Source organism: Diospyros lotus, chromosome 6, assembly GCF_014633365.1.
Source record: "Diospyros lotus cultivar Yz01 chromosome 6, ASM1463336v1, whole genome shotgun sequence".
Classification (NCBI taxonomy): domain Eukaryota; kingdom Viridiplantae; phylum Streptophyta; class Magnoliopsida; order Ericales; family Ebenaceae; genus Diospyros; species Diospyros lotus.
This window is the reverse complement of record NC_068343.1, coordinates 32,666,987-32,811,165: the sequence shown is the minus strand read 5'-3', so window position 1 is coordinate 32,811,165 and position 144,179 is coordinate 32,666,987. Positions and strand designations below refer to the sequence as shown.

General features: G+C 37.3%; 1 protein-coding gene across 5 annotated transcripts; it reads left to right on the top strand.

Moving 5' to 3' along the window:
* Positions 1–80,317: 80,317 nt before the first annotated feature.
* Positions 80,318–114,209, top strand: LOC127803723 (E3 ubiquitin-protein ligase RGLG3). Of its 5 annotated transcripts, none has more exons than XM_052340164.1 (12): positions 80,318–80,553; positions 83,542–83,810; positions 90,898–90,982; positions 91,062–91,202; positions 91,296–91,409; positions 110,391–110,488; positions 110,576–110,655; positions 110,744–110,849; positions 111,730–111,857; positions 111,946–112,072; positions 112,142–112,233; positions 113,896–114,209. In XM_052340164.1, the coding sequence occupies exons 2-11, from the start codon at positions 83,580–83,582 to the stop codon at positions 112,193–112,195; spliced, it is 1,164 nt and encodes a 387-aa protein (XP_052196124.1). In that variant the 5' UTR covers positions 80,318–80,553; positions 83,542–83,579; the 3' UTR covers positions 112,196–112,233; positions 113,896–114,209. The 5 variants fall into 5 exon arrangements, with proteins under 5 accessions (XP_052196124.1, XP_052196123.1, XP_052196121.1 ...); XM_052340163.1 differs by having other exon boundaries at positions 111,943–112,072; XM_052340161.1 differs by having other exon boundaries at positions 80,320–80,558; positions 111,943–112,072; positions 112,177–112,233.
* The last annotated feature ends 29,970 nt before the right edge of the window (positions 114,210–144,179 follow it).

The following is a 144,179-nucleotide window of genomic DNA, read 5'->3' as shown; positions in this document are numbered from 1 at the left end:
ATCTAAATGGTCATATCTTCATTCATCGCTTTCCATTTATATATGAATGAATCCCCAGATGTCCTGATAATCTTATTCATAAATTATTAAGAATATGTGACAAAGATCTATAACACATGATTTCTTAAAAGTATTCTTAGTCCTAATGTTTCTCTAAATGGGACTAAGATTAATTGATTATGGAGTCGCACATGGGCTACTGCCTTGATCAGTATGAGATACTAATGATAAAGGATGGTGAGTCACGTCACATGCCATATTGTATGAGACACAAATAATAGACATATGGGTAGTAATTAGTTGAATATCTAATGAATGTAACACTTGTAACAGATCACATACCTAAAATGATTAATGATATGTTACTAGCTTTTGATTCTTTATATAGTCTTTTAATCGGAGGCAATGGAGTTATCTTGTACACTGGTATTGAGGATTAATGATCCGATACTCATGTATGTTATGCAATGTACGAGGCCTGATATCACCTATACGGTAAGTGTTACTAGCATATATTAGTCTGACCCAAGTGAGAAGCACTGGGTGGCCGTGAAACATACACTACAACAAAAACATGCATTAACGACAAAAAATTAGCGACGACATTAATTTTGGTCATTAATGTAGTACTATTAACAACTAAATATAAATCCCGTCGTTATAAGATAACTTTTAATGACAGACAAAATAAGTCGTCGTTAATATATCATTTTTCCATTGTTAATGACTAAAATTTTTAATTCGAACCATAAAATAATAAAAAATTATTAAAATTTAACTAACACATATATAAGCAATTCTTAATATAATTATATTTTTCTATAAATGCACAAATATAATTATTAAACTATGATAATTGAGCATTAGTTATTTATTGATAATATAATATATTAAAAAAATATGAACATATTAAAAAGAATACATGAACATATTAAAAAGAACATATAACATATTATTTTTATAAATTATATTATTTTTTATTTAATTATTAAATATTAAAAAAAACAAATAAATTGAATAGGCAGGATTCTCCCCCGCCTCTTTCTTGTCCAAAATCCCCCCCTTCCCCCAAAAATCCCCAAGTGCCCAAACCTCCCCCAAATCCCTAAGTCCCCTCTCTCTGGCTCTCTAGCTCACCCTTGCTTTCTCACCCTTGCTGTTGCTCGCTACTCGCCCTTTTTGGCTCTCTCGCCCTCGCCTCTCACTCGTTGCCTCACCCTCACCCTCGTTGTCTAGCTTTCACTTGCTGCCTCACCCTCGCTCTCTCGCTCCCTTCCTTTTTCCCTTTTGATTTCTCTTCTTCTTGCGTATATCACCCGTCCTCTAAAATTAGGAACATGGAACCTATAATACCCCATATTTTCGTGAAGATGCCACGTATTTTAAGTGAGTTTAAAATATCGAAAAATATGTTTAAAATGGCAACAAGTGACCAAATCAATAGCAGGGAGTGCCCTAGAGCTTAGATACTTGAGGACAAAGGTATATTTTTGACGAGCGTCTCGAGGCGAGATTTATGACGCTGAAAGAAATTAAATCAGAGAAGGTTTTTCGGTTAAGCTAAGTTGTAGCCCAAAATAGACGAATGATGATAAGGGGCTTTGGGAAATCGTACATATCAAGTAATTTTGAGCTATTAATTTTGAGATTTTAAGTATCTCGATAAATTTGATGTTTGAGGGTGTAATTGTAATTAGAGAATTATCCAAATGAAAAAAGAATAAAATTAAGAGCTTATGTGGTAAAACATTAAAGTTAAGGACTTAAAATAAGGGCCAAAATATTATTTGGGAGAAGTTGGGGGAATTAGCTTGGATTTCAAAAGTTAAATTCATTCTAACTTTGGATTTCAAAAGCCATTCAATTATATCTTTGAGTCTTTGGAGTCCATGGTTAAGATTGTGACAAGTGGCATAATATGATTGTTTGAAGAAACCTATAAATAGGCACCATGGGTTGTTCTCAAATCATTCCAAGCAAGTTTGAGAGTTGAGGCACTCCAAGAGAAGGAGCTTGCTCTAGAGAGAGAGGAGGAAGTTCGGTAAGAAGGCGGGAAGAAATCGAAGGAGAAGCCGGAGAGAACGAGCCTCGTCGGAGTTACGAGCCTTCGTCAGAGTTTTCCAAAATAAGTCATAAAAAAGTGAGGTAAGTCCCATCTTGTTTATAATCCTGTAGAGGGGGAAGAGAGGGTCGCGTAGGTTCAAACGGGGGTCAAATTGGAATTAAAAACAGGGAGATATGGCCGAAATACAATAACGACACAATGTTGTCCGAATCTGGTAGGCAGCGCATGAGATACACGCGCCGGAAGTGGTTGTGCATGAAGGCGCATGAGCCACCTTCCTAGGGCGCATGAGGGCGCGTGAGAGGTCCTTTTTCCATAAAATTTTTCAGTTATGCCCCTACTTTAATTACCCTCAACCTTATGTAAAAATGTTTGAGGTTAGGTTTACCAAAACGTATGTTTTCTGTAGAAACCTAGGCCGTTGCTGAGAAATTATACCGTCCAAGAGATAAACCAATAAGGTGAGACTTTTATACTCCAAATCCTATTTTATTCTCTTATGAGAGACTTCTATTGCATGAGACGTATTTCGTGAAGTTCTTATACGTAAACTCTTGTTATTCTCTTACGTGAAATCATGTTGCATATATGAAATGTATTTTTCTGAAAATTACATGCTATTGGCTTTTTAATTGTTTCATTTATAAAATTTGTGTGGCCATACTATTGTACCTATTTGTTGTTGGCCGAGGGCAAAAGTTCGATATCCCCCAAGAGGCGCTATGCGGCGCCATCAAGAAAGCTCTCGTGGGGAAGACCGTGAGTCTAAGGAACAACGGATGTGGTGCTTACATGAGTTCTATGAGATCGGGCCGAAGTGACATGGTTAGGGACCTCCCGAGAGGCGCTATGCGTGCGCCATTGAGAAAGCTCTTGTTGGAGGAGGCTCACGTATTCACGAGGCACTTCGGAGTAGTTCTCTTTATCTTCTCATACATTTTATACCTGATCTGCATCGATATAAATTGTTTTTGGAGTTTCTCACTAGAAGATTCATCTTCTAATTGGACTATGTCCCTGGAATATTCAAATGTTCTAGGTTTGACAAGCGGCTCTAAGGTAAAAGAGGTAGCTGAAGAATAAGTTTAATTTGATGAATGTAGCATGTTTAGAATATCTTTATTTATGTGTGAACCTATGTAATTTTGTATATGTTTAAGATGTTCAGTTATCACTTGCTAGCGATGATGTCCTTGTAATACATTTTGCAGACGTCTTGAATAATTTTAAGATAAATAAAGCATTATGATGGTGAACCATATCAGGTTTGATCTAGCTTCCGCATTCAAGATTTTAACGCCTGTCTTAGCTATTCGATTATTGGGTTTGTTAAGCTGAGAAGGTGAAAATTAGGGTTTTTTGAGATATTGTGTGATGTATGACAGCTATTGTGATATGAAAAATTTTTATATTCCCGAAATCCTAAGTTATAACACGCTCGAGAAATTTGGGGTGTTACATAACAACTTTTACCAAACCAAAACTAACTGTAAGCAACTTCATTTTGCTTCCATTAATTTGATTTCTCCTAACTTCTCCAAACTTCATTTTGATTTCTTTGTTTTTTTACTTCTATTTTCTCGAAATAAAAAACATGGAGCAACCATCGCTAGTTTTTTTTTTCTTTTCATCTTTGATTAATTCTTAATCTCAACAGGTTTTTTGTTTTTTCCATTGTTGCTACTGTAACGATCCAATATTCACTACAACAAAACAACCATTTTGATACGATTTTTTTTCTACGCAACAAATTTCGTAGATGAAACTATTAAATTGTAAACAACTCAATGGAGCTAAAATTTTTCTAACCAAATATAATTTTTAGTTACAAAAATTTTATCTACGCTATAAATTTCTCAGTCAAAAGTTAATATTTTGCTACGTAATTATTAAATCATAGACAATTTAAATAAGTCAAATTTTTTGCCACCAACGCAGAAATGTTTAATAATGAAATTGGGTACATTATACATAAAAATTGCAGCTTTCAATATAAGGAGTGGAGATGTGTACCTTCGACAGTTAGGGCACCGCTTCATCACAAACTTCTTGTAAGTAAATTATCATTTTATTACTTTTACTTTGTATATTTATATGTTTTCTTATTCCTAATATTATATGACTTCTTTTCTTTTTTAGACTATTTTTGATATCAACATTGAGGATAGGAATGTCCAAAAGGTCATTGATAAACAAATGCAACGAGCTTGGAGAGGCCACAAATATAAACTACATGCTTACTTCAAAGAAATTAGAGGAGAGGAAGATCTAATTAAGGCTAAGAGTAAGCGCCATGAGGAACTGAGCCAAGAGGATTGGGATTACCTTTGTGATCTTTGGACAAATCCTATTTTTATGGTAATGCTTATAATTGTTTTTTAGGATTTCTCTTTCTTATTAATGAAAATATATATATTTATTAGTAAATTGTTAATTTTAAAAGGAATGAGCACAGAAGAATTTCGACTCTCGTGCAAAATGAAAGTGGGAATCTAGAAATGGTTCAAGGAGTACAGCGCATCATCACGTTATTCATGAAGCTAACTTAGATGCCCCGAAAGGACATATTAAGACTTGGCATATTCGACATTGGCATTCCGAATACAGTTGGTCATCTCTAGAGTTAGAGGCTAAATATGTAAGTATATTATTTTTTTCCTAAGTTAAAAGAGTTAGAATACATAGAATATTATCAAATTTAGCTAAATGAGAACTACACTCTTGGAATCATCTAGAGTAGATTGGAAATTGACATATATCTTACATTTGATATCTTCATTTATGCCAATGTTTTTAATTAGTAATTAAAAACATCTTCATGTGTCATAATTGAGACTATATTTTCAATTTAAAAATAGTTGATTAAGAATATGTTGCATTTTTTTACAAGAAAAAACGATGCAACTAAGGCGAGATAATCCTCCAGATAAAATGACTGATAAGGATATTTTAGAAAAAGTCCTTGGACGACAATATGTTCAATTGTTTGGTTGGGGGCAATCTCCTAGTACTTCCGGGACAACATGCACTAGTGAGGAGTCTAGTCGTCCAACCTACAATGAATTGGTAGAAGATTTGAATCAATACAAGTCTCTTTTTCGAGAGCTCCAGGGAGATGTAAACATGCTGCGACATGTTTTAATTGAGAAGAATATTATGCCTCCTCCATCCACTTCACATGTACCATCGGATCATAGTTCAGGACGATCCCGCCTCGGCCATTCCCGTCTCGACCCATCCAGCTCCAGCCACTCCCTCCATTCTACTGAACAGGAGTTTGGCGACGAGATTTAATAATTTGTTTTATGCTTTTTTTTTCATATATGTTTGAACTTTTTAGGTGACTTCATGATTTTATACTTATTTTGTGACTTTATGACTTTTTTGGTGCGTATATATTTGAACTATATTGTAATAGATGTTTCAACAATTGAAATTTTAAATAAACAATTTTAGTTTTGTCCACACATAATATGTTTTTTAGCCACACATATAAAAATTATCCTCTCATATAGAAATTATTTTTTATATTATTGCCCACACATAATATATTTATTACCCACATTATAATTTTTTTTACCCACACATATTCTAAATTTTTTTAAATTATTATCCACACATAATATTTTTTTTACCTACACATAATGTTTTTTACCCACACATATGAAAATTATTTTTTATATTATTACCCACACATAATCTTAACTTTACCTACACATAAACAAATACATGTGTCATGCCACATCATTATCCAATTAAAGCCACATCATCAGCCACGTCACAATTACAACTTCCCGACATAAAAATACCTACACATACAAAAATATTTACCTACACATATATGTGTGGGTAATATCTTAAGTTTTGCCCACACATAAATATGTGTGGGTAAAAGTTATTTTTTACCACCTTTTACCCACACATCTCGACATTTGCATTATGTGTAAGGAAAAATTATAGTTGACACATAAGGTAATTTTTACTCACATTTACGTGTGTGGGTAAAACCCTCAAATTCTTGTAGTGTCATGCACGCCCTCTGTCCTCTCGTGCAAACCTTCACCAGAAGATAATATCGTGCAAACCCACTCCATAAATTTTTCCTCTTATGAAAACGCTTCTTTTTTAATCCTCGTCAAATCCAAATCCTTGGAGCAAACCAAATCATCAATTTCTTCAAACGATTAATCACTTGTTCTGCCAAGCTAGGAAAGTAAAGGGAAACAATCCACGCCGCTATTCTGTACACAAACCCTCCCCTAATTCTTCGTTGTAACCCGCTCCAAGACTCCTCTGGCAGCTTCCTCAACACCTAATAGTTTGAACACCTTATCTGGTTTGTGCTTTTTCCCCCTTATAATCATCTCTATGTCCAAAATTAATTCTTTTGTTTTTTCCCTAAATTGGTTTTGCCTTTATTATTTGGATTCATTGTTTATGTTTTGCCCTTTCTGCGTGTACCATCTATTTGATAAAAATGCCTATGTTTAATTAGTTATAAAGCACACCACGTGTTCGTCAAAAGTCCTAAGAGAAGCCTCGTATCATGTCCATGCCTAGAACTAGCTTGGCTTCTTCCCCCTATTTTATTTTGGCTTCCGAAAGCATAATTAGATTCTTTGCAATTGCAATGAACAGAAAATATGATGATGATGGTTGTTAGCATGTGTGTCCCAATAACTGTCATAAAATTTCAGTTTCTATGATTTCAGGTGGAATGATCTCAATACAACTTTCCTAAGGGTTTTAGACTTGAATTCACTCATAAGTTTGACAAATTTTGGACAAATATTGGGACTTTATAGAAGATCTTACTTACAGTTGCAAACACAAATATGATTTTTTATGTATTCAAGTCATCTAGTTTCTTGAAGCCAAGTTTTCTGTTATAATGTGATTGTAGGTATGATCTTACTGAATGTTCGGTTACTCCTAAAATATAGGATTAAGATTTTATTTTGAAGTCTTTTAAGAGAGTAACACTTAAAAGTGCATAACTGATGGTGTAATTTGTTTGCAGATGCTTAATTGACAAGTAATCAAATCTGAAACAACCACTATTAAGGTATTATGTCTTATTTCTGTTGTGAATAAGACTTTTTTCAGCAGTTCTTGTTATTCTAAAGGCCTTGGTTCTAGCATGGCTTAAAATTATGGTTCTAGTCCTGGGTTTAAGTCTTATGAATTGTGTTTGTTTCTTCATTCATGTTGCTTGTATACTCATGTTTTATTTTTAGTGCATTTTTCTTTAGTCTATTGCAAGGTTATATTTTAGTGGGAGTGTGGATGGCTTGAAATAGCCATTTCCCAATATCTTAAGCTTTCAGAATAGTAGGAACATAACAAAAAGTAAAATAAGTAAATGCGAAATGAAGTGAGCACATGCAAATACTAGTTTTTTAATATAAGTAGATGCTTTCTTAGCATTGGCAATACATCTAATTCGTAAAGGTTACACAACTAGTGTTTTTTTTATTTTACAAGTTTCCAAACTATGAAAAATGATCATTTTTTTTTGTTTAACCTCCCTTTCTTCAATGCTCATAATTAATATTTTTTATCCCAATGATAATAAACCAAAGAATGTAGAGTCTCTTGAGGCATGGAGTGCATATTGTGATTTCTTTGAGGATCCAAAATTTAAGGTATATATAATTTTTTATATAGTCAATATTTTATATTAGTTTGTCTATATGTTCTTATACATCTTATATGTTCATGTAAACAGAAAAAAAAGTTTAACTAATACAACTAATCGAGCTTGCTTGATCTACAACCACACGGCAGGTTGTAGCACATATTTGCAAGTGAGAAAGAAAATTATATATTTATTCTTCTAATTTTACTCATATCAAATATTTTTATATATTGTGAAGGCCATATGTGTTTTAGAGTGATTGGATTCTTACTTGCCTTCTTGTTATTCATCAAAAATCTATTCTTTTATTTTTTTTTCCTTGATCACTATATCCAAGAATCACTCAATTCATTATGCCACAGTTGATTGAACTCAATAAAAGTATTGTATAAATATTAGAATTTCATTTAATATGCTTTCACATGTTATATTAAGTTTGTTTTATTTTTGTCTAGCTCTTTTCTTAGTTATATCAAATTTCTTTTATTTTTGATAATTGTACTTGGACAAACCCTCCTCCTAATATCAAGTTCATGAATCACCATTTACTCATGTATTCCCTCTATTTAATTCTCACATAAATTGTATAGTTTTACATTATACTAACTTATATTTAAAAAAAAAAATAGGTTGATCCAACCACGGGGCAATTACTTGATGATATTCCTCTTTTTAAAGCAACTCATTACAATGAAAAAAGTGGAAAGTGGACATCTCCAGAGGGCCATGCAAATTATGTAAGTTGTGATATAGACATATTTGATTCACTAAACTTCTCATTTTACATTTTTAATGCTATGTTAAAATGTTATGATGTTATACTAAATATCTTTCTCACTACATTAAGAGATAATGTTGGAGAAACAACAAGCTTCGGCCTTTGCATCACAAGAAGAAGAAAGTTCAACACTTACTCAAAAAGAAATTTGTGCTTCATCAACAAGGTTGAAATCATGTTACTTTACTACTAAACCATCTAAAAAGACTCGGACAGCTCCAAGGAATCATTCAGAAATAGAACAACTTAAACAAGTGGAAAACTTGTTACAGTATAATGAGTAAAGAGAAATTGAGTTTGAAGCACAAAAAGAGGAGATCCATCGGTTGAAGAGTATGTTGGCCATTGTTTTAGAAAAAGTTGGAGAAAAACCTCTAGATGAACTATCAAATGCAGAAGATGGCAACAACTCTTAGATGTGTGGGACTTTAAGGATCCAAAGAAGTTAAAAGTTTATTTTGACTTGATATATTTTTTGCTTGTTTGTCTTTATTTGATGAATTATGCTTGGAACATGTTTTTGAATATTAGATTTGATGAGTTCTGTCATTTGTGGGATATGTTTTGATTGACTAACAATTTGGATGATATAATTCATTGAAATTTGTGATAGTTGTGTTTGTTATTTTAAATAGGTTGAGAATTTATTAACAGGGATGTTTGTGGGACTATATGATGAGAATATCATGACAGGAAATTTTTAGTAACAAGTTGGGGTGAGTGATATATAATTTTTAGTGATGTTATTTCCTTGACAGACTCTCGTCACTAAAAGTTTTTAGTGATGATATTGTATTTTTACTTAAGTTTGAATCTAAACTCCTTGGCTATTTTTATCTTTATTTATATTATTAGATTATTTTACTGTGGAAGGCATTTTACATTTATAGTGCTCTGTCTCAACTATTTAGATTAGGGACAATTGCTTTCTCTCAGCTTGTTGAATTCTGTACATATACTTGCTTGAACTATTATCTGCATACATATCCCCATACATCATGTTCCTGCATATGAATGTTAATGAATTGTAAGCCTGTGATCTTAAAAATATATTTCTTATGGGCTTTAGGTTAACAACTTAGTATTGATCATACCAAGTTAGGTATGGATTAAGTAATCAAGTTAGTATTGATCATACCAAGTTTGTATAACAGTTGAGTCATGCCATGCATGTGCCAAAAGTTTTAACTTTTTTGAATTATTAATATATATGTAAAGAATACTAATATAGAGCTTTGTTTCTTTTAGGTTGGTAGATATATATATATATATATGTACATGGATACTGGTAGTGTTTTTATCCCATATTCTCGTGCTCTGTAATTTAATCTATCTTTAATACTATCAATTTTTGTTGTATCTAGTACGATGGATAGGAATTGGATGCGATTGGATGATAGACTTTCTGACCAGTATGTTAATGGAATTGATAATTATTTGTGATACCAACATTGTTCAAGGTATGTATCCTATGAGTGATAGGATTTAATCACTCCCTCCGGGTGGTGGGTGATCACCCCTTTTTTTAAATTTTGAATGCTTAGTACTATATGCATCCTGTGAGTGATAGGATTTAAATACTCCCTCCAGGTGGTGGGCGATTACCCATTATTTTTTTATTATTAATGCTTAGTATTATATGTATCCCGTGAGTGATAGGATTTAATCACTCTCTCCGGGTGGTGGGTGATCACCCATTTTTTAAAATTTTTAATGTTCAATACTATATGTATCATGTGAGTGATAAGATTTAATATGTAACGACTTATCTAGTGAGCCTTAGATGTTAATTACATTTTTATATAGTGTGTTGTATGTGGGCTTGTTAGATGCCAAAAGTAAGTTATGGGTGAATAAGAGGGTATGTCTTTAATAAACAACTCATGCTCCATTCTTTTCTAAAATTTTTCATAAGATTTCTTTAAAGATTTTGTTGTAGGTTTTTTTTCCATGCCTATAAACATCATATATAAACAATTATGTTTACCTCCTGACCTTTTTTTAGATTTTTGCAAGTATAGCTTCCATTGTTGACTTATCAGGCATGAAATTAAATTAGTTTTTAGAAATCTTTATTTTCTTTTTTAAACTAAGAGAAATTTAGAATTGCCATGAATTCAAAAAATGGGTGGTTGCAGATAATGGAAGGTCGTTTAAAATTACAGCACCAAATAGAGCTAGTTTTGTTGAATTTGTGATAGAGATACACAACAGTCACAGCTATTAGGAAAATGGAACAAATTCACCAAAACTTCTAGAATAAAATTTTACCAATTTCACAAAATCTCCCTAATTTGTAAGAATTTTCAAGAAAGTTAAATATGTAAATAACCATCAAAATTGATCAAAACTAGTGACACAAAAGACACAAAATTTTTACTCCCTAGGTAAGTCAAGATATGGGAATAAAGGCTCTTATACCTATCAGCACAAAGCTAGGAGATCTTAATAATGTTTTCTGAAGAATTGTGAATGTAATAGAGCAACCCTCACTTGTGCATTCCTGAAACTGAAGCTGGAAGAAGCCGCAAGCAATTCCATTAACACTTATTTATATAAGACAATAACTATATTGTGTATCTGATATTTATATACAATGTCAGCTTGTGCTTGTAGAAGGCATATTTAGCATGTCACATGGGCATACGTGTTGAATACATTTACAACATCTATTTTGGAATGTCCATGCTTAATGGTTATTGGATGCTTTCTTACAAAGGCTATTATATAGATGCTAGGAAAGCTAACATATGAGCAAATTTTAAGTCTTCGTAGAGGTAGAATTAATGTAGCAAACATGATTCATACATATATATATTTATATAAAACCTAAAGAGCCTTTAAAACTTTAATATAGGATCTGATTTAGTGATTTCTAATGCTGTAAAAAAAAAAGAGAGAGAATTTTGAAATATAGGATTTGAATCCTTTCAATATGGATTCATGGATTACTGGAAGGAGATTTTATGTTTGAAAGTTGTTGCACGAAGAGAAAGTGGCTTTTTGATTTGTGAGATTAGCCATGAATGCAAAAAATGATATACTTGCCATCTTTCAAATATTTTATGTTGGGTCATAGGACTAATGATCTTACAGAAGATATGATCATGGATAAAGATAATTCACAAATTAGAATTCATATAGGTGGCCCCATTCCACAGAACTAAGGCTTTGTGTTTTTGTTAATTTACATCTCAATCTACTCTATATTTAAGGGTTTCTATGTTTTGGTACATTTTAGTGATTGTATGTTATGTAGTTTGTGATGGAGAAGTTTTGGGCTTCGTTAATTATATTTCTAACATTTTATAAAGAAAACATGAACATTTCTTTGACTCTAATTTCATGTTTTATTTTTATTTTTTTATAGGTCAATGAGACAACAAGACTCTAAAGGAAGCAACTGCTGTCTTGGAGTACATGAACAGTTTTATAACTATATATAGTGTTTTGTTGTATATTAGTTTTGAATAGTATACACAATTGTCAAAGTGTTATTTTTAGTTGAACATATTGTTTGGTGTAATTTGTTAGCAATTAACACTTATATATATACTACTTTTGGTATGTAAATGTTAATGGATAATGATTACTTTGATGTTATTTGAATGACATGTTTAATTTTATGAATTTTATTCCAATTTGATATGGATAATGATATATAGGTTGGTGGTTTATATCAAAACATAATGTTTTTGTCATTGATGACTAGCAAATAGTTTTTATAATATTAAAAAAAAATAAAAAATATTTTTTTAACGATAGGAATCATACCGTCGCTAATTGTTCACATTATTAACGAAAGGAAATATTGTCGTTATTGGTTTGTGTTTTGATAACTAAAAAGTTATTTTTAACGACAAGAATCATACAGTCGTTAATTGTTTAGACTATTAATGACGGGAAATATTGTCGTTATTGGCTTATAATTTAGTAGTTAATAATTATTTTTAACGATAGGAATTATACGGTCGCTAATACAATTAACAACGGGTTTATCATTACCGTCGTTAAAGACTTTTATCCTCGGAGGCCATAACGACGACTGACGACAGGAAAATCCCCGTCATTACAACTTTTTAATGACCAGAAATCAACTTTCAACGACTGATTTTCCCGTCGTTAAAACCCATTTTTCTTGTATTGATATCTTCAAGTACTTGCGAAGGACTAAGGATATGTTATTGGTTTATGAAAGATGTGATCTCTATGTTAACGGGTTCATAGATTTAGACTTGTAGTCTGATATCGATGATAGAAAGTCTACATAGGGGTTTATATTTGTCATTAATTAATGAGGGAATAGTTAGCTAGAAGAGTTCCAAGCAGGATGTAACTGTGAATTTCACCATAAAAGCTAAATACGTTATAGCATGTGATGTTACCAAAGAAGTTATTTGGATGAGGAAGTTCATTTCTAAACTAGGTGTGGTTTCGTCCGTTGAGTTGTCTATACCTCTGTATTACGACAACAACGGGGTGATTGCATAGGCTAAGGAACCTAGGTCTCATCAGAAGTTCAAACACATTGAGCATTGCTTCCATCTCAATCGAGATATTGTGGCATGTGGGGACGTGCAACTACAAAAGGTAGTGTAATTAGAGAATGTCACTAACCCACTGACTAAGGCTTTGGCACAAGCACAACTGGATTGCCATCTTGAGAAGATGGATATTGGATACCATGTGTGACGATGTAGTGATAGCCTGTAAATTAGCATTAGTGCAAGTGGAAGTTTGTTAGTGTGAGTACCCAAATGCTAGATTTACATTACATGGGATGTATGTAAATAACACTAATTGATGTAATCTTGTTCATAAATATTTATGTATATAAGGTCATATCTTCAGTCATTCTCTTCGTTTTCTTAATGAATGAGTCCCTAGATTTCCTAGTAAATATCTTATTCTTAAGTATTAAGAATATGTGACAAAGATTTTTAGTTCAGGATTTCTTAAAGGAATTCTCAGTCCTCAGATTTATCAAAAAGGGAATATAGTTTATTGATAATGGACCAACACATGGGCTACTACCATTGTTTAGCATGAGAAGATAATGATATGGGGTGGTGAGTCACATACCACATTGCATGAGATGCATATAGTAGACATGTGGGTGGGTGTTAGATGAACATCTACTGAATGTGACGCCTACAACAGATCACATGGTTGTAAATATTAATGATCTGTTGTTGGTTCTCGATTGTGTATATGGTTATTTGATTGGAAGCGATAGAATTGTCTTGTGCATTGGTGTTAGGGAATTGTTATTGAGTGAAACAATCTAGCGTAAGAGGTGGGAACGCTCTCTATGTGGTCTCTAGGAAAGACATAGGTGTTTGCTAATGAGATCCATGTGTCGGCTGATGGGATCCATTATCCTCCAACAGTTGGGGGTGAATATCCTATGTGGTCAAGTTAGTTGTGATTGGAAATCCCCAGGCCAAGGTGAGCATGATTGGAAAGGAGTTTCCAATGTCGAAAGAGTTTTGAATGCTACCTCAATCACACCGTACTGGATCTGGCATAGTTATCTAGTCTTGTGAGTTTAATTACTTCATGATTCTCACTCGGTTAAGATGTTGGTTAGTGAAGGGACTATAATGCACAATAATCGAGGAACCTTAATAGGTTCATATGAAGTCAGACTTCATTATTGTTAGGATCATCCTGAGTCTTAGCTAGGGGATACTCAAGATCTTTCAGGATGCTTTAGGGATTTGGAGAGATCCTCCTAGTAGGTTGAAGTGTTCAACCGACGTCAAGGAGTTGACGTGTTTTGATTGCTACATGGCTATGAACCTAAAAAGTCACACGCACACTGAGTAATGTATCGGATTAGTAAACCATTGCTATTTGTGTGTTCCTTCTCATTAAGGAGTTAATGATGTAAGGTGCAGTTCAATGTTAGGGAAATTCTATCCACAGCCCATAAAACTGCTCTTCACAGCCCCCACCCCCACCAAATCTTTCAATACTTTTAAAATACCTATTTTACCCCCACAGCCCACTCTCTCCTCCGATCACCCCTGATCGCCAGTCGCCGCCTTGCATCTCTCTTTCTCTCCCGCACCATATACACACATACACACAAACACATACATACATATATATATATACACATTATTGCTGGCCGACCCACACACAAACAGATATATAGATATACACACACAAACACACCTATATATATATATATATACACACACTTACACACACCTATATATATATACACACGCACGAAAGGTTCCATGGTCGCGGTTGCCATGGAACTTTTCGTGTGTATGTGCGTATATATGTGTGTGTATGTGTGTGTGTGTATATATATAGGTGTGTTTGTGTGTGTGTGTGTGTGTCTCTCTCTCTCTCTCTGCTACGGCCGCAATTGTCGGCTTCCATTGCCGCTGCTGCCATGCCCGTGGCCATGGAATCGTGTGTGTGTCTATGGATTTATATGTGTGTGTGTGTGTGTGTGAGTGTGTGTGTATATATATATATAGGTGTGTTTGTGTGTGTGTGTATATGTCTGTGTGTGGGTCGACCACGGCAACCGACCCTCTCTCTCTCTCTCTCTCTCTCTCTCTCTCTCTACAATGGTCGTAAGGTGGGTCGGCAATGGCAGCCGACCCACCTCCATTGCCAAGGTGGGTCCGCAATGGCCGACCCACCAGGGGAGAATTGCCGAACAAGTAATACCGTAAGTGTACGGGCCAAACAAGTAATACAATAGTAAGTAAGAATATCGTTCCCACGAGAAAAGATTTCAAATACCAAATTTTTAAACTTTCTTTATTATTTAGACAATAAAAAATTTCAGGTTTAATAAAGAACAGAATAAAAAGAGTAAATTAATTAATTAGATTAACAAAATAAAATTGATTTGGAAGGCAACTTGAATCAAATAAATTAGTGGATTTTAATAATTAAGACACATGTATGAACCTAACTATGCAATGCAAATCATAGATTTTTATGCGAATGAATTGGTCAATTGAGTATGTGACGGCGAAATCTCCTAACGCATTCGTTACCTTATTTCTAGGTTATAACGAGTCTATTCTCATTTAATAACTTCCTATATTTCTATGAAAGTTTAACCAAATGAAAACGCATTACAATTTGTGAAATTCCTAGCATATCGCTAAAAGCCGCACAAAGAAATTGAGTTCTATTTCTAGTCGATTTTACTTTATGGTGTATGGTACCTACGATGCAATTCCCAAACTATCTCCTTTCAGTCTCAAGATTAGGCATCAAATCATGTAAATAGTGACCAATTATTTACAAGAATTAAATTCAATACCACACAACTCAACATAACCCAATTTATTCAACCACATAAAATTATAAAAAATGCATCATCATAGTTTCAGCCAATACATGGCCTTAGTTCAAAAAATTAGTTCATGGCAAAATTAATTAAAATCCAAAGTAAGAGTGAAAGCATAAGAAAATTAATTAAATTAAGGAGGAAGAAGAAAGAAGCTCAGTTGGTGGGTCTGCGTTGCCCACGTCCCCACTGCGTCAGCCTGTGCCTGCTGAGTCCGCCACTACCTCAATCTCAAATCTTCAATCTCCCTTCAAGCTTCTGCTGCTACCTTCCTTAAATTCCTTGCGTCTCCTCCCAAAAGTCTCTGTCCCCTGTCTCCATATGTTATTATATATATATATAGGGCATGGAGTTCCAATTGCATTGCAATTGGACTCCATTTATTATATTATTATACACACGCACACAAACCACACACTCACGCACGCCACTTCACACACATATATATATAATATATAATATATAACATATATAAATAATATAATATTTAATATACTATTAATTACATTAATTTTAGTTATATTAGAATATTAATTATTTATAATATTTATATTGTAATATTGATTTTAAAATTAACTTTATTTTTTTTTTTTTTTTTTTTTAACCCAAACACCAAGTAGTATTCCTACAAAATAATAAAAAATACTAAAAATTAAATATATGTAAAGGACACTCAAAACACTAGACAATTCTAAGTAAAACACATATAAAATACTAAAAACACTACTCAATTATGACCAATATATGTGTAAATAAATTCCCACATTAGTTACCTAAACTTTGACATCTGACCGTCACCTTGGCAGTTCACTAAGCAACTCAGACCTTGGGTCCCAGACCCATACCGCGAGCAAGCCAACAAGCTTCCTCGGTATGTTAGCCATAAGCTCATCACAAGTCTTCTGCGTTGGTCCCTAGCCTCAGATCCACTTACAGGTCATACACCTATGGTGTTATCGTTATTCTAGAGCCTCCTTGTCCCATCTTCGAGAGTTATAATTGACCAGACTCCCTTCACTTCTAATACTCTTCTCAATACCAGTCTAAATCTCCAACCTTATGGATCCTCGATCCTTTTTGGAGTTACACATACTTAGGTTACCAACCTTTGCTCGAACCAACCTCTACTCAAATCTTTTGACTCATCTCCCGAAATCTATCAGGACATCTTACCTTTCAAAACTTCTGAATCCCATGGTGCTTTATGACAATCAAATTTGATTTCACATTCACCGACATAAAGCCTCATGCTCTCATCATTTCTTTCTCGATCTGCTTACGACCTAGTAAGCCAATCTCATTCACAACATCTATCGTGATGTTTCCTAAGAGATTTCTCAATGTTCCTCATGTGTCTCTCTATCCGATAGGTATACCAATGTCATCAATAGACACAATTACCAACACGACTTCAATACAGATGGTACATTTGGTCAAATCATAAGGCATCATCAATCACGACTCAAATTGCCGATTTCTAAAATGCCTCATTCCCTTATCTTAACCTCGATCGCACATCAATCATAAATATCCCAGCCTCTTGCAGTTGTTCAATAACTCATTAAATTCAAGGTAAGAGATATCGATTCTTAATTATCACCTCTTCCAAAGCCTGATAATTTACATCCTCAATCAAGCCACCCATGGCTAATCATCCTATAACCTCAAGCTATCATTGGCAATCATCATTAAGAAATAATCCCGTTAAATCTTCTGAGAATATATCCTAGCATCTCCCAATTCTTCTTATGGCTTTTCACTGACCGCAAGCACCCATACCACATCTCAACAAGCTCATTATTTCCATAATTTGCTAACATCACTTTAGTGATTGCCCAGCTATACATCTCCCAATTTGCCCATCAAGCTACCTAGACTAACCGTCTAGCCATACAAGAGTTTCATTCTCTAAAATCAAAAATCTTGAATCCTCGATTGATTTGGGCCTGCAGCTTCTTCTATTGCGACCCGTCATCTTGGCATATCTGCTATCATCTATATTTCTCAATCGTGCTGAAGATTCATACAACTATCAAAGCAACAATCCACAGCCACATTACCAGCTAGAGCAGGTAGGTACTTATGTCACTTACGGTACTCCAATCCTTGCTGGATTTTTTCTTTTGAAATCTCTAAAGTTTCCATCACAAATCCTTAGATCCTCAATCAATTCTTTCAAGAAATTCCTCAAGAATCTCAAACCGACTTATCCTCGAAGATCCCAAATCAGATCATGATATATGGTTCCAATCATCTTTCAAGAACTCGATTTCTTTGCAACTATGACTCTCAATCCACCATTCATCATGGTGCTTTCAAGTTCTCCTCGTCGGGTTGACTACCGACAACTTTACCTGATTCCGCAGGTCTATTTGGCACACTGAATCGTAGTTCAAACCTCTGTTGATTAGGTCTCCTCATCATTCATTTAGGGTCGATATGACCTATCGTGTAACTCTTTCCTTTTCGATACCCGGACCCTACCTTAAGTCGAGACTACAATCTCAGAACTCATCATCAAGGTTTTGGGCTAGCCATGCTCCACTACCTGAAATCTCATACCGAGAATCCACTGACTCTTGCATTTCGTTCTTCAGATCCAATTGACTATAGACACAAGACCATTAAACTAGTTCTTCCTAGGCATTACACTTACCGTCAGCCGACACATAACTGTCATCATCACCCCCATCATATGGTAGGCTTACTCCTACATCATACGTCAACCCTCTCACGGGTACATCTCGGGTGAAAACTACATGGTCTAGTCGTAGTCCTCTAAGAACTATCATTCGTTGTCACTGCCACCTATCTAACTCCTTCTGTAAGAACCTTCATTCTAGGCCCTCATCACAGCTTGTGATTTCCATTACCTCATAGGTAGCGCTTAAACAACTTACGAGCATACATTTTTCCTTGTCCATTTCATACGTCAGGTAGCTTTCCTTTGTGCCACCCAACTCTTTCTTTAAGGCAATTGCAAACACGACCATCTCATGATCTCACTTAGCATTGCCTTACTAGACACCGAGGTATTTTATCCCTCAAGTCTCGCACTGTTTGACGAGTCATCCACTCTCAAGATGACCACAAACCTTGATGCAATTCCCTAAATAGGACACATAGTCCATATTCAATCCATCTCATTTAGATTCTCGAGGCTTCCGACCTCGATCAATCACAACTAATGGCACACCTCGCACCTAGACCATTGGGATTCAGACTCCCCTATAAGGTACAGACCCTACTAGTCTGTCCCAGATTTTCAACATCTGATCGTCTCCCAAGCAATCTGCTATGATGCTTCGGTCGACAGGCCTCTCGTACCTTACTGTTAGCTATCCATTAGCCCCTTTTCATGTGGGTCCCTAGATCAAGATCTGTCACTGCGAACAACGAACCAGTAGTGTTGTCACACTGTTAAAGTTCCTTATCCCGTCTCACATTGGTTGCACCATTGTCGTCTCATCATTTAACGCACTCTAATGCCATCACTTAGCCATCTTCTTCCTCTTATTTGACCCAATCCGTGGGATCCCATATCTTATTTCCGAGATACTAAATGATCCTCGAAAATCCTTATCTCTCAATCCTAACTTATCAGCTAGCCCATGATACATCAGACTAACCATCCATGATTCGATCATCCTCGATAACCATCAATTATCCTATCTTTCGTTGTAAGGATTTCGACTAATGACCTCAAATCAATAGTCTCCAAATCTCTCAGATCCATAATCATGGTTACCAAGTCAATCGTACACCTGAATCATTTCATCGGATCCTAACTTCAATAGCTAAATCATTCCACTTGCACTATTTATCGAGAATAGTAGCCGTATACTGGAATAGTGTTTGTTCGTGAATAGTACACTAGGTAAGTTCCCAGGAAAGAGAGGTGGGTCACAAAGGACACACTTAAACACCAAGTCTTTCCTTAGCAAGAACTTTCCTAGACATGCACTTCCACTACACCACACTTAAATCCAGTAACTTAATTCCCTAAAACTTACGGTGGCTTTGCTTATCTAGCCACATGCGAACTTGTCGTTAGGTTCACTCTAATATCAACTATATTAGAGTCACTTAAGGATTTTCCTATATCTCCAAATAAACATCCTCTCTGATACCAACTGTAACGCCCCGCTTTGCCTGAGGACGTGTCACTATGCTTGGGGCCATCATATACATACATATCTCTTTGTATTATACAATTCTTATACCTCAAATACCGTATTTCAAAGAGAAACCCCCCAGCATATCATTACAAATGCAGAAGCGATAATTAAAACCTGATGTGATACATAAATAATTCACTATATTCATAAATACAGAATCTGTACCATTACATCATATCTTCAAATATACATGGAGACACATTTCCCAAGATAACATCTAAACCCCTAGGCACAATCATATGATATCTCAAATACATAACCATTACTCAACTCATCTGAAACATATTCGGATAGACAAAATACCGGAACCACCTGCTAAATCATCAGACATGTCTCCCCGTGCCATCATATCTCAACTTGCTCCTTGTCTAACTGCAAGTCTCAACTGGAATGCTGAATATTCCAGGGGCATAACCCATTAAAAGATGAAACTTCTAGTGAGGGTCCAAAAATATATATATGAATGTATGATGCAAAAACATAAATAATATTGCCCTAGTGTAACTTCCTTGCCCAACAAGCCCGGCACGGAATCCTAAGCAAATCCCGAAGCTCTACAGGATAAGCCTAACGTTATTCCATCATCACCATTGGGAAATTACGGCTACACTCTAGGGCCGACATCCTATTCCCATGCACAAATATTAATGTGACAATAATATAGTGCCATGCAAATATCACGACTTCCCATGTAATATGACAAAATGATCATAGCATTCATAAATATCATGCTTATATAAACAATCATTTCATAAATATAAGTTATCGGGAGAAAACTACTCACATTTGCCCAAAGATCAGGACACCTCGAAAAACTTGCATCACCTCGATATGCGTGTCCGACCTTGATTTTCGTGTCAACTCTCAAAAGTTGTACCAATAACTTTTCCTCGATCATCCCAATCATAAAAAGCATATTTAATCACTAAATATCTCAATATTCCATTTTCTTCCTATTTTCCTTCTAAAAATCCCAATAAATGCCATTGAGACTATTTTCTCAATCAAATTCCACAACAATTCATAATATCCTATGAACTTCAAAGGAAAAATACTGAACTTACCCGGATGTTGCGTTTTCACGCAAAACAAGGCTATTTGATGCAAAAATTGAGACATTAAGAAGGCAAACACGAAAAATTTTTGCACAAACCCCCATAAAATATTTTTTTGGATTTTTAATCCAAAATTTTTTGGAGGCCCCACACACGCCTAGGGCGACTGGTGGCGCGTGAAGGCCAACGCGTGGCCAGCAAGCGCCGATCGTCTTCTCCGGCGACGGCAATGCCAGCGATGCTAGATCTTTACACCTTCTCCTTCTCCTTATTTGGTCGATCCAAATGGAATAGGTTTCGGGATGAAATAACCACCGCAAGGCCCTCAACGGGCCGGCTAAACTCTCGACTAGGCGGTCAGCCACCATTTTCCGGCAAAGCCCCAAAACCCTATCTAACCTGAATCAAAACTCTTGAATTTCTCCTAAATACATCTACTCCTCATGGGAAAAAAAAACCCCTTAATTTGGAGGCTCAATTCATTCGTTATTGCTGTCAATTTTGAAGCCAAAAAGCTCTACAGATTCGACTATCAAGGACCCCTATTTATAGGCATTTTCAGGCCTTCAAATGCCCGAGATCGACCAACCCATTGCCTTAGGAGCTTCTACCTCCCTTAGATCATCCTGGAATGAACCTTATCTAACCAAACAAACCCACTTGTAGGCGCGACAAATTCGGCCAACCTTCTTGGTCAGTTTTCTTGAAATTCCGGCCACCACGGTGGCTGTTGTCGGCCAAGCCCTTTACAAAGAATTCTCCCCCGACCATCCCTCATGCAACCCCATGGCCCAAATCGACCATCGCCGACCAGCAAGATGCTGGTCAATTTCCCTTTTGCCAGCTTTTCCTTATCTGCAGTTTGGCCCCTCCATGTTTGGGCTTTCTCATTTTGGCCCATTTCACTTAGCCCCTAAGCTTTCCAATATTGCCATTTAGGCCCTCATGTCCTAAAACATCCATTTGATCCCCGAGGATTCTAAAAAACTATCGTTCGGCCTCCCTCTAGCAATTTTAGAAAACTGTACTTAGGCCCGAATCTTCATTTTGGCCCTAAACCTATTTGTTTCTTCTTGAAACAACTCAAGGGTTGTTCCTAATGAAAAACCGAAGCCCCCTCAAGCTTCTATTGGCTTCCTAGAAGTCGCCTATAACAATTCAATTTTGTTACCTAAATGGTAACTGCAATTTAGCTGTACCAAAAATTGTTCCCAATCTTTGATTCCATAAATCCTATCTTGGAATGCAAGTTAATGCCACATCATTTTCCTTTGGTATCTGGGCTCTAGGGTACTCCCTGCAGTCAATTCGATCATTCATACGGTAATAAACTACCCATATACCCTCAATTTATCTAAAAATTTTCTTTTTGCCCCAAGATAAATTATTCTTGAGTCCCTTTGAAATTCTCGGGTATTATATCAATAGCCATGGCTACCACCCGTGTGTATATATATATATACGTATGTTTTTATGTGTGTATGTGTGTATATGGTACGGGAGAGAAAGAGAGAGGTGAGGCGGTGGTCGAGGGTGGTCGGAGGAGATAGTGGGCTGTGGGGGTAAAATAGAAATTTTAAAATTAGTGAAGAATTTGGTGAGGTGTGGGTTGTGAAGAGAAATTTTGTGGGTTACGAATAGAATTTTCCTAAGTGTTAACCAGATATACCAACATGTATAGGAGGCAGTTAAGTGTTAGCTAAACACATCGTTAAGAGTTAATAGGGGCCTTACTTCCATCACTACAAGAAAAATGGCATTTAGCGATGTAAATATTTGTCGCTAAAATATCAAAATCCGTCGCTAAAAAATTTAGCGACGGAATTTAACAACGGCACAAATCAGTGAAGAAAATTTCCATCGCTGATTAAAAAAATAAAAAACAAAAATTATTTGAAAAATAAAATATTATTTTAGCAATAGAAAATTTTTCGTTCTTATAGAACATGAAAAAAAATAAAGTAAATTAGAATTAGTGACGGAAACAGTTAGCAACGGAACTATTTCCATCGCTGACTTTTATTTTTAAAAAATTAAAATAATTATGGCACGCGCCGGGCGAATGCGTGTGAGGGCCCTTGCCTTGCAAGCGTCAGGTGGCTTCGCCGTTACGCGCCAAGTGGCTCCCCCTTAAATCGCCACGTGTATCGCAGGAAAATTAATCCCAGCGCACTACTTTTTTCCCCTCGTCAGTTTTGATCCTTGGTCATCCGTGCACGCGAGCGCGCGACCGTCCGAGCTGCGAGCCTCCTTAATACATACACTGCACATATTAATTATATGCTACATTTAGCTGCCAGCCGTTTTAATTTTATTTTAAATTAAGATTTTAAATTTTAAATCTTTTAAATTCATAAATTAATACTTAAAAAAATAAATGTTGTAAATTTTAACTCAACTAATGTACCACTTAAATGTTGTAATTAATTAATTTCTTAAATATTTAAGTTTTATTTGATTAAAAATTAGTTTAATACATATTTGTTATTATAAATTTGACAATATCATATCAATTTACATATTTTGGCTTGTAAATAAAATACATAAAATATGCATTTATTACTAAAGAATTTTAATATTTATTTATTTTTTTAATTGTTTAGCGACGGGATACCTCCGTTGCGAATAAATTTTAATATTTATTTAATGTTTGTTTAATACATAATTAATAAATTTTATATTTTAAATTTTTTTTAGTGACGGATTTGAATCGTCATTAAAGTTTTTAATTATTAATTTAATTTTTTTTATTATTTAGCGATGGAATATTTCGTTGCTAAATAATTTTGATTAAATTAATTAAAAATAGAAAATTTAATGACAGGATAACCCAATTGCTAAAAAATAAAAATAAATTAAATAAAAAATTAAAATTTAGCAGCAGGTTAACCCCGTCGCTAAAAATAAATTAAATAAAAAATTAAAATTTAGCAACGGGATCACACTCGTCGCTAAACAATAAAAATAAATTAAACAAAAAATATAAAATTTAGCCATAGGATAACCTTCGTTGCTAAAAAATTAAAATAAATTAAATAAAAAATTAAAATTTAGCGATAGGATAACCTCAATCGCTAAAAAATAAAAATAAATTAAATAAAAAATTAAAATTTAGCGACGAGGTCATACCCGTCGCTAAAAAATAAAAATAAATTAATGTTATTTAATTATTTAGTAACGAAATATTCCGTTGGTAAATAATTTTTGTTTTAATTTATTTTTTTATTATTTAGCGACAGAATATTCCATCGCTAAATTTTAAAATATGATAAAAAAATATTAAAAATTATTTAGTGACGAAATATTATGTTGCTAATTTCGTCACTAAATTTAAAAAAAATAAAAAAAATTGGTGATGGGATATTCCGTCACACATCCGTCGCTAAAATTTAGCGACAGAATATCTATCACTCAAACGTCTCTAATTAGCTCCATCGCTAAATCCATCATTAAATTATGGATTTTTTGTAGTGCATGATGAGAGTGGAAGGGCTATTATTTATAATAGTAGGGCTAAAGTGCAATTTATAAAAGAAATGGTGACAGGAAGCAAAACCAGTAGACACCATGCCGCAATCGATCGATCCTTATGATCCAATCGACTAGTCAAAATATGCAATCGATTGTTTTTATCATTCCAACTATAACACCCGTGATTTTTATACTCAAATATGATGTAATACTCGAGATTTTTAGATTTAAATACTTGAGAAAATAGGACATTTCAAGGGATTGTGGAAGTCTTGAGACAAAAATTCAGTTTCTGAGCTAGGGACAAAATCGTAAATATTGAAGTTCCGGTAAAAGTGTAATTTACCAAAATTCTTGGGATATTAGCATAATAAATCCATTCCCCAGAGTCCAAAAAAATAATTTTGGATAGCCCAAGGACCCAGTTGCAAGGGGTCTAAGTGCAATTATCCGAAAAGTTTAAGCCAAAGTGTAACTCTTGAAACTTTGTAGCTAGACCATTGGAGTAATGAACTTAACCAACTAACCATTAGAAGTCATGATTGCGAATTTCAAATCTTTTAACTATAGCTTTTGTAACGACCCGAAGATGGAGTGTTGATATCAATGAATAAACGGTATTATCTTATGATGTGTGGGTAGAATTATTCATTGAATTGGGTTTTGGTGTGGTGTGAGTGTGTATGTATGTGTTTTGGAAGGTTTAGGATGAGTGGTTAAGAGTTAGAAGGGTTTATAAAGAGGCATCTGAATCTGTGGGGCTTTGGGAGGCTAGATATTCAAATGGTGGAAGTATCATTCGAATGAGAGCATGTAACGACTCGTTAGAGGGCCTAGTATTTATTCAAGAATGATTTAATTAATTGTTGAAGTATTTGATTAAGCGATTTTCCAATTAATTATTTAATGTGGCAATTTAGAGATTTTGAAGGAAAAGAATAGCATTTATTTCTTTTTAATTTTGGAGTTAAAGAATTTGCCAAGGTGGCAAATTAGTGATTTTTAATTGAGATAATAGTATTTAAATAGCATTTAAATGGAATTTATTTTGTGGATTAAATGCAAGGGCGTGAAGGTAATTTGGAGTTTTATTATTATTTGAGAGTTTTAATAATAATTTTTGTATTATTATTAATTAAGTGAGATTATGTATTTAAAGATGAATGAGAATCCATGTAAGAGATGAAATTGGATTAAGAGTCTCCTAGTCCCAATAGGAGAAGGTTTTGAGAGTCTCCAAGTTCAATTAGGAAAGGATTCCAAGTTATAAAAGGAAAGAGATCTAGGACTTTATGTCTATATATAGAGCCCATTAGCTTAGCTTTTCTTCACGCCGTGTGAAGAATAGAGAGGCCAAGAGATAACAGAGGCTTCCTAGAGTCTTCAGGATCGCTCCAAGGTTCGATCAAAGAGTTCTATCAGACAAGTATTCTTCTTGTAATCCCTTCCATTACAGGTTCATATCAATTTTTCAGATTATTTCAGTTCTTCATTGAGTTCTCAGATTTTATATCAGTAAGCAGAGACGTATATATATATATATATGCGTATAACAGTGAAGTTATGAGCAAGTTTTATTAATCCTCATCCATTTTGGCTTGCAAGTTCGATTAATCCTCATCCATTTTGGATTGCAAGTTCCATTAATCCTCATCCATTTTGGATTGCAAGTTCCATTAATCCTTATCCATTTTGGATTGCAAGTTCTATTAATCCTCTTCCATTTTGGATTGCAAGTTCTATTAATCCTTATCCATTTTGGATTGCAAGTTTTATTAATTCTTATCCATTTTAGATTGCAAGTTTCATTAATCCTTATCCATTTTGGATTGCAAGTTCTATTAATCCTTATCCATTTTGGATTGCAAGTTCTTATCCATCTTGGATTGTAAGTTCTATTACTCTAAGTTCTAATATCCAGATACCTTGTATCGTATCCGGATGTATCTAAAGTTCTTCAAGTATGATATCCGGATGGTTTGTTTATACATTCGGAAAGGTCAAGATAATATCTGGATGTCTCGCCTGATATCCGGATGCCTCCCTCAAAAGTTGAATTTTTCATTCGAATAGTCCCCAGTTATATCCGAATGCATCAGTGAGATATCCGAATGACCAGAATCATATCCGAATGTCCTAGTTCATATCCAAATACATCCCAGCATATCCGAATAGCTTTTTCTTTGAATGTCAGTGTATCCGGATGAGCCTTCTTAATATCCAAATGTTCTTTCATCATATATGGATATCCTTCCTGATATTCGGATGACTTTTCCAGAAATCCAATTTAGCTTCCAATGAGTCCTAATTCAAGTTTAATTCAATTAATGTATTCAATACCTTCCAACATTTAATTGATAAGGCAGAACATGACAAGTTAATCATACCCATACCCTAAATCATAGTTCATTGAATCTTTGTATTCTAATATATAGATGTTCAGCATTATTATAACATGATCAGCATTATTTTGTGAGATTATGTGCATACATCTTGGTATGAGCATTGAGCATGACTTTATATGGAGCACTACATATCGTGTGCCAGCATTTATGTAAGCATTGCATTGCATTATGCGCGCTAGGCGGCTTGTCCGCGGGGATCCCATCAGTTTCAGTTTCAGCTCAGTTTATGAGTTGCTCGCCTGGGGGCCACCAGGGGGCTAAGGGCATATTGCCCACAGTATGTGCTTACAGTTTTTATTTATGTAGGTTTCAGATTAGACAAGTATGTATTATCAGATTATGTGGGCCTATAAGCCAAAGTTGCATACCTGCATTTAGTTTATAGTTTATGTGCATTACATTTTAATGAATGCAAACAGACAATGATTATCCAGTACAAGTTCAGTCAGCTATTTATCAATATCGATATTCTTCGATTCAGCTTCAGTATTCTTTCCAGCTTATTACTTGCTGAGCTTTTGTAGCTCACCTTGTACTCTTCACCCCTCCAGGTTCTAGCAGGGGAGTACCAGATGTGGGGTCTAGCAGCAGTGGTTTATAGTGTGTGTACGTGGAGCCGCTCAAGATAAAAGATGTCTGGGAGTCTGTTGAGTTCTATAGAGTTTTCTTAGATTAGATCTATTTTATATTTCAGTTGAGGGATTGTCCCTTAGATAGAGTTTGTGTTTTTTAGTTTGTATTAACTCAGAGTTTTTATTCTAGTTGATTGAGATGTTCAGTCATGGTATCAGATTTCAATTTATCAGTTAGTTTATCTTATTTTCCTCGTAGCACCTCTTCTCGGGCAGTTCTAGGAGAGGGGGTGTTACAGAGCAACCCCATTCGAATGGGGTGTGAGTCATTTGAATGGGAGATAATCCATTTGAATGGTCTGTTTTGCTGGGTGGTGTTTCTTCATTGTAATCCAATTTGGACTATGTTCCAGCCCGAATATTCCAAAACTTAAAACATAAATGTTGTAAATCTTTCTCTTTTCGTTCTATAGAATCTTAAATCACCTAAATCGGAGTTCAGATGAGAGAGTTATGATCAAAATTACAAAGGGTGTCAAAGCTATCCAGAATCCATTTGAGCCTTTACATTCGAATGAGGTGCCTTTACATTCGAATGAGCCCAGCGAAAATTGAAAAATTCATTCAAATGAAAGTACTGTTGCATTCGAATGAGCTTCCAATCCTTCAATAATTCAAGTTACTATTTAAAATTCATTTGAATGTTCCCCTGCCTCATTCGAATGCCACTCTTATAACTTGAAATCTTTCTCTAACTCATTCGAATACACGCCAGATCATTTGAATGACTTTCAAATAGCTTCATATATATGTAAATACCATCCGAATGCCTCCCTCAGAGATTCATATATATATATATATCGCCCGATACCTCATTAATTATGGAAACACATAGAAAATTCTAGAACTAAAATATCAAAAAAATAGAGAATTTGGGAAATAATTAGATGGATAAAGATGACTTATAAAGATAATATAAAAAGAGAAATTGTGAGAAAAATATCACTAGAACAGAGCTCTCTTTTCTCTTTCTCGTAAGTTCTCTGTTCTTCTTCAAACCCTCATTTTTCTTCTCACAGCAAGCTAAATCCTTTCAACCATGGAGTCCTTAGTGGTCGATAAGTGAAGTAAAAGGCAAGTTCTCTCTTCCTTCCTCTTTTCTCTTGGATTTTATTGTGTTATGGGTTGGTTACGTGTCTTGAGAGCTTTACTGGGGTTAGGGTATTTAAGCTTGAGGGAAAGTTTTCAACAGCCATGTAGGGCTTGTTCCTCCCCACTAATCCTAAGGAATGAAGTTTTAAGTGGAAATTTACATGGGAGACTTGTTTCTTCTCCATGCCCTACTTTATATATCTCACTATGAACTTGAGCTTTAACAAGAAATCCGTGACTCAGTGTTATTGGCTAACTGTGTTGAACATGTTTATGAACAGAGAATAACTTTAGATTGCTTATATATGTACTGTCATGGCATGTTCTGAAAGAATGGTAATTGTGCATCATGAGCATGTCTTGGCTTGACTTCCTGTATAACATCTCATGAGTGTGCACGAGCATCAGTTTTTATTTCTAGCACGTGCAATTTGTATGTGGCCACTTTATGCGTTGCAACTGCATTGGAAAAGGCATGGACAGAGATGATTATGCGTGTTGCGGTTGTGTACTGCTGGGATATATCCCCCAAAACTAGTAGGCATTAGCCTGACTGGGGTTATGCTCCTACGGTGATGACTGAGGGGCGCGCCCAGTGGTGACGACCATGGGTGAGATTATATATATTTATATATATGTACGTATGGCTATAGCCAAGTGTATCAAATATGACTTATGGTCACCAAACTCAGCTACAGACTGGTACATATTATGATGCATTTTATTTGCTATGTGAGGCCATTGGTCATTTATATGTTGACAGACTTATATGTATGTTATGCATGACATTATCATTATGGGTGTGTGTGTAACTCCTGAGTTATCACTTGTCGTTTCCATCGATATGCATGTTCACCACACCTGTATCCTATTATTATCTGCCACGCTCTTTCTTCTTATTTCTTATGCTTGCTGAGCTTTGTAGCTCACGTTGTACTCTCCTCCATTCCAGGTAAAGGTAAAGAGGTAGCAGGTAGGGAGTCAAGAAAGAAGGATGGGTAGACATGTGCGCGTGCAGGTCCCCTCTTGATTTAAATGGTCTTGGGAAATTGTTGGTGGATGTGTAGACATTATTTTGTGTGTAATGTAACTTAAAGAAAAATTATGCCTGTAACCCTTGGAAGTATTTATTTTGGGTTTGAGTTTATGGATGGCAGGTGTATGCATGCTTGTGGCTAAGTGATGTTTTGTCTATGTTCTCTAGCACCCGCTCTTCCAAGTTTTCTTGAAATGGGATAACTTGGGGGACGGGGTGTTACGCTTTGGATCATTTTGAAATCCAAGTCTTTCCTTTTGCTTAGTGTCCAAGTTTACTTAGCCTCCAAGTTTAGGGCATATGGCAAGCAACGATTTACTACTTAAAGATAAGGATAAGGCTTCGACCTCCTAAGGTGGTAGATAAGGCTTCATAATGACCCCTGAGGTGCCGACATGTGATTAGCCCAAAAATTTTATAGATAAGTCATGGGTGGATTTGAACTAAAGTATTCCAATTTGGTTTAGCTTGGGATTTCAAATCTATGGCTATAAATACCCTTCTTCCTTCCATTTACTCCTCCAACTTTCTTACTTGCTACAACCTAGACAACAAGGTGGAGGGTTTTGTTAAGAGAAAAGCATTAAGATCTATTTTTTTGCCCAGTCAAGTTTGAAGGTAAGTACACTATGAACTATCTACAATGTTTAAGCACGTTCATGAATCATGTTTATGTGGTCCCTCATGCTATGTTTCAAGCAATTTTCATTTTCTCAAGCAAGTTACAGGACTACGATTTAGTAACGTTACGCATGGAGGTTCTTACCCCTACAAGTTAGTAGAACCTATCATGTCCCTTTATGTTATATGTTCATGTTACAAATTCATGTCATGTAATGTTTAAATACGTTTGATAGTTCTTTTGTACTTACTCAGATTTGCATAATCTCACCCCTTATGTTTGTCCCCCCAAGTGATCATGACTGGGGAGATTGGACCATGGACATGGCGTGTGGTGATTCAAGAATTTAAGTTTCAATTTTATTTTCTATGGATGCCTAATAGATAAACCTATTTAAGTTTCTCCTTTCTTTCTGTTGAAACAAAGTTCTCCAGTGTTAAACTTTTATTTTTTTTAATACTATAAAGCATGTTTGGGAATTTTATATAAGTTAAAGTCAGACTTGATTCTCATTATTAAGTTACGGGTGTCACACCAGTTGTATGTTGCTTCTTTGCATCAAAGCAATTAATGCTTTAATGAGTGTAATAAATGAAGAGAGGAGTGGGAAAGAAGCTTAAGGGTTAAGAAAAGATTGGAGTAGTAGGTTAGGAGAAGCAATTGGAGATTAATCGAGAGAGTCCCATGTGTGCAACTATTGCATCTTTTTCTTCCTTTGTTACTGCTTCTTCTTCCTCCATTGATGTGAGCTGGTACTTCTTCTTGCTCCAAGGTAAGTTCCAACATCTTCTTCTTCTTCTTCTTCTTCTCCCTTGTTGGTCTCACTATGGGACAATGGTTATGCACCTGAGAGGAACCCGAACAGCTCTGATTCATCTTCATTGAGAGGGTCCTAACACGGTTCTGTTGAAGGGCTTTGAGGTAGCTCAAGTGTGGATCAACTAGGTCCTCCACAGTTAAGGAAACGGGTTAGTCACCTATGCTTCAAGTAAATAGGAGCAATTCTGGATAATAAGGAGCTTTACCTTGTTGGACAACTGGCTACAAGAATCATCCTTGGAGGTATATCGCTAAACCCCCTATGGTTGGTTTTCGTTTATATATGCATATGGATGATTTAATACCAAGTCTTGCAAGGGTTTTTGTAAATGCTCCCGTTGTGCTTATGTTCAAATTTGAAAAAGTTTGCATTGGTCCACCTATAGTTGGCTTTTTGAGCCCGTCCCTTTTTCACCGGGGGCATACTCTCAAGACCTTCCAGGAACCCATCCCCAAGGCTAGTTGGGAATTCACCTCCATGGCAATCAGGGGGCACATTCTCAAGGCCAGTTGGGAATCAGTCCCCAGGGTCCCCTGGGAATTTACCCCTAGGACCAGTTGGGGGCACACTCTCAAGACCAATTGGGAATCCACTCCCAAAGCCAATTGGAAGTTCACCTCTAAGGCCAGTGGGAAACCCGTCCCCCGAAATTCACAAACCCAACTAATGGTACCACAGGCAGAATATGAAGACTTGCAATGCCAACATAAAGAAGGAATGCGGGCGTTGTGAGAAGTTACTAAGATATTGCAAAATATAGCCCCGCAAATGGTGTTGTCGTCAGCCTTGAAAAAGTTTGCGTTCAGCCCAACCCTTTTCAGGGAGCACAAGAAGGAAGTTTTGAGACTACACTAAAACCATAAAAAAACTTAGTCATAACCCACTCATTCTCTAAGAACTCATGCACAAGACCCATCTCTTTCTTGAATACGGGATAAAGAGAGGGGGGAATCACTAAAAAGGTGCAAGGGCACCCAAAGAGATCTTCAAAGAAGGAAATACCTAGAGACTTTTGAAAGCATGTGTACCGATGAAGAACAACCTCCTACAAGAGGTCTAGTGAAAATAATCAATGAAATTGAGGACCCTTCAACATTCAGTGCCTATGAAATGGTATATTATGAAAAGAATGATAAAAAAAAGTCTCGAAGCAAAATAAGTTATTGCTTGAATTAGAGGATCATACCAAGAAGAGAATCCATTTTGCGTCAACCATCATGGAGAAGCCTTTTCCAAAAACTTTAAGATGCTCCATATGAATGCATACTGAGCAAGGGTAATCATCACTATTAATTTCAAGAGTAAGTAAATACGATTTTGATGATAAAAAAAATATTTTTATGATATAAATGTATTTTTTACTCATGTAAAAAGTAAAGTTATTTTGAATTAAATGTGGATACAAAAAGTAAATTTATTTTAAACTAAAGGTGAATTGTCTTTAGACATGTTTCCTTGTTTTGATCATTTATGTCTCAAAAATTTATGTTTGAATTTTCATATCTTGATAAATGCATTTCTTACTCATGCAAAAAGTAAATTTATTTTAAATTAAAGGTGAATTATTTTTAAACATGTTTCCTTGTTTTAATCATTTATGTCTCAAAAGCTTATATTTGAATTTTCATATCTTGATAAATGTATTTCTTTCTCATACAAAAAGTAAATTTATTTTGAATTAAAGGTGAATTATTTTTAGACATATTTTCTTATTTTAATCATTTATGTCTCAAAAGCTTAATTTGAATTTTCATATCTTGATAAATGTATTTTTTTCTCATTCAAAAAGTAAATTTATTTTGAATTAAAGGTGAATTGTTTTTAGATATGTTTCCTTGTTTTAATTATTTATATCTCAAAAGTTTATATTTTAATTTTCAAATCTTGATTTGTCATGCAAAAAATAAATTTATTTTAAATTAAAGGTACATCTTTTGACATGTTTCCTTGTGTTGTTCCTTGTTGTTTGAGAAAGCCTAAATAATGTTTGAATTTCAAACTTCATATTAACATTTTCTTTAATGGATAGTTGTTTGGAAGATATATATATATATATATATATAAGGTAAGTATGGAGGCTCAAGGTTAAGAACAAACTTGATAAAGCATTCAAACAACAGTGAAATGGTTCAAAGTGCTGGAAGTGTGCTAGCTGGTGGAATTCTTAATCATTGCTAAATTGTTTGTAATTGTCTCTGGTTGTAAATTTGTTATTTTTACTCAATTGTTGTGTGAGGGGATTGTATTTGCTAGCAGTATGCTAGTGGTTCTTACTTAGGCAAGGGATTGTATGTTAGTGGAACCTCAAGCGAAGTCATGAGAGAGAGGATTAGGCTCTTTAGAGTCAAACCTCTATAAATTTCTCTTGTTCCTTGTGGTTATGTGATTTTATTGTTATCAATACTACTACAATCACCACATATTAAAATAACAAATTTAAGAGTTTTCAAAAGAGTTAAAATTATTAATTTTTGAAAAACCCAATTCACCCCTCTCTTGGATATTTTTCTAGGAAACAAATGGTATCAAAGTAGGTATATAATCTACTCTAGTTGTCTATTACTCTTTCTTATGATCTTTATCTTCTATATTTTACTATGACAGCTATTATTGGCAATTATACAGCTAAAGGTTAGTCCACAAATAGACCTCCTCTGTTTCATGGCACAAACTGCACCTATTGGAAAGCTAGAATGAAAATTTATGTTCAAGCTAATGATTATGATGCATGGAAATCCATAACTAAAGGTATAGAAATGCCTACCAAAATAGAAGAAGGTGAAGTAGTTCCAAAACCCGAGGAAGAATATAATGAAGATAATACTAAGAAGGCACAAAGCAATGCTAAAGTTATGAATCTTTTATATTGTGCACTTTCACCTATTGAATTTAATAGAATCTCAGGTTATGACATAACTAAGGAAATATGAGATATGTTACAAGTAAAACATAAGGGGACTGATCAAGTTAAGTAAACTAGGATTGGTATGCTTGTTCATAGTTATGAACTTTTTAAGATGAAATCTGAGGAGTCTATTTCTGAAATGTTTACTAGATTTACTAATATTATTAATAATCTTAAATCTCTTTACAAAACTTATCCTAACCATGAAATTGTTAGAAATATCTTAAAGTGTTTTCCAAAGGAATAGAAGCCCAAAGTCACTATCATTCAAGAGTTAAAGAATCTCAAGACTTTTTCCCTTGATGAGCTAATGGGATCTCTCATTACCTATCAGATGGAGCTCAAAGAAGAGGAAGAAGAGGACAACAACATTAAGAAGAAAAGAACTATTGCATTGAATTCCATCGAAGAGGAAGATGAAAGAGATGACAGTGATGAGGATGATGAGCTTGCCTTCATTATAAGAAGATACAACATGTTGATGAAAATGAAGCTCCTCGGAAAGAAGCCTCAAAAGAAAATGGAGGAGTCTCAAAAGAAAGAGTCGATTATTTGCTATGAGTGTAAGAAACCTGGTCACATTAAGACTAAATGTCCATTGTTCAAGAAATCAAAGAAGAAGACAATGGTAGCGGCATGGCTCGACAGTGAAGAAAGTGAGTAAGATGACGAACCTCAAGATGAGATTGCAAGTGTAGTTCTCATGGCTCTTGGGGATGAGGTAAAACCAAACTCTTTTTCTTTAGATTTAACATATGAACAACTCCTTGATGCATTTTATGATGTTTTTGATAAACTCAAAAAAGTTTCTACAAAAAATTCCACTTTAAAAAATGAAATGACTTCTTTAAGAAAAGAAAATGATGCTATGAAAATAAAAATCAGAAACTTTGAAATAGAAAGTGTTTCTCTTATATTAAAAAATGAAAGTCTTTAAAAAGAAAATGAAAGTTTGAAAAATCAGGATATAGAACTCTTTTTGTAACATAAATGGCATTAATCATAATTTCTCAGCTCCTAGAACACCCTAACAAAATGGGGTAGTGGAAAGGAAGAATAGAACTCTAGAAGAAATTCCCCACACCACAGGGAGTAGGCCAGGTGAGAGGCAATCAGAAACAAGCAAGGGTATGGTATGTGAGCTCTACCAAATGTGCCAACAGAAAGGAAACATCAACGATGGGGGAGACCTTAATGATCAATGAATAAACTCTTAATGCCATTAAATCCCAACCAGTGGAAGCCCTATAAGCGATCCCCCTAGTGCCCGACAATGATGAATGGCTCGTACATGTAGGCAGTTAGCTAGAAGACACTAAAAAGGAAGAAATCATTGGGTGCTTAAGGTCCTTTATCGATATATTTGCTTGGAGTCCCAACGATATGCCCGGTATAAACCCTCACATCATGGCTCACCATCTGAATGTACGACCAAGAGCTCGCCCAGTTAAACAAAAGAAAAGGCACATTACACCAAAATGACTCAAATACTTAGAAGAAAAAGTTGATAGGTTGTTGGAGGCCGAATTTATCAGGGAAGTGTAGGTTCCGGACTGGCTGGCCAATGTGGTTATGGTAAAGAAAGCAAACAAAAATTGTGGGTGTGCATTGATTTAACTAATCGCCGACAAGGCGGCTGGTCGATTTCCCATTAACCAATCTTTGCATATTTTCACTTTGGCCCCTCTAATTTTGGCTATTACCAGTTTAGCCTATTTCACTTAACGCCTGAACTTTCCAATATTGCAATTAAGACCCTCAAGTTCTAAAACATCCATTTGACACCCAAAGATTCCGAAAAAACATTGTTTCGGCCTCCCTCTAATAATTTTGAAAAACTACACTTAAGCCCGAATCTTCGTTTTGGCCCTAAACCCATTTGTTTCTTCTTGAAACCGATGAAGCATTGTTCCTCATGAAAAATCGAAGCTCCCTCAAGCTTCCGTTGACTTCCCGGAAGTCGCCTATAACAATTATGTTTTCCAGCCTAAATGGCAGTTGCAATTTAGCTCTACTGAAAACCATTCTCGATCCGATTTCTCTCGATACCATAAATCCTATCTCGGGATGCTCATAAATGCCATATCATTTTCCTTTGCCATCTCAGCTTTAGGGCACTCCCTACAGTCGATTTGGTCATTCATACAATAATAAATTAACATTATACCCTCAATTTCTCTGAAATTTCCTGTTTTTGCCCCAAGATAAATTACTCTTGAGTCCTTTTGAAATTCTCAGGTATTACATTCACCCCTCCTTAAAGAAATTTTGTTCTTGAAATTTTCATCTGACCGTTCAGGTAACTAAGACATAACATAGTTCATTACCTAAACACCTCATATCAAATATCTATTTGATCCTTGACAAACATCTCGGTTTGCATTCCTTACGCGTCCAATGCTTACAAGCATGTCGTGTCATTCATAGAATTTCCTGTTGTGTCTCTTTTCAGAGGACCACACATCTTCCAACATTTTAGACATGCACATTCTACCCCGAAACTTTTGAGAATGCCTTCTTGCATCTTAAAAATCATAACCCTTGGCCTGACCACAATCATCAATCCATTGAAAAGTACACTTGTCAACCACACATGCCTTCCGTATCTCATTCACTAGATCCAACTAAACAACCAGGCTAGCGCTAAAAACAGACGATCCATTCGACACTACATTTAGCAGGCCAATAAGCCTCTAACATCTGACACTCACAGCTATCCACGTAGGTCATGCGTCAGCACCTCATGGCCATGACCCGGGTGATACGAAGTAGTGCAATCGTAGTCCTCTAAGAACTCCATCCATCGTCGCTACCTCTCGTTCAGCTCATTCTGCGAGAACCCATACCTCAGGCTCCTCGTGGTTTGTGAGCATATCAAAATGTCCCACCATTCCAGTAGTGTCTCCATAACCTTGAGAGCACATACCACATTTTTCAGTTCCAAGTCATACATCAGGTAGTCCACTCTGTGCCTTAGCATGATCTACACGCAATCATTCGGTCATGTTGTACTAACATGCAACCCGATCGTTTGAGCTATTACAAACTCTCACTGCATCTGGCAGATCATTCTTCTTTGACTCTCTTCACGAGTCCTATCATGGACAAAACTATTTCAGAAAGTCTCTTCACGAACCCCTGACAACAGTTTACCAACCTCAATAAGTTTTAATCATTTCATAGACAGGTAGGGATCCTATCACAACACTCCAGTCCTTTGGAACTTGGATCCTAGTCAAACCATAACATTCACGGTGTTACCTAAACTTTGGAATCTGACTGTCACCTTAGCAATTCACTAAGCAACTCAGACCTTAGGTCCTAGACCCATACAGTAAGCAAGCCAACAAGCTTCCTCGATACGTTAGCCACAAGCTCATCACAAGCCTTCTACCTTGGTCCCTAGCCTCAAATCTGCTATTACAGGCCACACACCCATGGTGTTATCGTCATTCTAGAGCCTCATTGTCCCATCTCCGAGAGTTGTAATTGACCCAACTCTCGTCACTTTTGATACTTCTTACGGTACCAGCTCAAATCTCCAAACCTCACGGATTTTCAATCCTTTTCGGAGTTACATTTACTCAAGCTACCAACGTTTCCTCGAACCAACCTCAATTCAAAACTTTTGGTTCATCTCCCGAAATCTATCAGGACATCTTACTTTTCGGAACTTCTGAATCGTCATGGTGCTTATGACAATCAATTTTGATTTCACGTTCACCAACATAGAGCCTCGTGCACTCATCATTTCTTTCACGATTTGCTTATAACCTAGCAAGCCAATCTCGTTCACAACATTTATCGTGATGTTCCTTAACATTATCCTCAATGTTTCTCATGTGTCTCCCTATCCGAGGGGTACACCAATATATCATCAATCACGGCTCACATTGCCGATTTTTGGAATGCCTCATTCCCTTATCTTAACCTCGATCGCATATCAATCATAAATATCCCAGCCTTTTGCAGCTATTCAATAACTCATCAATTTTGAGGTAAGAGGTATCGATTCCTAATTATCACCTCTTCCAAAGCCTGATAATTTATGTCCTCAGCCACACATAGCTAATCATCCTATAACCTCAAGCTATCATTGGCAATCATCATTAAGAAATAATCCCGATGAATCTTTCAAGAATATATCCTAGTATTTCCCATTTTTTTCTTACAACTTTTCACTGATCGCAAGTGCCTGTACCACCTCTTGGTAGGTCCTTATTTCTATAACTTGCTGACATCACTTTAGTGATCGTCCAGCTATACATCTCCCAAATTTTCCATTTAAGGCTACCTAGACTAACTGTCTAGCCATACGAGAGTTCCAATCTCTAAAATAGAAAATCTTGGATTTTCTCAATCAATTTGGGCTTGCAGTTTCTCCTACTGTGACCCGTTATCTTGGCACATCTTCCATCCTTGATCCTCTTAATCCATCATTCATGATGCTTTCAAGATCTCTTTGCTAGGTTGACCACCGATAACTTTACCTAATTTCGCAGGTCCATTTGGCGTACTGAAACGTAGTCACAACCTCTGTTGACTAGGTCTACTTATCATTCCTTTAAGGTCGATACAACCTATTAAGTAACTCTTGCACTTTCGATACCCGAACTCTTACCTTGAGTCGAGACTACCATCTCACAACTCATCATCAAGGTTTTGGACTAGCCATGCTCCACTACCTGAAATCTCATTTACCGAGAATCCACTAACTCTCGCATTTCATTCTTCAGATCCAGTTGACTATCGGCACCCGACCATTAAACTAGTTCTTCCTAGGCACTACACTTACCATCAGCCAGCACACAGCTATCATCATCACCCCCATCATATGGTAGGCTTACTCCTACATCATATGTCGACCCTAACATTGGTACATCCCTGGTGAAAATTGCACGATCTCATCGTAGTCCTCTTAAGAACTATCATTCATTGTCGATGCCCTGAGTCTAACTCTTTCTACAAGAACATTCATCCTAGGCCCTCATTGCGGCCTGGCGATTCCATCACCTCATAGGTAGAGCCTAAATGACTCATGAGCATGCATCTTTCATGTCCATCTCACACGTCGAGTAGCTTTTCCTTAGTGCCACCCAACTCTTTCTTTGAGGCAACTGCCTAGATGACTATCTCATGATCTCACTTAGCATTGCCATACTAGACACCAAGGTATTCTATTCCTTGAGTCTCGCACTGCTCGTCGTGTCACCCACTCCCAAGATGACCACAAAGCAATTCTTTAAATAAGACACTCAGTCCATATTCAATCCATCTCATTTAGATTCCCAAGGCTTCCGGCCTCGATCAATCATGATTAGTGGCACACCCCGCACCTAAACCATTGGGACTTTAGACCACCCTATAAGGTACAGACCCTACTGGGTTGTCTCAGATCTTCAGCATCTGATCGTCTCCTTGGCAGTTCCCTAAGTAACTCAAACCCTAAGTCCCAGACCCATTCCGCGAGCAAGCCAACAAGCTTCCCCGGTAGCTACAAGCTCATCACAAGTCTTCTCCCTTGCTCCCTAGATCCAGATCTGTCACTGTGAACACTGAACTAGTAGTGTTGTCATGCTGCTAGGGTTCCATATCCCATCCGTGCGAGTTTCGTCAGTTGCACCACTTTTATCTCATCAATTGATGCAACTCACACGCCATCATTTAGCCATCTTCGGCTTCTCGTTTGTCCCAATCTGTGGGATCCCATATCTTATTTTTGAGATACTAAATGATCCTCGAAAATTCTTTATCATTCAATCCTAACTCATCAGCTAGGCCATGACACATCAAACTGACCGTCTATGATTTGATCATCCTCGATAACCATGGTTATCCTATCTTTCATTGTTAGGATTTTGTCCAATGACCTCAAATCATCAGTCTCTAAATCTCATGGATCCACAATCACGATTACCGAGTCAACCTTACATCCTAACTTCAATAGCCAGATCATTCTGCTTGAACTAGCTTCCATCAGGCTCCCACTATTTACCGAGAATAGTAGTCGTATACTGGAATAGTGTATGTTCATGAATAGTACACCAGGTAAGTTCCTAGGAAAGAGTGGTGGGTCACAAAGGGACGCACTTAAATACCACGTCTTTCCATAGCCAGAACTTTCCTAGACATGCACTTCCACTACATCACACTTTAATCCAGTAACCTTATTCCCAAAACTTACGATGGCTTTGCTTATCTAGCCACATACGAACTTTTCCTTAGGTTAACTCTAATATCAACTATCCGAATAAACATTCACTCTGATACGAACTGTAACACCCCACCTTCTCAGAGAACGTGCCACTATGCTGGGGTCCATCATATACATACACATTCCCTTTTCCCTTATACATTTCTTATACCTCATATATCATATTTCAAAAGGAAACCCCCAACATATCATTACAAATACAGAAGCCATAATCGAAACCTGTTTTGGTACATAATCAATTCACTGTATTTAAATCATAAGAATTCGTACCATAGTTAACATCATATCTATAACAACCTTAATACAAGGACAACCTTAATACATAAACATTTCTCATATCATCTGATACATATTCGGATAGATAAAATATTGAAACCACTTGCTGAATCCATCAGGCACGACTCCCCGTGTTATCATATCTCAATCATCTCCTTGCTAAGCTGTAAGTCTCAACTAGAACGTTGAATGTTCCAGGGGTATAACCCATTAAAAGATGAAACTTCTAGTAAGGGTCCGAAAATATATATATGAATGCGTGATGCAATAACATGAATAATATTTTTGCCCTAGTATAACTTCCCTGGCCCAACGGCCTGGCACGGAATCCTAGGCAGAATCTCGAACCTCTGTAGGATAAGCCTAACATTATTCCATCAATTGCCCTTAGGGAATTACGGCTACACTATCAGGGCGATATCCCATTCCCATGCACAAATATCAATATGACAATAATATCGTGCAATGCAAACATCACGACTTTCCATGTAATATGACAAAAAGAATCATATCTTTCATAAATATCATGCATATATAATAAATCATATCTTCCATAAATATCATGCATAATAAACAATTATATCATATAGGATCAGACAACTCACCTTCAAAGATAAACTCAATTTCCTCAAAAAACACGCATTGTTACGATATGCGTGCCCAACCTTAATTTTTATGCCAACTCTCGAAAGTTGCACCAAACAATTTTCAAAGCACTCACGCGCCCTCACGCGCTAGCACTTGGGTTGCGAGTGTGACCCACGCGCCGGTAGTCTTCTCCGGTGACGATTAGTTGGAGCTTCTGGTTCTTTGTATCTCGATGATCCCCTCCATTAGTCGATCACCATGGCACCATTTGTGGCCTAAAAGGAGTTCGAGAAGGCCCTCAATGGACCGGCCAAGGCTTTGGCTTGGCCGTCCGCCTCTTTTTCTGGCGAAGCCTCAAATCGCCATCAAACTTACGCTAAAATGCTTCAAACTTACCAGAATTCATCCTCAGGGAATGGGCAAGAAAAGCCCCTTATTCCCATCGCTCAATTCATTCATTTTCGTGGCTGATTTAAAGCCTCCATTCCTCCAATTTTCGGCCACCATAGACGCCTATTTATAGGCTTAATTGAGCTTCCAAAGCCCATGGTCAACAAACCTAACCGCTTAGGAGCTTCAACATCCCCTAGATCGACCCTCAAGCTACCCTTTCCGACCATGAAAGCCACTTGTAGGCGTATAACAACCCGATCTAACTTTCGGTTAGTTTTCTTGCTTTTTTGGCCAACCCAATGACCGTTGTTGCCTCTTGCCTTTACAGAAGATGCTCCCCCGACCATCCCTTGTGTAACCTCATGGTTGAAATTGACCATCGCCAACCAACAAGGCGGCTAGTCTATTTCCCATTGGCCAATCTTTGCATATTTGCACTTTGGCCCCTCTAATTTTGGCTATTACCACTTTAGCCTATTTCACTTAACCCCTGAACTTTCCAATATTGCAATTAAGACCCTCAAGTCCTAAAACATCCAATTGACCCCCAAAGATTCCGAAAAAACTTTGTTTCAGCCTCCCTTTAGCAATTTTGAAAAATTACACTTATACCCGAATCTTCGTTTTGGCCCTAAACCCATTCGTTTCTTCCTGAAACCGATGAAAGGTTGTTCCTCATGAAAAACCAAAGTCCCCTCAAGCTTCTGTTGACTTCCCGAAAGTCGCCTATAACAATTCGATTTTGCAACCTAAATGGCAGCTGTAATTTAACTGTACTGAAAATCATTCCCGATCTGGTTTCTCTCAATACCATAAATCTTGTCTTGGGATGCTTGTTAATGCCATATCATTTTTCTTTTCCATCTCAGTTTCAGGGCACTCCCTACAATCGATTCGGTCATTCATAAGATAATAAATTACCATTATACCCTCAATTTTTCTAAAATTTCTCTTTTTTGCCCCAAGATAAATTACTCTTGAGTCCCTTTGAAATTCTCGGGTATTATAAGGTAGGCACTAGCAGACTTCATAGTAGAATGCACTCACTCACCCATAGTGGACAGTCCCCCTAGTGAAGAATGGATTTTGTTCGTTGATTGGCGTCAAATGCTAAAGAAAATAGAGCTGGGGTGGTCTTAATATCCCTCGAGAAGGAAATCCTGGAATATTCCCTCTGCTCCACCTCCCCAAATCCAATAATATAGCGAAGTACGAAGCATTGCTAGTAGGGATGAAGTTGGCCAAGAAATTAGAGGTGACTAATCTGACTACTAACAGCGATTTGCAAATTATCGTGCATTAGTTTCAAGGATTTAACTTACGAGATGAAAGAACTAGTGTTGTCCCGGTATTTATAGAAGGTGAAAGAATTAGCACACAAATTTAGACGTTTTGAGCTGATCCATATCAATAGATCTCTGAACCAACACGTGAATGCATTATCTAAGCTGGCCTCCGGTCGAGACACCCCAGGGCGGTTAATTCATATGGAGGTCCTACAATGGCCAAGTATAGACGAGGGGAATAAGAACGTTATGATACACTATGTCATAAGGCTGGAAGACTGGAAAACACCCCTGTTGAAGTACTTGCTCAACCAAGAGCTTCCAAAAGTCCCCACGGAAGCTAGGAGATTGAAAACCAGCATAGCTCATTTCATAGTAATCAGCTAGGAGCTATATAAGAAAGGATACTCCATGCCGCTACTAAAGTACCTAGGGCCTGAGGAAGCACAGCTTACCTTAGAAGAGGTTCATGAAGGAGACTGTGGTGAACACCTCGAAGGAAGGAATGGCATTAGTTAGAAAAATCCTACAGGCTGGTTTCTTTTGGCCAACCTTGAGACAAGACGCAGCCTAAAAAGTACAAGCATGTGACAAATGCCAGAAGCATGCTCCCTTGAAAGCATGACCTCCCTTGTCGATCCAACTAATATTCCAACCGTTCCCATTTGCATAGTGGGGACTAGACATACTAGGTTCGTTTCCTATGGCATCATCTTAGAGGAAATTTCTATTGGTAGCCATGGATTACTTCACCAAGTGGGTCAAAGTAGAGCCTCTTGCAACCATAATCGAGAAGAAGGTTGAGGGGATGGTGTGGAGGGACATAATTTGTCACTTTGGTATTCCCTATATACTCAACATGCGTCTCAAATTCCTTTAGAGCCTTTTGTCAAAAGCGGGGTATCAGTCTAAGAATGGTGTTTGTAGCATACCCCCAAGCTAATGGGCAAACTGAAGCAACTAAAAAAACCACACTACATGGAATGAAGACTCGTCTAGAAAAGGAAAATGGCCGATGGGCCGATAAACTCCCCAACATCTTATGGGCCTACCGAACAACCAGTCGGGTGCCTACTAGCGAGACACCATTCAACTTGGTTTATGGAACAGAAGCACTGATACCTGTAAAAGTGGACCACCACTCACCTCGGGTCATGGCCTTCCAAGAGGATGAAAATTCGAATCACCTGAGAGAGAATTTGGACCTATTGGATGAGTTAAGAGAGAAAACAGTTATGCAATTGGCAGCTTATCAAATAAGGGTCTCCAGTTACTACAATGAAAGGGTTCGCCCTCATAAACTCGAAGAATGAGACTTGGAGCTCAAAAAAATGGCCATCACAAATGCTCTCAAGGAGGAAGGGAAACTTAGGCCAAATTGGGAAGGGCCCTATAGAATTCATAAGATAGTAGGGCCAAATACGTGCATACTACAGACACTGCAAGGCTAGATAATGGGAAAAACATGGAACACTATGCACCTTAAGAGGTACTTCCTAGCATGGGTTCCAATGGAAGGGACGAAGCACGAGATGCAAGGTTAACCTTGTCAACAGAAGCATTGCCTGATCCGGCCAGGGGTCGGGATTCTTTTTAAATTTTCCATTACAATAATATCCCCCAATGAATAAAAAAAATGCACGCCCCGTAATCCCTTGGAGTAGGCAAAACTATTTCTACCTAGGCAAACAACTCTGTCATAAAATCTAGCTCAAAAAATTCTAGTGATTTTCTAAGTGGGAAAATGTAGTCCCGTTGAGTAGAGCCAACTCTACCAATCCGACATGGAGGTCCCTCACTTCCTAAGTCGTGGCTTTGAATCGCTCAATATATTGCTTCAGTGGTTCATTAGGCTTCTGTTGCAAGCTCAGTAGATACATGGCACTCTTTTTCTTTGGTATGTAGGCCAAGAACGCTTCTAGGAATTCCTTCTTCAATTGCTCGAAAGACCGTATATGCCATGCTGGAAATTCTATGAACCACTGTTAGGCCTGCCCAGCCAGGGAGAGGGGAAAGCTCGGCACTTGGTGACTTCATTCCATCCATGTAGCATAATTATAGCTATGAAGTGTGGAAGATGCCTCTCAAGGTCTTCCTTTCCAAAGTACACGGACAATTGTGGTAGTTTGAATCCCAACTGTACTAGTTGTTTGAAGAGTTCATCAGCTAAGGAAATCCTTTGGTGGGAGTTTCTTCGGGTATCATCATCACTTGCTTCTGCTCTAGCACCTCTTCTATAAGTCATCTAACACTAGCTGCATTAAGCGATCCTTGTTCCGCTTCTTCTCTATGACGAGGAGGAACATAAAGAGCTCTTGAGTGTGTACTCTCAGTTGTTTCTTCATACATTGAAGCTTTCCTAGTTCACCTGCCACATCCCCCTAGAGGGTCTGTTGGTCTCAGGGCACAATCATTATGCCCCGGTGTTCCGATCCTTGTCCCGGGTTGAGCCATTCTTAGGGAACAATCTTGGAGTTCCTGTCGGCCTTCCCTAGTGTCTGTGAATCCCATATGCAAAATGTGAATGTCAGGCATCATTTCTTGTAACAGGGTCATAATCCCTTGCATTCTTTTCTTGTTCTCCTCATTGCTCTTCTGTAGCTTTTTGTTCATGTGCTTTAACTAATCATAACTCTTCTAGAGTCACTCGTAATTAGTAAGTGACACCATGGGAGGTGCAATCCCGGATGGACTAGGGGGTCCCCTTGCGGTTACAGTTGGATTTCTTCAAGGAATTGATGATTGCCCTAGGGAGTCTAAATCTTAGACCATAAGTACTGGGGGTAGGGCACATCTCCCTTACCTTGCTATGCATAGCCAAAATTAGTAACGTGTACTTCCCCTTGCTCTGATTGTCCTCTATCCTTGATCTCGATAATTGGGTTGCCCTCGGTCCTGTAATCTAATTTCATTCCATCTGAGGCACGTGTCCTGAGTGAACTTCCACCTTATGGTTGTGCTCCACAAGTATCGACAATCATGGTGGTACTAGGATTGGTTCCCCAGTGGCTCCTATTCTAGAATGGGTGCTTCTCCGGGCTTGGGTAGGTGGGTTGCCCAAACTAGTTGGCCTTGTGGCTCTCATCATCTTGGCTTCTTATCAATTTTCCACAAACAATGCCAAATTGTTATTGTCCATACAATAATTAGAATTTTTGTGAAGTAGGAAAAACTACAATGGAAGATTCTGGTACTGCCAGGAGTCAGCCAGCTAAAGGTCACCCAAGGGAGAGGGTCTTTCTGAAATGATCTGGGCTTCCCGAAATGAGTCTTTCCGAAAGGATCTGGGGCTTCCCAAAATGAGTCTTTCTGAAAGGATCGAGGGCTTCCTGAAAGGCGTCTTTTTGAAAGGATCTGTGAAAGGACGGGTCTTGTGCTAGTACCTCTCTTGAAAAGGAAGGTAAAGGCTTTCAGAGAGATTTTGGGACTTCTCTCGAAGAGGATGGAGTAGAGTTTCGAAGAGAGTTTGAGACCTCTCTCAAAAAGGATGAAGAAGAATTTTGGAGAGAGTTTGGGAACTCTCCCAGAAAAGACGATGAAGGCTTTCGAAGAGAGTTTGGGACCTCTCTCGAAAAGGACGATAAAGGCTTTCGAAGAGAACTATGAACAACCAACAAAAGATCAAAAGGTTCGCGGGGGATTTCCACTCGCAAAGACCCTCCGATGCTTAAGTTAGCTATTGAGAGAAAATGTGTTACTGAAAGAAAACTAAAGCTTTGAAAATAAAAGTTAGGGGTGACGGATGATTACCAAAAGTCCTTTTTTGAGTATTGTAGCTTGGCTTTTATAGGGCTTGAATCCAGAGAATCATCGTGATAACATGTGTCAATGGACTTGGGGGGACACGTGCTAATTGGTCATGCTTTCTTTCAGAAAGAAAAGCCTCATTCCCGAAAGGAGTTCTTTCCGAAAGGATTCTTTTGGAAAGAATCATTACCTTTCTGAAAGGCCTTTCCAAAAGAACATCTCTCGCTATCTGAGGCTATTATTTCTCTTTCTGATCTTGGGGGTACAAAACCTTGCAATGAGAAGACTGTCATGGCCGACCAGCCACCTTGTTGGCCGCTAACTGCCGCTTTCGGCCATGGGAGGCTCGAGGAAGGTGGTGGGGGATGGTCAGGGTTGGGCTTAGGTCAACATTGGTTACGAGGGTGGTCAATTTTCCATGTTTTTCGATAGTTTCTTGACTGGAATTTGGTGCATAATTTGAGGGTCGAATGATGACATTTTGGCTCGATTTGGGAGAGGTAAAAGCCTTAGAGGTGCTGGGTTGAGCAGCCATAAGCATTTGAGAGCTCGGGGTTGCATATAAATAGAGTATTTAGAGTTGGTCAAATGCTTCAAGAAAATTAAATTTGGAGATCCAAGCATTTGAGGAAAAATTGAGGGAAATGGATAAGGGGATTTTGTTCCCCATGTCCAAAGGATCATTTCTGGAAAATTTGAGTGATATTCGTTAAGGTTTGAGGGAGATATGAAGCTTCATCGAAAAAATAGGTTTCGCCAGAATCTGGGTTTAACCAATTGGAAAATGTCTCTGATCGAGCGGTTTGAAGCTACATTCCTATAGAGGATGAAGAGAGGAAAGCGTAGGTTCAAACGAGAGGCGAAACGGAGCTTAAACAAAAGAGAAAAGACAAAAAACTAGAGCTGGTCGCAGCAGTACCAGAGGAAGACAATCAGCGCGTGCAGTGCACGCCCCAATCAGCCCCTACGATTGGGTGCGCGTGGAGGAGAAAGATAGGGCATGTGCGGGTGCGAAAAAATTTGCAAAAATACCAAAAAAAATAAAGTAAAATAAAATAAGGGGGGGTTGTGTTCAAAGTTTTGGTGTTTAACTTTAGGGTTTTGTGGTTTTTGCACAAGATAGCCTCAATAAGCTTGCATTCAAAGAATAAGGTAAGCGGTTCAACCCAAAACTAGTTTTATGGAAATGATTCTATCATATTGACATGCTATGTTATGTTATGCATCATATAGAGTGCATTTACATGTATTGATGATGAGTTATGCATATGTTCACGATGATATTATTGATCATGTATCGCATAAGGGTTTGGGATTAAGGACTGGTGCTGCTACTCTTCCAAGGGTGCACCCATACATCTCGACCTGGTAAGGAGACAGTCAAAATTGAGAGTAGCAGTTGGGTGCAGTCGACTCAAACGAAAAGAATGATGTTATGTTACATTGCATACACGCATGAGTTATCAATGATGTACTCTTACTTAGATGATTCATCATCTAACTTGGGTTATGCCCCTGAAACATTCAAACGTTTAGTTGAGACTTACAGTTTAGGTAAAGAAGGGGTCGAGATGTGACAGCACATGATGACGTGGCCGATGGATTTAGCATGTACATCCGATGTTCTGCTTATTCATGAAGATTCGATTATGTTTTAGTCATGTTGAACTTATGTTCCGTTGATGATTATGTTTTCTAGAATTGAGTATGTTATGTATTATGAATTATCATGAAATATTGTTCAATGAGGTATTGAGTGGTCATTTGATTATGTCTGAGGTACTTAGTTGTTACTTTTGAGAAATGGTTCTCCATGTATTCTTGTAATACCCGGTATTACATGGTATTAGAAAAATAAGATATTCAGTAATTTTAAAGGACCTTGGGTGGTCTAGAGAGCCCAAGAAGTGAGTTTCGAGAAATTCATTAATAAAATTGCCAAATCGATTGCAAGGAATGCCCTAGGACTTGGATGTCTAGGGAAGATGGCATAAGATTGGAGAGCATCTCGAGGTTAGGCTAATGACGCTGGAAGCAGTCAAACCAGGAATAATTTTTGGAATAAATTCTATATAAGTCTGAATGGTCATAGAGGACCTCCGGGAAGCTGATGGGACCCTAGAGGTGGTCCAATTTTGCTAGTGAGGCAACCCTGAAGTGTTTTCTGGTGGAATAAAGGTTTTGTGCAAGTGTATGGATGAAATTGATATTCCCGAGTAAATGTCGACAATTAATTTTTGATAAATCAAGATTTATGTGGCTTAATGATAATAATTTAAAGCTTGGATAGTCCAAGTGCGAATAAAAATCTCTCAAGTGGGATTATGAGAATTTAGAAGGGGTTGATGTGTAATTTATATATGTATATATATGTGTGTGTGTGTGTGTGTGTGTGCTCGCGCATGAGCTTGGGGAGGAAGCTTCCTAGAGTGCCTTTTCTTTGATATTTTGAAACACGCAGAGAGAAAGAGGAGGGGCAGGGAACCGAGAGCAGAGAAAGAGAGATCAAGAGATTGAGTGGGAGCGAGATCATGGCTAGCCAACAATGACCTAAAGTTGTAATGGCGGCGGATCTAGCAGCCTGAAGAAGCCGTAGAGGCGGCCATGGCCGATGGAGATAGCAGCAGGCGAAGCAGGAACGGTTATGGTGGCTCGCGTGGAGGTGCACGGCGGTGGCTGGTAGCAAGCGTGCGGTGGCAGCAGTGGGAGGTGACCTGGAGGCTGCCTTAACCGGTGACCGAAGGTGCTATGTGTGGCGGCGGTGGTCGCGCACAGGTTGGTTGTGCGCGGGAGGCCGGCTGGGATGCTGCTCACGGCGGTTGGCCGCCAAAGGCTAAAAGTGCTAGGCGGTCAAGGGCAATTGACGGCCGGCGAAGGCCTTGGCGGTGGTGGCCGGTAGCTATGGCTGGCGGCCATGTGCAAGAGGCGCACTGTGTGCGTGCGAAGGAGGAAGAAAGGAGAAGAAAGAAGAAAATAAAAGAAATCTGAAAAATAGGAAAAAAATGGATAATACATGGGAAAAATGCCAGAAAAATTCCAGAAAGGTCGGGAAAATTTTGGAAATTAATTTGGGGCTCGAGGAGTGTGCCGGAAACTCGAAAACGGGTTTTAAGCACAAGATGGTATCCTATGGGGCAACGCCGATGTTGGCGTTTGGCCGATTTTCTCCACTAGATTGGATGAGATAAAGTAATTAATTCTTTTCTAGTTATTCACATTATGTGAGATAATATAATGTGAAATGGTGGTTGGATTATCCCTGTGGTTAGGGTTGGTTGAATTGTTGATGGGTGTTTTTGCAAGGTATGGTAAAAACGAAGGCTCTGGTTTAATGTTTGATTGTTGGGTTTTTGTGTGATTGTGTCTAGGTTCGACCGGGGAGGCAGTGATCCTAGATGAGCTTGAAGTTCAGGTAGGTGGTCTTTTTCTTGCCAGAAGAGGCTTCGAGCCAGTTAAGGGATGGTCCCAGTGGTGGCGGCCTTGTGAATGGTTTGTAATATTGATGAATATATGTTGTGTGCATTTACGTGTTGTGCATGTTCTATAGGTGGTCCATTGGAGTCCTATGGTCATGGGAGAGATTAGATGCATGCTAGGGGTAATTTGGGAGGTTATGCCTCGAACAGATAGGTTTGGAGGGCAGTGATGCCTCGCCATTCATGCATATATACTTGTCATTGCATCACGTGTATTATCTTATTTACATTCATTTTCACCCTTACTAAGTCTTTATGACTCATTAGGTTTTACCTCATGTTGTAGATGTTGCAAGTCCAAATGCAAGCCGGGATAATGTCAAGAGGATAGAGTGGCGACTAGCGTTGTTGCCTGAGATGTGTTTGTTGTATATTCTCCTGTATGTATATATATATTCATGTATGTATTCATGTGTGTGAATGTATATGTTGTTGAGCGCTAGATGTATCTAATTATTGTAATCATCATAGTATGATAGGTGCTTGTGAGATTGTTCGATGTATATGGCATTAGTTGGTGGAGCTGAGTTTCAGATCAAATTAGGATCGAAAGGTATGTTCCCACAAATCCCCAATACTTAGTGGATGTTTGATGTGCTAGTTTTGTGCCTGGGTCACCTTTGGCTTGTTGTGAGGTGAGCTAAAGAAAGGTGAAGCTCACTCGGGTTTCGGGTCCCATTTCATTGTGCCTCATTTTATGTTTTGGGACTGATTCTTTGAGTGGAGCGAAGGGAAAGACGAAGCACAGTGCCCACCTAGGGCGTTTCCTGTTGAAACCTAGTCCAACCCTTCAGTTGTTGGTTTGTCGTGTGAGTAATCCGATCAATTATTCACCGATGGTGGCCGTAAGTGGGAGCGGGTCGTCACAATTCTATTTGAAGATACCATATATTACGATTTCCAAGTTATGAATAAAGTAAATTTGACTATGTACCATGTCAGATTTCTATTAACGCTTCTACATTTGTAAATGATTTATTGGGGGTTTTGTTTGAAATACGGTACTCAAGCTATGTAGAAATGTATCGTGTTAATTGAATATATGTATTTATGTTGGGCCCCCCGGCATAGTGACACCTCTAGAAAGGACGAGGCATTATAGATACTCAGGATCTTTCAGGGTGCTCTAGGGATTTGGAGATATCCCCTTAGTAGGTCAATAAGATTGAATGACGTCAAGGAGTTGGCGTGTCTTGATTGTTACATGGCTGTGAATCTAGAAAGTCACACACATACTGAGTAACGTACCGGATTAGTGATCAGTTGCTCTTAGTATGTTCCTCGTCGCTGTGGGATAGCGATGTTTGTTGCCATTATGTGTTGGACATGTAGATCTATAGATATGGGAGATTGTTATTGGATAGCAAGAGTCCTTGGTTGCATTATTAGAGAGTGCAAAGGCTATTATTGAATAATAACAGGGCTGAAATGCAATATAATCAAAGTTGGTGGAGCTGCCTAACTTAAGTTGACCAAAGTTTAACTTAGGTCAACCAAACTTGGGTAGTAAGGTCTGATCAGCTTAGGTTAACCGAATTTCTCATCCTGGTCGATCGAACTTGATCCGTGAGTTTTTAGACAACTTTATTCTATCGAACCTTATAATTCAGTTGACCGAACTTTCGCCGCTTTGTCTCATCAAAGCATTTAATGCTCTGACAATTTACACGTTAGAGGCATGGTTGGACGATAGCAAGGCGTGCGAGATTGCTTGGGTTTGGTATTTGATTTGAGTGGGTTTGAGAAGGTTAAGCTAAGGCTACTCCTTAATCTATCAACTCTCTCTCTTTCTCTAGTTGCTACTCTCTACTCCATCTTTTTCCCTCCATTGTTGCAGTCATTTTCTTGTTCTTTCTCCAACTTGGTTGATGCAGCTTGTTCCTCTTTCCTCCCATTTAAATAGGCTATTGGATAACCACTAAGCAACTAAGAGGGAACCGCAAGAGAGCTTCGGATCACCTCTATCGAGAGGGTCTCGACATGGCTCCATTTGAGGGTTCCAAAAGCGGCTCAAGGGTGAACTGACTAGGTCTTCCACACTTGAAGAGGCTGGATGGTCGCTCGACGTAGCAACTGGTTCGAGGAAGCTCATTGGACGACAAGGAGGATGAGCACTTCTTTCAGGACAACCAGCACCAACCTTCATTGAAAGGTATATTGAAAACCCCATATGGCATGGTTTCCTTTTGATGCATATAGATGATTAATATTGAGTCTTGCAAGGATCATTTTTCGCTTCCGCTTTTCTACTGCTCTAATGTATGTTTTGGTTTTGAAAAATGTTTTAAAATCTAAACCACTCATGGTTGGTTTTTGGCCTCAGGCCCTCGTTTCCTTTCAATGTTTATTCAAAGAGTCTTTAAAAATCTAAGAAAAGTTTTTGAAAACCCAATTCACCCCCTTATTGGGTGTCTATCAGTTCTTTCAAAGAAAAAAAAATTCCTTCTCTAATCTGAAATAGAGATTTAATTTTTTCCATCTCTAAATGTAAAATTTAACTGATTTTGAGACTGATTACACGACCAAATTAGAGACAAATTTTTTTTTAGATGAAAAAATTTCATCTCTAAATTAAAGACGAAAATAATTCTGTATTTGTCTCTATGGTTAGCGATGGACCTTTCAGAGATGGAAAATGTAACGACCCAATAGTGGGTTCGTGTAAGATAAATGGGGATAGGGTATTTATTTTATTTGAGTAGGAATTGTGAGGAATTATACATGATATTTTCAGGTGTTGTGCAAAGGAAATGGAAATGTTGAAAAGTCAAAGGTTTGACTTAAGAGGAAGTAGGACCCACACTTATTTGCAAGGTATGTGTGTGGCTAGTATTTGAAGAGTTTGTGGTATTTAATTCAAGCCAAGCTATTCTTTGCATATAAGCATTTTCCATTTAAGTTATTATGCATAAGGGTAGTTTTGTAATTATGGAGATATGGGTATATATATATATATATATAAGTGAGGAGCGCTTGTTTTGCATTAAATTAAAAGGCAAATTGAAGGAAGGGGAGAGAACCGATCGAGAGAGCAAAGGGGAGAGGTAGGGCTCACTTCCTTCTTATTCTCTTCTTTAATTCTTGGTGTTTTGAGTGGAGTTTGTTTAAGTAGAAGTGGCTTTATCTTTCTCCTCTTCTTCTCTTGCTTGTTTCTTAGTTTTGGAGGTGGATTGAAGTGGTTCTCTTCAAGTGAAGTCCTAAAGGAAAAGCTTCTAAAGGAAAGCTCTTCTCCTCTCAAACTCTTCTACACTCTTTGATCTTGGTTTTTTGAGAATTTGAGTTGTATACCTCCATGTTTTGCAAAGTCACACCTATGTTGATACCTATGTAGAAATGATTGGAAATATCCCTCAACCCTTGATTGTTTTCCTTGAACTGTTTTGGAACTTCAAGTAGGGTCTCTTCCACTCTATAATCCATAGGAAATGTGGTGGTATTTGATAGGGTGTGGATTATGTGGGTGTTTGCTTGCATTTGAGGGTGATTCGGGGGTGTTTTCTTTACTGTCAGTTGACCGATGGCCTTAAACTGTCAACAGTTCCTCCCTGTTTTGCTTGGAAGCTTACGCATGTCTTACTAAATTGGGCATAACTTTTAGTAGAAAATTTGATTGATGAACTATTTAAAGTGTTGTAAACTAGACTCGATAGGCTTCGTTTTGGTATATAATTTAACCCATTTGGCCAACATTTTGGCAGTCTATTATTGTGAACTTTGAAGGGCTCAATTCTCTCTTCTATTTGTTGTGGAATGAAGCTAGGTTGTGGGGGTAGGTTCTCGCAGAGGTTGCTATGGCCAAGAGTAGTTAAATATGTTCCTTTTATTTCTAGTACATGGTCAGTTCATATGCATGCAAGAGCTTAGGATATGCATTGGGGGTTAAACGTGACTTGAGTGCTTGTCACTTGGCCATCATTTAGGCCGTCCCTTGTTTTTTTTAATCTAATTTTCATTGTATTTTTCATAAATTTTTGGCTTTGATATCTTTTTTGTCTATGGTTTGAAATTTTTCTTGAGAATACCAACGTGTTTTTTTCCATGTCATCTATAAGTGTCGCAGAATAGTTCAATCTAATTTGCTATCATTTGCTCGAAATATTAGCTCAAAGTGGTCTACCCAAGTTGTTCGTTGTCCCAAACAACTTTTTCCCTATTCTATCAAGCTCGATTATTTTCGATTTCATGGTTGATTTGAAATCTAGTCGTGTTGTTATGTTCTTGGTCATGCCTATTTTGGCACCCATCATTTAGTTTTTTTAAAGTTAATCCCATTCAAACTTCATTCAAGTTTAGAGTAGGCTATTTAATCAACCTACCACACATTTAACAAACTTCGAGCTTGATTAACTTTTAATTCGTTTGTCAATTTTCAATGAACTTAAGCCCCATGAGTTTGTTGTAACCTTGTTTAGGATGCCCACATATTAGGCTCACTCTAATTTTATTTGGTTACATCCAATTTTACTCTCAAAGTCAGCTCCTTAACTTGGTCAAATTAGCTTATTTTTACAACTTTCAACCAATTTAACTTAAGCCTGTGAATTCATGTTTGGCTTTCCTAGGTTCATTCGCCTTCTTAGGTATGATTTAAATTAATACAAATTAATTTTATAATATCCAAAAGTTTTGGAAATTACATCCTAGCTAAGAAACAAATTAGTTATTAGTCGTTTTTAAGATGGTTTTTGATGTGGCACCACCTGAAATTGCCAAAATACCCCTACGCGCCAATAGTCTTACTTGCCACGTGGATCGCTTGAGAAACTGACATGTGGCAAGTCAACAATCCGGAGCGGAGCCTGAGAAATCCGGCCCGGGCCGCAAGACCCGTTCCAACTTAACCGAGATCCTCGGGAGTCGTGCCCCCCCTCATCACAGGTTTATCCCGGGTACCCCATAACGGGTCTGCATATAAAGGACAAGAGTCCTCACCAGGTAGGCCAAGTTCCACAGCTCTTACATTTATTATGACTTGCATTTATTCTACTGATTTAAGCGTCGGAGTCCACCTCGGGGGACCCTAGCCCTGCCACTCCGTTGTCTTGCAGGTTCTATCACCGAGGTCCGACATCACCAAGTCCGAGATTCGATTCCTGAGGTCCATTCGCAGAGGTGGCACGTGGTGGTCGGTCTCAAAAACCATCATCATTTGGCACCCACCGTGGGGCCGACGTCCAGACTCGCCAACCTCTTCTTTCCCTGCCTCGCACTTCGGACTTGAACTCCTCACCTCGAACCTCAGTCTTTCCACGGGTATCATACGATTTTCGCTCCTAGCCATAACTACCTACATGGCTCCTCGAAGGGATGTAACTCGTAGCCAGGCTGGTGCTAATCTAGAGGCCCCACCGCAAGGGGATAACCCACTACCTCCAGCCAATCCGATACCAGAGGACTGACTTGCCAGGCTGGAGAATCAGGTCCAACAATTAACTGAGTTGTTGACTGGTTATTTACACCAAAATGAACAACCTCGTCCACATATACCCTCTCAATCGGCGGAGCACCAGTCACCTCCTCTTACTCGGGAGCCTCATCAATCTCGTCAGTCGAGCCAGGAAATCCACCCCTCTGAGGCGACGGGATCTACTTCTTCCCCCTCACGAGGAGGAGGAACTTCGCAGGAGAGGCGATTGCGTTTCCTGGAGAGGCAGGTCCAGGAGCTTAAAAAGGGAAAGGAAGAACTGCCCCACCTCGGCTCTAACCAACCCTTGAGCAAAGGCATCATGTCAGAGGTTCCACCAGAAAGGTTTCGTATCCCATCCATCAAGCTCTATGACGGAAGCACCGACCCTTATGATCACGTAGAACTTTTCTCCTCTCACATGTTAGTGCAATCGGGATCTGACGCGATGTGGTGCCAGGCATTTTCGGCTACTTTGGGAGGTCACGCCCGGACTTGGTACTCTTGCCTTCCCCATCGTTCCATCAACAGTTAGGAAGAGCTGAAGACCTGTTTCCTAGCCCATTACGCTCCCTTGAAGCGCCACCGAAAGTCTTCCATGGCTCTGGTGAACATCAAGCAAAACCAGGGTGAATCCCTAAGGGATTTCGTGGCTAGATTTAATGAGGAAGCATTGAGCATTGAGCATTGAGTTCGATCAGCGGATCGCAATGGTAGCTCTCCAGAATGGCTTGAGGGCGGGACCATTCGCTCAGTCCTTGGCCAAGACTCCACCTCGTACTTTCACAGAAGCCCCTACACGGGCTAACAAGTACATCAATGCTGAAGAGGTGATGAAGGTGAAAAGGGCTGAACAGCCTGACAAGAAAGAAAAAGAAAAGGAAAAGAAAAGGCCAATGATGGAACAGAAGATAGACTATCGCCCCTCTCGAACCTAGGATCGCCTGGGCTTTGGGGGTGCCCATGGCAGCCCGGTAATTTATACTCCCCTTAACGCCAGTCAAGCAGAGATTTTACTGGCATTAGAGGATAAGGATTATCTGCGGCATCCTCCACTGCTAAGGTCTCCACCCAACACTCGAAGCAAAAGGAAGTATTGTCGTTTCCACCGCGACCATGGTCATGTTATAGAGGATTACATCCAGTTAAAAGAAGAGATTCAGGAGCTTATCAACCGAGGTTACCTCCGAGATTTCATTGGCCAAGAAGGCGTGAGTTCGGGTAGAGTTGAGTCCAAGTCAGATAATAGGAGAAGGTCTCCTACTTGGGATCACTTCTGAGAGCGAAGTTGGACACCGTCCCGGAGAGAAGGAAAACAGCCCGCTGGGGATGGATGAGCTCCGAGACCTATTGTAAATCCGAACAGCCGCACTATTATGTACTATAACCGATGAGTCCACGCTAGGAGTTTCATGCCATGAGATCTTGTATTGCGACGGTTCGACGTGAGCCATCCTCGAGACGCGAATAAACTAACTCCGAATTGGGAAGGACCGTACCGGGTGATAGAATCCTTAAGTCCGAGGGGCATATCGACTAGAAGACATGGAAAGCAAGTCCTTGAAGCATACCTGGAATGTCCAAAACTTAAGGAAGTTTTTTCAATGAGGAGGGGAATTCCTTGAACCTCTTTGTACTTTTTTTTACGACTAATGGCAAGACTTCGGATTCTTTCCATCTAATAGCAATCTCACGAAGGCCAACGCTTCGCCAAAGAAAAATCCAAGGGTTACGAGCCTTAGGCCGTCCCCAAAGATGGACTAATGGCCACGGAAAAACTCATCCAAGGGTCACAAGCCCTAGGCTATCCCCAAATGTGGACTAATGGCCAAGGAAAAACTCTAGCCTAACACCCTCCTCTGTGAGGGGGTGGCTAAAATCCAAGGATCACAAGCCCTAGGCCATCCACAAGCCGAAGATGGACTAATGGCCAAGGAAAAATTCTAGCCCAACACCCTCCTTCGCGAGAGAGTGGCTAAAATCTAAGGGTTACGAACCCTAGGCCATCCCCAAATGTGGACTAATGGCCAAGAAAAAAAATTCAGAGCCCAACACCCTCTTTCGCATGGGAGTGGCGACAATCCAAGGGTCAAGTGCCCTAGGCCGTCCCCAAGACAAAGAGGGACTAATGGCCAGAAGAAACTCAACACCCTCTTTCACGTGGGAGTGGCGACAATCCAAGGGTCAAGAGCCCTAGGCTGTCCCCAAGACGAGGGCGGACTAGTGGCCGGAAGGAAATCAACACCCTCACAAAAGTAGCTAAAATCCAAGGGTCAAGAGCCCTGACTCGTTCTCGAATTAAAGGAAGGCAAAGATCAGGGAAGGAAAACCACAACTGGGCTCGAGTCTAAGGGAGCTCAGCAAGCATGGTTTAGCCCGGAAAATCTCGAACTGCGCTTGCAACAAAGAAAGGCCAAAAAAACGGGTCAGTCAAATTAAGCCTTATTTTGAAGCCTATTTTGTTATTATTAACAAAATATAATAAATATAATGGGATGGGGGAAAGCCCAAAGGTCAGCTATGGCCAACCCAATACTCACCCATATATATGTATTTATATATATACATATTAAAAAATAAAAATTGTTATCATTAAAAATAATAAATATAATAATAATAATGGGAGGGGGGAAAGCCCAAGGGTCGGCCATGGCCGACCCAATCCTCACCCACATATATGTATTTGTATATATATATATATATATATTAATAAAAAAAGCAGAAAGTGAGGGGTCTCCCCAAAGGGAGGTCGGCCATGGCCGACCGCCCTGGCCCTGGCCGACCTCGGCCAGGCCGAGCCAAGCGCTCGGCCATGGCCGAGCTTAGCCAGAGGCCGAGCCTTGGCTCGACCTTAGCCGGGGAGGCGCGGCCCCGCCAAATCTTAGAGGGGCCGACCTCGGCCATGGCCGAGGCCTTGGCCAGGCCGAGCCAAGCACTCGGCCTTGGCTGAGGAAGCTCGGCCCCGTTAGATCTGGGCGGGGCCGACCTCGGCCATGGCTGAGCCTTCGGCCAAGCAGCAGCCTCGGCCATGGCCGAGGCCGCCTGCGTAGGCCGATCTCGGCCAAGCAGGCCTATGCCTGGCCGAGGAAGAAGATATATTTTTTAAAAAAAAAAAAAAAAAGAAAGAAAAAAAAACAAACGAGAAAAACACAAGTAGTAAAAGAAAAAAAAAACAAAGGAGAAAAACACAAGTAGTAAAAGTAAAAAAAAATCAAAGCAAAGGAGGGAGGGAAATGATAACCTCAAAGGATTGGAAGCCTGTCTTGAAGTGATGAGTGTGGGGTGGGACCTTAGGGTTTATATAGAGGGGCCCAAGACCTCCAACCAAACACCCCTTAAAAATTCAAAACAGCGAATGTTTCCCTCCAACCAAAGACTCCTTGTAATTTCAAGGTAATAAATGAGGTTGTTAAGCATTAATCTCATATTTAAAAACACCCTTGTGCGTCTTAGGGAGAATTTACGATCAAATAACTTCAGAAGTTAAGCTACTCCTCGACCCAATAAGATTCTCAACTCAGCTCAAGGAATGGGGGGCATGTGATGTGGCACCACCTGAAATTACCAAAATACCCCTACGCGTCAATAGTCTTACCTACCACGTGGATCGCTTTAGAAACTGACACGTGGCAAGTCAACAATCCAGAGCGGAGCCCGAGAAATTCGGCCCGGGTGGCAAAACTCGTTCGAACTTGACCGAGATCCTCGGGAGTCGTGCCCCCGCTCATCACAGGTTTATCCCGGGTACCCCATAACGGGTCTGCATATAAAGGACAAGAGTCCTCACCAGGTAGGCCAGGTTCCACAGCTCTTACATTTATTACGACTTGCATTTATTCTACTAATTTGAGTGTCGGAGTCCACCCCGGGGGACCCTAGCCCCGCCACTCCGTTGTCTTGCAGGTTCTATCACCGAGATCCGACATCGCCAAGTCCGAGGTCCGATTCTCGAGGTCCATTCGCAGAGATGGCACGTAGTGGTCGGTCCCAAAAACCATCATCATTTTTTAATAATCCTACCCAATTATTATCATAACTACTACCAATAACCCACATAACATGATAAGGAATAAGCTAGTCCTTTGTTTTTGTTTCTAAACTTAAACCCTATATTGTTGCAACTCTTTTGCCAACACAATATTATCTTCTTTCCAATTACAGTATTGTCTTCTTTCTTTTTGAAGCATACTCTTTAAATGCCTCGAGTTATTGCCAAGCTTTTGGTTCATCTCACCCATTAAAGTAATCTTCTCCCTTAGGTTTTTTTTTCCTGTGGCTCACTAACAATAAGGGAACCTCAATACCATGAGACACGAATCTTCTCATCATGCCTAAAAAAATATCCACAATTGTCGCCTTACCATTAGACATGCATATTTATGTGGTAGAAAAATGAAAAAACAAAATGAAAGACAAAATAGTGGATATTGCTCACATTTCAATATTTGCATCAATGAAACCTTCTTCTAGGGCCTTTGTACTCCAAGATGTGTGCAAAATGGCCTCTAAATATGATAACAATATTTGGCTATCAAGTCAATGGACATTCAAGTAGTTGAAGCTACCTCCATCTAGATACCTCCTTAAGAACCCATCTTATAACCATTAACAATCAATATAAAAAAATCACTTACAATTAAAGAGATAAAAATCTTGATTCTAATTGGATAGTGCAGGTTAAAAATGCCAAAGAAATAAGTTCATAAATCAGGGAAATGGCATTTGTATTTTGAAATTCTAAATAAATCCTTCTATATGTAGTTTTAAACTTGATAGCAAATTCTAAGATCAATGATTAGGGTCTTAGAAGGAACCCAATGATCGGGTTCTTGCACAAGTACCCCATTACCAAAGTTCTTTCTCAACCAGTTTAAGACATCACTAGGTTTCTTTATGTGCAGGATCGGTCCTCAAATTTTAGGAGCTTTGAACGAATTTTTTTATGAGGCCATTTTTTACTATATTTTAAAATAAAATTAATATAAATAAATTTTTTTATTATATAAAATTTATAATATTTCACTTTAAATTTACTCTTTTAATATTTTTAGATAAAAAATCAATAATTAAACTATTATAATTCATTTGTTCCAATATATATTTTTCAAAAAGCACCATCGTCAATTCATTAATTTAGATTCACTAATAACATATGGATCACAAATATTGAAATATATACACAAAATTAATTGATAATTTAAGGGTTAATAAAAAAAATAAAAGATATACTTGATAAACCTACGCCTATGCAGAATGATGGCAGATGCTAGTGGCAATGGATGGATAAGAAATTGAGAATAAAAGGAGCTGAGGAAGATGATGGAATCGTGGCCACTGCCAAACGCCTGAAAATAGTTGTGATATAATTATACAATAAGAGATTGAGATTAATTAAAAATATATGAAATAGTTGTGAAGGGTTAGTGCCACTATTAGGCACATGAGAATAAGATTGATTATTGATAAAGAAATGTGAGAAATTAAGATTAATTAAAAATTGTAGTGATGCCCAAGGAATTAATAATTGATAAAAGGAAAGTGAGAGATTGAGATTAATTAAAAATTTATAATAACTTGAAATGGGCATGGCATCCTAACATCTCTTCAATTTTAAATTTATTATTTTTAATTAATTTAAAATCTAAAAATTTAAATGGGAATGGACCCTTTAGGTGGATTGAAATGGGCATGGGCCCTAAGCGGCTGTCTAGATAGCCTATGCCCAGTGTCGACCTTGATTCTGTGGAAGGAACCTAGTTTTATGAAAATACTTTTCATATTATTTATCAGAAAATGCTTTCCTAGAAATTGGAAAACTAAAAAAAAAAAACCCAAATTGTGTTAAGAGTAAGTAGTATTTAACCATGTAGTCTCCAATTATGAAATCTCAAGAACAAAGAAGGGAAATGAAAGTTAAAAGGAGAGGGCCCAAGTGCACCTAACTCGAGAATGCTCCTACATCTAAGCCCCAAACAGAAACTTGGAAGCATCTTGATTACCCCATTTTGCTAAAGAATGTGGCAAGAAGAAGTCCATTGTCGAATGTCCTAATAGTTGCTAGTCTGTGAATCCTTTCACTCCACCAGCATTGATACTTTCTCATTATTCAACTCTTGAAAGTGAATGAAAGAATGCACGTATAGGAACCTCATCGTTAGGGTTCAGCTTCGGCAATGATGTTGTAACTTCTTTTTTCTTTTTTTATCTTTTTAATTTCATATAAAGATAATATATATGCATATAATATTGATTTATATATAATATTTTCATGAAAATATTAAGAATTAAAATGTAAATTATAATTGTCAAATGTCACCCAACAACTTTCATTTAAAGTTTTTTTATTTTTTTTACATGCATAACACCGTCACCCTTCTAATATATATATAAATAAACATATTTTTCTTTTAAAAAACTTATGTTTGAACAAATAATACCAAAAAATTGACAAGCACAAGGAAAACAAAGTAAATAATTAAATCTATTAATGTCTTACAAAACAAGGGCTGGTATCCTAAAAAAAATTTATTTTGTGGGTGAAGAATAGAAAACCCAAATTGAAAAGAGATTGCTGGTTGATGTTGTTTACAGTAATTATAAAGATTTTTTTATTGTTTTATTTTAGAACTATTTATTAAAGGCTTAGTCATGAAAATAATTTAATCTTTTTTATAAATTTTTAATTTTATTTGATTCTTTTAATTTTGACAATTAAGTACAAATTAACTCAATTGAATATAATTTTATCGAACATGTAAAATCTATATAAGGAAAGTATATTCATGTTGATTTGATATGTCATGTGTCATATAATAATAATATATGTAAGATTAACATATACGCATAAATAAAAATAAAAAAATATAACATGTAAAAAGAAAAAAAAAATAAATAAATTATTGTTATATGACATTTGACATACCAAGTTAACATGAACACTCTCTCTAAATTGATTTTAAATGTTAGATAAAATTATACTCAATTGAGTCGATTTAAATCTAATTGCCAAAATTGAAAGAATTGAATAAAATTATAAATTTTTTTAAAAAAAATATTTTATTTTCATGATTAATCCTTTATTAAAACTTATTTTCTATTTTTGTTATTTTCCTTAAATTCCAACCAACACTAGTACTTCATCAATATAGTTTTTTTTTAAAGCATAAAAAACTAATAATTGTTCATTAACATGTGAATTATAAAGAGTTCTTCTATTTTGTGATCCAAGAATAAGCAACAACAAAAATAATTATTATAACTGATGTGTATTGGGTCAAATTTCATTGATAAAAGCCCATCAAGAATGAGATCAAAAATAACTTAAAAAAAAAAAATGCAAGGGACCCTTCTATTTGAAGGATCTCTAGAAGAGGCCTTTTTGGATTAATATTGTGAGGTAAGAATGAGGAGATCAAAATATCTCCGACACATCTGGCATAACATTTTAAGGATAAAATTATAAATAAATTATCTCCAAATCTTTTTAAAGAATCTCCCAACAAATACAAGTTATCTCTAATAATTCATATCTCAATCGACTCAAAATGGTAAGAATGCTCATCATAAACTAGTTAGCTCCACTATAAATAGAGGAGTATTTTCCCTAAAAATGTACACTAAAAATATCACTAGAAAAAGTTGTGCAATATCTTTTATCTTCGGCGAGTCTAATTTAAGCATCAAAAGATTTGCACAAAAAATATATTGCATCCTTTGACTAATTTTTGTTTTGCAGAACTTTGACAGCTCAACAAAAATTCTCGAACACCTAAAATTTATTGTTGTATCGAGAGAATAATAATAACAAAATAATTAATATTATCTTAACTAATGTTATTCTTTAACAATAACAGTTTTTAGGTTGTTTTTGTGAGAGAATATATATGGAAAAGGCATATAACTTAATAATAAAAATATTAAGATGATGAAAGGTATTTTTTAAAATAATTATTTTTAAACATAAGATAAAAGAACCAAACCTATTAAGGCTATATAATCATCTTATTGCCTCCACATCCAACCATATATGTTGTGACTTATGATAAAAGCACAAATCGTGAGAGTTTTTAAGGATCATTTAGATAATAATTGATATTTTTCAATAAATAAAATCGTTTCTTTTTAAATATTACTCATTTTCTCTTTTTATGTAGATATTTTAAATTATTTTTTATGGATTAAAAATTAAATATTATAAAAAATAAAAATCAACAAGAAAATGACTTAATAGTTTAGAAAATACAATTTTCAATTTTCATTAATATTTTGATGATTTCTTTTAAATAGTTTTCTTTTATAAAAATAAATAAATAAATAAATCTTACCATTAAGAAGTCAAAGATGCAGATAGCCACGTGCTTTGCGGGACAGCCGCCATCATCACGGACGCTAACACGTGCTACATGTTGCAGCAATAATTTTGATTTTGGATGCAGCTTAATTTATTAGATTATACTCACATTCTTAATAATTTATATCTTCTCTGTTAGCTTTTAACAAAATGATATTAATTAAACTTAAATCATGTTAAATTAAGTTTTAATCTCACTCCTAATCTCTTTTCTAATTAAAAATTATAAAAAAATAAAAATCCATCAATAGTACCCATCAGTTGCTCTCCAACTCTACTTTGTCATTTGCGCATTACTAATAAGGTGGTCATCTTTTTTTATTTTATTAATAGCCTTTGATTTGTCCGTCATCTAAAGTGTCACCACTCACTATCAATTTTTCACCGTTGTTATTCAGTCATCACTTCTTGTGAAGAATTGCAAGCACCATCACTACTTAGTCATCACTCCCCACAAAGAATCCAAACACCGTTAGGGGTGTGCATTAGTTCGGTTAGACTGAACTAATCGAACTGAACCGATCGAACTGGTCTGTTCGGTTCGATTATTAAAAGATTATTTATTGGTTCGGTTAATTTTAACAAAAAAAAATCGATTAATTTTATCGGTTCAGTTATTTCACTCGAAATAACCGAAAAAGCAGAACCCCCCCCCGAACCCCCCCGCGCCCGCCAACAAACCCACCCAGCGCGGCCCCCAAAAAACCCCAAACCCCCCCCCCCGATTAGTTCCTCTTCTTCCTTTATTTCAGTCGTGCCCCGCTGTTACATGAGAGAAATCTCCTCCTTTTCTGTCGGTCACCCCTCACCGCCATCCGCAGCTGCTGTCACCGTCACTCACTATCCCTCGGAGATGAAGACGAAGGTCGAACCACTATCCCTCAGAGACAAAGACGAAGGTCAGAGAGACGAAGAAGGAAAGGTCAGAGAGGTCGAAGAGTCGGAGACGGAGGGCTGACTGGTTGGTCCTTCGTCTTCGGCCCTTTGTCTCCATTCGAGTTACCGACGCCAACGCCACCGCCGACCTCTGCATCTAAATCCGAACTCCCAACTGAGAGGTCGCCTCACCTCGAAACCCTATGTTCCTAACGCTCACTCCAGATCTGCTGCTTGGCGTTCATCTCTGGATCGAGCAACTAACTGTTATTCTTCTTCCTCGCTGCAACCTTGAGGTTAGTTTCATCTCCAGATTTCTGCTTCTTCATCGACCATCGGTACAATCTTGAGCTACCATTTTTTCTTGTTTTTGTTTCTCTTATCATGTTCATTTAATCATATTTTGTGTCCAACTCCATGCATTCCTTCTATATGTTCGGCCATATGATAGTCAGTTTTTGGGTAGATTTTCGGTTCGATTTTTGGTTCGGTTAGTTTAAATTTAAAATCGGTTAGTTCGGTTTCGGTTGCTTCGGTTACGGTTGCTTCGGTTAATATAGCAGTTCAGTTCGGTTATTTGTTTAAGATCGGTTCGGTTCGGTTAGCTAAAATCGGACGGTTCGGTTCAGTTATAACCGAATGCACACCCCTAAGCATCGTGACTGCTTTGTCATCGCCCTCGGGCATAGTCATCTTCTCTTTCTATTGGTTGTCACTTATCCAAATCAAATCAGGTTCCTCAATCTCTAGCATCATGGCTTTTTTTATTATTATTAATTTTCTCTTTCTTTCTCTTTTTCTATATTCCTAGTTGAGAACCCATCGGTCGATAGGTTCCAACTAGAATAAATTTACCATGGCAACATGAGTTGCCTTTTCTCTTTTTATTTTTTTAATTTTGATTTTGTTATCAAATTTTAATTAATTTAACTTACGTTAATATTGATATAAATAATGGAGTTTAGGAGGGAATGTGTACAAAATATATAAAGTGAAGAATTGCAAGTACCATCGCTACTCAATCATCACTCCCCATAAAGAACCCAGGTACCATAGTTGCTCTGACATGGCCACATGAGTTGCCTTTTCTCCTTTTGGCTTTTTGAAATTTTAGTTCATTTAACTTATGCTAATATTGGTATAAATAATGGAGTTTATGGGGGAATTGGGTATCTACACAAAGTATATAAACTATAGGGATCTTTAAAATCATTTATAAACCATACGAGGTCTTCTTAAAAATGATGAAAATCATAAAAATTTTAAATATAATGTATTTATTTTTTATTTATACTCTCACGAGTCATAAAATGCATATGTTATCTTTATGAAAAAGTTAAACAACAGTGTATGATACAAGTTTTCATTCATGATAAAGAAGAATAAAAAAATAAGAAATTTTTTTATTAAGAAAAATTAAAAGAAAAGGAATTTTTGTGAAAATGAAAATAGAAGTTAAAAAGTGTGAAATCCATGGTAATATATTTGATAGGAATTGGGTGCATCTTTCTACGAACTAGTACCCATTATCACTTTTTCTAACATGTATATTTATACTCATATTTGTTGGGTAATATATTTAGTTATCGCTATATTCATTTGGTAATCCATATTGATCATATATATATATATATATATTAGAGAATTTGTTCAATTTAAATTTTAAAAAATTATATTTATTCACTTCTTATCTCAAATTCTTAATTAGAATTTAACATATAAGAAGGAAAAAAAGAACATACCAATGATGAGGACAAAATTAGCCATCAATATATTTATAAAAAAAAGGTACCAATATACTTATACATATAAGAAAGCCTAGAACTTCAAATGCTTGAATCAATCCTCTGTAAAAGAAAAAAGAATTGTGATATTGCCTCGGGACTAACTAAGAAAATCATTTTGATATGTAAATCAAACTTGGAGCAATAGAAAGGAAACAAAAGAACTTGAGATCATGATCGAGAATTATTTTGAGATTGTGGTCAAGAATAATTATTCTAGACAAATTTAAAGAGATTAAGATTATCCTTACATACTATCTTCCTAAGATTTAGAAGAAGAAATTTTTTTCAAGTTTTTTATGATTAAGATGAATTGGTAATTTGTAGAAAATAATATCAGATCATGATTGACTTTATCCCTTAATTTTAGGAGATAATCTTGATCAAAATAGGTGGCTCAATCATTATTAAAATTGGTTTAATTGGGTATGTGAAAAACATCCTTTTGGATTAAGATAAGCCCACATAAAATACTAAGATTGTAGATGGCTTGGTTTGCTAGTTGGAAGTCGAGAAGGTTTACCTAAGTGAATTGAGACTTGTTGGAAAAGCTTAAATAAATGAATTTAGAAAAATATTAAATCAGACTTACTTGGTTACACAACAAATATCGGATCAAGAAGTTGAATCATTGGTTAAACGAAGTCACGATGGATATCATGTATAAGTGCCTCACACAGAGTTTTCTTCCGGATCAACCTGTTTTTTTTTTTTTTTTTTTCTATTTTTCAAGGAGTTATACCAGAGATAGATAAATTGTCTGCCCACTTCCTCCATGAAAGAATGAAATGGTGCCATTGGCAATTATTTTTGTAACCGCACACAACGTTGTAGATCTGGATCTGGATCCAGGTTTGGAGTTGGATCTGAAACCTATAATGGGCGGATTTAACCGAGTACAACCTAGGTTTACTTCATCTCTCACCCGCACATAATGAGTTCATATACCCATATACTCTTATTTCTCTATGTGTTTCATACAGACAAATAGGCCATGCGACCAGCATACTCTTTTTTAGAGAACTCGTTGCTATACAACTGTTAGGTATATATAGCAGCTCCATTATTCAAGTAGAGTCTGTATGTTATATCCCAGAATTATTAAGTCACATTTATCCATATTTAGATCTCAATTCGATTTATCACTTTTCAATAAAATCTGTATTCACAATTATAATTCAACGAATGATTATAATTGATCGACTTATGAATACATCCAAATGTGACACTCAAAAAGATCTTTCCTTCCTCCTAAAATTTTTCCATCATAATTCAATCGTTTTTCCAGATATGCTCCATCCAACCATATCATACATGGTCTTTAGTAGCATTTTAAGATAGCTGCACCGAATCATAATTTCAAGAAACAGTTAAAGGTCAAAGAGTATTTTACAAGATCCTCGTGATCTTGAGGGTCTCATACAACTAAAAAAAGATATCCATATATTTTGTTACCCTGTTTTAGTCGAACTTTGCACACATGGAATGAAACATGTGGTACGGTATTATTCTCTTTTTCCCATGGAATCTATGTTTGTCATTGTATAAATACTGTATAGGTGATAGTTCAAATAAACTTAGTATCTAACTTGAGTCCACAACTCTATTTTTCACATATTTGTTAAACATGACTCTCTCCTAGCATTCTTAAACAGATAAGGTGAGAAATGGGACCTTCACCTTTCGGTTATTGTCTTTATAGCCTTATCTTGATGACTCATCAAGGCAATTTTATTTTAAGCTTGAGCTCTCATTTGCTCGCATTTATGATATGCTTAAAACTTCTCTTTCATTTATGCACCCCTCAGTCATAGATGTGGTTGCTTGTGTGAGAAAGCTAACCATTTGTCTGACATACCTTTAATTATTGCACAAAACAATATGCACGAAGCATTACACTTAGCACTATACATGAGGCATTGTATATATGTGTAGGCATTATAAATTTGCGTACTAAACACAATTGGCATTAAAAAAAAATAGCATGAATCATTTAATGACATAAATTGGGAAAATAATAATATTACATAACAATGTTCACAATAATACATTTAACATCTGCACATTCCCAAAGATTTAACTTGACTCTGGAATAAATCTCTTGGAATGAGTTTTGTGAACGAATCTGCTATCATTTTATATGTAAAGATATACTCTAAACACATATCTTTTTGTGCAATAATATCTCTCACAAAATTATATCTTGTGTCAATATGTTTAGTCTTCGAATGATATTTGAGATCCTTAGTAAATGCTATTGCAACTTGACCGTCGCAATTCACAATAACATAATTCAACAAGTCATTCACAACTCCCAAGTGGTTCAAAAATCTTTTCAACCAAACATCTTCTTGTATTGCAACTGATAATGCTACAAACTCGACTTCCATGGTGGACAAAGCTACACAAGTTTGTTTCTTACTACTCCAAGAAATAACTCCATTGCCAAGTAGAAAAGCAAAGCTAGAGGTAGATTTTCTTTCAACTAAATCTCCTTCCCAGTCAACATCAGTATATCCCTCAAGGTGAATATCTTTTTCTTGATAACTGAGGGAATAATCCATTATGCCATTTAGGTACCTCATTATCATTTTTACAGTTTGCCAATGGGGTTGGCCTGGGTTTGACTAATATCTACTCACCATGCCAATTGCATAATAGATATCGGGTCTTGTGCACATCATAGCGTACATAAGACTACCCACGGTATTAGAATAAGAAACTCTAGCCATATGTTCTGTTTTGTGGAGATTTAGGACACATTCTTTTAGTTAAGCCTTCGCCTTTAACAATTAGAGTATCTACAGGCTTGTAGTCTTGCATGTGAAATCGTTCAAGAATCTTTCGAATATATGGCTCTTGAGAACAAGCTAACAATTTTTTTGAACGATCTCTCTTGATCTTAATACCAAGAATGTATGTTGCTTTGCCTAAGTCCTTAATCTTGAAATTGGAGGACAACCATTCTTTAATACTCAAAATATACTCCTTATCATTCCCAAACAAAAGTATGTTATCAACATAAAGAGATAAGATTACAAACTTATCGTTAAATATTTTAACATACACACAGTGGTCTTCATCAATCATTTGAAAATCACATAAGATAATCGATTGATGAAATCTTAAATATCATTGTCTGGAAGATTGTTTTAATCCATAAATGGATCTCAAGAGTCTGCACACTTTGTGTTCTTGACCTTCTTCTATGAAACCTTTGGGTTGTTCCATATAAATTTTCTCTTTAAGTTTGCCGTTTAGAAATGTTGTTTTTACATCCATTTGATGTAATTCCAAATCTAAACTGGCCACTATTGCTAGGATAAGGTATATAGAGGCAAATCTTACAACAAGAGAAAATGTTTTCTCATAGTTAATTCCTTTCTGCTGAATATACCCCTTGGCTACTAGACGTGCTTTATATCTCTTAATGGATCTATCAGCTTTATGCTTGATTTTCAAAACCCATTTTTTTGCAATAGCCTTGCTATCCTTTAGAAAGTCAACTAATGTCCAAACTTGATTTGATTTCATTGAGTTAATTTCTTTTTCCATTTTCTTTTGCTATTTTTCTTTAACAGGTCTAGAAAGAGAATTTTGTATAGAATTAAGTTCTTCCTCATCTTATGGAGCAATTAGAAAGGCTTCACCCTCAACATCAAAATGACGTCGAGGTATATGTCCATAACTACTTTTTCTAATTTAAGGTTCACATGAAATGAATTCAGGAACTCTCATCTTACTCCCACTTGGATCAGATTCCCTACATACATTTTCATGTAAATGTACTAGACGATTTTGAGCAATGGGATTGTCCTGATCCTCAATTTCATAAAGAAACAAATTCTGATTTATTTCTCCCCTGCTAGGAAATTCATTTTTTAAGAAAAATGCATCCTGGGATTCAAACTTGGTAACACTCACTGTAATACCCCATGTTCGTATGAGGCTGCCACGTAATTTCGATAGGTTTAGAATATCGAAAAATTAATTTTATAGCAATTTTAGGTACCGAATCAACTGCAGGAAATATCTCGGAGTGAAATTGTCTAAGGAAAATTATATGGTCTCAACGAGCGTATTGAGATAGGATTTATGGTATCGAAAAAAATCGGATCTGGAACAGTTTTCGGTACAACTAAAATACAGTTGCCATTTAGGCTGTAAAACCGATTTGTTATAGGAGACTCCTGAAAAATCAACAGAACCCTAGGGGGGCTCTAGTTTTGCGTAATAAGCAACCTTTCAGGGGTGTCGAGATGAACAAAGGTCCCGAGAGGGCGCAAAGGCAAAATCGTCTATATCGAGTAAAATTTAAGTTATTGATTGTCGATTTTTGGTATTATAACGCAAATTAATTCGATGTTTAAAGGCATATTTGTAATTTAAGAAAGTTCCCAAGTAATATTGAGATGAATTATGGGTTTAAAAGTGTAATTTTTCTATTATGAGAATGTAATATATAATTATGTATATATATATAGAGAGAGGCATAGGCGCGTGGAGTTGAAGCTTTAAATGTCATGGTAGGATTTGGAGCAGCAAGCAATCGCCAGCGAGATTTGAGGAGGTGGTAGCAGGATTTGAGCAGCGGGATTTAAGGAAGATATGGCAGGTTTGAGGAGCTGGCTTCACCTATAAACAGATGGAAAATGGGGGCAAATGAAGCAAGGGAGAGAAGAGCAGAAATCGGCCATAGCAGCTTCAAGCTGCTGTGGCAGTGGCCGATCGAGAGAGAGAGAGAGGGAAAGGGAGAGGGAGAGATCGGGAGAGAGCCGGAAGCAACCAGCTCGCGGCAGCCATGGTCGCGAGCTTCCAGCAAGCTCGAGCGGCCATGGCCGAAGGGCAACGAGTAGGGCAGCAGTGAGGAAGGCAATTGCGGAGGCTAGCGACGGTGTGGCAGCGAGATGAGAGCTCGATGGAGGCTCGGGAAGCGGCTGAAGGAAGTGATCGCGGCCATGGCAGCCATGGCCGCAACCAGTTGCAGCAAGGCTGCAACCAGCCGCGGCCATCAGCGACCGTGAAGCCCTGTGTGCTGGAAGAAAAAGAATGAGGGGAAGAGAAGAAGAAGGAGAAGAAAGAAAAAGAGAAAAGAAAAAAAAAGGGGAAAATTCTTGAAAAAATCCCAAAAATAGGAAATTATGTTTCGGTAATATTTCGGAGATTTTAGCAAGGAAAATAGCTTGGGCCCGCGTTTCGGGAATATGGCTCGCATATTGAGGAAGCCGGAGGGGCTAAGTCAAGGTAAGTAAAATTTCCTAGAAAATTCTAAAAATTCCGAAATATTATTTTATGAATTGTTGTAGTGAAATATTTGAGAAAATATTTTTAGAAATATTTAATTTGGAATTATTGAGGGAAAATAGGAAGAAATAGAGAGAAAATTATAGAAAATGTCAGAAATTATGGAAAAATAAGTTTTAATATTTATTTAAATAATTATGGTAATTATGATACTTTGAGGTTGAAGTTGAAGAGACTCGTACAAATTTTGAGGTTGGCACGCAAATCGAGGTAAGGCACGAATATCGAGGTAGCCCGATAAGCTTGAGAAAGTAAGTGATGCTTCCCAATTTAAGTTAGTTTATGGAAAATACTTGGTTTGTAAGTGATTTATGTTTCTCAAAAATATTTTCATCATATTGACATGCCTTGATTTGTATCCATCACGTAGACTGCATACATGACATGATTATGAAATGCACGAATATACGTTGATATCATTGATCACTCGCATTTGAGGCCGTAGGGAGTATGAACTGGCACCGCTGCCTTATCAAGGGTGCACCCATACACCTCGGCCTCGAAAGAAGTGGCCGTAAAAATGGTGGTAGCATGAGGGGTGCAGTTGACACCTACGATGAAAGACATTGCATACACACATGACATAGCATTATGTACCCTTACTTAGATGACTCATCATCTAACTTGGGCTTTGCCCCTGGAATATTCAAATGTTCCAGGTGGAGATTGTAGCAAATACAAGGATAAATAGGCATGATAAGACACTTAGCAGAGTGCATGAAGAATGAAATGTATGTTACGTAGCCCCTGTATTAAGTTCTGCTTTTTTAGATTCTGAACGTTTTGAAAAATGTTGAAGATGTAAGAATTTATTTATGATTAATGTTAAGATATCAAGTTTCGATCATTGCTTCCGCATTTGATGTGTATACTGATTCTCTTTCGAGAAAAATGATTGGGAATGCTGGGACGGATTCGAGGAATGATGTGATTTAGGTTTAGTGTTTGAAAGAAAAATTTTATTGTCCCGGAATTGTCCCAATTTATAACGCACCCGAGAAAGCGGGGCGTTACACTCACACTTGCCTGATCATCAATAAAGACATATCCCTTTGAGTGTGTTGAGTATCTTACATATATACTATTTTTGCCTCTCGAGCCCAACTTTCCACATTTGTGAGAAGAATCATGAACATAGGCTGCACATCTCCAGGGTTTTAAATGACTTAGATCAAGTTTTCTTCCAGTCCATAACTCATATGGGGTAGAAGGTACAGATTTGGAGGATACTAAATTGAGTAGATAGGCATCTGTCAACAATTCATCACCCTAAAAAGTGATTGACAATTTTGCCCCTGCCATCATTGACCTAACAATTTCTAGAAGAGTTATATTTCTTCTTTCCGTAACACCATTTTGTTGTGGAGTATATGAAATGGTCAATTGTCTCTCAATTCCTTTTTCATCACACAACAATTTAAATTATTCATACAAATACTCGTGACCTCTATCGGTTCTTAATGCTTTAACTTTTCTGTCTAATTGATTTTTAACTAAGTTCAAATATTTTTTGAAGCATTCTAAAGCTTCAAACTTATGAGAAATCAAATAGACAAAGCCAAAACGAGTATAGTCATTAGTGAAAGTGATGAAATAAACACCTATATTCCTGGCCCTGAAATTCATTGGCCCACATATGTCAGAGTGAATTAATTGCAATGGATTTTTAGCTCTAATCATTTTACCAAATGGTTTCCTTACCATTTTCCTTACCAGACAACTTTCACAAGTTGGTAGATTCCCTTTTGAATTTTGGCCCAATAAGTCTTCTTTTGCTAATCTATCCAATCTATGTTATCCTATATGGCCTAATCTCGCATGCCATATATTCTCTTCTTCATGCGAATTTCTAGAAGAAGTAATGAGGGAAAAACTAATACTTTGTAATTTACAACATGAAACATAATATACATCAAGTACAATTAAACCATTTTGTAAATTACCATAACCATAATATATTGAATTTAAAAATAGTTCAACCATCGTGTCATGGAAATACATAGCAAAGTCACAACTAAGAAGAACAGGTACAGAAACAAGATTTTGTTGAATTTCTGGTGTAAACAATACATCATATAAATACAAGGTTTGACCATCACGCATTAACAACTTGCAGGTTCTAATACCTTTAATTTTAACTCTTGTATTGTTTTTCACATAGATCCACTTAGTTCCACATGGTATTCGACGATATTTCATGAAGGAACTTCTGTCTCTCGTTACATGGTCTGTGGCTCCTGAATCAACAGTCCACTAAAAATTAGATTCAGTCAAGAGTACTGAACTCAAAACATATATAGCATTTGAAAATACATTTAAGGTCTGTACCTTTTTTGGTTCATTGCAGTCACGTGCAAAGTGTCCTTTATTTCCACAATTATAGCACTTTACATTCGTCATGTTCTTCTTTTTGGAGGGATTACGAGCTGGTCCTTTACCTTTGCCATGGTGACTCTCAGATTTTTCAAAACGAGCACATTTGCTTTTCTTTGGGATATGATTTCCTTTCTTTCATTTGTAAGGAAATTTACGTTTAAACTTGGGAGAGCCTTTGGAGCTAGATGTCATCGTATAGACATCAGTTATTAGGTCTAGAGGCCTCGATATGGTCATCTTCTAACTTCAAATGGCGTGAAGCATCGACCATTGTCTTTATGTTCACGTTATGAGTAAGCAAAATTTTCATATGTTCCCAGTTGTGGGGTAGAGATATGATAACAACTTGCACTTACTGTTCATCAATGAGGTTCACATCAGCATCCTTAAGTTCATTGACCATATTGGTCATTTCTCGAATATGCTGTCTCATGTTGTGGTTTGGGCGCTTTTTGTTAGTATCAAACTTAATGGTTAGTTGTCATACATTTGCAACCGAAGTCGCCCTAAACTGCTTTTTAAAAGCATTCCACATTTCGTGCGCCAGCTCATGCTTCTTGAATTATTGCATAATGTCATTCTCTATATTGCTAAGTAACATAATGCGAGTAGTGACGTTCTTTTTCTTTCAGGCATTGTAAGCCTCTATGTCCCTCCTACGCTGTGCATTGATTTTTTCAGCAAGCTCCACCATAGTCTCATTTAGAGCTTCTATTGACTCTTATTCCTTAAGGACATACTAAATTTTCATACTTCAAATTTCATAATTATCCCCAAATACTAGCCTATTAATTCCTTGTTATGTGGCAACAACATGGTAAACAAAAATTGATACTGTTCTTCTTCAATCCATAATCCCCTATAACTGACAAATATAAGTTTTTGCATCATGTCACACATAATGATGAGGTGCTTATGTATATTTTATCCTTTCATTATCCGATAATTATCTAGCTACCTTTTCATTTCAATAACTTGGGCTCTTTGAGCAACAGTTTGGATAATTCTTGGGGTTCTTATTCATGTTATTTTCCTAAAAACAAATTAAAGAAAAAATGACAAAATAAGAATTTGACAAACAAATTCTTTAAATAATATTGTACAAAAAAAAATGTAATTTATGGACACATCCACTTATGGTTAATTAAGAACCTCAAAATATGTCATTAAAAAATATTAACTAATAATAATATTTATTTTATTGTTAACTAATAAAATTTAATATTTTTTAAATTAAACTATCATAAAAAATAATTTAGAATTAACCAAACAAAGCCTTAACTTACAAAAAAACATCTTTTGAAAAATTTCAAAAAAACCAAATATAACCTTAAATTGACAATGTGTATTCTCTAGAAATCTTTGTCATTTCAATTTCACTTTTATTTCAATTTGAGTTTATTTTTTTTGTATTTGCATTTCATGTCAATTTGGGTTTGCATTCCAATTTCACACATTGTCCAATCACCTTTACATTGAACCGGAGGAAAAAGATAGCATTATGATTGACATGACAATTCAGAGATAATCAAAGCTTTTCTAATTTGCAGAGACACTTCTTAAGTGAACTTCCAATTTCACAATAGAATATTTGAAGCACCAACCCTTTTTCTGGTTCGTTGCTTTACCGCCACTACCATCTTCATCTGTATCTTCATCATCTGCAGCCATGAAGCCACACGAAGAAGACCCAAGAAGAAGATAAGTTGGTGGCAGTTGTTGCAGTCACCGAAGAAGGTAGGCATGACAAGCAGTCATCCGCACGAAGAAGATGACCTTTTGATTCTGGTATTTCTTTTACAATTTTATACAACAAGATTTTTTTGTACAACAATACGCATCTTTATGTGTATATTAACACATCTATATGTTATATATACACAAATAGTGACTGTGGATCCTTTGTATATGAAACGCTAAACATAAGTATATACACACATTGCTTAATCAGAAAACAACCAATGATGCTCTAATACTAATGTTGGAAATGATTAAATAAATGAATTTAAAAAAATATTAAACCACACTTACTTGATTACACAGCGGAGATTGGATCAATAGGTTGAATCACTAGTTAATTGAAGTCATAATGGATAACGTGTATTTCCACAACCTAAGTGTCTCATACATAGAGTTTTCTTTCGGATCAACCTTTTTTTTTTTTTTTTTTCTATTTTTTAAAGAGTTATACTAGAGATAGATAAACTATTTGCTCACTTCCTCGTGAAAAGAGGAAATGATGCCATTAGCAGTTGTTTCTGCAATCGCACATAACTTTGTAGATCTAGATTTAAAATTGGATCGAAAACTTATTATGGATGGATCTACTTGAGTTGAACCCAAATTTACTTCTAGACTAAATATAATAAGATGCACACATGTCAATCAAATTAAATTTGGAGTATTCACAATCAAATAATGATTATAATAATCATAAAAACAAAGTAATATTACCATTGTTACATATAGCCGTTTAGTTAAAGAGTAAATCATAAAAAAACTCAACTTTTACATTGTTTTCATTATTATTTTTTATTTGTAACAATGTTACAAAATTTAGATTCAACTTTTAATTCTATGAATTTTTATTTAATTTTAATTCTAGAATACCAATTATTGTCATTATATTTCATCTATAATTGTTAATGCGACAAATTATATTAGATGACTTAGTCAATGAGATTAAGAGAATTTGCAACATAAAGGTTTAAGAGATTACAAAAATACTAAATTGATGGTAACAACTTTATCCATCAACCAAAATCTAAAAACATGAACACAATCCTATAAACCCTCGAGCTACCCTTGTAACGATCCGTAAGTGGGTCTAGGAGTTATTAATATGTTATTTATGGGAATTGAAAATTTTGCCCTATTAGAATAAATGTGGAAAATATTTTTATGAGGCAAATTTATGTAAGTAAATTTTGTGGATAAATTATAAGTGTTATTATTATATATAGGAAGCTAAAGTAAGCCCATTTCTAATGAATTGGGGCTTTGAAATTGGGTTAAATCCAAATGTAAAATTTTGCATATCAAATTAAGTGTAGTTATAAAGCCCATTGGGGTTTATGATGAAAATGAGCCATTATATTTAATTAGGCCAATGATTTGGGTCTGGGCCCATGTATTTATATGAGTGGAAGGACAAAAATAGAAAAGAAATAAGAAAATGCAAAATGACCATAAGGGGCATGAGATATTTGTGTGTGTGTGTTTTATGTGGAGGGCAATATGGTAAAAGTAAAGGGGAGTGTGGTTGGCAAACCATTCCCTCCCCCTCACCTCCCCGTGCCTTGTTTAATTCTTTATTTTTTCATTTCCCAATCTTTCTTTCTCTCTCTCTTTCTCATGGCTTTCTTTTTCTTCTTCTTCCATATTTTTTTTTCCTGTTGGGAGCTTTAAGGTTGTAACTGAGGAGGCTTCTTTCTTTTCTTTTCTTCAGTTCAAGCATCTTCAAAGGCAAGTTCTTCTTGCACTCTTATTTTATTTTGTGCAAGCTTTCCTTATTTTCCATTGTGATGTTGAAATGTTTCATGGTTCTTGGTCCACTCATTAATAAAAATTATTTTTGGTATCGATTATATATTTTTTCTTTGAACCGTATGTTATGTCAAAGCTTTTGTTTGGTCTTTGTGTTAGTCTCGTTGGGGTTTGTTCACCCTATTTTTCATTCAAGGAATGACTTTTGTGGGTTAGGAAGCTAGTGGTGATTGTTTTGGGGTCATTTCGTGTGTTTGTGTGCGTTGAGTCGACTATTTTTGGGATTTAGTCGACTCAATAGAAACTTGTTTTCTCATATTTTGGTGCCAACCCTCGGCCTAGTCGACTAATAGGGGTTGATTAGTCGACTAAGCATTAATTCTTACTCGACTAAGCTTTAGTCGACTATTCCTTCTCCAAAAGTCGACTATTCATTTTTTTTTAGCACTGTGCGTGTTGCACTATTTTGAGCATAACTTTTGACGTAAAACTCAGAATTGCGATCCATTTGAAGCGTCATAAACTAGATTTCGAGATATTTGATTTGATATATAATACCCTATAATTTGATTATGATTTGAGTTGGTTAAGGCTTCCCTCAATCTAAATTAAGCATGATTGTTGATCTAAGTTGCTATTAATTGCTCCCTCTAGCATCACTCAACCCTCCAAAATGCTAGGATGTGATTGAAGATATGCATATGTGCATGAATGGGCTCATAAGTGAATATGTTATTGAAATGTTTAAATGTGCATGATGTGTACATTCTATAATGGAGCATATGTGTTATATTTATGTGAGATCTCATGAGCACGACATGGTATTATTATTTGTGCACCTATTATTTTGCATGGCGGCTATGTACTGAGGGGTGAAAAAATGATATCCTAAAGAGCGTCTTACGCAGGTAAGGTGGTGCTCAAGCTAATGAGTAGCAAATTGATTTTTATATATATGTATGCATTCATGCATGTGAATAAAGAACTTTGAGAGCCAATGTGATCCATGTATATGGAAGGCTGTGTGAACCAATGCAAAGTATGAAGATCCATGTATTCATGAGAAATTAAACAATGCATAATGACAATGGTATGGGAATGATTTTAATGATGGGAACTAATGGGAAATGCTACTCGTACTTGGGAAGTCGGGTCTATTCTACTTTGATTTATCCATGCTTCAACTCTGTTGCTCCATTTGTTGCAATATATGCTTACTTATGGAATGGTATTATTAATGAGAATTGAAGGATGGGTTTAAATTATATTGAGGATTTGGGTGTACTCTATTTTGTTATCCTTTCCTTTATTTTTGTTTCCGTTGTTATATATGTATACTTGCTGAGCCTTATGGCTCACTTTGAAATATGGGTTTTGATAAAGTATAAGAAAGTGTATTCTTTGAGGATGTTGATGTCCAGTCTAGAAGGCATGAACCAAATGGGCGTAGATGTCGAGTAATGATTTTCTTTGTCTCTAAGTTATTCATGCTTTCATATGTCGTGCTATGGATACTTTCCTTTACTATATACTTGTTGAGTCTTGCGGTTCACTCTGTTTCTTTTGTCATTCCAGAGAAGTGAAATATAGATATTGGAGCGAGTTTTGGTTAAGATGTATACAGAGATATTCCCATCTCAAGATCCATGGGTGTAATGTTGAGGGCAAGAAATAGAGAATTCATTTTGTTTTTAAGGCTTTAGTGTCCTTCTATTTTGAAAATGTATGGACAGTAAGTCCAAGATGATGATGTAATGAATGTTATATATTTATTTTGAGCTCCTATTGATAGTGAGCAAATGTGGAAATATTTTATTTTGACTCCTGATGATCATTGAACAAGTAAAAACAATTGGTGATAAACCTGAGTTATTATTTCTATATCTATTTTGTGACGACTTCCTTTCGAATTTCCTATGTTAGCGGGATTATCTGGAAGAGGGCCGCTATAACCCTGATACAAGATCATGCTTGTTTAATTAATGGCTCAATATATTTGACATTTTTACTAAAAATAATATAAATAAGTAGACTAAATTTATATTTTTACTTTTATACTTTTACATTTTTTTGGTATGATCACCAATTTTTTTTGTTATTTTGTTTACATTCGTAAACTTGATTATCGAGTCAATTTAACCTTTATATTTTAATTTTTTTATATAATAATCCAAACTTTTTGTTATTTCGATTATACTCTTCAACTTGTATTTTTTAGTCAATTTAATTTTTATATTTTTAAGTAAAAAAAAAGATAAATTAAGATGACAAAGTATATATTACAACGTCAAAGAATATGAATTAAATTGATTTAAAAATACAGATCTATAGATATAATTAAAATAATAAAAAATTTAATTTACGACATAAAAAAAGGTCAAAGTACAAGAATTTAATTGACTTAAAAATGCAATTTCAAAGATGCAATCAAAACAATGAAAATGAAAAATTTAAAATATTATACGAAAAAAATATAAAAATATAAAGATAAAAATATAGATTTCACCTATAGAATTAGGACATGTTTTTAAATAACTTTACTAAATCCTTTATAAAATTTCCTTGAAGATGATTTCTCTCAAACTTTTTTCTTTTTCAGATTTTGAACATATTTTATATTTTAATAATAAAAACAAATTATATATATATATATATATAGATATTCTCAAAGTTTTCAAACGGGTTTTCAAAAGCGGCCAACTCTGTCATCTCATGGCCATTTTGGTATTGAGGAGAAGAAACGGAAAGGAGGACATGATGAATCACAATGCATGCGTTGCACGCATCAAAGCAAAGACCTTTATTTATTTATTTATTGAAGAAAGCTGAGACTTCAAAGACTCCTCTTTTAATTGAAAGGAAAAAAACAGAATATCAAAAGCCAAGGCAAGACCAGAAACAGAGAAAGCTCAAAGCCCCCGGTCAACGCCATCACCTTAATTTGAATCTCCTCCACCTCTATCTACAAGGTGAGGTGATCAACACCTTCTCTCTATGTCTGTACGTATGTATGTGGATAAGATGTAGTTGCCCTAATACACCAATCTTTCTGTAATTCGTCTACTGAATGGATGTGAAAGTTTGCTTCAGTTGTAAGCATTTTTTGTATTATGGGTCTTCTGGCATTCAAGCTGATCTCGCATAGGATTGGAGGGTCCTTGTTTTGTTGCCTATGGGTTGAGAAGAATCTTTTGCCCTTTTGTTCAATTCCGCCTTGCTTCCGTCATTTTCTTCCGAAGTTGAATATGGGATTTTTCTGAGTCTCTCTCTCTCTCTCTCTCTGCGGCTTGGGAAATTTAGAACCGTGCTTTGTTCATTATTTACCGCTGGAGATGACAAAAGCTCAAGTAAAACGTTTCAGCTCCTTGATTTGTTCAATTTTGTTGCCAGTTGTTGTGAGGAAGAAAAAACAAGTGAGCAGCTGAAGTGAATTTACTCAAATTGCTAATAATCTCTTTTTCTTGACTTTGGTAGACAAAGCAGGAATTTTTTGTTTCAGCAAATTGGAACTTAATTCAATGAAACCGGGGTAGAACTTACTTTTTCTTTTGTGCGAAGTAGAGCTCAACATTCAGGTGGAGTGAACTAGATGCATGATTTGTTGATTTTAATTTGGATGTTACACTGCATAATAAGTCTTACTGAATATGTTACAATCTAGAGGGGACAGAGCCAAAGAAAAGAATAGATCTTGAATGTGTTTGTGTGAGATGCGGGATTAGCTAGTCTAGAAGACACAGTTATATCTACTAAATGAGAGGTGTTTCTAGATATCATTGTCAAGCTTCCTAAAACTTAAGCCCCCTATGTTCTCAGGATTTGATGTATTTGAGGATCAACAGTGTTTCTTGGATGGCGAAATACGGTTTGTAGGGCCCTTACATGTTCTAGTGGAAGGTCAGTGGAGTTGGGCAGATACAGATTGGAAGACAATGGGGAGACCTGGTATGAGTCCCTATTAGAGAGAATACCAACAGCCACCTCCTTTGGCTTGGGATGAGATCGATACTGCATTCAGGACAACATTTTTTCTTCTGGAAATTGTGAGGGATGCAAGGGCTAGATTATTTAAGGCTCTGATTCAAACTCCTAACATGAGTGTATTTGAGTTTGGCATTTCTTTATCACAGATCTCTTGTTATGCTCCTCATTTGGTTAGCACTGGGCAAATGAGGATTAAATGATCTGTAAGAGGATTAGTGGTCCACTATTTGGAGTTGAGGTACTGCAATCCTTTGAGACATATGCTGCTACTATAGATTGTTCCTGAATGCTGGAAATGAGAGAGATGCAAAATTATGTAGCTTGTGGGCTGCAGCATGAACGGGCTAAGACAGAAAGTTCACACAGTTGTAATTTTACCTGAGCGTTTATTCTTCTTGGAACACGACTGCTTCATGGTGTAACTTCCACAATCAAGAAGATGGGCAGTTAAGTGGAGAAGTAAGCTGTTATAATGGGTTGAGGTTGGTTACCAATGTACTTAAGGGGTTCAGCCAATTCTGTGTGGTTTGAGCCACTCAATCCACATGTACCTGTGGCCCCATGTGAACTATTCCTGCCCATATCAGCTCTGTTTTTTTAAATGAGTTATTGATTATCAGATTTCCTTATGCCCTCTAATTTCAGCAATTGACTATTTATGGATGTGCACTGTCTACGGATGTGCTGTAGGGATTGGTGTCTCAATAATATAAAATACTACGAATGAGGGTAACAATTCTAAATCTCTCTGTTTAACATTTCAGAATGTTGATCATTATCAGATTAGCAATACACAAAATGCGATACCATATTAGCTGATGCAGTTTCCATCTTGCATTATTTTGATGTCAATTACTCTGATAACAGGTTCAGGGAAAAAAAATCTGATAATGCTTAATTTTAAAGGACTTTGATAGAAGTATTTGAATCTGAACCTCTTGCGGGAGCAGCGGTAGAAAGTGAGAGAAAATTTAGTTCATGACTGCCACTTTTCACCACGTACTTGTTTGAACAAGTTATTTCGTGTGCTTCTTGAAGTAAGCTTTAATAGTATTTTCCATGTAGGAAAATCAAACCATGGAAATTTTATTAGAAAATCCCAATTATTACCTTTGTTGTTGCAGAACCATAGAGCAACTGGTTCAAATATATCTCCCACATCTTGGAAAAGTTTTAGTTTCCTTTTCTACTTCACACACCAGAGGCCTTATTTACTCTTTATTATTTCTTTATTTTCAATGTCATCCTTATTAAGTTCATTTTCCCAATAGTTAATCGAGGAATTTTATAGCAAACATACAGTACTTTGTCATTCTTACAAGGACTACAGCATAGTTACATTTGTGCTCCCCCCCCTTCCGGAACTGCATTTCTGATTGCACATATCTGATCACGGTACAAACGTGTATTGGAACGGGGAGGGAGATGACCTGGATCACTAAAAATGGAGATCCTGAATAGAAAAACTTTAAAGTGACTTGATAGCCCAAATTCAAAGGTCTAAACTCAGAAATCGTTGGAAGATGAAAGAAGTTCACCTTATCAGTAAGCTTTCGAGACTACTGTTAGCTTTAAATTTGTTATGTTAGCATTCATTTTTTTTTTTTTTTGCCTGTTTCTAGTTTTACTGTTATGGTCTTATGTTATTGTAGACTTGCTTTTTAGTCAAGTTGAACCTTATTTTCATTGCAATATCTTATCAATGTAACAAAAATTTTCCTTTGAATTTTAATAAGCATGCCAATACATTATTCAAAGTGAACCACAAACCAAGCTGACATACCAACTAATCCTATCCCCACAAATGTGTACCTTGCTAAGTTCTGTACCTCATACCTGAATGCATACCATGAATTGGGATGTACCATGGTCCATGTAACTATGGAATACAGCATTGAATAGAAAGTTGCCCCTACATGATTTAAGTGTTTTGTATTTAGAACTGACACATGATCCCCATACTTGTAATGCAGGACTATTGTTTTAGTGAAGCGTGTACTACATCTGAGTAATGGGGAACAGTGAATCAATGCCAGATGATGCTCCCAGAGATTTACATCAATCCACTTCATTTGCAGATAATTATCCCGCTTCATTTGCAGGAAGTTCAAACATGCAACCCCCTTCATATGCAGAAAGTTCAAATAACTTACCACCTTCATATGCAGGAAGTTCAGTGCAACCAAACTACCAAAGAAGGCATGAAGCCTACATAGCTGATAATTTCAGCTCCTTGGATGAGGTTTTAATTATTCCATTACTTTTTATATAGTAATCATGTCGATTGGTATTTTTCTTGTAATTCTTTATTCTGATTACAGTGTCAGTGGAGAGGCTAGCCTCCATTCAAGGTCTTTGTCATGGTATTTGATACTGTAGAGAACTCTGCTTCATTCAACTTTGGAGAGCATGTTAGATTGCGTCTTTATTTTTCTTTTTGTTTGATTAAAACATCAGGAAAGGAATCTTTATTCAATGTTCTTGTCACAACATTTAAAACCATTGTGTCACACCACTGCATTAGGCAACTTAAGAAAGATATTGGGGGTTTTCTTATTTTATATGTAAATATAAAATGGATATGTGCATCCTTGAGGAGGTAGAATATTGCCTTATATGAGACTATAATTGCTATACATTACTTTGTGCGAAGAGCGCATAATATATATGATAATTGTTTTCTTGATCCTGAAGGCAAGCTGATTAGTGAAAAAAAGATCTAAAAACAAGATCAGCTTTGGAAATTTACTAGTTCTTAGATTTAAACATGGAATATCTGCCTGTAAGTGAAGATATTGGTTATGTTTTACTGTCAGACTCATGGCATCACATGCTGAATGGCACTTGCCTTGAATGTCATACTGTTTTAGTGGTTTCCAGCATCATGGAAAGTAGGTTTGTGGATTCATGATTGAAGAGTCCCTGCAATTAGAGAAGCGTAGGGGCAGGAAATTTGGCGGGGTTAGGAGTTTCACTACTAAAAGTGTTTGGTAGTGAGGGTACACAGGCAGCATAAGAGTTCATCTGATGGATGCCATTCAAGGTTATTCAACATAAGTTCCATTCATCTTTCAAATCCTGTAAACCAATTCAGCACAATATGCACAAGCAAAGTTGGGTTTGTTTGTGCATGGCCTCCATATTTAGTTTATGAATTTGTCCAATAAAGGCACCTATGTTTAATTTTAGGCTGTAGGGCCCGTAACTCATTCCAGGTAAGTTGGAAATCAAGTCCATTTGTTTGCCATAAACCAGTTACATAAAACTCCAAAGTATCTGTCTTTCACCTATAAAACCAAAATGATAATAGGAACTGACCTACAAAGTTTCAGCTTCTATAGGGGTTTGGCAATTTTGAACAAAGTTAAAAATATAGGGTTCTTTTTCATTCCACAATTCCAATTCTTGGTTCTTTTTGTTGAATAGCATACATGTATGTCAAAGAAGAGTTCCTTTCCAATTATTCAGATCTTCTTAAGCATGTAGTTGTGGTTTATACCTCAATGAAGCTCAGATGTAACTGCTCCTGAGGAGAATGATGGAGATGGAATCAAAGATGTTTTTAGCAAAAGAGGTGGAGGATGACCACAAAAATTTGGTGGGAACTCTTAGGATGTTAAGCGTGATATGCATCATAATATCCTTACAAAAGATATGATCATAGGTAGAGATAATTGGTGACCTAGAATCCATGTAGCTGATCCCACCTAGTGGGATTAAAAGGCATGATATGTTATTATTGTGTTGTTATAGTGTGCCTATGCAATGGATCAGCACCAATTGCGCGAATCTAAGATATGCTTGGTGAGTGCTCTCTCAATGTAGGCATTTGACAAATATGACATCTTATAGAAGTGTTTGCACTTCTTGGGGCCTAGATCAAATTCCACTTGAAATCAAGAAATATTTGAGTGATTAATGGACAATTTGGTCACTAATTTACTTCATGAAGATCAATATCTGGACAATAATATTTGGTTGCACTTGCCATTGTGTGACTGGACTTTTAACTTAAAATTGGAACTTTAGTAGGGTATATGAAGATCAATAGATGGGTGATGATGTCATAAAACCTACTCATGTTCCTCTCACTCCTTTTTTTTTGGGACTAGGAGGTGTACCACGTGAGCCATTTTTTATTTGTTGTAAACTTAGAAAAGCATATGATGTTGTTCTAAAGAGAAGGGTTAGGTCTAGCATATATGGAATTTTACGGAAGAGAAGGGCATCGAGTAGATTGACATAGTGAAAAGGCATATATAGTTGACTAGTGTGAGGATGTTAAGAGAAGAAATAAATTAGTTTCTTCTCGGAATAAATTCATATTGAGGGTCAACACTGTTTCTCACCTTTTGGAATTAGTTATGGCTACACTTACCATAAACATTCAGAAACGCCCAAACTTTTGGCTCAGAGGTCACTGGTCTTCATGCCCAAGTATAAGGTCCTAGATTAAGTTCATTTTGCCCAATGCATGATGCTTTTGTTTCTTGAGAAAGTTTTGAGAGAGGAAAGGCTGTGATTTTAGAATAACTTTTGTAATCTTGAGAGAAGACTTGTAATCGGGGTGTAACCGGTTGTACTGATCGTTCTTTCTAATTAAAGAAGGCTACTCTTGGAGGGTTCTTAGGTTGGATGCAGGGTTGTCCTAAGGGGCAATCCGAATTAGGATAATCTCTTGTCTCATGTGGTTTGCTTTACTTTCTGTTCTGTTTATTATTTTAGTTTGGTTCTTTAACTTATTCTGTTAATTTTGTTCGTGAGTGTGTGCAATTGAGAGTGGCATAATTCTTGTCTAAGAAATCTGATCCATTGACTCTAGGTATAACAAATTGGTATCAGAGCCTATCCCTAGTATCAAGATTTGTCAAGATTTCATCTGTTTTGATTCTCGCTCATGGAATAGTGTCAAATAATGGCTACAACTAGATATGACATAGAGCAGTTTGATGGCTAGAATGATTTTGGCCTTTGGAAGATGAAGATGAGGGCTTTACTAGGAAATTTAGGACTTGATGTGACCTTAGATAGTGAGGAAAAACCACTAGAAACTCTTACGGATGAACAAAATAACTAAATAGAAAAAAGAAACCGACAAGAAAGCATTCAATACCCTGATATTAAGTCTAGGGAACAAAGTATTGCGAGAGGTGTCTAAAATGACCATCGCAGAAGCTCTTTGAAAAATGTTAGAAACCCTTTATATGACCAAGACTCTTTCTACCAAGTTATATTTAAAAACCAAGTTCTTTTCTTTCAAGATGGGTGAGGGTCAAAAGCTGTAAGATCATATTGACAGCTTCAATAAGCTATGTTTAGATCTCGAGAATATTGACATTAAATATGATGATGAGGATAAGGCATTAGTCTTATTGCACTCATTACTTAAATCATATGAGACCTTGGTAGATATCTTGAAACATGGTCGGGATAAATTGTCTTTGGATGATGTAGTAGGGGCTTTACATTCAAAAGAATTGCAGCAAAAGGTGGTTAGTGGTGCTCTCTCGGTTGGATCTAGACCGAATGGGAATGATCCTAGACAAAGAGGAAGGTCTAGATCAAAATCTAAGAATGGCAAGAGAATAATAAAATGCTATTACTGCCATGAGGAAGGGCATATCAAGAAGAATTTCCCTAAGAGAAAGAAAGAATTCCTAGAGAAAAACAATCCTAAAATCACCTCATCTCTATGTGAGTACAACTATGATAGTGCTGATGCCCTAGTAGTATCTGAAAATGCTGATGGAGAAGGATGGATAATAGATTCGGGGTGTTCTTTCCATATGTCTCCACATAGGAAATGGTTTGTGAACTATAGAGATTTGGTAGGTGGTAAGGTGTTATTAGGCAACAACCAAGAGTATAGGATCAAGGGTATTGGAGATGTAAGATTAAAGTTGCATGATGGATCAGTTAAAATCTTTAAATCTATGAGATATTTCCCAAGTTTGAAAAGAAATCTAATTTCCCTAGGTGAGTTAGATAGAATTGGTTTCTCCTATAAAGGAGATAATGGAGTCCTAAAAGTTGTTAAAGGATCACTAATAGTGATGAAAGCAGTCCTCACCAATGGTATTTATGTGATGCAAGCTTGCACTTTGTGTGGAGAAGCTGCAGCCACTAAAGAGAAAGCCTATGATAAGTATAGGCCATGGCATTGGCATTTGAGGATGGCTCACAAAAGTGAGCAAGGACAAAAGGAGGTATCTAAGAAAGGGATATTAGGAGAGGGAAAAGTTGCAGATGTGGATAAGAGCGAATCATGCGGATTTGGTAAAGCTACCAAAGTTAAATTCTCCAAAAAGGCCTTGAATTCGTCTATAGCCCCATTAGAGGTCATGCATTAGGATCTATGGGGCCCTATCCAAACCTTGTCTCATGGTGGAGCTAGGTTATTTGTGCCTATTAGAGATGAAGTTTCCCTAAGAAATCCCAAGCAATCATGAGCTTGCTGGAAAGTTGTCTTTGGTGTGAAGGGTTATGAGTTGTGGAGTTTGGAATGTGGTATGCCTAGGTCTATTATAGCTAGGGAACTTACCTACTATGAAAATTCCACCATGAAAGACATAAAATTAGACGATTCTAATGTCAAGGAAGGTAATCTAGAAGGCTGTGTAATATAAACAGCAAGTAGAATTTCTTGAAAATGTCTTAAATAGCCCCATGAACCAGGACTTAGAGAAGTAGATAATCTGGAAAATGATGAAGACAGCTCCATCGATCAAAATCCAGGTTAGAAAAGGGAAAGGGAAGAAAGATCATCTAGTATAGGCATTGAGCAAGGGAATGGAAGATATAATGTTGTCTAGGATAGGTAAAAGAAGGAATATAATGCCACCGGAGAGGTATGGAGTTATGGTCTAAGATTCCTATGCACTATTAAGTGCTATAGAAGAGGCTTGTGAGGAACCTCTTTCTTATGAAGAGGAAATGCACTCAAAAGACTCCAATAAATGGTTGGTTGCCATGAAATCAGAAGTGGAGTTACATTGAACTTTGGTGGATGAACCCTTAGGATAAAGGGGTGGTGAGCTGTGAAGTGACTATTTGAGATTAAGGTAGGTGCTGGAAATAAGAAAAACCTAGGTAAAAGACTAGGCTAGTGGCTATTAAGCTAGGACAGCACATTAAGACTTAATTGTTGTTTAAATGGTGTCACTAACAGCCTTTCTCCATGAAGGTTTAAGAGGAAATATTCTTATAGAGTAGCCCAAGTGATTTGAGGCTAGAGAAAGGTAAGCAAGTATGGTTTCTTAGAAGGTCTCCCTATGAATTAAGTCAATCCCCAAGGCATTGGTATAAGAAATGTGATTCTCTTATGATAGTCCGAGGGATTAAAATGAGTGCATTTGGTAGCTGTGATTATTTCAAAGATATGCCTAATGAGATGTAAATGTATCATCTCTGGTAATCAGCTATAGGGATCCTCAAGTTAAAAGCTGAGATTTAAGTCAGCAGTTGAAGTGTAGGATAAAGGAGAAGCTGGGAAAATATTAGGCATAGAAGTAAAGGGAAATAGACAGCATAAGGCAGCCTAGGTTATCCAAAATAGACATACCTTTGTGAGCTGGTAAAGAAGTTTAAAGTGCAGAGCAGTCCCTAATAATGAAGCAAACATAAGAGAAATGAGTAAGGTTCTTACTCAAATGCAGTGGTAAAGCCTAAAGGCCGGAATAATTTCATTAGGAAAATCCTTGAGAAGGAGGAATTAATCCTAAATAAAAGGTTGCAGGTATAGACAATGCAGCTGAAATGTTATCCAAGGTTGTTCCATTGTCAAAATTTATAGCATCATTTGGAAATTCTTAATGTTTGTTTGTGTTGATGATCAGGTGTATCATGCTGGAACCAAAAGAAAGAGCAGGTCAAGGCTTTGATGGATGAAGAATGGAATGAATCATACTCAAGACAATGGTGGAGAATTGTTAGAGTTTGTCTAGAGTATTGATGGCAGTGGTAGCAGTGTTTTTGAACAGGTTATTATGCGGTTTTAGAGGGTAGAGATAGGTGATGGCCTCACTTGTAATTAGCTATTAAGTTGAGGGGTAAATCGGTAATATCCATACTAGTTTTGTAATAGCCTAGGAATTATCACCCTAATATTCTATAAATATGGAAGGGGGGCTAGACATAAAAAAAACATGATGCTTTTGTTTCTCGAGAAAGCTTTTAGAGAGGAAAGGCTTGATTTTAGAATAGCTTTTGTAATCTTGAGAGAAGGCTTGTAATCGGGGTGTAACCGGTTGTACTGATTGTTCTTTCTAATCAAAGAAGGCTACTTTTGGAGGGTTTTTAGGGTGGATGTAGGGTTGTCCTAAGGGGCAATCCGAACCAGGATAATTTCATCTCATGTGGTTTGCTTTACTTTCTGTTTTGTTTATTATTTCAGTTTGATTCTTTACCTTGTTCTGTTAATTTTGTCCATGCGTGTGTGCGGTTGAGAGTGGCATAATTCTTGTCTTAAGAAATCTGATCCAGTGACCCTAGGTATAACAAATCCAGTATGGAAAGTTAGAGGTCTCCAGAAAAAAAGAGGAAAGAAATTTGAGATTGGTATGGTTTGTCAGGTGAATTTAGGCAAAATAATTTCATTTTAAGATGTTATTTAGGGTAGTAAAGAAATCAAGTAAAGCCAAGGAACACAAGGGTCAAGGAATGTGTGAGGACTAGGGAGATGACTTCCTTTTTAAGGAGATAGGAAGATGCAGATGGTTGATATCAAGATTGTTGGTGTGATTAACCTCTGTGGAAGTTTAGTTTTTGGAAAAAAAGTTATATGAATCTGAAGGGATGCTTCAGTGAGTGCTACCACAGTTCAGGAAGGACCATTAATCCATGATTCATCATACATTTAAATTTCATTTTAAGATGTTATTTAATTATTTCCTTTTTCTGAGTGAGGCAAAATAAATGGATTTATCTAAAGAATATTGTGATACCATAATTCTTTGACATTAATTCTTAATCTCAGATCTTCTAGTTTGATCATTACCTGCTTGTCATGACTATTATAGTTCTATACATGCCAGTGGAATGCTACCTCTAATTTTGTTAATTTCAGTACGTGTAATTCACCTTTTTTCCATTTCAAGCAAGATGAATGGTGACTATATTTGTCATTTGCAAAGTGGGCTCTTGAGCTTCTAAGGAAGCTTAAATGGGAATTAGAAAAAGACATTGCCATCAATTGATAACAAAATTACCTTTATAAATAACTTGCATTTTTAAAAAGAAATCCTGCAATTTCATCTTTCTTATCTGTTTCTGACGTACATATTTACCATTCATTGGATGGAATATTTCTAATTTGGCAATCATATTCCTAGGTAATCTCTGCACTGAGGGAAGCTGGCCTTGAATCATCAAATTTAATTCTTGGTATTGATTTCACAAAGAGCAATGAGTGGACAGGTGACTTTATTTTGGGAGTGGTGTTTATGTTATTACTTCAATCAGTTGAGAAAATCACTTGACATTTTAATGATTGTAGGCAAGCATTCATTTAACAGGAAAAGCCTCCATGCAATTGGTGACAAACCTAATCCGTATGAGCAAGCAATCTCTATAATTGGCCACTGTTTGTCTCCTTTTGATGAAGATAACTTGATACCATGCTTCGGATTTGGTGACGGTTAGTCTTTTTTCACAACTGCACTACCGTTCTTTCATTTCTACTTGAATTTGTTGTCTAAATAATTCCATTTTATCTTATTTTTGTTGGTAGCAACAACACACGATCAGAATGTGTTTAGCTTTTACCCTGATCACCGATACTGTCATGGATTTGAGGAAGCACTTTCGCGTTACAGAGAAATTGTTCCTCACATAAAGTTATCAGGTTATTGAACATTCCATCCTTTTGGCTCTGTATTGTTTGACTTCATAGAATAATGTGTCATCAGTTAAAAGTTTGATCCATAGTCCACTGGATATAGAAAAAAGGGATGAAGAATGTATTACTCATCACTCTATAGTTATTTAAAAATTGAAGGCAGAAATGTTTCGTCATGCAAGAACCTCTAGTTTTTGTGCCTATCATAACAAAAGTTTGGAATGACTAAATTTTGTTGCATTAGAAATTTTAGTTTCAATAAATGGATTGATGTTGGCTGGATTTAACTCTGACCAGAATGGAGTATGAATCGTCTCTAGACTATCGCTATCATCAAATAGCACCTTATCCTAGCCAAGTTAGGATCAATTGCACAGCATTCTTAACCTCAATCAACTTCTAGAAGTCACTATAGAAGCCAAAGAATATTGTTAAATAATGTTGTATTGTATTACTGATGTATAATACATACATCTGTCTACAAGCATATACAAGAATCACCATAATACTCTCACTTATATACCTTAATACTCTCCCCCAAGCTAGAGCATATAATATTGAACATGCCTAGCTTGTTACAAGTGTAACTCACATGAGGACCTCTAAGTGAGTTAGTGCATAAATCAACTAACTAATCATTGTCATGTACCTATACCATAGGGTGTTACATTGAGGGTAGTTATAGCTATAAGGGGGTTGTACCTAGATATATGCATTGCAAGTTGTACTCGGAGATTAGGTAACTGTTTTTGGTGCTAATCTCCAGCTGTGGATCAATATATAAGACTTGACCCGGCCATTTTTCAAACTATTGAATACAATTGAGAAGTTCTGATTTCCTACCTCCAATTCTCTCTCTCTCTCTTTGTGTCTCGATTCTTCCCTCTCTTTCTACAAACCCCTTTCTCTCGCGCCTAATTCTCATCCAAATTGGCTGAGAATTCTTTGTCAGATCTAGGATATGACATTTTGGTATCAGAGCAAGTTCCTGGCTGACGATCACTTAGGTGATCAATTCCTAATGGTTGACGACACTCGAATGAAGCAGATAGAGTTGCAATTGCAACAGGTGACGACGACAGTGGTGGAGATGCAAGCTCGTATGGGATCCATGGGGGAGACGATTGGAACAATGGTGGATAAGAAGTTGGACGATGTCACAGATTGACTACAGGGAGACATGCACAATTCGATCCAAGAAGAGATGAAGGAGTAGAGCAACACGTTGCTACAGATGCAACAATTCATGCTCATGTTCTCCAGCCAAAATCAAGTAAGGATCTCACTTGATTTTCCCCCTAGAGATAGGTTAGAACCAATCCTCCCAGGAATTGGAATCAACAACAAGGCGGCTATATCCTTGGAGTTTGAGGGTGAACCACCCATTATGGGTAAAAATGTGGTGGAGAACGGGTGACCCCTCACCAATCCAATTTTCCGGTGCCAAAATTGGAATTACACCTATTTGATGGGCAAAAGCCCCGGTAGTGGGTGAGGCGATGCAAGAAGTTGTTCAGCATCCACCAAGTGGCTAATAGCCAAAGGGTTACCTTGGAGTTGACCTATCTAAATGATGTTGGAGATGTGTGGTTTCAGGGATGGTCCAAAGTGAGGGATGGTTGCAATTGGGATGAATTTGTTAAAGTATTGTGTGAGAGGTTTAAAGATTGTGGCATGATGAATATCATAGAGGAATTCAACAAGCTAAAACAGGATGGGACGATACAAGAATATCAACTCAAATTTGAGGAGTTGAAATCACTCATGCTAAGACGTAACCCCTACATGACTGAGAAATACTTCGTATCAAGCTTCATTAGTGGCTTGAACGATGATCTTAGACCTACGGTGAAGATGTTGAAGCCTAAGACAGTGTAGGAAGTAGCTGAGAGTGCTTTTTTGTAGGAACTATCAGTGGAAGCACTGATGAGGAAACATAGGATGCAAGGTAAGGGGGGAAACTATGGTGTGATGCAGGTAGGAAGGAAGGCGTAGGGGAAGGATCTTGTTAAAACGGGCATAGGGTTCAGGTATCAGATGATCCCACCATCTGCCCACCGATGCAACAAAGGGGAAAGCTCATAGAACAAAGAAGGCAAGTTGGTTTGTGCTACAAATGTGGAGATAAGTATTCACTAGGACACTAGGGTAGGAAGCAATTATTTCTATTAGAAGGGAGAGAAGAAGAAGAAGATACTGGGAGAGAAAGGTGTCACGACTTTTTCATGAATTTGGTACATTCCTAGTCCGGAATGGATTAGGAGATGATTTCGGTAAGAATAGAATAGAACAGAGCAAGGGAGAAAGAGAGTGAGAAGGAAGAAAGTGAGAGAGAGAGAGAGAGATAAAGTGAGAAAGGTAAGAGAAGGAAGAAGAAGTTTCTGATATTCAATTCAACAATAATTCCCTAGCATAGCTTAGGAGAATATATACAACCGGTAGGGTGTAGGTGCTGCCATAGCAGATCCTTCCCTCATTCGGCTATAACCAACCTTTTGTCCTATTCCAGCCCCTCCACATGGGGAATCTTATTGCCTTGCCTAGCTAATACTAATAGAGGAATTACAGCAATAAGAGAACAAAATTACAACAATAAAGGAATTATAATAGTAAAAGAAAATCAAGATTTGCTACTCTAATTCGCTGCCCGAACGAGCCTTCCGTGACAATTCCCCCTCCCTTACACCTTTCTTGTCCTCAAGAAATGCCAAGGAGGCTAGCGGCCCTTGGGTATTGTTTGAGTAAATTAGGTAGGTATTCCCAAGTGTTGCTTCCTATTGTTCCACCCTACCACTTAACTAGCTCTTGGATGAGTGGAACTCCTTGGTTGTAAACCACCCTTCTGTCCAAAATTGCTTTCGGTTCTTCCACCCTACCCGCCTCCTTAGGAATTGTGGGCATTGCTGGGTTCACTTGTTCAGACCATGTTGTCTTCTTCAGTAAGGAGACATGGAAAACTGGATGGATATGGGTTCCCTCCGGAAGCTGTCAACGATAAGCCACTTTTCCCACCCTTTCTAGTATGGAAAATAGACCAAAATACCTTGGAGCAAGCTTTGATACCGACCTTTGAGTAATAGCCTTCAAGCGGGGTTGCCTTAATCTTAAGTAAAGCTTCTCTCCCACCTCAAACTCCCTATCACTTCTCCTCTTATCCGCAAATTGCTTCATCCTATTTTGAGCTGAGGCTAACTCTTGCTTCAGTTGTTGCAATACCATCCTCCTCTGCTACAAGTATTCTTCTACTGAGGCTCCAATGGGATGCTCTCCTATAGCCGACAATAGAGGAGGCTTGTATTCGAAGAGAGCCTCGAATGGGGACATTTTCAAGGAGGAGTGGTGGTTAGAGTTGTACCACCATTGGGTCAAGGAGAGCCATCTATTCCAGCTCTTGGGCTGCAAGATGTAGATACATCTTAAATAAGTTTCCAAGCCTTGATTTACTCGCTTAGTATTTTCGTCTGTTTGGGGATGATAGGCGGAAGACATATTCAACTTAGTTCCAACACCCTCATATAAGATCCTTCCATAGGTTGCTTCTAAAAATCTTGTCACGATCTGAAATAATTGTCTTAGGAACCCCATGCAAAACTACCACTTGATCCATGAAGATCCTAGCCACTTCTTGGGCTGTATAAGGATGGGCAAGTCCTATAAAGTGAGCAAACTTGGTGAATCGGTCCACAACCACCAATATGCTATCTTTTCCTTATGACTTAGGCAACTCTTCGACAAAATCCATAGAGACACTAGACCAAGCTTGCTCGGGCACTAGTAGGGGTTGTAACAGCCTAGGGTAGGCCACATTCTCATCCTTGCACCTCCAGCAAATGTCACATCCTAACACAAACTTTCTTACCTTTGCCCTAAGCCCTTGCCAATGAAAGAGTTGCTTCACTCAAAGATAAGTGTTCTGGATTCCCGAGTGTCCCCCATTGGAGATTCATGCAATGGTTGCAAGATCCTTCTCTTGAGATATTCATTATCCCCAATTACAATCTGGCCATGATATCTTAGCATTCTGTCCACTAAGGTATACCCTTCAACCTCCTCAATTCCCACAACTACCTTCTCTAGTATTTCCCTCACTTTTTCATCTCCTTCATAACTCTTTATCACTTGTTGGCACCATTTGGGAATGTAAGTGGTTATGGCTGCCGCACTTCCCTCCTCATGACACATTGAAAGTGCATCTACAACCATGTTTTCTTTCCCTTTTTGTATTGTATTGAGTAGTCCAAGCCCATCAATTTGGCCATGCCCTTCCTTTGCAATTGTGTTTGTAGTTTCTTCTATAACAAAAACTTTAAACTTTCGTAGTCATCTTTATTATAAACCTTCCTACTTTTAGGTAATGCCTCCATTTATCTATAGCCATCAACAATGCTAGGAACTCCTTCTCATATATGCTAAGCCCCAAATGTTTAGGGCTCAAAGCTTGGCTTAAGAATGCCAATGGCCTCCCTTCTTGAGCCAGGACCGCCCCTATACCACTCCCATAAGCATTTGCCTCAAGGACAAAGGGCTTATTAAAGTTAGGCAGCCCTAATACTGGTACCCCGCTCATAGCTTCCTTCAACTTCTCAAAGGCCTCTTCTGCCTCAGGTCCCTAGCTGAAATTCCCCTTCTTTAGCAATTTAGTTAGGGGTTTGGTAATGATCCCATAGTTTCTTACAAACCGACAATAGTATCCAGTAAGTCCTAGAAATCCCCTGAAAGCTCTTACTAAATTAGGCCTCGGCCAGGACACCATGGCTTCCACTTTCTTTGGATCAGTGCTAACTCCCTCCTTGGATATGATGTGCCTCAAATATTCTACCTGCCCTTGACCAAATGCACACTTAGATTTCTTAATGAAAAGATGGTTAGATCTGATGATATCCAGAGTGGTCCTAAGGTGAATTAGGTGTTGGTTAAGGAAAGGGCTATAGATGAGTATATTATCAAAGAACACAAGTGTAAACTTTCGAAGATAGGGCTCGAGTATTCTGTTCATTAAGGATTGAAAAGTGATCAGGGCATTGGTGAGCCCAAATGGCATCACTAAGAATTCAAAGTGCCCGTGGTGAGTCCTAAAAGCTGTCTTATGTATATCTTCCAGGCTCATCCGAATTTGGTGGTATCCCGAACGCAAGTCAAGCTTTGAAAAGAATTGGGCATGGTGAAGTTCATCTAAAAGGTCTTCCACCAAAGGTATAGGTAATTTGTCTTTGATGGTCATGGCATTAAGTTGGCAGTTGTCCACACAAAATTACCATGATCCATCATTTTTCTTGACTAATAGGACATGAGAAGTAAATGGGCTTTGGCTAGGTCTAATGATGGATTGTTGGAGCATTTCCCTAACCATTTTCTCTATTTCATTCTTTTGAAATGGAGGATATCGATAGGATCTCACATTAACGACTTCGGTGTTTGGTTTTAAATGAATTGTATGGTCAAATGATCTGGTAGAAGGTAGGGGTTTAGGTTCCATAAAAAGGTCCTCATATTCTACTAGCAATTCATTAATACAATCCAAGTGATTTACCTGGTCAGGGAGTTCCATGGGTGAACTGACAGTTAGGTAGGCATTTCCGTGACCTCCATGTAATTCCTCAGCTGCTACGATGGAGAAGAGACTAGCCAATTGACTCCATTTTCCTTTAAGTATCCTCTGCAACCTCTTCCCTGTCATCATCTTGCATGTCCCAGCTTCCTTATCCCCTATTATAGTATCATCCTTCTTCCCTCCTTTTTGAATGATACCTCCATCCGATTAAAGTCAAAGCTAATTGGGCTTACCCCTTTCCTCCAATCCAACCCTAAGACTACATCACAACCCTCCAACTGTAACAAACTTAGGTCTGCTTCTAATTTCTCCCCCTGCATCTCCCAGTAGGACCCATTACAAGTCGAGGTACTCATCACCCTGCATTCTCTGAAGCTTGCTCCACCGACTAAGGTCTCAACACCTTCACCATTGGCCTGAGCTCATCATTGAGACCACTTAGATAGCTTGCCACAAAGTAGGTCTTTGAGAGGTGAGGATTATGTTGGATCATGAGAGATCTCAACTCCTCAAAATGTTTTTGGCAGCTCTCCACACTATCAGTTTGCCTTAGTTTGTTGAACTCTTCTATGATGTCCACTATGCTTCTCTCCCCAAACCTTTCACATAACCTTTCAGAAAATTCCTCCCATGTGTAAATCCTCCCTTGTCTAATGCTCACTTGGTACCAGGCATCAACCACCTCATTGAAATAGACTACAACCAATGGTACTTCTACCTCTTAGGAATGCCATACCATTGAAACATCCTTTCACATTTCCTCAGCCACCATTGAGGATTGACTCCCTCGAACATGGGAATCTCCTTCCGGGGCATCGGAAACCCTGGATGTTGAGGATTTATAGGGCCTTCTCGACCCCTATCCATCAAACCTTCTAACTCCTCTTTTGGGTCTGTCATGAACCTAGGGTTTAGCCTAGGGTTGGATTGGAAATTGGAAGAATGAAGGGAGAATTTAGAAGAAGGATAGGGAAGAATAGAATGAACAAAGGGAGAAAAGAGAATTGAGTGAGACGAGAGAGAGAGAGAATAGGATAATGTTATATTCTATTTTTGCATCATTCTCCCATGGAATGGGATGAATACATATAGGTGCTTGGTGTGGGTGTGGATGTAGCAGATCATCCTCTCCTCCAGTAGTTACAACAAACTATTTTGTCCTTTTCCTAAGGCCACACAGGTGGCCTTCCTAATTCTAACATAATTGATAACTGGAATATAGATGCAACAATTAAAGTAAAAGAAATATAGCATAGCCTCTTGAATAAATAGAAATAAGACGGAAATTAAAAATGTAAAAAAAGCTATAGTCGTGACAATTTCCCCTCCCTTAGAACATTTCTTGTCCTCAAGAATTGCTAAGAAGGCTCGCAGCTCTTGGAAAATGCTGCAGTAGACTTGGTAGATACTCCCATGTGTTGTCCTTGTTGCTTCCTTGTTCCCATTTCACCAGTACTTGGATGAGAGGGACCCCTTGATTGTGTACAACTCTTCTGTCCAAGAAATTTATTATGTTGCTCCGTTCTTATTCATCCAATTTCAGCTTTCTCTATGAGTTTAATGCTTCTTTCCTTCTTTATCCTTCTAAGCTTTTTCCTCTTTTCTTTTCTCTCAACTGTAACAACATCATGACTTGCTGCCACACCGTTTTCAACCATCTGTTAGGCTAGCATTCGGGTTTGCTAACTAGAGGAGGAGCCAATACAGTAGCGGGAATTTTGTTCCCTTCGGCAAAACCTATAACTTCTTCAAGTAGCTCCCTTTGCTTTTCCCTATCTACAACCGGCTTCCAAAATTCCTCACCCCTTTGAATCTGCTGCTGGTGGAGAGAACTACTTACAGGGTTATAACTCGTAAAGGATTTCCCTTGGCTGAAAGAGAAACCAGTATCTCTCTTTTCAGCAAGTGTGTTTCACTCCCCCAAAATCCCTGTTTTAGTTACCTCAGTTACCCCCAATACTGACAATGGGTTCACACCTGCAATTTGGCTTGCCCTTTCTGAAATGGATGCAACACCATCATATTGTTCAGTGCTAGAGCCTTTTATGTTGGTAATAAGATATCTTCCAGCTAGTGCTATCCCCACCTTCTCGCTGCCCATTTTAACCCAAGCCAAAGAATCCTTAGCTTTTGGTAGGTCCAAAATAGGAGGAAGGATTCCATCCCCAATATATGTGTAGATTGAGGGTCCTTTAGTTAGATTTTCCTGATCCAATACTATTCCATTTCCTACAAACTTTTGATCCGGAACACCACCAAATCCTTCAGCCCATGCACTAGCCAACGGGGGTAATGAGTCGGTATCTTCCTTGTCAATTTCGCCTAAGCTAGTATACTTCTTTTGCTCAACATTGGAGGCGAGTACTGAATCCCCTTCCCACCATCTTGACTTCTCTTTCGGTTGGTCCATTTTGAGAAATTCCTCTTTGTTAAAACTTCCACGATAATCATCGAAGTATTCATCTGGGAAGTTGTAATGATACTTCTTAATCAGTATCATTGCAAACTCCTGTAGCTTCTCGCGGAACATACGACCAACTTCCTCGCACTCTTCATGAATCCCACTGCTTGTTCCTTTGTCCCTTTGGCTAGATTCATTCTCAAACTTCTTTTCTCGTGTTTGATTCTTTTCTTTTGGCTACACTGCTCCTTATCCTTGTTGTTGCCAACTGAAAATGCAGCCTTCTTTGGCTACCATTGAAGCTCCCTTCTAGCTGAAAATGAAGCATTTTTCTACTGCAATTGAGGCTCCAATGGTCTCCTACGTGCACTGTTCCCCTTAGCCGATTTTTCACAATCAGCATACTTTGAAGACTAAGGAGCTATATACATACTGCTTTTCTTCAGCTCTCCAATTCAAACAAAGTTAACCAATTCAAGTTGAAATTACCCTTTGTTTACCTTACTAGCAGTCTAGAATTTGATTGGAATCATCGCCTGTAGAATTCCTCTTCATTGATTTGCTGTTCAATCCCTTCACCGAAGCCACGGACAAGTTGCCTTAAGCCTTCTTAATCTGGGCCAGAACTGTTCGTCCATCTCCTACCACCCAATCGGTCTTGCAATTTTGAACTTTAGTCTCTTATAATTTGGCCAAAACCCCACAGAATTTAGCGGTAGTAAGAGGAATCGGAAGCGGGGCAGTGGTCGAGATCCGTCGCTAAGGAGCAACAGCTAAGATCGCCTGGGTTTGCTTGCCTCTATCACACACACACAATGACTTGGATCCAGTTGGCGCCACTCGACACGTTGCATGACTCTGATGCAACTCACGTTTCTTGAATTTTGTGACCAAGAGTCACGGTGGACTCATCTTCAATACTCCAACTCAAATCTACTGAAATCACAAAGGCCGAGAATTAATCCTCTGCTGAGACCCCACCCAGATTTACTGGAATGCTGGAACTCACTGATTTTGTCGACAGATAAGTCGCACGTTATAGGGACTTGATCGGCCTTCAGGAGTCACTCAGGGCTATCTAATCTCCTGACTCGCTTGCTGCAATGATTCCTTATACTTGTTGGAATTGCCCTCAGACTTGCCTTCCTTGATCAATTGTGCAGATTCACAATTAAGAGTCACCGAAGGCACTGTCGGGACAAATTAGCCTAGTTGCCCCTGTAGAAATTAATGGCGGTTCTTCTCAACCCAATCACCGTCTAAGGCTCCCAACCTAATTGCGATCGCCTCTAATTCCAAAATCACCAGAACTCACTGCTAGTTTAATAGTTACACGCACTCTCGAGTTCGAATCGCAACACCCATTGTATCGAGCCATTCCCGAGTCCAACCCACTGCATCGCAACACTCCCAAGTCCAAATCGTGACACCCACTAAACTGCCAATACTTCGGATCCCATATGTGATTGCCTTGATTCGGCCATTGCTTCCAGAATTCAAGTGCTCAGCCTAATTTGTTCCTAGAAGTTGGCTTGGTCAATGGTTGGGACTACAAATTCAATTGAATTCACTAGACCCTTGAATTGCCTCAAGCCTCCTTGCCTCAATCGTGTAACTCCTGAGAATTGGTCAGATGTTGCTTCGCTACTAGATTGCAATTGCCGTTGATCATCAATTGCCCAAGAATCTAGACTACCCTCAATCGCATGTGCAGGCTGGAATCACTTGGGTTATCTCCCAAGATGACAGCCTCCCTTGTTGTTATTGGTTTCCGAAATCACCTTCAGATTTTGTGAATCAATTGCATCGGACAGCAGCCATCGACATCTAACGGACCTTAATTAGCAACAAAAACAACTGAGGAACGATGCTCTGATAACAATTTGTCATGAACCTAGGGTTTAGCCTAGGGTTGGATTGGAAATGGAAGAATGAAGGGAGAATTTAGAAGAAGAATAGGGAAGAATAGAATGAACAGAGGGAGAAAAGAGAATTGAGTGAGACTAGAGAGTGAGAGGGAGAGAGAGAGAGAGAGAATAGGATAATGTTGTATTCTATTTTTGCATCCTTCTCCCATGGAATGGGATGAATTCATATAGGTGCTTGGTGTGGGTGTGGATGCAGCAAATCATCCCCCCCTCCAGCAGTTATAACAAACTATTTTGTCCTTTTCCTAAGGCCTCACACGTGGCCTTCCTAATTCTAACAGAATTGATAGCTGGAATATAGATGCAACAATTAAAGTAAAAGAAATACAATATAGCCTCTTGAATAAACAGGAATAAGGCCGAAATTAAAAATGCAAAAATAGCCATAGCCGTGATGGGTCTACCTCAATCTCCGAGGTACCCTATCCCTTGTTCATCCTATTCCTCTGTAGAATTGGTTTTGTACACTCTCTAGGTGGGAAATCAGGTGACAATCTTACCGGGTTTTGGCGAGCAAACATGACCATGAATTGTTGCATTTGTGCACCTAGTTCATCTTGCACCCTTGTAATGGAACCTTCCAGCCTCCACTCTAATCCATCCATGGTGCTCTCCACTCGACGGTCCAACGCCATAATCGCTTCGTGACTCCGGGTGGCCCCTATTCCAACTAATCAATCTGGTTTTGGCATTCAAACATGGCCGAGCTGGCTTGTTGCAGTTTGGACTCTAAGTTCTTCATTCGTGTCTCCTCTGTTATCGTTTTCTTCCTTAGTAACCGATCGAGAAATGGTAGCTCTAATACCAAAATGTCATAGCTCTTTCGTGAATTTGGTATGCTCCTAGTTCGGAATGGATTAGGTGATGATTTCGGTAAGAACATAACAGAACAGAGCAAGGGAGAAAGAGAGTGAGAAGGAAGAAAGTGAGAGAGAGAGAGAGAGAGGTAAGAGAAGGAAGAAGAAGTTTCTGATATTCAATTCAATGATAATTCCCTAGCATAGCTTAGGAGAATATATACAATCGGTAGGGTGTAGGTGTTGCCACAGCAGATCCCTCCCTCGTTCGGTTATAACCAACCTTTTGTCCTATTCCAGCCCCTCCACCTGGGGAATCTTAGTACCTTGCCTAGCTAATACTAATAGAGGAATTATAGTAGTAAGAGAACAAAATTACAACAATAATTGAATTATAGCAATAAAAGAAAATCAAAATTTGCTACTCTAATTCGCTATCTGAACAAGCCTTCCATGACAAAAGGGTGGCAGTATTAAATGAAATGGAAGAAGATGATAATGGAGCCATATCCCTGCATGTAATTAAAGGGATGACTAGTAGTAAAATAATCAAAGTAGAAGGGAGAGTGCAAGACAGTACACTCGTGGTTCTAATTGATTGACGGAGGGACAACCTACAAGATGGAAGTGTAAGTTGGCTAGCACACGGTTGCTATCAATGACTGTTGCTAATGGAAGTAAGGTGATGAGTAAGTCCGCCTGCATGGGGTTTTGTTGGCAAATGCAGAGGGAGACTTTTGAGGCTGACCTAAGATTGTTGAAACTCGAAGGCTATCACATAGTGTTGGGAGTAGATTCGATGAAGGGGATGAGCCCAATTAGTTTTGATTTCAACAAGATGGAAGTAATCCTCGAGAAGGGAGGCCGAAGGGTGATCTTCCAAGGATATGTGGAGATGGGAACTTGTAAGATGATCAAGGGAAAGAGGTTGCAGAAACTATTCAAGAACAAACTCTCCCAGGTGGCACAACTATTCTCAATTGAGGCTAGGGAGGAAATAGAAGGTCATGAGGAGCTAGAAGGGGAGTGTATGATGATTACCAACAATCAACCTTAAACCCTATGGTAGGTACACGAATTGGCCTTATTAGATACACTGCTGGTTGGATTTCAGGTCCTATTTGTAGAACCTAAGTTATTGCCACCCAAAAGACCCTTTGATCATTCCATACCACTCCAACCAAATGTTAAACTAGATACCCTTCCAAGCTTAAATAAAGAATTGAAAAGCTAGTGAAGGATATGCTAAACCATTCTATAATCAGACCTAGCCGAAAACCCTCTGCGTCACCCATTTTTTTGGTTAAAAAGAAAAATGGCACATGGTGTTTCTGCATTGACTACCGTCAACTCAACACCATCATTGTCAAAGACAAATTCCCAAGGGTTGAGAAGGCGTTTGAACAACTAAAAAGGGCGATGAGTCAGGTACCAGTGTTGGGGTTACCAGACTTCAGTAAACCATTCACACTAGAGATAGATGCCAACAACATAGACAGTGTTCTAAAACGCGCTAGGCGCTAGTCTAGCAACAGATGGGGGCCTAATGCCTAGGGCACCTAGGAAAAATGTTATTTTTTTGAATTTTAACAAGCAGGAAGATGGCTTGCTGCAAGCAACAGGCAACAAGTAGCAAGGAGGAAGGAGGAAGATGGACATACTCCTCGGAGGAAGAAGAGCAAGAATCGACAGGGAGAGAACGGCCCAATCGGCGGTGAGAGAGAGAGAGAGAGAAATGATGAGATCGACAGCAAGAGAGAGAGAAACAACGAGATTGGGTGACAACCCAGGCGGCTAGGTGACCCAGGCCAAGCGGCGACCCAGGCGACGCTAGGCGCCGATTGAGCTTGGCACCTAGGGGTGCCAATTTGTCTTGAATCGTGGCAGCCCTAGGCTGCCTTTTAGAACGCTAAACACAAGGATAGGAGCAACTCTGACACAAGATGGCCGACCATTAACTTTCATTAGCCAAGCCCTAGACCCAAGGCATTAAGGATTCAACATCTATGATAACGAATTACTGGCAGAGACTGCACACTCATCTACAAAAGAAGGGAATGGCTAAATTAATGGGGCTAGATTATGTGATACAATTTAGGAAGAGAAGGGAGAATGTGTCTGCAAATGCTTTATCCCGTTGTCATGAAGAGGGGACATTCCCAGCCATCACAACATTAGTGCTAGATTGGTATCAAGAAGTCACAGCCAGCTATGAGACAAGGGAATGGACAAGGGAATTATTGGAGCAACTGAGTATTCATGCCAATAGTAGACCTGGATACACCTTAGTCAACGGGCTGGTAAGATACTGTGGGAGGTTGGTGATTGGGGATTGAGGCATTGAAGAGTAAAATCCTCCAATCCCTGCATGGATCACCCCCTGGAGGACATTCGGGCATTCAAAATACCTACCGAAAGGTGAAGCATCTATTCTACTGGCCAAAGCTAAAGAAATCAATGATGGAGTTTTTCATGACTTGTGACACTTGTAAAAGGTGCAAACATGAGACAATGGCACATTCAAGCCTCCTCCAACCTTTAGCCGTTCTAGAACAAGCATGGACCAATGTGACCATGGATTTCATGGAGGGATTGCCCAAGTCAGAAGGGAAGGACTGTATTCTAGTGGTGGTTGATAGGTTTACAAAATTTAGTCATTTCTTGAGCCTATCACATCCCTTCACAGCACAAGAAGTGGCCAAGCTCTTCTTGGACAACATAGTGAGGTTGCACGGGTACCTCAGTCAATAGTATCGAACCAAGATAAGGTGTTCACCACCTTGTTTTGGCATGAGTTACTACGGAGTATGGGCACAAAATTACACATGTCCACTGCCTACCATCTGGAGATAGATAGACTGTTGGTTGTGAAGCACCAAACAACATCGTTGGAATTAGCAAATTGGAAGGCCACGTGCTGCAACCGCAGACTGCCATATGGCACCTGCTGGATGGCAACACGCGGCAGCCATCCGCTGCTCCTTGATGGCGTCTGATTGTCCTTCATCCGATTGCCTTCTTACCCTTTTGCATTCTCTGCCCGACTGCCATTTCTGTTGGAATAATCATCGTGCTTGCACGATTTGATCTCAGCCTCTCATCTATGCTTTATGAGCTGCAATCCCAGCCATCCATCATCGCTTTTAATCTCGCTCCTCGGGATGTGAACGGTCAGACGAAAGAGACGAAAAGAAAGAAAAGAAATAGGGGGAAAGAGAGAGATACATCTAGAAGGGTTTTTCGCTTGGCTTCGGGCTAGGGTTTTCTTTGGTAGGTTTCTTCATATTGTTCTAATGCTATGTATAGATTATTTTGTTCTATGGTTTGATAGGTTCTGCCTTTAATTTGTATTTGTGATTATTGGGCATTTTTGGTTCTCGAACCAGTGTTTGTACAGAGAGATTGTGAAGGTTTATGAGGGTGTAAATCTCTGATTCTTTACTTAGTGTAGTGAGCTCTTCTCACCAGAGATCAACGTGAACGTAGCCTCTTTTGAGGTGAATTACGGTAAAAATTCTTGTCTCCCTTTGTTACGTAGCCTCTTTTGAGGTGAATCACGGTAAAAATTCTTGTCTCCCTTTGTTATTTTTCGTTTCTGTTTTCGTTTCAGTTTGTGTATGTTTTGTGTATATTTTTTTGATATCGAGCTTCCTGTCTTTGTTGTCTTTGATCTGCTATTGAAAAGTATTCTGTGAATACCCTAAGGTCATGTTGTCTATTCGCAACATGGATAAATCGGAAAGGGTCAATCGGTGCCTAGAAACATACCTCTGATGCTTCTATTTTCTACAGCATAAGGGGTGGCATAAATGGTTATCCCTAACTCAGTGGTGGTACAATTCCAACCACTAAAACTCAATCAAAATGACACCATTTGAAGCTTTATATGGCAACAACCATCCCTACTACCAGCTATTGGGGAACACACTACAGTAGTAGCAGTTGATGCATACTTATAGCAAAGGCAGAATATATTGCAGACATTAAAGAAGGAATTAGCCAATGCTCAGAATCAGATGAAGTAAATTGTAGACAAGAAGCGTAGTGAGTGGGAGTTTGCAATAGGAGATGAGTTCTACGTAAGACTAAGCCACCCTCACTTGAAAGACCTCTCTCGTCAGCCAATTTATAAGTTAAGCCCAAAATTCTATGAACCTTATCCAGTTCTTGCAAAGATGGGGAAGGTGGCTTACAGATTGCAACTACTGGAGGAAACTCAAATTCACTAGGTATTCCATGTTTCCCTACTCAAGAAATCTATTGGGACAAATGTGGCAAGATAGGCACTTCCCCCTAGCTTTAGTGAAGAAGTTGGAGAAGTAGCACCAATGGCCATCCTGGATAAGCAAATCATCTATAAGCACAGAGCCCTTATAACCCAAGTACTTGTCAAATGGTCCTCCCTGCACCCTGACAGCAACACATGAGAGTACTTGCCCGATCTTCTCAAGCAATTTCCCAGCTCTGCCAATTTACTTAGCATTTCTTGAGGACAAGAAATATTTCGAAGGGGGGGAAAGTTGTCATGTACCCAGACCATGGGGTGTTACATTGAGGGTAGTTATAGCTATAAGGGGGTTGTACCTAGATGTATGCATTACAAGTTGTACTCAAAGATTGGGTAACCATTTTTGGTGTCAATCTCTTGTTGTGGATCAGTATATAAGGGGTTGTACCAAGATGTATGCATTGCAAGTTATACTTGGAGATTGGGTAACCGTTTTTGGCACTAATCTCTTGTTGTGGATCAATATATAAGACCTGACCCAGCCATTTTTCAAACTATTGAATATGAACAAATTTGGTTCCTAAAGTATGGAACCTAGAAACAAGAGACTGATTTGGTGGAAATCAAAAACGTACTTGATTTCTCATGAAATAAGAATTATATACAGTTTTCTATGTTATCAATTCCTAATTTCTAGCAGATGATAAGCAACATAATTGAGAATATTTACAAGATAATTTACAAATCTATTCCTATAATTTCTCCTACTTGATTAGGAGTCTTATCTTGTTTTTTATCCTTTTATTTCTCCTCCTTTATCTTGATGCGCCAGCCCACAACTGAAGCCCACATCAATTGCAGTCTCCTTCTTTGCTTTGGACTCTTTTTTACCTTGAGATTCCCTCGGATCCTAGGACTCTCCAACAGAATACAATTGAGAAGTTCTAATTTCCTGCCTCTCTCTCTCTCTTTCTCTTGATTCTTCCTCCTCAATTCTCTATTCTTCCCTCTCTTCTGCAAAACCCCCCTCATATGCCTAATTCTCATCCAAATCGGCTGAGAATTCTTTGTTAGATCTAGGATCTGACAATCATTAGAATCCAAAAATGTTGTCATAATATCTCCAAAGAACCTCTTATCTAACTAAATGACAATCAATTTCAATATGTTTGGTCCTTTCATGGAACACGAGATTAGAAACAATATGCATTGTAGCTTGTTTGTCACAAACCAACTGCATGGACTTGATCCTAATGACTTCTCACTCCTCAACTAATTGTTTCAATCACATCAACTTCACGTGTTATTGCCATTGCCTTATATTTAGTCTCTTTACTATACTTGGCAACAACACTGTTTTTCCAAGATACCAAGTTTCCACCAACAAACACACAATATCTAGATGCGGACTGTTCAGCTATGGGAAATGTTCATGACTATCATAGTGTGAATCTAGAAACTAACTTTCCATACTCAATAGGAATGAGACATTGGGCATAAAACAATGTATTTTATTATTGACATAAAATACACGTGTATATATACAAGTGGTATGGTATATACAAGAATTACCACAATACCCTCACATGTGTACCTCAATAGTCACATAGACAATACAAATCTATGCAAAAGAACAACATGGCAAAAACGTTTATCTTGGATGCCCTTCTTGACGCAACCCTCTAGCAAGGGAACAATGAGATAAAGTTTCATCACCATCTTATACATAAAAGTTTCATGAGATGGTGGTGAATGAAGATAATTGATATGATTGTGTTTCATCACATAGTTAATATTGTGAAACCAACCTGAACAAGATGGAAATACAACCAATGAATTGTCTCTAGATATTTTTGTTTTATGATTTCACATGCATTAAAACAGAAGGGGAAGAGGGAAATAAGAAATATGGCATTCCCTAATGAATAGGGGAACCAACATACATTGCATGGAAAATTGTGTCATTGCAAAACCTCATTGTCATAACTTTTAGGAACTGAGGAGAAAGAAGTATCCACTGAGCTTTATTTATTAGATGCTACCTACTGCTTTAAATTATTGATTTATCTTTTCCACAATTCAAGAGCATTCAATGTTAGCTTCCCAGCACCCTCATCTAACTAGACCAATAATGTGAGTGTATTTTATTTGTTTGGTTCACCTTTTATGCCAGGATTGGAATTTGAGGGAAAGGGGGTCAAATATAATTTTATATTCTCTGGTTAGTTGGTAAACCTTGGACTTCCTATAAATGGAGTAAATGGACTGAGTCTGACAGTATATTTTCGCCTATGAGCCTGTACATATGGAATAAATAGCTGCAGTGAATGGAAAGCCTCTCTGGTATATTTTATTGTTTCTCTTTGAAGTATTGTTTTTCTATTGTAATATTCTATTTTCTCTTTGTAAGTGTTTTGTTTTAAATAATTAAAGTATTAAGTGTCATGACTAGACTCAAATTGGTCCTGATTTAGTTATTTTGTATATATTTTTTCTATTTTCCTAACCAGCAGTTAAAGACAACACATGGCCCAACATGTTTACCAGCCAGGCAATCAAGCCAAGCCCACTTGTAGCCTCCTTTAGTCACTATAGGATATCCAAAAATCTTGTAAGACAATTTTTGGGCTGAGACGTGAAATGGATCATGAAGCTGCAGGGACAATTAAGAATTTAAGTGGTTTTGAGTTTTTTGACATGTGAAAAGAAGACTAATTGATGCACTTGTGGGATGCATGGGTGAAATGGAGGAAGTTTGTAGAAAAAGAGGGAGAGGAAGATAAAAGAAAACTTGGTGGGAATCCCTCATATTGCATCCTACCTTACCATGCCTCGCTCACACCTATGCATGCATGCCTCAATGTCAAGGTGCTGACAATTAGTGAGTTAGAATACACGTGGTTGAACCACCTAGTGGGGTGAAGAGGCTTGGCCAAGGGGTTTCTTATAATCTCCTAGGGAATTGTCAAATTCACCCTGCAACTACAAACTCCATATAGAAGCATAATTTTTTAGATAGATTTGTGTCTTTACAACTATGCATCTCATTCATGCACATGATCTTCCTAAAATGAAAATCATGGGCCTAATACATCTTAAGAATCATTCATAATTGCAGCACAAGAGTATAATGAATCATCACATGGTGATTTAATAAATAGATACTATGTCAAGTCAATCCTAATAAAGGAGGTTATCCATGCTGTCGTTGGTCACATGAATTGTGTAACAAGCCCTCAAAACTTACTATCTACCATGTTGTAACACCATAGGTCCTTGCATAAAACTGCTAGCTGAAAGTGACTTATAGGCTCATGACACCAAGTAATTTACCCAACACCTTCCCAATAGGCTACTAATGTGAGATTGGGTTGTGACAAACTCTCCTCCTCTAATACCTAGCTTCCTTGCAAGGCCAAAATCCTATGTCAATCAATTTGACCCAGGTCATATTCAAAACACTTTCCTAGCCCACAGGCCCCACACCCATGTAATAGTGGTCCTGGGTGTAACACCACCGGGCCTCACCCAAAAGTGTTAGCTAAAGGTAATTTATAGGCCACAAGACTAAGTAATATACCCCAAGACCTCTCCAGTAGACTAGCAATCTGGATTGGGTCTTAACAAACTCCTTTCCTTTATACCTAGTGTCTTCACCAGGCCAGAAATCCAATATTTATCAATCTGACTTGAATGAAATTCAGAACACCTTCCTAGCCCACACCACGCAATAGTGGTCTTGGTTTGGCTTTGAAACCACTTGTAACACCACAAGTCCTCACCAAAAGTCCTAGCTAAAGGTGACCTGCGGGCTCATTGGACCAAGTAGTAAACCCAATGCCTCCCCAATAGACTACCAATGTGAGATTGGTTTGTGACACGTGAACTGTAGTTTAAATTGACCAATTATATGCTGGTACAAAATTACTGTTGAAGTTTCAATTCAAGGGGAACACAGTTGGCGTTTTCCTCTTTAAATTGGTATTGCAATATTTCAGCTAAATGTTATTCAGTGATGAAAGTAGAATTTCCATCTCTGGCTCGTTAATGGTACCCTCATGTGAATTCACTAAATGAAATAGGTCCTACCTCATTTGCACCTATAATTGATGCTGCGATTGACATTGTGGAGAGAAGCAATGGGCAATATCATGTGCTTGTCATTATTGCAGATGGACAGGTTTCGACTTGATTCCCAATAATTTACATTTCATGTATGTGAATCTTCATACCTCTTCTCCATCCATTGTTTAAAACTACCTAATAGGTCACAAGGAGTCCTGATATACCACCTGGAAGATTAAGTACCCAGGAGCAAGGAACTGTTAATTCTATAGTAACTGCAAGGTAAAAGAGTTACCATTTTGTGAGCTCAACTTGTTATGCCATTCACCTTGCTATCTTAAATTGTGTATTTGTGGCATTTGACAAGCAGTCAATATCCCCTTTCAATTATCTTGGTTGGTGTTGGAGATGGCCCATGGGATACAATGAAACAATTTGATGATAACATTCCTCACCGCGCATTTGACAACTTTCAGGTACGTAAAGAATTCATATTTATTTCTTAATTTTTGCAATTCCATACAATTGTGTGTTCAATGACTGCATGTTGTGTGGCATGGAGGCCTGTTAGACCTTGCAGTGAACACATCAAGCTAATGAACCAATCTTACTCAGAAACAAACGGGAGAGGTCATCTTTTTGTGTCTTCTATTCATAGCTACATTGTGTCCTCGGAAACCTCGTGTTAACTATGTGCTTTTGTTAGGTGGTCTCTTTGTTTGACATAAAATCACCAATTAGGTTGGCCTGGTTTCTTTTAATATATCTTCTATCCAACATGAATACATATATGTAGTTAGAGTTGCTGAGTGGAAGAAGGAAGAAATGTCTTTTTAACAGATTCCTCTTGTAAAGACCAAAGGAAAAGAGAAGCTGGACAGCCAGTTGCTGCAAGCTTGATAGGATTAATTTATTAAGAAGAATTTAACTTTTTTGGTCAAAGAATTGCACATTCAGTCCAAAAGCATGGTTCCTCCTTAGAGATGGTTAAGCCAGATGTCATTATTAAGATTGAGATCAAATAATGAAGATCCCTGCACCCTTGATCCATTAAAAAAATGTGAATTAGCATTAATTTCCTCAAAGTATTGGAATAAGTTTTCCGATTCTTCAGTGAAACTAAAATGTTTGTTGATGGTGAACTACTGCCTCTACCCAGTTCCCCATTAGTCTTTTGTTGTTTTCCAAACTGGACAACCTGTGTTTGTTCTTTAGGTGGAGACCTTTATTTTGCAGCTTTTTTCTTTCCTTTCTGTCTAGAAATTGTATGTTTGATTGGGCTGTGAAACAAAGTGAAAATGATAAAACACATATCTGTTGTTTACAATGTACTTTTTTTTTTTTTTGTCTATGCAGTTTGTGGATTTTACAAAAATCATGTCGGAGAACTCAGATATGTCAAAGAAAGAAGCAGCCTTTGCCCTTGCTGCTCTAATGGAAGTTCCATATCAATACAAAGCTACGCAAAGCCATCACTACGTGAAGTAACTCTGAATCCTGTAATTTCTTGCTAATGTTTGATTATAGAGCCAGGATTGCCTGAATTTCTTAACCTTTTTGCTTATGCAGCAGAAATGCAAGCATTCCATGGGCGAAACCTCTTCCTCCCCCACAATCAGTGATAGATCATGATAATGCTGTTAAATCTGTTCCGCATATGACGAGCTTTGCCCCTGGTGGCGAGTCATCAGTAGAACAGGTAAACTTCATCTTCCTTTTGCTGACAAAGGTGAAGAACAATTAATTCACTCATTTCATATTCCTGCACTTAATTCTGAGTAATTTTTGGGTTTGTTTAACAAGGTCTGCCCCATTTGCTTGACAAATCCGAAAGATATGGCTTTTGACTGTGGTCACTTGGTAAGCATTCTGCTTGAATTATTTTGCTGCTCTAAGCACCAAAAGTTATGAAGTATGCCTGTAGTGTCCATTGGAACACATACAAGGAGGCTTTATTTTTATTACATTAACACAGCAACACCAGAAAGTACATCATTGTGGAATGATGCTAGAAAGAAACAAAGATTCACAACTGTACTCATATTTGTACTGTTTGTTTTGTCTTGTACATTAAAGGATACAGATATTTTCACACTGGAAAACATTACAGTGAGAGAGAGAGAGAGAGAGAGAGTGAGTGAGTCTCATCGCACTGCAAAACTATAAATTAAACATTTTGTTACTTTAGGCAGGATATATATATATATATATAGAGAGAGAGAGAGAGAGAGAGAGTCTCATCACACTGGAGAAATATAAACTAAACATTTTGTCACTTTAGGATTTTAGGCATAATAACTGACATTGCGTGCAAAATAAATAACCAAAAATAAGCTATCAAAAACAAAATACGATGCACATACTAGCTGTAATATAATTGATCTCTATGCAAGAGATCAATTAAGACAACAACTATTGCAAGCTTTTATCCTATTAGGTGAACTCAAACGCCACCCATTTCTATCCATACATGTATATCCTTAGGAAGGCCATTATATCTTATCATTTTTAAGAGTTTCCCTCAAGTTTATTTGGTCGACCCCTACCTCTATTGCTATAACTTCTTCCTTTTCATCCACTCACCTCATAGGTGCATAGACTGGTCTTCTCCTCACATGTCCAAACTAATTTAATTGCATCTGATGTATCTTATCTTCAATAGGCGTCACTCCAACCTTATCCTGTCTAGTTTTTTATATGATTACACATTTATCCAAACTTAAAATTATATATGCAAATACTTAACTTCAAAGGAATTTTATGATCACATAAAACATTGGATGCACATCATATTAACCTTTGTGCCTTGATTCTTTGAGCCATATCTCCAATAACCTCTCCTTTCTGAACAATAGATCTAAGATTGCTAATCTTCAATCTTCTAACAATAACTTGATCTTCAAATTTACCACATCATTTTCCATGCTTCTTCTTCTTCTTATGAGAATCCACACTTGTTTTTAACTTGACAAGATGTCAACTAGATCTAAAAAATAAATAAATAAAAAATTGTCGTCTACATGTTATTCATACATGAAAAAGGGAAAATTGTTTATCGCATTTGGCATTGCATGTTGATGTTTCCCTTAATTCTATGCACTTTAACTAATCGGAAACGTTATTTGGGTACTCAAGTTTGACACTTTGCATTAATGTTTGTGTATTTGCATTGATATGACACACAATACAAGATATTAGTACAAAGTGTTACCGTAAGTGTCAAACTTGAGTGTCCAAATAACATTTCCAATTAGTTAAAGAGCATAGAATTAAGGGAAACATGAACATGCAACGCGAAGGAAATAAACAACTTTCCCTTTTTCATGTATGAATAACATGTAGACGGCAAATTCTTTTTACATTTTGCCATTATCGTATGAATAACATAGAATTAAGGGAAACTTGAGTGTCAAACCAAGTTGCCATTCTAGTTTCTCTTTTTTACATTTTGCTTTGTCCATAACTTGTTTATTTTCATGTAAGCTGACTCTGCATTTCTAATGCTCACTTTTCATGTTTTAGGTTTGCAAGGAATGTGGTGTATCCATATCATCGTGTCCTATGTGCCGAAGGCCCATAACTACACGCATTAGGCTGTATTCTTGAAAGGGAAAAATGAAATAAAGCAGTCTCTGCAGGTATCAAGGCTTGAATGAAGCGTGTGTGTGTGTGTTGGTGTTTTAATGTTCTTGAAGCACTCATGCAACATTAGAAATTTAATAAACAGTCAAAGTAGGGAAGCAACATTGTGGGGTCTGTACCCTTCTCTTGGGTGGTTTGGATTTGGATTTGAGGTGCGTAAAATACTGACTGAATTCACTTTCTTTTTATCCTTATTTCCTGTTGGCTGGGCTCCAAGAGATGTTAAGTTTCAAGTTTGATATCTGTTTTATTCAAGCTAGTGTATATAACTTTTGACTTGTAATTCAATAATAGGGGTGCATTCTTCCAAGGGGTCCAATGTGTCGGGAGTTTCTTTGCCTTGTCCAAATTGGTTCAAATTAAATTGGTTTTTATGGACTGACAGACCATTCATATTGATGAGTAATGGGTCAAGCCCCATATCGAACCAAGGCTCATTTCCAAATGAGAAGTCCAAAAACAACGAATAAAGCATATGAGAAAAGCTCTAAAAGGCCCAGGAGACCTGAAAGTCTTTGGGAGATATGGCGGAATTTCATAAGCTAAACTCTCCTTAGAGACTCAAATGTCTTTAGGAGACTCCCTTGCTGAGTTCGTAAACTTATTCTTTGGGAGATCTCTCTCTTAGGGTATTCTCATACAAACTTGTAAGCACATATCTCTAAGATTTTAGAAATTATGCAAAGGAAAAGACTTATCTAAAGCAATTCAAATCCTAATTAATCTTAGAATATTGTGAATACTCATCACAAATCTTCTAAGTGAGCCTTAATTCCATAAAAGGGTAAGACACTCATTATTAGTTTAAGAGTTCTATGCTTTCTTTGTTGATCTCTAAAAATTTGACTTAAGCATTAGAGTTTTTGCGCAGGAAATGCCAAACGCTCTCTACGATTTCATTTTTGTAGAATTCTCAAGGTTTGAAGACAAATTTCTTCGACAAATAAATTTTATTATTGTGTTTAAGTGATAACAATTAACGTTGTTAGTGGAATATTGATAAAAAAGCTTAAAAGTTCACCATGATTTACATAAAATCTCAAGTTGTTAGAGGGAATAGGGAAATGATGTTGACAATCCCTATTCTCTAGGCCTCTGGGATAGTCCCCCAAATTGTTTCTTTAAGTGATTAAGAAGCAAATAACACAAAGAAAGCATTCAAGCTCTTCGGGAGATGACAATCTTCTTACAAAACATCTTACTGCAAGCTCTACTTTTGCCTATTTTATAAAATTATACTAAAAGTGGACCTCTGGCCAAGAATCCTCCTAAGACTTTGTGAGGAAGTCTCTTGCAGGGACATCAACCTCTCTCAGATGCATGCCAAGAATGAGGGTCACGAGAGACTTTCTTGGACCATCAAGACACGGTAGGTGTTGCCCTAGTCCAAAAAGAAATTGAGGTTGCCCACAAGGAAAAATATCAATAAATTATTAAAAGCACAACAACTAGAGAGGCTAGAATCCCACATAAGCCTCAACTTAAAAAAGAACAAGATGGAGATAACTAATTCGCCCTTAGTGCTTGCAAAGCTACCAATATGAAGAGAATGATTGAACAAGTATTAGAGCAAAATAAGTTGGTACCTATTAAGGGGACATTTGTTAAAATGGGCAACATAAGAGGCATTAAGATAAGGCTGGAATGCATTCCGAATCAAGATATGAAATGATTAAGATAAGCCTGGAAAGCATTTCAAGATTTTTATCAAGTTTGTTAAATTTTTTTAAAATGCACTAGAGAACACAAATGTCATTTTTTTCTTATCTATAAAGACCAAGAAATTTTTTTTCCAACTTTATCTATAAAATGCACTAGAGAACACAAAAATCTTGAGGGGGGGGGGGGGAGAGATAAGCATATCTTGAAAGATCAAGATAATGAGTCATTAATGATTTTTTCAAAAATTTTCAGATAAGTTTAACAAACATGTTGGAAATAATAGAAGTCCGAGATGCATCCCATATCTTGGCTTTTTCATCCCATATCTTGATTAACAAACGCCCCCTAAAGAAGAGCAAGATAGGAGAAAGATCCCTTTACTCTTAAGATCATGGGAAAACCCTTATCTCCTAAATTTAAAATGCCTCAAGTTATTTCTTATTCTAGAAAAGGTGATTCCTACGATCACATTCAAAATTATGAATCAGTTATGCTATTACAAGTATGAAACGATGCTATTATGTGTAGTCTTTTCATTGACTCTAACAAATCGTGCTTATACATGGTTCAATAGCCTGATAAAACAGCCTCTTTTGTCTTTTAATCAATTAAGAAGCAAATTCATTAAGGCCCTCACAATTAATAGCTAGAGGAAAACAAATGCCCCTTACCTGCTCAACATTTAACAAAGTAGCAAGGAAATCCTCAGGCAATATCTTAATCAATTTAGAAATGTAGCCTTTGAAATAAAGGACTTGAAAGTATGTGTAATGGTTGTTGCAATGCTCCAAGGTACCAAGTTAGTACCACTACAAGAATCCCTTGCTCTTGATGAACTTGCATTATTGACAAACTTGTTTGTTCAAGCTAGTAAATATATTCTATAAGCTGAGGTAATGCATATAGTAGGCGTAGATAAAGAACTAGAAAGAAAAGAAAAGAAAGAGATTTTGATGAGAGATCTAGCAAGAGAAAAGACAAATCTAAGAAAGTTAAAAGCTCTTCTAGATACTAGTTCAAAAATTATACTGTGCTAATTGAACCACGATTTGCTATTTTGGTAGCAAATGAAGGATCACGCCTCATTAAATTCTTTAAAAAATATGATTGACCCTTGGGAAGAGATAAGGACGCTTATTACAGATTCCATGGAACTCACAGACATATGATTGATAAATGTTATAAATTGATTAATTAGATTGAGTCCCTAATCAAAGAAGGGAGATAGAGAAGACATGCTCAAGTTGAAATTAGAGAAAGATAACACGACCAAAGACTAGAGGGATGAGACAGGTAATAGGATGGAAAGAGACGAGAAGATATAAGAACTCTTCCTTTAGATAATGAACCTATTCATCAGGTCATCCATGTCTAGTGGATAAACATTGGTAGTTGGCTTCTCATCCTCTAGAAAGACCTATGCCAAATAGGCCTATCAGGTGAATTATGTCATGAAGGTTTAAGAAAATGAAGAACCCATCACCTTTACTCTGGAAGACAGGGGATATGTCATTATACCCTAAGACGACCTCAAGGTTATTTTAGCAGTGATTACCAAGCATCCAATTGTGAGAATACTTATTAATAGCAGTCATTCAATCAACTTAATTTATTGGAACTATTTTGAAAAGATGAACATCTCCTAAGATAGGTTGAAGACTATATGTTCTCTTCTATGTAGTTTTACCAAAGAAGCAGTGCAGATAGTTGGATCGATACAATTGGCAATGACATTGGGTACTAAACCCTAAAACGTAAGAAGCCAAATAAATTTTATGGTGGTGAATGTTAGATTTGAATAGCAATGGCACCAACACCAAGAGAGGGGTGAATTGGGTTGTTTTAAAATTTTGATTTTACTTGAAAATCCTTTTAATGAAAAATGTGATTTTAGTGAAAGTGAGAATTAATGAAATGCTTGAAACAATAAATGAAACAAATAGCACAAGCATATAAGAGACACAACGATATATAGTGGTTCGGCTTAAACCAAGCCTACTCCACTACCTTAGCTCCTCACTAAGGATTTTTCAATCAATCCCCTAAAAATCTTCTATCTCTTCGGATAAACCCTCTAGTAACAAGCTAGGAAATACAACCCCTTGCTTCAACAAGCAAGTCCTCTAGCACAACAAGCTAGATATTCAACCCCTTGCTTCAATAAGCAAGTCCTCTAGCACAACAAGGTAGGAGTCAAAATCCTCCTACAAGCAATATAGTCCCTCTAGCAAAACAACATAGAAGACTAGCTATGAGGACATTAAAGTAAATGGAAGGTAAAATATAAATAAAACAAAATGAGGACATTTACTTAAACTAAAGAAAGTACTCCCCATTTGGATTCAATAAAAATATCTAAAAAATTAAAATTCATAAGAATAAGAAAGTAGAATTTGGGTTTTAGTACCAACTTAGGATTTTGTGATTTTACCACCTCCAAGATATACACTTTCTATTTCTTGAAAAATTCATTAAAAATCATTTTAGCATTAATGGATAGAAGATATCAAAATACTGGGAGTTAGTTTTCTAAAAAGAAAACATTTTTTTATATGTCTCCTTATAAAGTGCTAGTCTTCTAGACTTAGAAAAATACTGAAACCTTGTCAAAAGGAGTTTCGAAACATGATGCATGAACTAAAGGATTTTTCAGACATTTGAATTTGAAACCAAAACCTTTCATGCATGCTTCAAAATATGAAAAGCTTATTTTGAAATATAAGATTAACATAAATGATTTTTCATCAAACACATTTATGTTCTAGTTGGTCTTTTGTCTTAGAACAATTTTAGCTCTATGTTGACCAATGACTTCAAACCTAATTTGAAAAATATTTTAGGAGATTGTTTTAAGACTAAATACTTGACTTTGCAAATCTCCAACTAATATAGAAAATCATAAATCTTTTTGGTTTTCATTTTAATAACTTACTTGAAATTGATTTTTGTTGAAAACCATAAACTTGACTCATGACTTGGGGATAGAACAAAGTATTATTTTTCATCATCAAAACTAAACACAAGGGTAGAACATCAGTGAAGATGTCCTTGTCAGCTTCTAATGTCATATTGGGGCATCTCTTCTTGAATGACATGAGAGTGGTAATTTCTTTAGGATATCTCCTGATGAAATTCCCCACACTGAATAAAGTAAGACAAGTCTGGGGCAATCAAAAGGCGAGGAGCTGTTATATCTCCTCTATTGAAGGAAAAAGGAAGAAAGAGACCCTCACCATAAAGGAAGTACAATCTATAAGCAAACCTCAACCGGTGGAAAAATTATAAGCAATATAGCTAAAAGAAAGGGATAATGAAAGACTGGTATATGTGGGAGCTAGTTACAAAACAAAGTAAAGTAAGAAATCATGGAATGCCTAAGAGTAAACACTGACATATTTGCATGAGCACCGACAGATATGTCGGGAATCAACCCAAAGGTAATTTCTCATCACCTAAATGTTAATCCCCGCGCAAAGCCTATCAAATAGAAGAAAAGGAATACCATTCTAGAAAGATAGAGAGCCCTTGAAAAAGAAATTGATAAGTTACTACAAGCTAGATTTATTCAAGAAGTCCATTATCCAAAATGGCTAGCAAACATTATCATGGTAAAGAAAGCTAATGGAAAATGGAGACTGTGAGTGGACTTCATCGACCTTAACAAAGCTTCCCTGATAGACTCATACCCTCTCCCATTAATTGACAAACTAATGGATGAAACATCGGGGTTCGATTTATTAACTTTCTTAGGCACTTTCTTCGAATACCATCAAATTATGATGTACCCATTAGATAAGGAGAAAATAACTTTTATTAATGAAAAATGCACCTATTACTACAAGGTTATACCTTTCACGTTGAAAAATATAGGAGTTACATATTAGAGAATGGTCAATAAGGTCTTCAAGGACTTGTTGGAAAATACCATGGAAGCATATGTTAATTACATGATTGTTAAAAACAAGGAAATTGAGTCACATGCTGCGAAACTTGCCTAAGTATTCAAAGTGCTTGCAAAATATAATTTGAGACTTAACCTTAGCTAATGCTCATTTGGAGTACAATTGGGAAAATTCTTAGGGCATATGATAACGTAAAGAGGAATCAAGGTTAATCCTAAAAAAATACAAGCTATCCTAGACATGAAATCATCAGCCTCATTCAAAAGAAGTTTAATGACTAATTGGGAGGATAGTTACCCTAAATAGATTCCTCTCAAAGTAGGCAGAAAGAAGCCTTTCATTCTTCCAAATTCCAAGGGCCAAAACAAGCTTTGTATGAATAAGTGAATACCAAAAGGCTTTTGAAGAACTGAATGAATATTTGAAGGAAGTCCCATTGCTGACTAGACTAAAGACTAGGGAGCCTATGTTCCTGTATTTGGGATTATGTGACACAATTATGTCAGATAGACTAACTTGTGTATTACATCACCAAGGTATTCTAAGATACAGAGCTTGATATCCTCACATTGAAACATATTAGCATTAATCACGACATCTAGAAAGTTGAGACCCTATTTTCAAGCTCAACCACTCTGATAGATATTGTAAAAGCCTAAATATTCAAGTTTACTTACTAAATGGGCAATAAAACTTGGTGAGTATGATAGATACTTTCAAGAAAGACAAGCAATCAAAGCCAAGCTCTAGTAGACTTTATCGTAGAGTGCATGCATGATGAGAAACCCCCAAAGAATGACACATCAGAATGGAAGTTATGTTGGATATGAGCCTTTAAGACCAATTATAGTGATACAAAATGAACTTAATCTTGTAATTCTTTAAATATTATTTAAATGACAATTTTTATGTTTTTATTTAAATTACAATATGATTTAAATTAAATATACATCTATTAGTATAATAAGGATTGGATACCATTCTTAAGTGTTAAGAATATGAGTAATGGTTAATCCATAATTCGTTATGCTATAAACAAGTTCCTAGTTGTAGAGTTTTTAACCTGGATAGTAGCAACTTGTAAAGGCTAGCACATAATCTTCCTTTTTTAGTATGAGATACTAAAAGTTAAGGTTAGTGAGTCTCATGCCATTCTATATGAGATATGGAAGGAAGATGAGTGGGTGCCCGTTATAGGAACGAGTTCACTAAACATGACTGTTAACATTGAATCACATGGATTTTTTCTCACAGGTTAATAATTCAATGTTAGTTATGAATTTGCAACTAATCCTTAGACCTAAGATGACATAGATATTTGTGTATTAGTGGATTAAGATATTAATGATAGTATATGATTATTCTAATCAGGAACAATTATACCTAACTATGTGCCTAATTCAGTGGTACATGAGGTATGTGTGCATCAAACATGAAATCTATCACCTCGAGGTTTGCGATGAGGAGGATATCCTATACGATCCAATAATCACTTGATGATAAATCCTTGGCTGAGGTAATATGACGATGGAATGTGTATTCCATATCTTGTGTCATATTAGTCAATACTGATTTTGGATTTAGTCATATGATGAGATTAAGAGATTTGACCTGATGTCCATGATTTCATATCTTGTCGAGATATAGGATGATAGAAGGATCACATTGTAAGATATCATAGTAAAAGGTTCACTATTCCTCCTTTACATTAAATTGGGTAATCATGAGATATTGTTAAATGTCACTCATGAGTTACGAGAATTAATAATTGATTATTCTTGTTACTAATTTAATTGCGAACCCAAAAGTCTTACCCAATAAGAAATCACTTTTAAAAAGAAGGATAAATTAGTAATTTTAAAAATTACTAATTTTAGCGCATTTATTTTTAGATAAATAAGAATGATTAAATAATAATATTATAAATAGAATTATTTAATTATTAATTGGATCGGGCTTTATGCTAGCACATCAAGCCCAACCCAACAACGCTTAAGGTTTCTATAAATATGACCATAAACCCTAAATCATGTGTGTGAATTCAAATTCGGTCAGAAATTTTCAAAAAATTTATGCTTTTTCTCTCAAGATTGAAATGTGCTAAAGGTTCAATACAAAGGCTCTATTACCAAACTATGAGAGCCTACCTCCAGAGTCTCGCTAGCATAGGAATTCCGAGGGAAAGTCCTCCCAAGGTGGAAACAGAATAAAACTCAATCAATATCATACATACAATCAACAACAATTAGTAATGATTCCACTATTTTTTTTTTATATAGAACCATATAATTATTATCATTTACATTCATTAGGCTATCCCAAAAGGGAATACAACACGTCCCAAATAATAAAATACAACTATTAGCATGGCACAAAATAACCATCCAACAAACGCCCCCAAAACCTTTTATTCAGGTGAGCTTTATACACATCTAACCCCATAGATCACTGCTGCATCACTCACCCTGCATTTGTCACTTTTGTATTTTTCTTTCACCAATTCAGCTGATTTAGCAACTAATTATGTTCACAGATAGGATGAGGCGTTTAGACTCGCCAGTGCACGAGTGTGATTGTAGCAGAAAATTTATATGTAATTTTTCCGGGCAAGACCGGGTCGACTCACAGGGAGATTACTCATGGAAGGAGATAACCACACCAGTTCTTTTGATTAACAGAATAATGAAATGAGATCAAACTAAATGTGATAATACTGTAATCTGGAAATGGATAGATCTTGGGTCAAGACAAATCTGGTGCCAAACCCAACTGATTCACCATATGGCTTTCTGTGATGTAACTAGCAGCTCAAGAGCTTGGGTTTTCAACCATTAAATGTACTACTGAGATGATGATAACTCTTTGTTCAAGCAACCTCCATACATGACATGGAGACTCTATGGTAAGAAGCTATCATAAATCAGTGTATAAATAATGTTTTGACAAAATAAGTGCTCGGGGCTTGGGTATGAGAACGTTTCCAGGTCAAGCAGCCTCCATACATGGCATGGAGACTCTAGGTTAGGCGTACGAACCAATCCAAGCCTGAGGTTTTCGTTAATAATATTTCCCAAACTGCTTTTGCTTTTGTTACTTTGACATATGAAGTTCTGTTATATTGATTCATCAGTGGCTTTGGGCACCATCTTTGCCTTAACCCAAGAATCGAATTAGCCACACATCTTCATAGGAAGTGCACGACTAAAACAAATCTCTACAGATGAATACATGATTCGTAAAAGAAATAACTGAGATAACAGATAAGAACTTGGTAAACTACTGCTGTATTGATTGCTGAAACGAACTACAACATGAAGCAGAAATTAAAATGAACTTGTAATACAGAGCTAAGATTTTTGCAAGAACAACTAGTGTAACTGAAGTGCTATCTCAAAGAAAGAAATACAGACAAGAACAAAAATAGGAGAAACAGACAAAAGGAAAAGAAAAGTCCCCCGCTTTCCAAATGATCTTCTTCTTTCTTGTATTGTTTTCTTAGTATCTTCTGCACTCGTCAACTTCTGATTCCAAAGAATGTTGGTCCCTTTTTAAGCTTTTGGCGCATGGAAGTGGGGACCATTTGTTGAAAAGTTGTTTAAAAGTTGGATGAATTTACCGTAGAGCCACCGCGTGTATTTGCGCATGTCAGAATTTTTGTTCGGCTGCTCATTCGAATGACTAGCAGAGACATTCGAATGCTTGCTGAGTTTCTTTTGACTGACCGGCTCATTCGAATGAATTTTAGCCTTATTCGAATGAATTTCATGATTTACTGTTCCTTACACGGCGATTTTCTCGGTCATTCGAATGCAACAGTACTTTCATTCGAATGAATTTCTAATTTTTCTCTTGACTTCTTCATTGCATTCGGATGACCTGGAGAGCATTCGAATATGGAGTTCCTTGGGTTGCTTCTCATTCGAATTACTCAGCCTTCATTCGAATAGATTTCCTTTCTTCTTCAACTTCATTCGAATGACTTGGATCTCATTCGAATATGTCTTCCAAACGATTATGCTCATCCGAATTTCTTCTTATGCTCGGCTCATTCGAATGACTTGGATCTCATTCGAATATGTCTTCACTGCTTCCAAACGATTATGCTCATCCGAATTTCTTCTTATGCTCGGCTCATTCGAATGACTTGGATCTCATTCGAATATGCACAATCCGATATCTTGCATATTCGAATGTCTGAATGATTTATTCGAATGGTTGAGCAGCTTTCTTCTTTTTTGCTCCATATTTGAATACCTTTGGAGAGTTATTCGAATTGCTTTGACTTTCATTAGGACACCTTTATTTCTTGACTTTTTATTCCTCTTTCAATCATGCTTTTGGAGAGTATGAATCATTCTTTCATCTCTTTACCTTCTTTTGAGCTGCAACAAGCAATTCTGGAGATTTTAAGTCGATCAAATGGGTTAGGAGGTAATAAAAACATAACAAATTTTTGGCATTTTTGAGCATTAATCACACCCCCCAACTTAAACATTGCTAGTCCCTTAGCAATCAAATTAAATGCACGCATGCTTCAACATTCACAAATTCATTGATAGTGCAAATCTCGTATGTGAAGCAAAAATGTATGGTCAGTAGCATAGGGACTTCGGACAATCAAAGGAATGTTTATTATTTGAACTTTTGTATCAGGCATATTAAGTTAAATCAATCAGCATATTGCATTCAATTCTCTAAGCTTTGATTGCAAGTTTCACTGGATATGTTTCTCTTCAATAAAATGTTCACTCACAGTTGCTCTCAAGGATGTACCTCAATTTGGAGTGGATGTAAATCAAGTTCGAAGAGGTATCATCAATCATCAAAAATGCTATTAAGGAAGGAAAGGACTTGACATAGCTTCATGATCAGAATAGCATCTCAATGAATAGCATTTAAAATTAACTAAGTCTCCTTACTCTTGAAATTATATCCTGAAATTGCATGATTGATAAAACAAGGAGGGATCTTTCTGGGAAGAAATGGGGTCATATGGTAATGTGGTATAGCAAAGGGGATGATGGAAATCAAGAGGGTTATTAGGTCCCGGGAATTTTCTACTAAGAACTGAAGTTTTTTTTTTTTTTTTTTTTTTTTTTTTTTTTTTTTGGTACAGAGAAAATAAACTGTACATGTGATGCATTCATGCATCAATAGCTGAAATCATATCAGGGCACCTAAATCCAGTTGGTCGTATCCGAACCTGAATCTAACTGCTATTCCAACTGATAGTGAACAAGCTTCCATTGCTTCACCCTCAATGGCTACGGGGGGTGTTTTTAATGTCCCAGACCTAGAGACAACCATTTATCTTAAATGGTAAAGTGGTCTTTTAACGTCAGATTCCCAGACGATTTTTTTTTTTTTTTTTTTTTTTTTTAAACTACTGAGTAATTCCCGAGGGAATGATACTATGACTTGGACAGAGGGAATGATGCAACTGGTCATGAAGAGTTTTAATGGGCTATAAGTGGAAACTGATCAAAACAATAGGTTGATTGGCTCAAGTAATAGGAAAATGATCCCCCTATGATATTTCATAAATCAGCCTTATTCATTCAACTGGTTTCAAGCTTAGAGTCAGTTAAAATTAGCCGCAATCATTAAAGACACTCAAGGCAAAATGTTGTTTTGAAGCTATTGAAAGACAAGAGAATCAACAAAATATTTCATTGCATGAATAGATGTTATTTCACTCAGAATAAAATGTCATGAAGCTCTAACACTTACTTTGGTAACAAATCTCCACTTAATTTGAGAATTTTGGGCAATTTGCTGATTACTTCACATGTTGTATGCCATTCAACAAATGAACAGAAATAAAGCACCCTAAGTAGTCCTGGTCCTGGTTCTAAAGCTCATACAGTTCTGTTCTCGAATAAAAGATTATCATTCAAGTAACCAGTTGTGAATCTAAAGCATCGAGCACAATAATTTGAAGCATAGAATAAGCAAAGTCATTTTTATTGACAAATGAAAATGTGATTAAACTTTGTAGTTCATAGGTACAGAAATTAAACATGAAGCATCAAATCCTATGACTACTCAGTGCCATCCGTGGCATCGTCAGAAGTAGAGTTCTCCTCAGTGGAGTTTCCAGAGGGGGTCTTTGATGAAGGATTAGCAGGAGGAATAGAGGTAGAAGATGGAATGGTAGGGTGAGAAGGTGCTGCATGCTCCGGCTGCGGCTGTGCCCCTGATGTAGAAGGTGCACCCTCTTCCTCTCGCCACATGTCAATGGTCTTCTGTATGCAAGTCTCAGCATCGGCCAACTTGTCCTTTGAAGACTTTTGAGGAAGCTCTTCTATTGGTGTGCTCAGAAGTTGACCTACTCTCTTATCCATCTCAGTGTAACGTTCATTCATGGTCATTATTCCTGAATAGATGACTCTCTGCCTCCAATGTAGATCTTCATAAATGGCCTCCTGTCTCTCTTGGATCTTCTTCAGTGATTGCTCTACTAGGGCTTCATGCTTTACTTGCCTATCGTGCATTTCCTTGACTATCTCATATAAGCCTCTGATAGTGTGACCCTCCTCTTGTCTCTCTTCCTGATCTTCATGTTGTGGCAGTTCTTGAGTTGGTTCTTCTTGTGCTTCAACCTGCCTGCCTGATGCCTCTCCCTTCTCAGGTGTTGTTGCTTCAAGCCTCTTTAACTGCCCACTGCTCCTTCGGGTAGATGCTGGGCTGATCCTTTCCATTGGCTTGATGACTTCAAAAGTTGCCTTTTCTTTTACCCCGTGCCTTAGTACAAAATAGGTGATCAACCCTCCAAAGGGTAGTCCTCCGCCCCCTTGTGCATTCTTGGCCACTAAGTCGATGGTATCAAAAATGTGCTTGGCCAAGTCTATGTGTACTCCCAGGATCATCTTTCCCATGAATGTGGCTTGCTTAACCGAGACACTGCCAGTGAATGCGTGGGGCATGAAATGAGAACAAAGAAGCCTATGTAAGATGATGCATTTAGGGGACAAATTCTTCTTTGGGAGGGTAGGAGCCAACCATAAAACATCATCTGCCTCTGTCATCAACCTAGCCAAGTTTTCCTTTCCTAAGTCTGCACTTGCCTCCTCAATGTCTCTTGGTGATGCCTCTCTTGGGATTTGGAATGTTTCAGCAATATCAGAGGGCTTCAACTCTATTTTCACCTTTCTCACTTCAGTGATCAAGCACCTATTCCCCGAGTCATCTCTGTCACTGGTTATATTTGAGTAGAATTCTTTGACTAAGGGAACTATGGCCTTGTGTTGAAACTTAACCCAAGTTTGCCATCCTTTGGCAGTAATTAATGACAACAAATCACAGGGTGGTTCTTCAAATTGTTCAAGCATAATCCCCCTCTCACAAAGTACTGGCCTCTTAGCATACCCCTCAACATAGTTCTTTTCAGCCGCGGGGCTAATGAACCTGATATTGGAATAGGGAGGGTTCAAATCAATGGTTGGGATGGTAGCGGGTTCTTTTCCTTTCTGCCTCTTCGAGGCCCTAGAGCTTTCTCCTACGACCTTGGGGCGTTTTTGCTTTGGAGACATGTTGATTTGAGGAGTGTTTGGTCTAGGGAGTTGGTTCGGGGATTTTATCGAACAGTTGGCAGGCACAAACAGATTCCTCTCTTTTCTTCTTCTTTCAATTTCCCAACCAATCCTCTCTTTGACACACTGAACTCCTTTACCCCCTCTTCACAACAACTCCTTCATCCAATCAATTAAACTCGAATTTAAACGATGGGAACAACTCTTACCTCTCGGCTGTTCTCTTCCCAGAATATTCGAATGAGACGGCCCCCTATTCGAATGCGAGCGGACTGTTCTTCCTTGTACGAAACCGGACCGATCTTTGGGTGGATGAAATGGATGATGAATGAGGGTGGTTAGAACAATGTAACAAGATTTATAGGAAAGGTTCGGGTGGATGAAATAAATAATCGCACCGCTTAAGGAGGGGTTTCGATCTTTAAAGGGGGGAAGCGTCGATTCGGATTTCAGGGACGGTTATGCGGTTAAGAGGAGCATCATTCGAATGATACTGGGGTTATACGAATGATGGAGGAAGATTCGAATGGAGGTTAAGCAATTCGAATGATAGCTCGGGTCTTAGAACAATGGGTAGAAGAGGATTCGAATGAGAGAGAGAGAATGCGAATGTTCGCTGAAAGCTTTTAAAGGGCCAGACGCCTCATTCGAATGTGGAAAAAAATTCATTCGAATGAATTTTAAACAGTAACTTGGCTTATCGAAGGATTTGAGCCACTCATTCGAATGCAACAGTACTTTCATTCGAATGGATTTCTTGTTCATTCGAATGACTATGAGTGTCATTCGAATGAATCTGACAGAACACTCTCAAAGAGGGAATTGAATAGAATGATCATTCGAATGAAAAAAATATCTTCATTCGAATAACCTTGAACACACTTTTATTTATTTATTTATTTTTTTTTTTTAATTTTTTTAATTTTTTAATTTTTTTTTATTTTTTATTTTGCGCAAATTAACTAATCAAAACTATATTCGGATGTTAGAAATGGATTCGGATGAAGGGTAGGTTATTCGAATGAACTTGAGGATATTCGAATGCTGGCTTCAATTTTTTAAGAAATAGCAGATTCATTCGAATGAATTTTGAGTATGGAGAAATTCATTCGAATGAATTTTAAACAGTAATTTCATTTGAGAAGGAATTTGGCCGGTCATTCGAATGCAACAGTACTTTCATTCGAATGAATTTTGAACATATTCGAATATAACAGAGGCTATTCGAATGCTTTCTTGCTTTCTTTTAACAGCTCACCGGTCATTCGAATTGTTTACAACTCATTCGAATGACCAAGCTCCATCCGGATACAGAATTCGAATAACAGCAACGAAATTTTTTTTTTTTTTTTTTTTTTTATATTTTAAAACACCTAAACACAAAATTCAAACCCACACAACAGTTCAGGCATACCTTTATCCCACCCAACTTGCTTTGAACAATTCTTAAAAACGAGGATATAAGGAATACCTGGAGATCTTCAGAAATGAATTTGAACACAAAGGTCCAATTGCTTACTTGGATGTTACTGGTAGCCTTCATTGCATGGGTGGATCCGTGAGCTTACTTCAGTACTTTAAATCAAAACAAAGGGTGATAACAGGTTATGAAAACAGAACACCAATTAAATTATTATATATATATATATATATTTTTATTATTATTATTAACCACTACCCAATGGGTGGATCTGTAAGATCCATGCTCTCTTCCTGTTTATTCAAAAATTCATAGTATGGTTTCAGGCGTTGTCCATTCACTTTGAGAATTTGACCAGATTGAAGATTTTCAATATCACATACACCATGAGCTGAGATGGAACGAATTTTGAAGGGCCCTGTCCACCTTGACTTGAGTTTACCAGGAAACAGATGGAGCCTTGAATCGTAAAGTAACACATGTTGACCTATACAAAGAATTTTTCTGTTAATATGCTGGTCATGTAATTTCTTCATGTGCATCTTAGAAAACTTGGCATTCTCAAATGCCAAGTTTCTAAGTTCCTCAAGCTCATTCAGTTGCAACTTTCTGTTGAGTCCCACCTCTTCTAAACTTTCATTCATCTTCCTGATGGCCCAGTAAGCTTTGTGCTCAACCTCTACTGGCAGATGACATGGTTTTCCATAAACCAGTCGATAGGGAGACATGCCTAATATGGTTTTATGTGCAGTCCTATAGGCCCAAAGAGCATCAATCAACCTCAAAGACCAATCCTTTCGGTTGGAGTTGACAGTCTTTTCTAAAATGCGCTTGATCTCCCTATTTGCCAATTCTACCTGGCCATTTGTCTGAGGGTGGTATGGGGTTGAGACTTTATGAACTACCCCGTATTTTTTCATTAGTTCCGCCACTGGCTTGTTACAGAAATGAGAACCCCCATCACTGATGATGGCACGAGGCATTCCAAACCTACTGAAAATGTTTTCTTTGAAAAATTTTACCACTATCCTGTGATCATTTGTCCTTGTTGGAATTGCCTCAACCCACTTGGAAACATAGTCTACAGCAAGAAGGATGTATTCATGACCAAGCGAGTTAACAAAAGGGCCCATAAAATCTATTCCCCAACAATCGAAAATTTCAAGAACCAGAATGGGCTGCAAAGGCATCATACTCTTTTTTGTCAGACTTCCTAACCTCTGGCATCTATCACATGACAAGCAAAACTGGTGTACTTCTCTAAACATGGTAGGCCAGTAAAATCCACTTTGTAGGATTTTTGCTATGGTTTTCCGGGTAGAGAAATGACCTCCACAAGCAAGGGTGTGACAGAAGTTCATAACACTATGTTGCTCATATTCTGGAATGCATCTTCTCACAATTTGATCAGCACAATATTTAAACAGATATGGTTCATCCCAGAAAAATGTTCTGACCTTCCTGAAAAACTTTTGTCTATCTGGCTTAGTCCAATGACTGGGAACTGTACCTACAGCTAAATAATTAGCTATGTCAGCGTACCAAGGGGCAGAAGTCAATGTACTCACATGAAGAAGATGTTCATCAGGAAAGTTATCAGGAATGGAACCCTCAGTAAGATCCTGACCTGGGATTCTAGACAGATGGTCTGCTACAACATTTTCTACTCCTTTTTTATCCTTGATTTCTATGTGGAACTCTTGGAGGAGCAGAATCCACCTAATGAGGCGTGGCTTGGTGTTTTGCTTAGTGAGCAGGTATTTCAACGCAGCGTGATCTGTGTACACAATCACCTTTGAACCTATCAGGTATGACCTAAATTTATCCAATGCAAACACCACAGCCAACAATTCTTTTTCTGGGGTAGTGTAATTTCTCTGGGCTTCATTTAAGGTTCTGCTAGCATAGTGAATGACGTGGGGCTTCTTCTCTTTGCTTTGTCCTAAAACAGCCCCTATGGCATAATCACTCGCATCACACATTAGTTCAAAAGGTAAAGTCCAATCAGGAGGTTGTATGATGGGAGCAGTGATAAGCGCATGTTTAAGCTTCTCAAAGGCACTTTGACAATTTGGGGTCCACTCGAATGGAACGTCCTGAGACAACAGACAACACAAAGGTCTTGCTATTGTGCTAAATGAAGCAATAAATCTCCTGTAAAAGCCAGCGTGACCAAGAAAAGATCTAATGTCCTTGACATTTCTAGGGGCTGGAAGCTTCTGAATGGCTTCAACTTTGGCCTTGTCTACTTCTAGACCCCTAGATGAGACTATGTGTCCTAAGACAATGCCTTGGTTAACCATAAAGTGGCATTTTTCCCAATTGAGCACAAGATGAGTCTCCTCACAACGAATCAAAACCTTCTCCAAATTCTTTAAACACAAGTCAAAACTACTTCCATAAACGGAGAAGTCATCCATAAACACCTCCACAATATGTTCAGCCATTTCACTGAAGATACTCATCATGCATCTTTGAAAGGTGGCAGGAGCATTACACAACCCAAATGGCATACGTTTATACGCAAATGTCCCAAAAGGGCAGGTGAAGGTTGTTTTCTCTTGATCTTCTAGTGCTACATCAATCTGATTATATCCTGAATATCCATCCAAAAAGCAGTAGAATGCTTGTCCTGCTATCCTTTCAAGTGTTTGATCTAGAAACGGGAGGGGAAAATGGTCCTTTCTAGTCATGGAGTTGAGTTTTCTATAGTCTATGCACACACGCCAACCTGTTTGGAGGCGGATTGGGACTAACTCATTCTTCTCATTTTTCACCACAGTAACTCCGGACCGTTTAGGAACGACCTGAGTTGGACTAACCCATTTTGAATCAGATATTGGATAAATAATACCTGCATCCAGCAATTTGAGCACCTCTTTTCGAACCACTTCTTTCATATTGGGATTTAGCCTTCTCTGCATTTGCCTCACTGGTTTTGAATTTTCTTCTAAGAAGATCCTATGGGTGCAAATTAGAGGGCTAATTCCATGTAAGTCTGATATGGTCCATCCTAAAGCCTTCTTGTGTGCTCTCAGTACTTCCATCAACTGCACTTCTTGTTGGGTAGTCAGGCTGGAAGAAATGACTACTGGGTATGTCTCTCCTTCTCCTAGGAAAGCATACTTCAACTCATTTGGCAGTGGCTTCTTTTCAGGAATGAGTGGATGACTCACAGAGGTTGTTGGTTTATGCAAAGGTTCTACAGGTTCTAGTTTAGGAATCCATTGAGTCAAAGGCATCTCACTTTCCTTTTTGATATCTTCCAAATGACTATCTCCTTTCACAGTTTGAGTGACAAATTCTTTCTCAAAATACTCTTCAGACAGAGTTTGAATCAAATCTACCTCTTCTATCTCACTTTCAGTGTTCTGTTGTTTGGAAATTCTGAAAATATTCATCTCCACAGTCATGTTTCCAAACGACAGTTTCAAAACTCCATTCCTACAGTTAATGATTGCATTGGAAGTTGCTAGGAATGGTCTTCCCAAGATGACTGGAACTGGTGGTTGTGGACCATGATGGGGTTGAGTGTCTAGAACTATGAAGTCTACTGGGAAGTAGAATTTATCCACCTGAACTAAGACATCTTCCACAATACCCCTAGGAACTTTGACTGATCTGTCTGCCAGCTGCAGAGTGACTCTGGTAGGCTTAAGTTCTCCCAAACCCAACTGTTGATAGACACTATAAGGCAATAGGTTGACACTTGCTCCTAAATCTAAGAGCGCCTGGTCAACCTTTTGGCTTCCTATTATGCATGAGATGGTTGGACAACCTGGGTCCTTGTATTTGGGAGGAGTCTTAAATTGCAAAATGGAGCTCACTTGCTCAGTCAGAAATGCTTTTCCATGCACGTTCACTTTTCTCTTTACGGTGCAAAGATCTTTTAGGAATTTTGCATATGAGGGTGTTTGTTTGATCGCATCCAAGAGTGGAATATTGATCCTTACTTGTTTAAACACCTCATATATGTCAGCATTTTGTTGTTCTTTTTTTGTAACACTCAGTCTTTGAGGAAAAGGAGGTTTAGGATGATATTGAATTTCTCTTTCAATGTTCTTACCTTTTCCATCTTCTTTTTGTTTTTGCTTGTTTTTTTTCTTCATTGTTTTCATTTTTTTCTAAGATTGGCTCCTGTCCTTCTGCTTTCTCTTTCTCAACAACAGTTTGGCTTATCCTAAGATCATTGGGTTTTTCAATCACCTTTCCACTTCTTAGGATAGTTACAGATTGGACTTGTTCATGTGCATTACTTTCACCACTAGAAGATTCCACCTGATTTGTTTGCCTAACTGGGTTAGGGTTGGTTTGTGAAGGGAATCTTCCAGGTTCTCTCACACTTAGTGTTTGGGTCAACTTTGTTATTTGGCTTCTCATATCCTCCACGGCTCTATTTGTTTGCTCTTGACTCTTTGTAAGCTGGGCAACCTGATTGTTGATGCCCGTTTGATTTTGAATGAACTGATGCAAGGTGTCTTCAAAAGATCTCCTATGAGGAGGTTGGTAGGTATTGGATGAAGAACCTTGATTCTGTTGGAAGGATTGTTGATGTGCAGGGAAGGAGTTTTGAGAATGACTCCCAGCATCATGTCTCCATGAAAAATTGGGGTGATTCCTATTATTGGGATGGTAGGAGTTGTAGTTTTGATTGTTCCCGTAATAGGTTCCACTTTGATTTTGATTCTGTCTTCCCTCAAAATTGTGTGAATTATTGTTGTTAGTCTGCCCATACAATACTTCCTTGAAAGCAGGTAGAGTAGGGCATTCTTCAGTTGCATGATCCATTGTTTCACACACAGCACATTTCACTTCCACTTGTTTAACAGATTGTACCTTCTTGGGCTCCAGATTTTCAACTTTTTTTGTTAAGGCAGTTAGTCTTGCATTTAGATCATCATTCTCACTTAACTGGTATCTACCTCTCGGTTGTGGATTTTCCCTTGGATCAAATGAAGATGTAGGGCCAGCTTCCCAATTTCTTGTGTTTTCAGCCAATGTGTCAAAGAAGTGAAACGCTTCTTCTGGAGTTTTCTCATAGAATTCTCCATTACACATTGTAGAAACCAACATTTTTAATTGGGGCGTGAGTGAGTCATAAAAAAAACTGACCACTCGCCATTGCTCAAAGGCATGGTGCGGACAAGTGTGGAGAAGATCTTTGAATCTTTCCCATGCTTGGGAAAAATTTTCAGTTGATTTACAGGCGAAGTTCATGATTTGTCTTTGGAGAGTAGCGGTTCTGTTGGCAGGAAAATATTTTTTCAGAAAAGTTGCTTGCATTTCTCTCCAAGTTCCTATAGATCTAGGTAGGAGAGTGCCTAACCACATTTTCGCCTTATCTTTTAGTGAGAATGGGAAAAGTTTTAACCTTACAACATCCTCATTTACTGTATGATCCATGCAAGTGCTACACACTTCCTCGAATTCCTTCATATGAGTGTATGGATTTTCAGAATCCATACCATGAAATGTAGGCAACAATTGGATTGTGCCAGGTTTGAAATTGAACCTATGGTGATTTATGGGAAGGATGATACACGAGGGTGTTGTCTGCCTTGGAGGGTGAAGGTACTCTCTAAGAGGTCTAATCAATTCCTGATCAACAGGATCAGGATCGCCATGGTCACTCCCATGTTCAGACATGTTGTTTGGTTGAGCCATAAATGAGTGTGGTAATGAAAACTCAAAATCAGATGGAGTATTTTCTGAATGTAACACTTGCTCAACCACTCTACCGGATCTAAGTCTCATACACCAGACCAAACAGACAGAGAAGAGAAATTAAAGAACAGAAGTAAAAAGAAAAAGGACTAGGGATGATTATTTGGCTTACCTTAACCTCCCCGGCAACGGCGCCAAAATTTGCTGCATCACTCACCCTGCATTTGTCACTTTTGTATTTTTCTTTCACCAATTCAGCTGATTTAGCAACTAATTATGTTCACAGATAGGATGAGGCGTTTAGACTCGCCAGTGCACGAGTGTGATTGTAGCAGAAAATTTATATGTAATTTTTCCGGGCAAGACCGGGTCGACTCACAGGGAGATTACTCATGGAAGGAGATAACCACACCAGTTCTTTTGATTAACAGAATAATGAAATGAGATCAAACTAAATGTGATAATACTGTAATCTGGAAATGGATAGATCTTGGGTCAAGACAAATCTGGTGCCAAACCCAACTGATTCACCATATGGCTTTCTGTGATGTAACTAGCAGCTCAAGAGCTTGGGTTTTCAACCATTAAATGTACTACTGAGATGATGATAACTCTTTGTTCAAGCAACCTCCATACATGACATGGAGACTCTATGGTAAGAAGCTATCATAAATCAGTGTATAAATAATGTTTTGACAAAATAAGTGCTCGGGGCTTGGGTATGAGAACGTTTCCAGGTCAAGCAGCCTCCATACATGGCATGGAGACTCTAGGTTAGGCGTACGAACCAATCCAAGCCTGAGGTTTTCGTTAATAATATTTCCCAAACTGCTTTTGCTTTTGTTACTTTGACATATGAAGTTCTGTTATATTGATTCATCAGTGGCTTTGGGCACCATCTTTGCCTTAACCCAAGAATCGAATTAGCCACACATCTTCATAGGAAGTGCACGACTAAAACAAATCTCTACAGATGAATACATGATTCGTAAAAGAAATAACTGAGATAACAGATAAGAACTTGGTAAACTACTGCTGTATTGATTGCTGAAACGAACTACAACATGAAGCAGAAATTAAAATGAACTTGTAATACAGAGCTAAGATTTTTGCAAGAACAACTAGTGTAACTGAAGTGCTATCTCAAAGAAAGAAATACAGACAAGAACAAAAATAGGAGAAACAGACAAAAGGAAAAGAAAAGTCCCCCGCTTTCCAAATGATCTTCTTCTTTCTTGTATTGTTTTCTTAGTATCTTCTGCACTCGTCAACTTCTGATTCCAAAGAATGTTGGTCCCTTTTTAAGCTTTTGGCGCATGGAAGTGGGGACCATTTGTTGAAAAGTTGTTTAAAAGTTGGATGAATTTACCGTAGAGCCACCGCGTGTATTTGCGCATGTCAGAATTTTTGTTCGGCTGCTCATTCGAATGACTAGCAGAGACATTCGAATGCTTGCTGAGTTTCTTTTGACTGACCGGCTCATTCGAATGAATTTTAGCCTTATTCGAATGAATTTCATGATTTACTGTTCCTTACACGGCGATTTTCTCGGTCATTCGAATGCAACAGTACTTTCATTCGAATGAATTTCTAATTTTTCTCTTGACTTCTTCATTGCATTCGGATGACCTGGAGAGCATTCGAATATGGAGTTCCTTGGGTTGCTTCTCATTCGAATTACTCAGCCTTCATTCGAATAGATTTCCTTTCTTCTTCAACTTCATTCGAATGACTTGGATCTCATTCGAATATGTCTTCCAAACGATTATGCTCATCCGAATTTCTTCTTATGCTCGGCTCATTCGAATGACTTGGATCTCATTCGAATATGTCTTCACTGCTTCCAAACGATTATGCTCATCCGAATTTCTTCTTATGCTCGGCTCATTCGAATGACTTGGATCTCATTCGAATATGCACAATCCGATATCTTGCATATTCGAATGTCTGAATGATTTATTCGAATGGTTGAGCAGCTTTCTTCTTTTTTGCTCCATATTTGAATACCTTTGGAGAGTTATTCGAATTGCTTTGACTTTCATTAGGACACCTTTATTTCTTGACTTTTTATTCCTCTTTCAATCATGCTTTTGGAGAGTATGAATCATTCTTTCATCTCTTTACCTTCTTTTGAGCTGCAACAAGCAATTCTGGAGATTTTAAGTCGATCAAATGGGTTAGGAGGTAATAAAAACATAACAAATTTTTGGCATTTTTGAGCATTAATCAATCACGCCATGCTAGGACCCCTCTCTTTCTTCGTTTTACCTGCACCTGGAATGATGTGAAGAGAAAGATTGAGTCGCAAGGCCCAACAAGCATAATATAACAAAATTGAGTATGAGATATATCATAATAGAGACTCATTAAGCAATAACAAGCAATATATGGTAGGATCATGGCATAGAGTAACATAGGTAGAATTGTAGCATGGAACGTCATGGACAGAATCATAATCGAGATCAGTGCAATCTACACAAGTAACAAACTCCTCTCATAACATGGATAAGACACACTCTGCTAGCCTTGCTACTATATAGTCTCTGGAACCCATATAATGCTCTAAGCATAACACCCATTATCTTGCAGTATCATACATTCATGTCACAAGGTAACCCATTCTGGGCCGATAAATCCAATCCACTCTGTGGCACTATCACATGCCTATGATACCACACACTAAGCATGCAGTGGCCCCATCATAGCAATGTCTTCAGTCCGCTCTCAACTCTGTGGAACTAACACACGTCTATGATATCACACGCCAAGTATACAGTAGCCTCATCATAGTAGTACCCTCCGTCCACTCTTAACTCTACGGCACTGACACATGCCTATGATACCACACACAAAGGGGTTGTTGTACTTTTTGTACAATAATTTTAATGATAAAAAACATATATTGGTTTAATCCCTAAGTCATGAGTCAAGTATGTGATTTTCAATATATATCAATTTCAATATCAAGTTTCACTTTGTGAAAATAAAAACCCTGTTTTTGACTAAGTTTGGAAGGTTAGCACCTTATAAGGAGAAGTATAAGATAATGTTTTCTTTTTAGAAAACTATCTCCCGATAATTTGATATCTAACATTCATTAGTGCTAAAACGATTTTTAATGAATTTTTCATTAAATAAAAAGTATATATTTTGGAGGTGGTATTATTGATAAAACTTGAGTTTATACTAAAACCTAAAATCTACTTTCTTATATATTTGGATTTTCATTTTCTAAGTATTTTTATTGAATCCAAATAGGGGGTACTTCATTATTTACATTTATGTATTAAAGTAAATGGAGGTAAAATATAAATAAAAGAAAATGTGGACATTTACTTAAACTAAATAAATGTAAATAACCTGTGACGTATGCATGTTGTGGATTGTGTTTTCAAGCAAATGTTTCTGAAACTCTGTCATGTTTCTATGCATGTTTCGAAACCCCTTTGAAAAGGTTTTCAATGTTTTCAGTGTATGCTATTTCGAAACATCTATGCAATGTATGTGTTTTCAATTCAAGTTTTGAACTATGTTTCAAAACCTATATGTCTATGTTTCGAAACCTCATTTCTAGAGAGGTATGTTTCGAAACCTATATGCATCATGTTTCGAAACCTCATTTCCAGAAAGGTATGTTTCGAAACCTATTATGTCATGTTTCGAAACCTCCGACATTCTGTCAGCAGTTCATTTGAAAATCGAGATGCATTTGTTTTACAATTTTGTATTTATCAAAATGCTTCTCTATCATTTATTTAATGCACTCTCCATGCTAAGAGATTCAAATTTGAATTTGAATGTGAGTGCCTTTTAAATATTCAAAGTAGGTGTAAGATTCTGTCTCCCACTCTTTACTGTCTCGAAGTGCTTGTCTTGCTGTAAAGTGTTGTATGTTTCGAAACCTATGTGTAAAATTGTGATGTTTCGAAACCTACTAAGTATGTTTTGAAACCTACTTTTTTGTCTTGTCTCTAACGGCTATAAACGGCCAGATTCCTATCTATTGGCATAAATAATAGGTATTTGAAGACAAGAAGAGATTGATAGAGATTGATTGAGCTATAACAAGATACAACAAGTGAGCACACACTAGAGACACACACAAGCACATGTGATCTAAATCTGTTTGACAAGCTTTCAAAGAGGATCCATTCATCCATTCCTAGATGTGCATTGTGATGTGAAAAAGGAGAAGTAAGTGCAAACAACGAGTATCATCCTCCAGCCCTTCTCACCTCAAGTTAAGAGGTTTGTACAACCATGTGGTAAGGCATTTATTGCTCTTTGGGTTGTAAAAATAAACTTCATTTATCTTGATTGTTGTAAGGTTTGAGTTTAGCCTAAAAACTCATTTAGTGTAAAGGTTTGAGTTGAACCTAAAACTCATTGTGTCAAAGGTTCGAGTTTAGCCTTAAAACTCACTTGGTATAAGGTTTGAGTTGAGCCTAAAACTCACTTGGTGCTAGGTTTGAGTTGAGTCTGTAAAAACTCACATTGTAAGGTTTTGGGGTGAATCGTGATTAAACCCTTATGGTGGTTGATCACTAGTAAAAGTGATTGGGATTGCAAAATCCTTCAAGTGGGTAAGCTTGAAGGTAGCGGAGTAGGCGGGTGCTGAACCACTATATATCTTGTGTGCAATTGTTCTTTAGCTTTTACTTATCATTATTACCTATTGCACATGTTATCATTAGATTTGTTATTAAAGGTTAAAATAGTTTTCTTGTGCATAAACTTATACATATACATAGAAAACCTGTCTTTGATATACAAACATCTTTGGTATACTCTTACTTATGTAAATCATCTTTTCCAAAGGTCATTAGTTTTGAAATACAAGGTAAAGGATTTCGAATCAAGCAAAACAGTGAAGTAGATTTCGAAACATATATAGTAGGTTTCGAAACCTACTTAACAGAAAGGTTTATTTCGAAACATATATCCTATATTTCGAAACATAGTGTTTTGCCATCTATCAAAGTTTTAATTTATCGAAAATTTACCTAATCCCAATTCACCCCCCCTCTTGGGATATATTTACCATCATTAGGAACCAACAATTGTGGGACTCAAACCCACAATCTTACGCATCATAAGATATATATATATATATAGCCGCTGTGGGACTACGCATCAGAAGATATGGTTGTTGTGGGACTCAAACCCACAGTCTTACGCATCAAAAGATATGGTTGCTGTGGAACTCAAACCCACAGTCTTACGCATCAAAAGATATGGTTGCTGTGGAACTCAAACCCATAGTCTTACACATCATAAGATATGGCTGCTATGGACTTTCTTACATGTCATAATCACAAGCCAATACCACCACCATAGTCTACACATACGCATGAATTCATACGATACCTCTTATCTCTTCCCAGAATTATAATTACAACCATAGTGTGTACTTGGACATCCTTTTCCACATCCAAATTCACAAAGCAGTCCTCAAGGGATATGTCCACACATCATAAGAGAACATTCATGAATTACACCTCCCAATCCATATCTCTAAATGACCCACTTCCTAACTCATTTACCAACCCTTATATGCACATTTAAACCCCAAAAACTTCCCATTTAATTCATACATGTTAGTGTTAGTGCCCTAATACTAGATTTAGATGGGATATGGCATTTATAATTATAGGACTAATGATATAATTCTTGCAATATATATAACAAAAATGTGTTTTCATATTTTGAGGTCGTATCTTCATTCATAGCTCTCTAATCATTATATATGAATGAGTTCTTAGATTTCTTGTTAAAGATCTTATTCTTAAGTGTTAAGAATATGTGACAATTGATATTTGTAATAAGGATATCTTAATGATGATTCTCAGTCCTTAGACTTCTCAGATGGGGATTATGACTAGTCGAGTACGGACTGACACATGGGATACTACATTTGATTAGTATGAGATGCTAATAATAAATGATGGTGAGTCGCATGCAATAATCCATGAGATGGATATAGTATACATATGGGTAGGTGTTAGTAGAACACTTATTGAATATGATGCACGTGATAGATCACATGGTTGAGAGGATCTATGGTCTATCACAAGGTTCGATTGTGTTGTTACTGGTCCTTTGACCGGAGGCAACACAGTTGTCTCATGTGTAGATATTAGGGATTTGTTGTTGCTAAGAACCATCAAGCTACTGGGTGGGAGATGCATTATGTGATCCCTATGTAGTGGCATGTGGAGGCAGGTGATTGCTAATAAAATGCATCGACTTCCAGCGTGAGGTGAACATTTTATGCGATAAGTGGTGGTCTAGATTATAGAAACCCCTAACCAGGGTACACTTGATTGGAAAGTGTTATAATGTTGGAAAGAGTTACGATGTGTCATCTCAATCTCAACACACTGATTCTAGCATAATCATCGAGTTAGTGAGTTTAATCAGTACTTGACTCTCACTCGATCTGGATGATAATAGATGGAGGGATTAAAGTACACGAGAATCGAAAGTCCAAATAGATTCTATTATGAAGTAAGACTTCATTACAGGTAGGATCGCCCTGACATAATGGTAGTTGTCACTCAGGGTCTTTCGAGGTACTCCGAGGAGACGGAGAGATCCTCATTGTAGAGCAAAATTGTTTGATCAACGTTAAGGTGGTTGACATTTCCTGATTGCTACTTAGTAGTGAACCTAGAAGATCATGCACATATCTGGGTGTGATGGTTGACTAAGCAATTAAGGCTGAAACTGTCATTAAGAGTTTATGACATTGTCATTAACAGTTAATGACATTGTCATTAAGGGTTAACGGATCGGGATCAATGATCAAATTAATGAGAAGGAATAGTCAAGAGTTGACAAGCATACTGTTAAGAGTTAACGGGGGCCTTAGTGTCATTATGAGATAATGAAAGTGTTATTAAGAGTTAATATCGAGCCTAGATGCAATTTTTGGATAAAGGGGCAAAACTATCGACAATTCCTTTGGAAACTGTCTACAGCTTCAGCAAACTTCCTTGTAAATTGTTGACAATTTTTATCGATCTCGTTAGCAGATTACATGACTATTTTGTCATTTTCTATAATTGAAAGCTAGACACGTGGCAACGGCAGACGATGGGAGGCTCAGGGAAGGATAACGTGCGTCCTTGGCATGATTTCTTCTCTCTCCTTTATCCCCTCTTGATCCCTTTGTCGGATTTCCCTCTTTTGGGTGTGCCCTAGGGTTTCCAAAATTGGGGGGAGATATATATATATATATACTTGTTTTGTGCTGTGAGAATTATACGACCAGAGCAAGTTTTGGCTAGTTTTTCTCTTGCTCATTCTTACTATTCCTCTCCCAATCTAGAAACCCTAACAATCCATTACTCCTTTTGATTCTCCCTTAGCTATTATAGCTCATTGCTTTTGATAGTGAGACTATCAAGCTTGGGAGATCTTCTTCACTTAAGAACCCATATCATTTTAGCCCATAATCTTCCGCATTCTCTTTGTCAGCCCATAATCTCCCACATTCTCTTTGTTTAGCATATAGAGAGAGTGGTGGGATTCATCATTTCACTGGAGCGTGAACGAACTAGGCCCTTTGGTTTTCGGGGGACGATTTTGGTCTAATCGAATGAAGGTTCAGGAGTTGTTTCTTGGAGCAAGAAGTTGCTACCACTGGGAGGATTCCAACCACTACAGCAACCTTCAAGCGTTGAAACATATATTAACTAAACCCCCTATGGCATGATTTAGTTTTTTATATTCATATGGACATTGAAAATGGGTCTTACAAGGTGTTTTTGGATATTGTTTCCGCTGCTATCTTTGATGTTTTTGAAAAATGTTTTTGAAAATGGCTTAAGCCCTTGCATTGGTATACCTCATAATGGTGTTCCTCATCAATACATACATAATGCTCTCCAAACACAAATTCCCATATGGCCTGATACTAGCTCATCGTCATCCTCAAACAGGCCTACCATGAATCCTCAATTCACATAATGCCTCGCCATTGAATGCATAATTGTTCTCAAGAACTTATAGATATGTTTTCATACCAATAAAAAACCACTCAAAACTTGGCCAAATAATTCAAATCCTATTCCAAATCAAATCTTATCAAGTTTAGTTTACAACGCATTAAATGAATCTCAAATCTGATTTTTTTTTATTAAAAGTTATGCCCAAAACAGTGGAGTTTACGTAGGCTGCCACAGGGTACAAACAGTCGACCGTTTCCCAAAGCAATCGACCATTTGAATCCAAGAGCCACCCCAAAAACCCTAAAAACATTCAAGTTGAACACAAATACTTGCACCAACTACATCTAACAATAGACACATCATTCCCAAGGGGTTATAAGGTAGAACAAGCCCTATTTTAAAGTCCAAATGAAACTAACAAGATCAAGCAAGAGATTTGAGAGATTTACAAACATTTCTATATAGCTTCCAACACAAGCTTTTCTTAAAAAACACCAAAGACAAAGGATCAAAAAGAAAAAGAGAGGAGTGTTAAGAACCGCGACCATGTAGGCTTCAATTTTGTCCAATTTTGATTTGTAGAGACGCAAACACGATCTCCTCTAAGTCCCTATTGAATTTAAGATATAGTTTTATGACGAAACCCTAATCATTTAATAATTATGTATCCATTCTAGATTTATGACTTGATAGCTGGAATCAAAACACCTTTTGATTTTCACCTCACCTTAGCCAAGGATTTCCTTAGTCATGAAATCATCGGAATACATAGGACATCCTCTCATCTTGACGATAAGTGAAAAATCATATTTCGACATTCACAAGCCTTCATATGTAACAAGGCCACGCCCAATGACAATTTGTTAACGACTCCATTAGAATCCAAAAAGCACCAAGGCCTAACCAGTCAAATATAAGACTACCATGATGTCTCAAATCTAAGAATCAATCTGCATAATTGCAACACAGGAATTCCAATTCAATGTTAAACAATAACTATTAGGAATTCTGTAACGGGTTAGTTCATTGTACTTATTCTTATAATAAGCACCCACATATATGCACTGGTGTTCTCACACCAATGTTCATGAAACAAGACATTCTCCTGATTGAGCATGCATCATATGTGCTAGTCTATCCGACTTATTAGTGTTCATTCCTAATAACTCTATGACTAAGAACATTTAAGATCAAGACTTATAAGGAATATGTTTCATGATCGTCATCTCTATGCACAATCATATTCCATGAGCCTATTTGATCTATGGACTTTGTCAAGTATGGATTGAAATAAATAATGATGACAACCATCAATGACAAATAAAACATAATGTCTTGCAATAACAATTGATTGAAGATAAAGAATCACAATGTAAAGTATGATAAATTACATAAAAATATAATTAGCTTGTGGAGCATAACTCTAACAAGGAGTAAAACTTGCCTTTAGAAACCTTTTCATTTGGGTCTTGCTTGGAAGAAGTCCCTAAGATAACAAATACTTCACTCTTCACTTCAAAACAAAGAGAACTCAAGTAAAAGAAGAAGAAGAAGAGGAAGGATATACCACTAGCTTGCTCTAGCCCTTCCAAAGCTTAGATGATTAAAGAGGTGGAGAAGAAAGTGAGCCCTAGCCTTCCCTTGGCTCTCCCAATCACTCTCTCTTCTCTTCTCTCAAGTGCCTTTTAATCTCCATTTTCTTCCTTTGCATAAATGAGACCACCTCCTTATATATATATCCACACATAAGGCATAATAACCAAAATGCCCTTATTACTTAATAACTCAAATTAGTTATTTTCAAATGGTAATTTAAACATTGGTTACACTCCACATAATAAACATTGGTTACACTCCACATAAAATTTTACATACATACCGTAATTAATTGTGGGTCCCATTTTTGACAAAGTCAAATCTTTAACTTCCTATCATTTTTTTCCTTCTTGCCAAGTCACCTAAAGATGCCACATATAATCCTTCAAAAATTATGGCTCAAATAAAACAAATATTCCATTCCCTCACATATCCC

Bases quoted from the DNA above. Each gene is read 5' to 3' on its own strand.
- LOC127803723 (XM_052340161.1), top strand. From the start codon at position 83,580: ATGGGGAACAGTGAATCAATGCCAGATGATGCTCCCAGAGATTTACAT. The intron at 111,858-111,942 runs GTAACTCTGAAT...TTGCTTATGCAG, and splicing joins CAAAGCCATCACTACGTGAA to CAGAAATGCAAGCATTCCAT. The intron at 112,073-112,176 runs GTAAACTTCATC...TTGTTTAACAAG, and splicing joins GCGAGTCATCAGTAGAACAG to GTCTGCCCCATTTGCTTGAC.